Source organism: Podarcis raffonei, chromosome 8 (assembly GCF_027172205.1).
Source record: "Podarcis raffonei isolate rPodRaf1 chromosome 8, rPodRaf1.pri, whole genome shotgun sequence".
In the NCBI taxonomy this organism is placed as follows: domain Eukaryota; kingdom Metazoa; phylum Chordata; class Lepidosauria; order Squamata; family Lacertidae; genus Podarcis; species Podarcis raffonei.
In genome coordinates this window covers 84455736-84598399 of record NC_070609.1, presented here as the reverse complement: position 1 = coordinate 84598399, position 142664 = coordinate 84455736, and the positions used below count along the sequence as shown (strand labels likewise).

Below are 142664 nucleotides of genomic sequence, written 5' to 3'. Positions count from 1 at the left end.
TTTTCACAGGACTAAATATCAGACCTTGACAACTTGACAGGTGGAAAAATATTTTTTTGAAAAATTCACTAGCCCCGGGGTCACAATTTCAGAAAAAATCTGACTTTCGGCAATTCACTCAAAAATGGTGCCCAACGGTTGCAAATGCTCCCCTGAAAGGTTTGGCGGTCGAAACAGAAGGCTTTTTTTCACAGGACTAGAAATCAGACCTCGACAACTTACCCGGCAGATAAATAGTTTTTTTAAAAAATCTCTAAGCCCCGGGGTCACAATTTCAGAAAAAATCTGACTTTCGGCAATCCACTCAAAAATGGTGCCCTATGGTTGCAAATGCTCCCCTGAAAGGTTTGGCGGTCGAAACAGAAGGCTTTTTTTCACAGGACTGGAAATCAGACCTCGACAACTTAACAGGTGGAAGATGATTTTTTTGAAAAAATCGCAAAGCCCCGGGGTCACAATTTCAGAAAAAATCTGACTTTCGGCAATTCACTCAAAAATTGTGCCCAACGGTTGCAAATGCTGCCATGAAAGGTTTGGTGGTCGAAACAGAAGGCTTTTTACCACAGGACAAGAAATCAGACCTCGACAACTTAACCGGTGGAAAAATTTTTTTTTGAAAAAATCCCTGAACCCCGGGGTCACAATTTCAGAAAAAATGTGACTTTCGGCAATTCACTCAAAAATGGTGCCCAGAGGTTGCAAATGCTCCCCTGAAAGGTTTGGCGGTCGAAACAGAAGGCTTTTTTTCACAGGACTAAATATCAGACCTTGACAACTTGACAGGTGGAAAAATATTTTTTTGAAAAATTCCCTAGCCCCGGGGTCACAATTTCAGAAAAAATGTGACTTTTGGCAATTCACTCAAAAATGGTGCCCAACGGTTGCAAATGCTCCCCTGAAAGTTTGGCGGTCGAAATAGAAGGCTTTATATCACAGGGCAAGAAATCAGACCTCGACAACTTAACCGGCGGAAGAAGATTTTTTTGAAAAAATCCCTGAACCCCGGGGTCACAATTTCAGAAAAAATGTGACTTTCGGCAATTCACTCAAAAATGGTGCCCAACGGTTGCAAATGCTCCCCTGAAAGGTTTGGCGATCAAAACAGAAGGCTTTTTTTCACAGGACTAGAAATCAGACCTCGACAACTTACCCGGCGGAAGAAGATTTTTTTGAAAAAATCTCTAAGCCCCGGGCTCACAATTTCAGAAAAAAATCTGACTTTCGGCAATTCACTCAAAAATGGTGCTAAGCGGTTACAAATGCTCCCCTGAAAGGTTTGGCGATTGAAATAGAAGGCTTTTTTTCACAGGACAAGAAATCAGACCTCGACAAGTTAACCGGCGGAAGAAGATTTTTTTGAAAAAATCCCTAGGCCCCGGAGTCACAATTTCAGAAGAAATGTGACTTTCAGCAATTCACTCAAAAATGGTGCTCAGCGGTTACAAATGCTCCCCTGAAAGGTTTGGCGATTGAAACAGAAGGCTTTTTTTGACAGGACAAGAAATGAGACCTCGAGAACTTAACCGGCAGAAAAATAGTTTTTTGAAAAAATCTCTAAGCCCCGGGGTCACAATTTCAGAAAAAATCTGACTTTCGACAATTCACTCAAAAATGGTGCCCAGCGGTTGCAAATGCTCCCCTGAAAGGTTTGGCGGTCGAAACAGAAACTTTTTATCACAGGAGAAGAAATCAGGCCTCGACAACTTAACTGGCGGAAGACGATTTTTTTGAAAAAATCCGGTTGCCCCTATCTCACAATTTCATAAAAAATGTGACTTTCCGCAATTCACTCAGAAATGGTGCCCAACGGTTGCAAATGCTCCCCTGAAAGGTTTGGCGGTCGAAACAGAAGGCTTTTTTTCACAAGACTAGAAATCAGACCTCGACAACTTTACCGGCGGAAGAAGTTTTTTTTGAAAAAATCTCTAAGCCCCGGGGTCACAATTTCAGAAAAAATCTGACTTTCGGCAATCCACTCAAAAATGGTGCCCTATGGTTGCAAATGCTCCCCTGAAAGGTTTGGCGGTCGAAACAGAAGCCTTTTTTTCACAGGACTAGAAATCAGACCTTGACAACTTAACAGGAGGAAAAATATTTTTTTGAAAAAATCCCTAAGCCCCGGGGTCACAATTTCAGAAAAAATGTGACTTTCGGCAATTCACTCAAAAATGGTGCCGAGAGGTTACAAATACTCCCTTGAAAGGTTTGGCGGTCGAAACAGAAGGCTTTTTTTCACAAGACTAGAAATCAGACCTCGACAACTTTACCGGCGGAAGAAGATTTTTTTGAGAAAATCCCAAAGCCCCGGGGTGACAATTTCAGAAAAAAATGTGACTTTCTGCAATTAACTCAAAAGTGGTGCCCAACGGTTGCAAATGCTCCCCTGAAAGGTTTGGTGGTCGAAACAGAAGGCTTTTTACCACAGGACAAGAAATCAGACCTCGACAACTAAACCGATGGAAAAATATTTTTTTGAAAAAATCCCTGAGCCCCGCCCGGGGTCACAATTTCAGAAAGAATCTGACTTTCGGCAATTCACTCAAAAATGGTGCCCAACGGTTGCAAATGCTCCCCTGAAAGGTTTGGCGGTCGAAGCAGAAGGCTTTTTTTCACAGGAGTAGAAATCAGACCTCGACAACTTACCCGGCGGAAGAAGATTTTTTTGAAAAAATCTCTAAGCCCCGGGCTCACAATTTCAGAAAAAATGTGACTTTCGGCAATTCACACAAAAATGGTGCCCAACGGATGCAAATGCTCCCCTGAAAGGTTTGGTGGTCGAAACAGAAGGCTTTTTACCACAGGACTAGAAATCAGACCTCGACAACTTAACCGGCAGAAGGAGATTTTTTTTTAAAACATCCCTACCCCGGGGTCACAATTTCTGAAAAAATCTGACTTTCGGCAATTCACTCAAAAATTGTGCCCAACGGAGGCAAATGCTCCCCTGAAAGGTTTGGCGGTCGAAACTGAAGGCTTTTTATAGCAGGACAAGAAATCAGACCTCGACAACTTAACCGGCGGAAGAAGATTTTTTTGAAAAAATCCGTAAGCCGCGGAGTAACAATTTCAGAAAAAATGTGACTTTCGGCAATTCACTCAAAAATGGTGCCCAACGGTGGCAAATGCTCCCCTGAAAGGTTTGGCGATTGAAACAGAAGGCTTTTTATCACAGGACAAGAAATAACACCTCGAGAACTTAACCGGCAGAAAAATAGTTTTTTGAAAAAATCTCTAAGCCCCGGGGTCACGATTTCAGAAAAAATCTGACTTTCGGCAATCCACTCAAAAATGGTGCCCTATGGTGGCAAATGCTCCCCTGAAAGGTTTGGCGGTCGAAACAGAAGGCTTTTTTTCACAGGACTAGAAATCAGACCTCGACAACTTAACAGGTGGAAAAATATTTTTTTGAAAAAATCTCTAAGCCCCGGGGTCACAATTTCAGAAAAAATCTGACTTTCGGCAATCCACTCAAAAATGGTGCCCTATGGTTGCAAATGCTCCCCTGAAAGGTTTGGCGGTCGAAACAGAAGCCTTTTTTTCACAGGACTAGAAATCAGACCTCAACAACTTAACAGGAGGAAAAATATTTTTTTGAAAAAATCCCTAAGCCCCGGGGCCACAATTTCAGAAAAAATGTGACTTTCGGCAATTCACTCAAAAATGGTGCCGAGAGGTTACAAATACTCCCTTGAAAGGTTTGGCGGTCGAAACAGAAGGCTTTTTTTCACAAGACTAGAAATCAGACCTCGACAACTTTACCGGCGGAAGAAGATTTTTTTGAGAAAATCCCAAAGCCCCGGGGTGACAATTTCAGAAAAAAATGTGACTTTCTGCAATTCACTCAAAAGTGGTGCCCAACGGTTGCAAATGCTCCCCTGAAAGGTTTGGTGGTCGAAACAGAAGGCTTTTTATCACAGGACAAGAAATAAGACCTCGAGAACTTAACCGGCAGAAAAATAGTTTTTTGAAAAAATCTCTAAGCCCCGGGGTCACGATTTCAGAAAAAAATGTGACTTTCGGCAATTCACTCAAAAATGGTGCCCAGAGGTTGCAAATGCTCCGCTGAAAGGTTTGGCGGTCAAAAGAGAAGGCTTTTTATCACAGGAAAAGAAATCAGACCTTGACAACTTAATCGGCGGAAGAAGATTTTTTTGAAAAAATCGCTAAGTCCCGGGGTCACAATTTCAGAAAAAAATGTGACTTTCAGCAATTCACTCAAAAATGGTGCCCAGCGGTTGCAAATGCTCCCCTGAAAGGTTTGGCGATTGAAACAGAAGGCTTTTTCTCACAGGACAAGAAATCAGACCTCGAGAACTTAACCATCAGAAAAATAGTTTTTTGAAAAAATCTCTAAGCCCCGGGGTCACAATTTCAGAAAAAATGTGACTTTCAGCAATTCACTCAAAAATGGTGCCCAGAGGTTGCAAATGCTCCGCTGAAAGGTTTGGCGGTCGAAACAGAAGGCTTTTTTTCACAAGAGAAGAAATCAGACCTCGACAACTTAACCGGCGGAAGAAGATTTTTTTGAAAAAATCCCTAAGCCCCGTTGTCACAATTTCAGAAAGAATCTGACTTTCGGCAATTCACTCAAAAATGGTGGCCAGAGGTTGCAAATGCTCCCCTGAAAGGTTTGGCGGTCGAAACAGAAGGCTTTTTTTCACAAGACAAGAAATCAGACCTCGACAACTTAACCGGCGGAAGAAGAGTTTTTTGAAAAAATCCCTAAGCCCCGGGGTCACAATTTCAGAAAAAATGTGACTTTCGGCAATTCACTCAAAAATGGTGCCCAGAGGTTGCAAATGCTCCCCTGAAAGGTTTGGCGGTTGAAACAGAAGCCTTTTTATCACAGGAAAAGAAATCAGACCTCGACAGCTTCACCGGCGGAAGAAGATTTTTTTGAAAAATTCCCTAAGCCCCGTTGTCACAATTTCAGAAAAAATGTGACTTTCGGCAATTCACTCAAAAATGGTGCCCAGCGGTTGCAAATGCTCCCCTGAAAGGTTTGGCGGTCGAAACAGAAGGCTTTTTTTCACAAGACAAGAAATCAGACCCCGACAACTTAACCGGCGGAAGAAGATTTTTTTGAAAAAATCCGGTTGCCCCAATCTCACAATTTCATAAAAAATGTGACTTTCGGCAATTCACTCAAAAATGGTGCCCAACGGTTTCAAATGCTCCCCTGAAAGGTTTGGTGGTCGAAACAGAAGGCTTTTTACCACAGGACAAGAAATCAGACCTCGACAACTTAACGGGCGGAAGATGATTTTTTTGAAAAAATCGCTAAGCCCCGGGATCAGAATTTCAGAAAAAAACTGACTTTCGGCAATTCACTCAAAAATGGTGCCCAGCGGTTACAAATGCTCCCCTGAAAGGTTTGGCGGTCGAAACAGAAGGCTTTTTTTCACAGGACAAGAAATCAGACCTCGACAACTTAACCGGCGGAAGATGATTTTTTTGAAAAAATCGCAAAGCCCCGGGGTCACAATTTCAGAAAAAATCTGACTTTCGGCAATTCACTCAAAAATTGTGCCCAACGGTTGCAAATGCTGCCATGAAAGGTTTGGCGATTGAAAGAGAAGGCTTTTTATCACAGGACAAGAAATCAGACCTCGAGAACTTAACCATCATAAAAATAGTTTTTTTGAAAATCTCTAAGCCCCGGGGTCACAATTTCAGAAAAAATCTGACTTTCGGCAATTCACTCAAAAATGGTGCCCTATGGTTGCAAATGCTCCCCTGAAAGGTTTGGCGGTCGAAACAGAAGGCTTTTTTTCACAGGACTAAATATCAGACCTTGACAACTTGACAGGTGGAAAAATATTTTTTTGAAAAATTCCCTAGCCCCGGGGTCACAATTTCAGAAAAAATGTGACTTTCGGCAATTCACTCAAAAATGGTGCCCAACGGTTGCAAATGCTCCCCTGAAAGGTTTGGCGGTCGAAACAGAAGGCTTTTTTTCACAGGACTAAATATCAGACCTTGACAACTTGACAGGTGGAAAAATATTTTTTTGAAAAATTCCCTAGCCCCGGGGTCACAATTTCAGAAAAAATGTGACTTTTGGCAATTCACTCAAAAATGGTGCCCAACGGTTGCAAATGCTCCCCTGAAAGTTTGGCGGTCGAAACAGAAGGCTTTTTTTCACAGGACTAGAAATCAGACCTCGACAACTTACCCGGCAGAAAAATAGTTTTTTGAAAAAATCTCTAAGCCCCAGGGTCACAATTTCAGAAAAAATCTGACTTTCGGCAATCCACTCAAAAATGGTGCCCTATGGTTGCAATTGCTCCCCTGAAAGGTTTGGCGGTCGAAACAGAAGGCTTTTTTTCACAGGACTAGAAATCAGACCTCGACAACTTAACAGGTGGAAAAATATTTTTTAAAAAAAATCTCTAAGCCCCGGGGTCACAATTTCAGAAAAAATCTGACTTTCGGCAATCCACTCAAAAATGGTGCCCTATGGTTGCAAATGCTCCCCTGAAAGGTTTGGCGGTCGAAACAGAAGCCTTTTTTTCACAGGACTAGAAATCAGACCTTGACAACTTAACAGGAGGAAAAATATTTTTTTGAAAAAATCCCTAAGCCCCGGGGTCACAATTTCAGAAAAAATGTGACTTTCGGCAATTCACTCAAAAATGGTGCCGAGAGGTTACAAATACTCCCTTGAAAGGTTTGGCGGTCGAAACAGAAGGCTTTTTTTCACAAGACTAGAAATCAGACCTCGACAACTTTACCGGCGGAAGAAGATTTTTTTGAGAAAATCCCAAAGCCCCGGGGTGACAATTTCAGAAAAAAATGTGACTTTCTGCAATTCACTCAAAAGTGGTGCCCAACGGTTGCAAATGCTCCCCTGAAAGGTTTGGTGGTCGAAACAGAAGGCTTTTTATCACAGGACAAGAAATAAGACCTCGAGAACTTAACCGGCAGAAAAATAGTTTTTTGAAAAAATCTCTAAGCCCCGGGGTCACGATTTCAGAAAAAATGTGACTTTCGGCAATTCACTCAAAAATGGTGCCCAGAGGTTGCAAATGCTCCGCTGAAAGGTTTGGCGGTCAAAAGAGAAGGCTTTTTATCACAGGAAAAGAAATCAGACCTTGACAACTTAATCGGCGGAAGAAGATTTTTTTGAAAAAATCGCTAAGTCCCGGGGTCACAATTTCAGAAAAAAATGTGACTTTCAGCAATTCACTCAAAAATGGTGCCCAGCGGTTGCAAATGCTCCCCTGAAAGGTTTGGCGATTGAAACAGAAGGCTTTTTCTCACAGGACAAGAAATCAGACCTCGAGAACTTAACCATCAGAAAAATAGTTTTTTGAAAAAATCTCTAAGCCCCGGGGTCACAATTTCAGAAAAAATGTGACTTTCAGCAATTCACTCAAAAATGGTGCCCAGAGGTTGCAAATGCTCCGCTGAAAGGTTTGGCGGTCGAAACAGAAGGCTTTTTTTCACAAGAGAAGAAATCAGACCTCGACAACTTAACCGGCGGAAGAAGATTTTTTTGAAAAAATCCCTAAGCCCCGTTGTCACAATTTCAGAAAGAATCTGACTTTCGGCAATTCACTCAAAAATGGTGGCCAGAGGTTGCAAATGCTCCCCTGAAAGGTTTGGCGGTCGAAACAGAAGGCTTTTTTTCACAAGACAAGAAATCAGACCTCGACAACTTAACCGGCGGAAGAAGAGTTTTTTGAAAAAATCCCTAAGCCCCGGGGTCACAATTTCAGAAAAAATGTGACTTTCGGCAATTCACTCAAAAATGGTGCCCAGAGGTTGCAAATGCTCCCCTGAAAGGTTTGGCGGTTGAAACAGAAGCCTTTTTATCACAGGAAAAGAAATCAGACCTCGACAGCTTCACCGGCGGAAGAAGATTTTTTTGAAAAATTCCCTAAGCCCCGTTGTCACAATTTCAGAAAAAATGTGACTTTCGGCAATTCACTCAAAAATGGTGCCCAGCGGTTGCAAATGCTCCCCTGAAAGGTTTGGCGGTCGAAACAGAAGGCTTTTTTTCACAAGACAAGAAATCAGACCCCGACAACTTAACCGGCGGAAGAAGATTTTTTTGAAAAAATCCGGTTGCCCCAATCTCACAATTTCATAAAAAATGTGACTTTCGGCAATTCACTCAAAAATGGTGCCCAACGGTTTCAAATGCTCCCCTGAAAGGTTTGGTGGTCGAAACAGAAGGCTTTTTACCACAGGACAAGAAATCAGACCTCGACAACTTAACGGGCGGAAGATGATTTTTTTGAAAAAATCGCTAAGCCCCGGGATCAGAATTTCAGAAAAAAACTGACTTTCGGCAATTCACTCAAAAATGGTGCCCAGCGGTTACAAATGCTCCCCTGAAAGGTTTGGCGGTCGAAACAGAAGGCTTTTTTTCACAGGACAAGAAATCAGACCTCGACAACTTAACCGGCGGAAGATGATTTTTTTGAAAAAATCGCAAAGCCCCGGGGTCACAATTTCAGAAAAAATCTGACTTTCGGAAATTCACTCAAAAATTGTGCCCAACGGTTGCAAATGCTGCCATGAAAGGTTTGGCGATTGAAAGAGAAGGCTTTTTATCACAGGACAAGAAATCAGACCTCGAGAACTTAACCATCATAAAAATAGTTTTTTTGAAAATCTCTAAGCCCCGGGGTCACAATTTCAGAAAAAATCTGACTTTCGGCAATTCACTCAAAAATGGTGCCCTATGGTTGCAAATGCTCCCCTGAAAGGTTTGGCGGTCGAAACAGAAGGCTTTTTTTCACAGGACTAAATATCAGACCTTGACAACTTGACAGGTGGAAAAATATTTTTTTGAAAAATTCCCTAGCCCCGGGGTCACAATTTCAGAAAAAATGTGACTTTTGGCAATTCACTCAAAAATGGTGCCCAACGGTTGCAAATGCTCCCCTGAAAGTTTGGCGGTCGAAATAGAAGGCTTTATATCACAGGGCAAGAAATCAGACCTCGAAAACTTAACCGGCGGAAGAAGATTTTTTTGAAAAAATCCCTGAACCCCGGGGTCACAATTTCAGAAAAAATGTGACTTTCGGCAATTCACTCAAAAATGGTGCCCAACGGTTGCAAATGCTCCCCTGAAAGGTTTGGCGGTCGAAACAGAAGGCTTTTTTTCACAGGACTAAATATCAGACCTTGACAACTTGACAGGTGGAAAAATATTTTTTTGAAAAATTCCCTAGCCCCGGGGTCACAATTTCAGAAAAAATGTGACTTTTGGCAATTCACTCAAAAATGGTGCCCAACGGTTGCAAATGCTCCCCTGAAAGTTTGGCGGTCGAAACAGAAGGCTTTTTTTCACAGGACTAGAAATCAGACCTCGACAACTTACCCGGCAGAAAAATAGTTTTTTGAAAAAATCTCTAAGCCCCGGGGTCACAATTTCAGAAAAAATCTGACTTTCGGCAATCCACTCAAAAATGGTGCCCTATGGTTGCAATTGCTCCCCTGAAAGGTTTGGCGGTCGAAACAGAAGGCTTTTTTTCACAGGACTAGAAATCAGACCTCGACAACTTAACAGGTGGAAAAATATTTTTTTAAAAAAATCTCTAAGCCCCGGGGTCACAATTTCAGAAAAAATCTGACTTTCGGCAATCCACTCAAAAATGGTGCCCTATGGTTGCAAATGCTCCCCTGAAAGGTTTGGCGGTCGAAACAGAAGCCTTTTTTTCACAGGACTAGAAATCAGACCTTGACAACTTAACAGGAGGAAAAATATTTTTTTGAAAAAATCCCTAAGCCCCGGGGTCACAATTTCAGAAAAAATGTGACTTTCGGCAATTCACTCAAAAATGGTGCCGAGAGGTTACAAATACTCCCTTGAAAGGTTTGGCGGTCGAAACAGAAGGCTTTTTTTCACAAGACTAGAAATCAGACCTCGACAACTTTACCGGCGGAAGAAGATTTTTTTGAGAAAATCCCAAAGCCCCGGGGTGACAATTTCAGAAAAAAATGTGACTTTCTGCAATTCACTCAAAAGTGGTGCCCAACGGTTGCAAATGCTCCCCTGAAAGGTTTGGTGGTCGAAACAGAAGGCTTTTTACCACAGGACAAGAAATCAGACCTCGACAACTAAACCGATGGAAAAATATTTTTTTGAAAAAATCCCTGAGCCCCGCCCGGGGTCACAATTTCATCAAAAATCTGACTTTCGGCAATTCACTCAAAAATGGTGCCCAACGGTTGCAAATGCTCCCCTGAAAGGTTTGGCGGTCGAAGCAGAAGGCTTTTTTTCACAGGACTAGAAATCAGACCTCGACAACTTACCCGGCGGAAGAAGATTTTTTTGAAAAAATCTCTAAGCCCCGGGCTCACAATTTCAGAAAAAATGTGACTTTCGGCAATTCACACAAAAATGGTGCCCAACGGATGCAAATGCTCCCCTGAAAGGTTTGGTGGTCGAAACAGAAGGCTTTTTACCACAGGACTAGAAATCAGACCTCGACAACTTAACCGGCGGAAGGAGATTTTTTTTTAAAACATCCCTACCCCGGGGTCACAATTTCTGAAAAAATCTGACTTTCGGCAATTCACTCAAAAATTGTGCCCAACGGAGGCAAATGCTCCCCTGAAAGGTTTGGCGGTCGAAACTGAAGGCTTTTTATAGCAGGACAAGAAATCAGACCTCGACAACTTAACCGGCGGAAGAAGATTTTTTTGAAAAAATCCGTAAGCCGCGGAGTAACAATTTCAGAAAAAATGTGACTTTCGGCAATTCACTCAAAAATGGTGCCCAACGGTGGCAAATGCTCCCCTGAAAGGTTTGGCGATTGAAATAGAAGGCTTTTTATCACAGGACAAGAAATAACACCTCGAGAACTTAACCGGCAGAAAAATAGTTTTTTGAAAAAATCTCTAAGCCCCGGGGTCACGATTTCAGAAAAAATCTGACTTTCGGCATACCTCAAAAATGGTGCCCTATGGTGGCAAATGCTCCCCTGAAAGGTTTGGCGGTCGAAACAGAAGGCTTTTTTTCACAGGACTAGAAATCAGACCTCGACAACTTAACAGGTGGAAAAATATTTTTTTGAAAAAATCTCTAAGCCCCGGGGTCACAATTTCAGAAAAAATCTGACTTTCGGCAATCCACTCAAAAATGGTGCCCTATGGTTGCAAATGCTCCCCTGAAAGGTTTGGCGGTCGAAACAGAAGCCTTTTTTTCACAGGACTAAAAATCAGACCTCAACAACTTAACAGGAGGAAAAATATTTTTTTGAAAAAATCCCTAAGCCCCGGGGTCACAATTTCAGAAAAAATGTGACTTTCGGCAATTCACTCAAAAATGGTGCCGAGAGGTTACAAATACTCCCTTGAAAGGTTTGGCGGTCGAAACAGAAGGCTTTTTTTCACAAGACTAGAAATCAGACCTCGACAACTTTACCGGTGGAAGAAGATTTTTTTGAGAAAATCCCAAAGCCCCGGGGTGACAATTTCAGAAAAAAATGTGACTTTCTGCAATTCACTCAAAAGTGGTGCCCAACGGTTGCAAATGCTCCCCTGAAAGGTTTGGTGGTCGAAACAGAAGGCTTTTTATCACAGGACAAGAAATAAGACCTCGAGAACTTAACCGGCAGAAAAATAGTTTTTTGAAAAAATCCCTAAGCCGCGGAGTCACGATTTCAGAAAAAATGTGACTTTCGGCAATTCACTCAAAAATGGTGCCCTATGGTGGCAAATGCTCCCCTGAAAGGTTTGGCGATTGAAACAGAAGGCTTTTTATCACAGGACAAGAAATAAGACCTCGAGAACTTAACCGGCAGAAAAATAGTTTTTTGAAAAAATCTCTAAGCCACGGGGTCACGATTTCAGAAAGAATGTGACTTTTGGCAATTCACTCAAAAATGGTGCCCTATGGTTGCAAATGCTCCCCTGAAAGGTTTGGCGGTCAAAAGAGAAGGCTTTTTATCACAGGAAAAGAAATCAGACCTTGACAACTTAATCGGCGGAAGAAGATTTTTTTGAAAAAATCGCTAAGTCCCGGGGTCACAATTTCAGAAAAAAATGTGACTTTCAGCAATTCACTCAAAAATGGTGCCCAGCGGTTGCAAATGCTCCCCTGAAAGGTTTGGCGATTGAAACAGAAGGCTTTTTCTCACAGGACAAGAAATCAGACCTCGAGAACTTAACCATCAGAAAAATAGTTTTTTGAAAAAATCTCTAAGCCCCGGGGTCACAATTTCAGAAAAAATGTGACTTTCGGCAATTCACTCAAAAATGGTGCCCAGAGGTTGCAAATGCTCCGCTGAAAGGTTTGGCGGTCGAAACAGAAGGCTTTTTTTCACAAGAGAAGAAATCAGACCTCGACAACTTAACCGGCGGAAGAAGATTTTTTTGAAAAAATCCCTAAGCCCCGTTGTCACAATTTCAGAAAGAATCTGACTTTCGGCAATTCACTCAAAAATGGTGGCCAGAGGTTGCAAATGCTCCCCTGAAAGGTTTGGCGGTCGAAACAGAAGGCTTTTTTTCACAAGACAAGAAATCAGACCTCGACAACTTAACCGGCGGAAGAAGAGTTTTTTGAAAAAATCCCTAAGCCCCGGGGTCACAATTTCAGAAAAAATGTGACTTTCGGCAATTCACTCAAAAATGGTGCCCAGAGGTTGCAAATGCTCCCCTGAAAGGTTTGGCGGTTGAAACAGAAGCCTTTTTATCACAGGAAAAGAAATCAGACCTCGACAGCTTCACCGGCGGAAGAAGATTTTTTTGAAAAATTCCCTAAGCCCCGTTGTCACAATTTCAGAAAAAATGTGACTTTCGGCAATTCACTCAAAAATGGTGCCCAGCGGTTGCAAATGCTCCCCTGAAAGGTTTGGCGGTCGAAACAGAAGGCTTTTTTTCACAAGACAAGAAATCAGACCCCGAAAACTTAACCGGCGGAAGAAGATTTTTTTGAAAAAATCCGGTTGCCCCTATCTCACAATTTCATAAAAAATGTGACTTTCGGCAATTCACTCAAAAATGGTGCCCAACGGTTTCAAATGCTCCCCTGAAAGGTTTGGTGGTCGAAACAGAAGGCTTTTTACCACAGGACAAGAAATCAGACCTCGACAACTTAACGGGCGGAAGATGATTTTTTTGAAAAAATCGCAAAGCCCCGGCATCAGAATTTCAGAAAAAAAATGACTTTCGGCAATTCACTCAAAAATGGTGCCCAGCGGTTACAAATGCTCCCCTGAAAGGTTTGGCGGTCGAAACAGAAGGCTTTTTTTCACAGGACAAGAAATCAGACCTCGACAACTTAACCGGCGGAAGATGATTTTTTTGAAAAAATCGCAAAGCCCCGGGGTCACAATTTCAGAAAAAATCTGACTTTCGGCAATTCACTCAAAAATTGTGCCCAACGGTTGCAAATGCTGCCATGAAAGGTTTGGCGATTGAAAGAGAAGGCTTTTTATCACAGGACAAGAAATCAGACCTCGAGAACTTAACCATCATAAAAATAGTTTTTTTGAAAATCTCTAAGCCCCGGGGTCACAATTTCAGAAAAAATCTGACTTTCGGCAATTCACTCAAAAATGGTGCCCTATGGTTGCAAATGCTCCCCTGAAAGGTTTGGCGGTCGAAACAGAAGGCTTTTCTTCACAGGACTAGAAATCAGACCTCGACAACTTAACCGGCAGAAAAATAGTTTTTGAAAAAATCTCTAAGCCCCGGGGTCACAATTTCAGAAAAAATCTGACTTTCGGCAATTCACTCAAAAATGGTGCCCAACGGTTGCAAATGCTCCCCTGAAAGTTTGGCGGTCGAAATAGAAGGCTTTATATCACAGGGCAAGAAATCAGACCTCGACAACTTAACCGGCGGAAGAAGATTTTTTTGAAAAAATCCCTGAACCCCGGGGTCACAATTTCAGAAAAAATGTGACTTTCGGCAATTCACTCAAAAATGGTGCCCAACGGAGGCAAATGCTCCCCTGAAAGGTTTGGCGGTCGAAACAGAAGGCTTTTTTTCACAGGACTAAATATCAGACCTTGACAACTTGACAGGTGGAAAAATATTTTTTTGAAAAATTCCCTAGCCCCGGGGTCACAATTTCAGAAAAAATGTGACTTTTGGCAATTCACTCAAAAATGGTGCCCAACGGTTGCAAATGCTCCCCTGAAAGGTTTGGCGGTCGAAACAGAAGGCTTTTTTTCACAGGACTAGAAATCAGACCTCGACAACTTAACCGGCAGAAAAATAGTTTTTTGAAAAAATCTCTAAGCCCCAGGGTCACAATTTCAGAAAAAATCTGACTTTCGGCAATCCACTCAAAAATGGTGCCCTATGGTTGCAATTGCTCCCCTGAAAGGTTTGGCGGTCGAAACAGAAGGCTTTTTTCCACAGGACTAGAAATCAGACCTCGACAACTTAACAGGTGGAAAAATATTTTTTTAAAAAAATCTCTAAGCCCCGGGGTCACAATTTCAGAAAAAATCTGACTTTCGGCAATCCACTCAAAAATGGTGCCCTATGGTTGCAAATGCTCCCCTGAAAGGTTTGGCGGTCAAAACAGAAGCCTTTTTTTCACAGGACTAGAAATCAGACCTTGACAACTTAACAGGAGGAAAAATATTTTTTTGAAAAAATCCCTAAGCCCCGGGGTCACAATTTCAGAAAAAATGTGACTTTCGGCAATTCACTCAAAAATGGTGCCGAGAGGTTACAAATACTCCCTTGAAAGGTTTGGCGGTCGAAACAGAAGGCTTTTTTTCACAAGACTAGAAATCAGACCTCGACAACTTTACCGGCGGAAGAAGATTTTTTTGAGAAAATCCCAAAGCCCCGGGGTGACAATTTCAGAAAAAAATGTGACTTTCTGCAATTAACTCAAAAGTGGTGCCCAACGGTTGCAAATGCTCCCCTGAAAGGTTTGGTGGTCGAAACAGAAGGCTTTTTACCACAGGACAAGAAATCAGACCTCGACAACTAAACCGATGGAAAAATATTTTTTTGAAAAAATCCCTGAGCCCCGCCCGGGGTCACAATTTCATCAAAAATCTGACTTTCGGCAATTCACTCAAAAATGGTGCCCAACGGTTGCAAATGCTCCCCTGAAAGGTTTGGCGGTCGAAGCAGAAGGCTTTTTTTCACAGGACTAGAAATCAGACCTCGACAACTTACCCGGCGGAAGAAGATTTTTTTGAAAAAATCTCTAAGCCCCGGGCTCACAATTTCAGAAAAAATGTGACTTTCGGCAATTCACACAAAAATGGTGCCCAACGGATGCAAATGCTCCCCTGAAAGGTTTGGTGGTCGAAACAGAAGGCTTTTTACCACAGGACTAGAAATCAGACCTCGACAACTTAACCGGCGGAAGGAGATTTTTTTTTAAAACATCCCTACCCCGGGGTCACAATTTCTGAAAAAATCTGACTTTCGGCAATTCACTCAAAAATTGTGCCCAACGGAGGCAAATGCTCCCCTGAAAGGTTTGGCGGTCGAAACTGAAGGCTTTTTATAGCAGGACAAGAAATCAGACCTCGACAACTTAACCGGCGGAAGAAGATTTTTTTGAAAAAATCCGTAAGCCGCGGAGTAACAATTTCAGAAAAAATGTGACTTTCGGCAATTCACTCAAAAATGGTGCCCAACGGTGGCAAATGCTCCCCTGAAAGGTTTGGCGATTGAAACAGAAGGCTTTTTATCACAGGACAAGAAATAACACCTCGAGAACTTAACCGGCAGAAAAATAGTTTTTTGAAAAAATCTCTAAGCCCCGGGGTCACGATTTCAGAAAAAATCTGACTTTCGGCAATCCACTCAAAAATGGTGCCCTATGGTGGCAAATGCTCCCCTGAAAGGTTTGGCGGTCGAAACAGAAGGCTTTTTTTCACAGGACTAGAAATCAGACCTCGACAACTTAACAGGTGGAAAAATATTTTTTTGAAAAAATCTCTAAGCCCCGGGGTCACAATTTCAGAAAAAATCTGACTTTCGGCAATCCACTCAAAAATGGTGCCCTATGGTTGCAAATGCTCCCCTGAAAGGTTTGGCGGTCGAAACAGAAGCCTTTTTTTCACAGGACTAGAAATCAGACCTCAACAACTTAACAGGAGGAAAAATATTTTTTTGAAAAAATCCCTAAGCCCCGGGGTCACAATTTCAGAAAAAATGTGACTTTCGGCAATTCACTCAAAAATGGTGCCGAGAGGTTACAAATACTCCCTTGAAAGGTTTGGCGGTCGAAACAGAAGGCTTTTTTTCACAAGACTAGAAATCAGACCTCGACAACTTTACCGGCGGAAGAAGATTTTTTTGAGAAAATCCCAAAGCCCCGGGGTGACAATTTCAGAAAAAAATGTGACTTTCTGCAATTCACTCAAAAGTGGTGCCCAACGGTTGCAAATGCTCCCCTGAAAGGTTTGGTGGTCGAAACAGAAGGCTTTTTATCACAGGACAAGAAATAAGACCTCGAGAACTTAACCGGCAGAAAAATAGTTTTTTGAAAAAATCCCTAAGCCGCGGAGTCACGATTTCAGAAAAAATGTGACTTTCGGCAATTCACTCAAAAATGGTGCCCTATGGTGGCAAATGCTCCCCTGAAAGGTTTGGCGATTGAAACAGAAGGCTTTTTATCACAGGACAAGAAATAAGACCTCGAGAACTTAACCGGCAGAAAAATATTTTTTTGAAAAAATCTCTAAGCCCCGGGGTCACGATTTCAGAAAGAATGTGACTTTCGGCAATTCACTCAAAAATGGTGCCCTATGGTTGCAAATGCTCCCCTGAAAGGTTTGGCGGTCAAAAGAGAAGGCTTTTTATCACAGGAAAAGAAATCAGACCTTGACAACTTAATCGGCGGTAGAAGATTATTTTGAAAAAATCGCTAAGTCCCGGGGTCACAATTTCAGAAAAAAATGTGACTTTCAGCAATTCACTCAAAAATGGTGCCCAGAGGTTGCAAATGCTCCGCTGAAAGGTTTGGCGGTCGAAACAGAAGGCTTTTTTTCACAAGAGAAGAAATCAGACCTCGACAACTTAACCAGCGGAAGAAGATTTTTTTGAAAAAATCCCTAAGCCCCGTTGTCACAATTTCAGAAAGAATCTGACTTTCGGCAATTCACTCAAAAATGGTGGCCAGAGGTTGCAAATGCTCCCCTGAAAGGTTTGGCGGTCGAAACAGAAGGCTTTTTTTCACAAGACAAGAAATCAGACCTCGACAACTTAACCGGCGGAAGAAGAGTTTTTTGAAAAAATCCCTAAGCCCCGGGGTCACAATTTCAGAAAAAATGTGACTTTCGGCAATTCACTCAAAAATGGTGCCCAGAGGTTGCAAATGCTCCCCTGAAAGGTTTGGCGGTTGAAACAGAAGCCTTTTTATCACAGGAAAAGAAATCAGACCTCGACAGCTTCACCGGCGGACGAAGATTTTTTTGAAAAATTCCCTAAGCCCCGTTGTCACAATTTCAGAAAAAATGTGACTTTCGGCAATTCACTCAAAAATGGTGCCCAGCGGTTGCAAATGCTCCCCTGAAAGGTTTGGCGGTCGAAACAGAAGGCTTTTTTTCACAAGACAAGAAATCAGACCCCGAAAACTTAACCGGCGGAAGAAGATTTTTTTGAAAAAATCCGGTTGCCCCTATCTCACAATTTCATAAAAAATGTGACTTTCGGCAATTCACTCAAAAATGGTGCCCAACGGTTTCAAATGCTCCCCTGAAAGGTTTGGTGGTCGAAACAGAAGGCTTTTTACCACAGGACAAGAAATCAGACCTCGACAACTTAACGGGCGGAAGATGATTTTTTTGAAAAAATCGCAAAGCCCCGGGATCAGAATTTCAGAAAAAAACTGACTTTCGGCAATTCACTCAAAAATGGTGCCCAGCGGTTACAAATGCTCCCCTGAAAGGTTTGGCGGTCGAAACAGAAGGCTTTTTTTCACAGGACAAGAAATCAGACCTCGACAACTTAACCGGCGGAAGATGATTTTTTTGAAAAAATCGCAAAGCCCCGGGGTCACAATTTCAGAAAAAATCTGACTTTCGGCAATTCACTCAAAAATTGTGCCCAACGGTTGCAAATGCTGCCATGAAAGGTTTGGCGATTGAAAGAGAAGGCTTTTTATCACAGGACAAGAAATCAGACCTCGAGAACTTAACCATCATAAAAATAGTTTTTTTGAAAATCTCTAAGCCCCGGGGTCACAATTTCAGAAAAAATCTGACTTTCGGCAATTCACTCAAAAATGGTGCCCTATGGTTGCAAATGCTCCCCTGAAAGGTTTGGCGGTCGAAACAGAAGGCTTTTCTTCACAGGACTAGAAATCAGACCTCGACAACTTAACCGGCAGAAAAATAGTTTTTGAAAAAATCTCTAAGCCCCGGGGTCACAATTTCAGAAAAAATCTGACTTTCGGCAATTCACTCAAAAATGGTGCCCAACGGTTGCAAATGCTCCCCTGAAAGGTTTGGCGGTCGAAACTGAAGGCTTTTTATAGCAGGACAAGAAATCAGACCTCGACAACTTAACCGGCGGAAGAAGATTTTTTTGAAAAAATCCCTAAGCCCCGGGGTCACAATTTCAGAAAAAATGTGACTTTCGGCAATTCACTCAAAAATTGTGCCCAACGGTGGCAAATGCTCCACTCAAAGGTTTGGCAGTGAAACGGAAAGCTTTTTATCACAGGACAAGAAATCAGACCTCGACAACTTAATCGGCAGAAAAATAGTTTTTGAAAAAATCTCTAAGCCCCGGGTCACGATTTCAGAAAAAATGTGACTTTCTGCAATTCACTCAAAAATGGTGCCCAACGGTTGCAATTGCTCCACTCAAAGGTTTGGCGGTCAAAACAGAAGGCTTTTTATCACAGGACAAGAAATCAGACCTCAACAACTTAACCGGCGGAAGAAGATTTTTTTGAAAAAATCCCTAAGCTTTTTTTCACAGGACTAGAAATCAGACCTCGAGAACTTAACCGGCAGAAAAATGATTTTTTGAAAAAATCTCTAAGCCCCGGGGTCACAATTTCAGAAAAAATCTGACTTTCGACAATTCTCTCAAAAATGGTGCCCAGCGGTTACAAATGCTCCCCTGAAAGGTTTGGCGGTCGAAAAAGAAGGCTTTTTTTCACAAGACTAGAAATCAGACCTCGACAACTTAACCGGCGGAAGAAGATTTTTTTGAAAAAATCGCTAAGCCCCGGGGTCACAATTTCAGAAAAAATCTGACTTTCGGCAATTCACTCAAAAATGGTGCCCAACAGTGGCACATGGTCCCCTGAAAGGTTTGGCGGTCGAAACAGAAGGCTTTTTTTCACAGGACAAGAAATCAGACCTCGACAACTTAACCGGCGGAAGAAGATTTTTTTGAAAAAATCCCTAGGCCCCGGAGTCACAATTTCAGAAAAAATGTGACTTTCAGCAATTCACTCAAAAATGGTGCTCAGCGGTTACAAATGCTCCCCTGAAATGATTGGCGATTGAAACAGAAGGCTTTTTTTGACAGGACAAGAAATCAGACCTCGAGAACTTAACCGGCAGAAAAATAGTTTTTTGAAAAAATCTCTAAGCCCCGGGGTCACAATTTCAGAAAAAATCTCACTTTCGACAATTCACTCAAAAATGGTGCCCAGCGGTTGCAAATGCTCCCCTGAAAGGTTTGGCGATTGAAACAGAACGCTTTTTTTCACAAGACTAGAAATCAGACCTCGACAACTTAACCGGCGGAAGAAGATTTTTTTTGAAAAATTCGCTAAGCCCCGGAGTCACAATTTCAGAAAAAAATCTGACTTTCGGCAATTCACTCAAAAATGGTGCTCAGCGGTTACAAATGCTCCCCTGAAAGGATTGGCGATTGAAACAGAAGGCTTTTTTTGACAGGACAAGAAATCAGACCTCGAGAACATAACCGGCAGAAAAATAGTTTTTTGAAAAAATCTCTAAGCCCTGGGGTCACAATTTCAGAAAAAATCTGACTTTCGACAATTCACTCAAAAATGGTGCCCAACGGTTGCACATGCTCCCCTGAAAGGTTTGGCGGTCGAAACAGAAGGCATTTTACCTTAGGACAAGAAATCAGACCTCGACAACTTAACCGGCGGAAAAAGATTTTTTTGAAAAAATCCCTAAGCCCCGGGGTCACAATTACAGATAAAATCTGACTTTTGTAAATTCACTCAAAAATGGTGCCCAGCAGTTGCGAATGCTCCCCTGAAAGGTTTGGCGGTCGAAACAGAAGGCTTTTTTTCACAAGACTAGAAATCAGACATCGACAACTTAACCGGCGGAAGAAGATTTTTTTGAAAAAATCCCTAAGCCCCGGGGTCACAATTTCAGAAAAAATGTGACTTTCGGACATTCACTTAAAAATGGTGCCCAGCGGTTACAAATGCTCCCCTGAAAGGTTTGGCGGTCGAAACAGAAGGCTTTTTTTCACAGGACTAGAAATCAGACCGCGACAACCTAACGGGTGGAAAAATATTTTTTTGAAAAAATCCCTAAGCCCCGGGGTCACAATTACAGAAAAAATCTGACTTTTGTAAATTCACTCAAAAATGGTGCACAACAGTTGCAAATGCTCCCCTCAAGGTTTGGCGGTCGAAACAGAAGGCTTTTTATCACACGACAAGAAATCAGACCTTGACAACTTAACCGGCAGAAGAAGATTTTTTTGAAAAAATCCCTATGCCCCGGGGTCACAATTTCAGAAAAAATGTGACTTTCGGCAATTCACTCAAAAATGGTGCCCAGCGGTTGCAAATGCTCCCCTGAAAGGTTTGGCGGTCGAAACAGAAACTTTTTATCACAGGACAAGAAATCAGACCTCGACAACTTAACTGGCGGAAGACGATTTTTTTGAAAAAATCGCTATGCCCCGATCTCACAATTTCAGAAAAAATGTGACTTTCGGCAATTCACTCAAAAATGGTACCCAACGGTTGCAAAAGCTCCCCTGAAAGGTTTGGCGGTCGCAACAGAAGGCTTTTTATCGCAGGACTAGAAATCAGACCTCGACAACTTAACCGGCAGAAGAAATTTTTTTTGAAAAACTCCCTAAGCCCCGGGGTCACAATTTCAGAAAAAATGTGACTTTCGGTAATTCACTCAAAAATGGTGCCCAACGGTTGCAGATGCTCCCCTCAAAGGTTTGGCGGTCGAAACATAAGGCTTGATATCGCAGTACAAGAAATCAGACCTCGACAACTTACCTGGCGGAAGAAGATTTTTTTAAAAAATCCCTTAGCCTCAGGGTCACAATTTAAGAAAAAATGTGACTTTCGGCAATTCACTCAAAAATGGTACCCAACGGTTGCAAATGCTCCCCTAAAATGTTTGGCGGTCGAAACAGAAGGCTTTTTATTAGAGGACAAGAAATCAGCCCTCAACAACTTAACCGGCGGAAGAAGATATTTTTGAAAAATTCCTAAGCCCCGGGGTCACAATTTCAGAAAAAATCTGACTTTCAGCAATTCACTCAAAAATGGTACCCAACGGTTGCAAATGCTCCCTTGAAAGGTTTGGCGTTGAAAGAGAAGGCTTTTTATAACAGGAGAAGAAATCAGACATTGACAACTTAACCGGCAGAAAAATAGTTTTCTGAAAAAATCGCTAAGCCCCGGGGTCACATTTCCAGAAAAAATGTGACTTTCAGCAATTCACTCAGAAATGGTACCCAACTATTGCAAATGCTCTCCTGAAAGGTTTGGCAGTCGAAACAGAAGGCTTTTTATCACAGGACAAGAAATCAGACCTCGACAACTTAACCGGCAGAAAAATATTTTTTTGAAAAAAATCCCTCAGCCTCGGGGTCACAATTTCAGAAAAAAATTGACTTTCGGCAATTCACTCAAAAATGGTACCCAATGGTTGCAAATGCTTCCCTGAAAGGTGTGGCGGTCGAAACAGAAGGCTTTTTATCACAGGACAAGAAATCAGCCCTCGACAACTTAACCGGCGGAAGAAGATATTTTTGAAAAATTCCTAAGCCCCGGGGTCACAATTTCAGAAAATATCTGACTTTCAGCAATTCACTAAAAATGGTACCCAACGGTTGCAAATGCACCCCTGAAAGGTTTGGCGGTCGAAACAGAAGGCTTTTTATCAGAGGAAAAGAAATCAGACCTTGACAACGTAACCGGCAGAAAAATAGTTTTTTGAAAAAATCCCTAAGCCCCGATCTCAGAATTTCAGAAAAAATGTGACTTTCGGCAATTCACTCAAAAATGGTTCCCAACGGTTGCCAATGCTCCCCTAAAAGGATTGGCGGTCCAAACAGAAGGCTTTTTCTCACAGGACAAGAAATCAGACCTTGACAACTTAACCGGCAGAAAAATAGTTTTTTGAAAAAATTCCTAAGCCCCGGGGTCACAATTTCAGAAAAAATCTGACTTTCGGCAATTCACTCAGAAATGGTACTCAACGGTTGCAAATGCTCCCCTGAAATGTACGTCGGTCGAAACAGAAGGCATTATATCACAGGACAAGAAATCAGACCTCGACAACTTAACCGGCGGAAGAACATTTTTTTGAAAAAAATCCTAAACCCCAGGGTCAGATTTTCAGAAAAAATCTGACTTTCGGCAATTCACTTAAAAATGGTACCCAACGGTTGCAAATGCTCCCCTCAAAGGTTTGGCAGTTGAAACAGAAGGCTTTTTATCACAGGACAAGAAATCAGACCTTGACAACTTAACCGGCAGAAAAATAGTTTTTTGAAAAAATCCCTAAGCCCCGGGATCACGATTTCACAAAAAATGTGACTATCGGCAATTCACTCAAAAATGGTACCCAATGGTTGCAAATGCTCCCCTGAAAGGTTTGGTGGTCGAAACAGAAGGCTTTTTATCACAGGACAAGAAATCAGCCCTCGACAACTTAACTGGCAGAAAAATAGTTTTTTTCAAGAAATCCCTAAACCCCGGGGTCACAATTTCAGAAAAAATCTGACTTTCGGCAATTCACTCAAAAATGGTACCCAACAGTTGCAAATGCCCCTGAAAGGTTTGGCGGTCGAAACAGAAGGCTTTTTATCACAGAACAAGAAATCAGCCCTCGACAGCTTAATCGGCGGAAGAAGATTTTTTTCAAGAAATCCCTAAACCCCGGCGTCACAATTTCAGAAAAAAACTGACTTTCGGCAATTCACTCAAAAATGGTACCCAACGGTTGCAAATTCTCTCCCCTGAAAGCTTTGGCGGTCGAAACAGAAGGCTTTTTATCACAGGACTAGAAATCAGACCTCAGCAACGTAACCAGCGGAAAAATGTTTTTTTGAAAAAATCCCTAAGCCCCGGGGGTCACAATTTCAGGAAAAAATCTGACTTTCGGCAATTCACTCAAAAGTGGTGCCCAACGGTTGCAAATGCTCCCCTGAAAGGTTTGGCGGTCGAAAAAGAAGGCTTTTTATACAGGACAAGAAATTAGACCTCAACAACTTAACCGGCGGAAGAAGATTTTTTTCAAGAAATCCCTAAACCCAGGGTCACAATTTCAGAAATAATCTGACTTTCGGCTATTCACTCAGAAATGGTACCCAACGGTTGCAAATGCTCCCATGAAAGGTTTGGCGGTCGAAACAGTAGGCTTTTTATCACAGGACAAGAAATCAGTCCTCAACAACTTGATCAGCGGAAGATTTTTTTCAAGAAATCCCTAAACCCAGGGTCACAATTTCAGAAAAAATCTGACTTTTGGCAATTCACTCAAAAATGGTGCCCAACGGTTGCAAATAGTCCCCTGAGAGGTTTGGCGGTCGAAACAGAAGGCTTTTTATCGCAGGATAGGAAATCAGCCCTCGACAACTTCATCCGTAGAAAAAGATTTCATCAAAAATCTGACTTTCGGCAATTCACTCAAAAATGGTGCCAAACGGTTGCAAATGGTCCTCTGAGAGGTTTGGCGGTCGAAACAGAAGGCTTTTTATCACAGGACAGGAAATCAGCCCTCGACAACTTAACCGGGAGAAAAAGATTTTTTTGAAAAAAATCGCTAATGCTCCCCTGAGAGGTTGTCCACCGCCTGTGCACCGTCCCTCAGACCATGTGGTGTAAGAAAAAAATGAACAAATTCCTATGCCCCAGAGTACCCCAGAGATGCATTTTAAATAAATGCACACATAAAGTAGGAGTAAAGTAGGAGTAAAGTAGGTGTAAACTAGGAGTAAAGTAGGAGTAAAGTAGGTGTAAACTAGGAGTAAACTAGGAGTAAAGTAGGTGTAAAATAGGAGTAAGCTAGGTGTAAAGTAGGTGTAAACTAGGAGTAAACTAGGTGTAAAGTAGGAGTATGCTAGGTGTAAAGTAGGTGTAAACTATGAGTAAACTAGGTGTAAACTAGGAGTAAGCTAGGTGTAAAGGAGGAGTAAACTAGGTGTAAACTAGGAGTAAGGCAGGAGTAAATTAGCCAATCACATGCAGCCCATTGTGTAAATAATGTATATAAAGCAGATACTTTGAGGGAACATCCATTCCTCCTCAAAACTATGAGCTGAATAAAGAGCATGAAATCCACTCTCGACTCTGAGTATATTTCATTCTCAAACCCTCCAACACTTCTCTGATGAAAAAAGGGATGTCCTATTCAATAATAAATAAATAATAATAATAGTTTTATTATTTATACCCCACCCATCTGATTGGGTCGTGCCAGCCACGCTCAGCAGCTTGCAGGATAAAATAATATACAATAAAACATGAAACTTTTTTTTAACTATATGCCTACTATATGGAAGTTAACAACTGGACAACAGAAATGGATTGTACACACTCTAATGGTAGCTGAGAGGCTGATATTGATATCAGCTTACGCTCAGTCTAGCCTACCTCACAGGGTTGTCATTGTAGGGCTTAAATAAGGAGAGGGGGAACCACATATGCTGCCGTTTGATTGATTGATTGATTGATTGATTGATTGCTTATTGTTTGAAAATTGGACCCCGATCTTCAGCTGAAAAGGCTCCGAGAGCAGCTCTTGGGAGAAAAGGATGGGATAGAAATGCAATAAAATAAATTAATTAAATCAGAATACATGTAATCCTATCTCAATTTAGCATGTGCGCACTCTCTCTCTCTCTCTCTCTCTCTCTATATATATATATATTAGCATGGGTAAGTTTCAGGCTAATCTGTATGTGCCTACTCAGCAATCCTGCCAGACTTTTGCCCCAGACTTCCTTATTTGCAGTGCTTCTATGTTAAAATAGTTGTATTTCTGAGTCTCGCAGACTTGCACTCCGCTCCACTCGGTCTTCATTCCTCACGGGGGGGGGGGGAGTATGTGTGTGTGTGCATGCACGCAACAGCACGTCAGGGGGAAGTCCGTGCAGCCGTGTATCCGTGAAAAATAGATGGAAGGCATCTGGAGTGCATCTTTGCACGCACTCAGTTCACCACTGGCGACAGACACGCTGGGATTACGTGCCTGACTGTTTAGCACAACAAATTTCCCAGTTGTGTCATCGATGAAACATTTGGCCTTAAACAACAATTTTTTAAAAAAATCCCTGTGCTTTTCCTTTCCCTGAATCAAGGCCTGCCCCTGCCTCCCTCATGTTAATCCAGGGTTTTTCCTGGAGAACCTGCCTGCAGCTGAAGACCCAGCCTCCATTGACCATCTGTCTGGTGAGAGCATCACACGCTAATGAAAGCATCACTCCTTCAGCTCATCGGATCCCTCCTGGTGTGCATGGCCCTCTGGGCACTTCGACAAGCCTTAAATCCCATCGGCTTCTTGGTGCATGGAATGGGCGTGGGGGTGCAGGTACCGTGTTGGCCTCGGGCAGCAAATTGTCTTGGACTGGCCCTGCTGGTTTCACAGCCCTGGTACCTTTCCAGGCCCTGCCTTGTCCCCTGGGAGCAACTGGGAGGGAAAGGTATCTGAGTTCTGCTCCTAGAATCATAGGAGAGTTGGAAGGAAACCTCAAGGGTCTAGACCAGGGGTTGTCAACCTGGTCCCTACCAGCCACTAGTGGACGTTTCAGGATTCTAGGTGGGCTGTAGGGGGTTCTACGGTGCAAGCTGAATCCTCCATCCATTGAGCACTGGTAGGCGGTAAGGAAATTTTACCATCAAGAAAGATGCATTAGTGGGTGGTAGGTATAAAAAGGTTGACTACCCCTGGTCTAAGGGACGTGGGTGGCACTGTGGGTAAAACCGCAGTGCCTAGGACTTGCCGATTGTATGGTCGCTGGTTCGAATCCCCGCGGCGGGGTGAGCTCCCGTCTTTCGGTCCCAGCTCCTGCCCACCTAGCAGTTCGAAAGCACGACAAAGTGCAAGTAGATAAATGGGTACCGCTCCGGCGGGAAGGTAAACGGTGTTTCCGTGCGCTGCTCTGCTTCGCCAGAAGCGGCTTAGTCATGCTGGCCACATGACCCGGAAGCTGTACACCGGCTCCCTCGGCCAATAAAGCGAGATGAGCGCCGCAACCCCAGAGTCGGCCACGACTGGACCTAACGGTCAGGGGTCCCTTTACCTTTACCTTTACCCCTGGTCTAGTCCAGCCCCCTGCAATCACAGCTAATTGATGCTTGTGAGGCGGCGGAAAAGGAGGCTTTTTGCTCTTTTAAGTTATTTATTTCATAAAATTTGCTTGTGGGGGGGGGACCCTCCAAGCGGTTTGCAAAGAAGATAAAATAGAATTATCACCCAAAAAAAATTTACATATCAGAGTCAGCCACTGTCTGAAAATAACTCCGGCCTCCAGGATTGCGATGATCTGGCAAGGTTTACTGGCCCTCCAAATTGATGGATAACCTTCACTGAATGGATTGGCCATTAAATCGTACTCACTGCTTGCTCTAAATCACTGCTTCTCTAGCAGCCCTGAGGCCATCTGCTTAACGCATTAAGCCTCTGTCACATTTCGAATTGCCGGAAATTTTGCGGTTTGGAAATATCACTTCCTGGCTGATCATCGTACTTTTGTCAGCAGGCAATGACATAATCTTCGCCCAACAATAGCACTGAGAATCATTTATACTTCCTAGTAAAGAGCCTGGAGAATGTCTGCTCTGTGTATGTGTAGGTGGGGTGTGTGTGGACGGTTTCCCCCTGCAATTTGCATAGAAGGAAAAGTTTATTAGTAAGCATTCATCTGGCTTTGCGGAGGAGTCTGCCCTTTCTGGGATTTCTAGCTTGTTGGAAAATGCCCTTCTTGACACACAGAGAGCAAAACTACCTCATGGAAAGAATTAGAAGGATCCCTAGGGACCATCTAGTCCATCCCCCTGCAAAGCAGGAATCACAGCTATGAATCCCAGTCCAACAGCCACCCAACCTCTGCTTAAAAACCTCCAGAGAAGGAGAATTCACCACCTTCTGAGACAGTCCGTTCCGCGGTCAAACATGACTTCGTACTGTCAGAAAGTTCTTCCTAATAGTCAGGGACTTTTTATCACATGTGGTGGGAATGTAAAAAAGTGAAAAGCTTCTGGGAAAAGATATATAATGAGGTGAAAAAGATGTTGAAATATACATTTATTAAGAAACCACAAGCATTTTTACTTGGCGTTGTAGGAGATGATATTAACAGACAGGATTGTAGGTTGTTTCTATATGCAACGACAGCAGCAAGAATATTATTGGCACAAAAATGGAAGCAAGAAGAATTACCGACGAAAGAAGAATGGCGGATGAAGTTGATGGACTATGCAGGATTAGACAAATTAACAGGAAGGATTTGAAACCTGCAGGATCAGAGATTCTTAGAGGACTGGAGTAAATATATGAACTATTTGAAAAGTAATTGTGATGAACAGAGTACGCTAGTAGGATTGAAAGAAGTTTTGTAAAGTGGATTATCTGAAATATTACAAGAAAGACTATGATAAGTATTATTAGTTAAGGATAATTAAATGCAATATAGAAATTAAGAAATGCAGAATAAGTGATAAAGAACAGAAAATCATCAGGTGCTGACAGAAGCCTAAAATATTGTATAAGATGAGCAGATATGTTGTATGACTGTTGGAACTGATATGTTAAAAAGAAAATGTATAAAAAGAAAAAAAGAAAGTTCTTCCTAAAAGTCAAACAGCTCTTCCCATAAGGAAGTTCTTCCTGATGTTTAGTCAGAATCTTTTTTCTTGCCATTTGAGCCCTCCCCTCTGGAGCAACAGAAAACCAGCTTGCTCTGTCTTCTACCTGACAGCTCTTGAGGTATCTGAATCACCTCTCCGGTTTCGCATATCCAAGGCAGTGAGTCTTGCAAGACCTACTCCCTGTCTTGCTAACCTCATTCCACATGGCTGGGCAGGGAAGGGCCTTGACTGATTGACTTCAGCTATTGAACAGTGAGTGCCAGAACAGAGAGTCCTTCAAGACCTGCTTCTCAGGATGTCTGCAGTCTCTTGGGGTGGGGTATGGTTTAAAGCTTTCTGTTGGGGTCAAGATTTAAATCTGGAGATGTGAATTTTGCTGATCATTGATATGAATTCTTTGTATCTGTATTTTGAGACCTTATTGTGACTTAGATGGGAATTGCAATTACCCTATTGTGTACATTTTGGGGTTGTTGTTTTTTAATCTGTTGCTTGGGACTACTTTTGTTATATATTTCTAACTGTGCAAATCTTGTATATTGTAAGCTGCCTTGAGCATGGTTTTAACTATGGAAAGGCAACATACAAATAAATGAGATTGATTTTTCTCCAGATGTCTGTGGTGTGTTTACTTTGCCCTCTTCAAATGGCTGTCATGCTCCTTTGCATTCCAATTTCCTTCTCCTCTGCCCTCATTTGGACTATCAAGAGATGCTTTTGCCCTAATTCCTTGGGGTGAATCATCCCAAGCCTGATGTACCCAGCTCCTCTCGGAATTTCCCTAGAGGTCAGTTTAAAAGCTGCTCTGCAACAGTTTTTATATTAAGTGCCAGCCATATAGTTCCATTTGGGTTTAAGTAAAAAGATAAAGGGACCCCTGACCATTAGGTCCAGTCACGGACGACTCTGGGGTTGCAGCACTCATCTCTCTTTACTGGCCGAGGGAGCCGGCGTACAGCTTCCGGGTCATGTGGCCAGCATGACTAAGCCGCTTCTGGTGAACCAGAGCAGCGCACGGAAACACTGTTTACCTTCCCGCCAGAGTGGTACCTATTTATCTACTTGCACTTTGAGGTGCTTTCGAACTGCTAGGTGGGCAGGAGCCGGGACTGAACAACGGGAGCTCACCCCGTCACAGGGATTCAAACCGCCGAACTTCTGATCGGCATGCCCTAGGCTCTGTCGTTTAACCCACAGCGCCACCCATGTCCCTCTGCGGTTAAGTAGCTCCCATTAATTTTGCTGGCTTGTCCCAAAACCTTCTCCAGTTGTATTGTATACAGTACCTGATTTCCAAAGTGTCAGCTGTTCCTCCCAGCTTTGTGTTGTCTGAAAATCTGATAGGGATTCTCTCTACCCCAGTCAGGGTTGGTTGGTCAATTGGGCAGGTGGCTGGGACCAATCACCTGTCAGTCATAATGATGTCAGGTGATTGACTCCAGTCAAAGTTCAAAGAAGGTTGCTGCAACTGTCAATCAGCTGATCAGCGATTGCAGCAACCTCCTTTGAAGAAACATGTTCAGCAGCGATCAGCTGATTGCTGCAGGGAGCGCAACTGAGCCTTTGGCCTGATCCAGTAGACTTACACTCTGGCTAAAATAAAATAATCATTGTTTGTCTGTAGGTTAGAATCCTTTTAATTTCAAGGGGAAAGTTAAATTAATTTTTGGAGGGAGGAAAACTGCATGCAAATGGAATTAAGTGTCCCGCACATTTGAAAAGCTTTGGTGTTTTAGTTTTTTGGCAATGGATGTGTAGATGTAATAAATACATAAATTCATAAACTTATGGCATGCAGTATGGCTTAATTTCTAAATAAGAGATATAGAGTTATTTTTATCTCAAAATCATATTTTGACGCTCTCACATGGATGCTCTTTCCCTGTCAAAAGAAATGCAGAGAATTTTAGTAGCAAAAAACTGGAAATTCCTACAATTTCTACAAAGACTCAATTCCTACAAAGCTTGACTGGCAGATGAAGATGACAGAATACTTGGAACTTGCGAAAATGACTGGAAGAATAAGAGGAAACTCAAACCAGAAAGTGTGTAAAGAATGGATAACATTAAAAAAATATCTAGAACAATATTGTGAAAATGCAAATCTCCTGACAGGTCTAGACTGAATCTTGAATATTAAGAAAAACTATAAATGTAGAAAAATTTCTGGATATGTAACAGATATAACAGGAAATGCATAAAGGTTAAGAATATGTAGAAAGCACAATGAGGTGAATCAGAAGTCAAAAGTGTGTGTGATGTTAGACGATGTGTTGTTAGTTAATGTTTAGTTGTCATTAAGGTATTGTCTTTGTGTTGTTATATGTAAATTGTTTTGCAATAAAGTTTTTTTTAAAAAAAAAAACCACAAAGTGGCAGAGCTATGAGCCTCATTGGGGTGATACCCAGAAGCACCCAGGATGTCTTATAAATCAGGACAGTTATAGCTAGTTTGGTTATTGCTCGCAGTGGAAATTGTGGTTTTCAGTTTCCTGATGATGACATAAGATATGGAAGTTCCCCAGAGGGAAGGTCTGCGCAGGGAGCCACATGCCACTGGGTGGAGCCTTGGGGATTTATTTGCAATTCAAATGAAGGAACCACAGAGTTGCAGAGTTGAAAGGGAACCCAAGGGATCATCTAGTCCAACCCCCTGCGATGCAGGAATTGCAGCTGAAGAATCCCTGGCCACCAAGGGCCCTAAAACCTCTGATTACAAACCTGCAATGAAGGAGAGTCCACCACATTTTGAGGTTGTTGAACATCTCTTGCCGCCAGAATGTTCTTTCTAATGGTTTGGTTGCAATCTCTTTTCTTGTCATTTGAATCCATTGGGTTTGGGTTCTACCCTCTGGAGCAGCAGAAAAGAATATCTCGGGTTACGAACTTAATTCATTCCGGAGGTCTGTTCTTAACCGGAAACTGTTCTTAACCTGAAGCACCACTTTAGCTAATGGGGCCTCCCGCTGCTGCTGCACGATTTCTGTTCTCATCCTGAAGCAAAGTTCTTCACCCGAGGTACTATTTCTGGGTTAGCGGAGTCTGTAACCTGAGGCGTCTGTAACCCGAGGTACCACTGTATTGCCCCATCTTCCATGTGACAGCCCTTCAGTTATTGAAGATGGCTAACGTGTCACCTCTGTCTTCTCATCTCCAGGCTAAAAATTCCCAGCTCCCTCTAGGGTTTCCAGACCCTTGACCATCCTGGTTGTCCTCCTCTGCACAGTTTGTCAATATCCTTGTGGATGTGAGTTGGCCATCACAGCAGACTGAAAACATCCTCTGGAAAACTAAGATATTGATACATGCCACCACCCCACTTTCTGAGCGGTGCAAATTTCCAGGAATCCAGGGTCTAGGTTTCCTTTGGAAATGAGGCACAGCTGAGATTGTGGTGTCTTTATGATAGATGGTTTATTTAAACATATATGCAACCTGAGCCTGCCGTGGAGGGGGTTCAAGGCATTGTGGTGTAGCGGTTAAGAGCGGTAGATTCGTAATCTGGGGAACCGGGTTCGCTTCCCCACTCCTCCACATGCAGCTGCTGGGTGACCTCGGGCTAGTCACACTTCTCTGAAGTCTCTCAGCCCCACTCGCCTCACAGACTGTTTGTTGTGGGGGAGGAAGGGAAAGGAGAATGTTAGCCGCTTTGAGACTCCTTCAGGTAGTGATAAAGCGGGATATCAAATCCAAACTCTTCTTCTTCTTCTACACTCCAAGAGGGTCCCATTTTCCCCATTGGATTCAAACTGTCAGCCCAAATTGACCTTTCACCACCACTCCTCCAGTTTGCTGCATTTGACAGACTGACACCTCTTTTCCTTGATCATGCCACAGCCAACCGAAATCCTAAAACTTCCTCCTAACAAAAACTCTGAGTTCAGGGAGGGGCTCTCCCCCCCCCCACAAACTGTTTGCAGGTTGGCACAGAGTCTTTGATTTGCTGATAGTCCAACTTTCTGTCTTTTCCCCCTAATAATGGCCCATCTTTCAAGCGATCTTTTGAACCCAGGGAGATGAAAGTCTCACTTCCAGTTTAACTCTCCAAGCACTGATTAAATTCTAACGTTTACTAAGTCCAGGAATGATGGGTGTCTTGCACCCACAAACTCATAGCAATATTCAACCTGGACACATGAATTTTGATCATTTAGAATCAAAACTTACTCAGAATCCCTGAGTTTCTTTCATAATGAAAAATATTTTTGTAGGCTTTCAATTCTAACCTTGGAGCAATATGTTGTCTTTCTTGCTTTTTAAATAATTGCTTTTTCCATGCCTTCCCCCCGCCTTTTTTCAAATAAGGAACTAAACTACTGTTTTCTTAGATAGATCTAAAAGATAGAAAAACCCAATGGGGTGTCCAAGGGAGCCTCTGACAACACAAAATAACAAGGAAGTGAGTCACAGGAAGCGCTAGATGCTTATGCTGGAATTTTGCTTCGTATGACCAAAATAAGAACATAAAAAGAGCCTGCTTGTTCAGGCCCTTGGCCCATCAAGTTCAGCATCCTGTATCCACAGCGGTCAATCATATGGCCCTGAAGAAGGAAGCATGGCAGCCATTGGGATGTCGTCATTGCCTCTGCTCAGTCCTGCAGCCTTGCACTTGAACCTTGGAAGGATCCTGACCTCAGACTCTGTGCTTGCATCTAGCACTTCCTGCTATTAGCCCAAATAAAGAGCTTATTCATTTCTTCATTGCACTTATATCCCACCTTTGTTCTCCTCCTCACGCAGCAACCCTGTGAGGTAGGCTAGGCTGAGAGACTGTGGCTGGCCCAAGGTCATCCAGTGAGCTCCATGGCTGAGTGGGGACTCGAATCCTGGTCTCCCAGATCCTAATCTGACACTTTAACCCAGGAGCCAGCAACCTTTTTCAGCAGGGGGCCGGTCCACCGTCCCTCAGACCATGTGGTGGGCCGGACTATATTTGGGGGGGGGGGATGAACGAATTCCTATGCCCCACAAATAACCCAGAGATGCATTTTAAATAAAAGGACACATTCCACTCATGTAAAAACACGCTGATTCCCGGACCGTCCGCGGGCTGGATTGAGAAGGCGATTGGGCCGTATCCGGCCCCCAGGCCTTAGGTTGCCTATCCCTGCTTTTAACCACTGCACTGGCTTTTCCTTGTGCCCAAATATGTAAGAGCTGTTGAGCTGTGTCATCCTGTGACTGTTCACTCAGAAGTGAACTATGTTCCGTGATAAATAGTAAGGAAAGCCCCCAGCCTCAGTTCTCCAAGCTGTGAAATGGGAGGCATGAAGGAGATGCCCTTTCAATGAAGCAAAAGTGGAAGGGGATATCTAGAACCAAACACACAGGAACAAATTTCCACACCAAAGTCAAACATAATTAATTAATATCACAAGGCTGCAAGCAATACAATTGTGTTTACATTATCCTGTACCTTATTATTTCAGGAAATAATAAAAAGACCTATTTCTCAATAAGGGCATTATCTTGTTGCCTGCCCTCTGTTTCTCACCACATATGCAAGCTTAATCATGCATACAGAGTCCCACGTTTTTGTTCTCCATTCTTTCGTGGACAGTGTCCTCATTACCGCCCCCCAGTTTTGACAAATAATAACTCTGGCAGCAGTTAAGAGTTCATAGAATAATGGGGTCAAAGATGTTGCATTAATTCCCTGTCCTCTATTAGCACAGTTTCTTTAACATATCCAAACTGTAAAATTAGAAGATACACAGGTATAGCCAGTTATTCCTTCAATTTCCACTGCAATATCTTCCCAGAATTTTCTGATTTGGGGACATCTCCAGAATATCTGCTCTGTCCCAGCATTTGCAGCCTTGATACCTATGGAGCTAAAAACTGAAAGCATACATTTGGCATAAAGTGTTTGCGGGGGGGAAACAGAATAATAATTCTGGGCTTGTGCTCTTGAGAAGCAGAGAAAAGCTTGGCTTGGGGGACAGATTCTGCATCTTGGATCAAATGTTCAGCCAGATGGTTTGTATTTTAGAGAAACCAGGCCAGAGGCCACGAACTCTCCAAGATCTGATCCCTGGAAGGAAGGAGCTGGTCTTCCTCAAGGGTGGAGCCAAGATAGTTCTCCACCCCACGCAAAAGACTTTCCGGCCTTGCAGGCAAGCAAAAGTAGATTGCACAATCAGAGCTTGACAGCAGGTTCGTAGAAAAGGCAGAGGTGGAAATTCCAGGCTCAAGCCCCACCTTCTCCATGCTATAAATTTGGACAGAGGCTTCTGGAGTGAGAATCAAAGCAGAAGAGCAGCAAGCAGCCTTGGATCGAGAACCACAGGTAAGGATGCCTCCATAGATTCCCCTCCCACCTGGTTCCTGGTCACAGGCATCCTCCTCTCTTGGTGGCTCTGCTGAGGAGATGATGGATGGGGAGACTTCCTTTGGAGAGGGTACCCAAGCTCACCTTTGCAGCCAAATCCTGAAGCTCTTTCCCCTCCATCCTGCAGCCCCTTCCACCCAGATTGCCAGAGCTTGCCCCTTGCCAATTGGGGTTGCCAAGAGAAGCTTCCAGGGAATGGTCATGTCTTTCAGCTACTGGCAGGTTGCCGCTCAAGAGGCAAAATGGTGTAGTGGTTACAACAGGTGTTGGCGTGTCACGCAAATGCTCCCCGTGCTCCTGCCAGGGCTGGAAAGAGGTTTATTTAACCTCAGGTTTGCTAGGAAAACTCAAGTACTGTGTCGCGAAATGATGCATGTCTAAAAAGTGTGTCTCCAATATGAAAAGTTTGGAAAGGTCTGGGATAGTGTGACGGAATAGGAGCTGGGTTCAAATCCTTCCACTCGGCCACGAATGAAGCTTGCTGGGTGGTGAATTTGGGCCAGCCACTACCTCTCAACCCAACCTACCTTACAAGACTGTTGTTGTGGGGATTAAATGAGGGGGGGGATGAACCATGTACGCCACCTTGAGCACCTTTGAGAAAAAGGTGGGATATATAAATGCAATAAATAAGAGTCTAAGGCAGGGGTAGGCAATCTAAGGCCTGTGGGCTGGATGCGGCCCAATCGCCTTCTCAATCCGGCCCATGGATAGTGTGGGAGTCAGCGTGTATTTACATGAGTAGAATGTGTCCTTTTATTTAAAATGCATCTCTGGGTTATTTGTGGGGCATAGGACTTTGTTCATTTTTTTCCCCTTTCAAAATATAGTCTGGCCCCCCACAAGGTCTGAGGAACAGTGGACCGTCCCCCTGCTGAAAAAGTTTGCTGACCCCTGCCCTAGAATATATCTATGTTTATCAATAAATCATTGGAAAATACTTACTAGATTTTTTTGTTTTATTAATCTCTCTAAGGATTTGTTTTTCACTGGGTAGTGAACAACTTCCAGCAACAAAACAATTGTTCCGGCATGAGTTGCCATATTTTGAAGAGCAAAAAGGAGGACACTATGATGACTCTCATTTTAAATACCCCTACTCTATGTAGGCTATAAAAGGGATGCGGGTGCCACTGTGGGATAAACCACAGAGCCTAGGACTTGCCGATCAGAAGGTCGGCGGTTCGAATCCCCACGACGGGGTGAGCTCCCGTTGCTCGGTCCCTGCTCCTGCCCACCTAGCAGTTCGAAAGCACGTCAAAGTGCAAGTGGATAAATAGGTACCATTCCAGCGGGAAGGTAAACGGCGTTTCCGTGCGCTGCTGTGGTTCGCCAGAAGTGGCTTAGTCCTGCTGGCCACATGACCCGGAAGCTGTACGCCGGCTCCCTCAGCCAGTAAAGCGAGATGAGCACCGCAACCCCAGAGTCATCCGCGACTGCACCTAACGGTCAGGGGTCCCTTTACCTTTATGTAGGCTATAGAAGCTGTGGTATATTGCTATGGGGGGCAGGAGGAGAGAAGAGGAAAGCAAGCCTTCAACCACCAGTTATGTCTATGTCTCAACCAGAAAGTATAGCCAGAGACATTTCAGGAAATTTAAAAAATCCACCTGGACAGAAATTTTACCCCTGAAAAAGAGAACGTGTCCTGGAAACATGGCAGCTCTATTCAGGGGATGTCTGTGACCGGTGGGGCTCACCCTCGCACTTTTCCCTTTCCAGACACAACCATGGCCAGAGTCCCGGACGTGTTGCTGAGAGACATCAGGTGAGCATCTTCCCCACTTTCCATCCTGGGTCACCTGTACTCCTGGTATCTGCATATGCAGAAGCAGGGTTTTCTGTGGTGGGTTGTGATGGGTGGCCCCATAGGAAGTCATGGAGCGCCCCCACACACAGCCCATGAACCACATCATTGCTCCTCAGCAGGGCCCGTCTCAGGGCTGACCCACTTGCTGCCTGGAACAGAGGACAAGATGCTCACAAACACCACAGCTCTGCACGCAACTTGGGTGGCTGTAAAAGAGGAGTAGGGTTGTCAATGGCTACTAGCCATTGCCTGAGGCTGCGCTCTGCCTTCCCAGTTGGAGGTAGCAATGTTCCTGGATGCCAGTTGCTGGCAAACTGCGGGACGAGAGAGGGCTCTTGCGCTCCAAACCTGCTTGCAGGTTTCCCATAATGGGAACTACAGCTAATCCAGAATGCGGTTCCCTCACTGCAAGAAGTCAGGTTACAGGGAACCAGGCAGAGGGCCTTCTCAGTGGTGGCACCCGCCCTGTGGAACGCCCTCCCAGCAGATGTCAAAGAGAACAACAACTACCAGACTTTTAGAAGACATCTGAAGGCAGCCCTGTTTAGGGAAGCTTTTAATGTTTAATAGATTATTGTATTTTAGTGTTTTGCTGGAAGCCGCCCAGAGTGGCTGGGGAGGCCCAGCCAGATGGGCAGGGTATAAATAATAATAATATTATTATTATTATTATTATTATTATTATTATTATTATTATTATTATTATTGGCACCTGGTTGGCCACTGTAAGAACAGAGTGCTGGACCAAATGGACCATTGGCCTGATCCAGCAGACACTTCTGATGTTCTTACACAGAAGCCAAATCTACCAGCAGCTGAATCTTGCCTCCATGCCAGCAATGGGATCGCATCCTGCACCAACCTTGAGGGCCAGGGGCTTGTGACAGAGACTCAGTCCAGGCATCCACGGATCAGACCCCCAAGGAAACAGTGCGGAGCAGAGGCAGAGCAAGGGGTTGCCTCAGGCGGAAGATGCTGGAGGGCCAAGCAGCTATGAATGCCATGCAGATGCCAGCTTGCTGCCCTCAGGGATGGGGGAGGACAGTGCCCCATCACTAACATTTTGGGGTTCAGCTGTAGCTCCAGGCAGTTTCCATATTGTCCGTTGCCTTAAGCAACTAAATCTCTTGGCCCGGCCCTGACCTTGGGAGGAACAGCCTCCCTTGCCTTCCAGCAGTTGTCGCCTGAGACAGTTCCCGCCTCCCTCTGCCAAATTTCATTTGTACATTGCTTTGAGGGTTGTTTTTGAAGGCTCAAGCACTGTATAAATGTTATGAAATAGGAAGGCCTTGCTTGACCCCTTCACTGCCGTCTATTTTTCTGCCCCAACCCGTTTTCCCATTGCGGGATTCCTGGGTACCCCTCTGAGGAGTGCCACCGTCTCTGGCATCTCCCCAACCCAACCGGTGCTGCAAGGCCCCAGGGCAGCCCTCTTGCCTTCCTAGCCCTGCTGTCGCCTGGATGGGAAGAGTCACCAGCTGGCCAGGGCAGTGGTGGGCATTACCACCACTTTTTCTTTTTTTAACTCCCCCTCTTCTTTTTTCCTTTCTCCTCCTGTGATGGAACTCCTGTTTGGGGACTTCCCTGGCTTTTTTCTGGCCCATGTAGGACCAGTCTGGAAAGCTAGCCTTGGTGAAGACCTGACATTTTCATCCCCCAAAAAGTTTTTGATTTGAGTTTCCATTGAAATGAGGCTGTATTTTAATATTAATGTTTTGATGTTTTAATGTTGTATTGTAATCTTGTTTTTAAGTTGTATTTCAATCAATTTGTTTTTATATCGGGAGTTAGCCACCCTGAGCCCGGTCTTAGCTGGGGAGGGCAGGATATAAATAAAATTTATTATTATTATTATTATTATTATTATTATTATTATTATTATTACTGAGTCCTATCCTGAAGGGTCTGATATCTCAGAATCTAAACTCTCTTCTTCACCTCCTTCCCCATCCCCCTTCCCTTCTAGTGAGGAAGAGATGGAGATGGAGTTCTCATTCAGCAACGAGGTAAGACGCCTTCAGCATTTTGGGGGGTGGGAGGGAAAAACCCCATAACACAGCTCACCCCCTTATTCGGCTCCCACTTGAGAAGTGGGATGGCTTGCAAGGCTATCAGAGTGGCTTCAATGGTACCCAGAGGGCAGAGGAGGCTTGGGGTTCAGCCCAGGAATTCGCCCTTCCAGACAGAGAGCTGTAGGCCAAGGTGTTTTTCACCTGGCATTTAAGCACAGTGCCATAGTTAGGCTCAGGGCCATTGTTGGGCAGGGACACAGCCCCAGATCTTTTCCGCCAGGCCCTCAGGCCTCATGCCCTCCTTCCCTCTACCCTCCCCTATGAAAAACATTGTTCAGAATAGCGGCGTGAATGAGCTGTCGATGAAGATAACACAAAGAAATTTTCTTTACTTATCAATATAATTTTTATTGATTTTTACACAATTCTTCCAACACAAGATGACAAATCCTTGGCTGTCATAGCCTAGAACTTCCATCAACCTCTTCTAATGGTTTTCTGAATTCCTTTCTAATTACTGAATTTTTCGCTCCATAAGACGCACCTAGTTTTTAGAGGCGGAAAACAAGAGAAAAAATATTCTGAACGAAACAGTGGATGTATGATTTTTGTGGTTCATGCTGTGGCCACAGACATGTGATCTGAAGCTGAATTTGGGGTGACCCAATGCAAAAATCCTGAGGATCCATGTGGATTCGTGCTTTGTAGGGGACCACGCATTCGCTCCATAAGACGCACAGACATTTCCCCTTACTTTTTAGGAAGAAAAAAGTGCGTCTTATGGAGCGGGAAAATATGGTATGCATTTTACGACTATGCTTATTGTTTTAAATCCAACCTTACGTCAGCTGATCTTAATACTTCTCACAATAATTTGGATAGTCCCCCTTACAAAACTTCTTGCAATCCTACAAGCGATGTTAAGTAGTTGCAGTTATCTTTAAAATACAACATAAATTTCTTCCAGTCCTTTAGGAAAGGCTGGTCCCGCTGGTTTCAAATTTTCCCTGTAGGTCTTGCCAACTCGGCAGAGTCCATCAATTTTATTTGCCACTCTTCTTTTGTTCGCATTTCTTCTTGCTTCCGTCTTTGAGCTAATAGTATTCTTGCTGCCGTGGTCACATATAAAAAACAGGATTTTTAAATCATTTTTATGAATTTCTATACCTACCATACCCAATAAAAGAGCTTCTGGGTTTTTTTCAACATTATTTCAACATTTTTTTGATTTCGTTATAAATCATTTCCCAGAAGTATTTCACTTTTTTACATTCCCACCACATGCGGTAAAACGTGCCCTCTTTTTCTTTACATTTCCAACATGTATTATTTGTTTTATACATTTTGGCTTGTTTCACCGGTGTTATATACCATCTGTACATCATTTTCATTATATTTTCTTTTAATGCACTGCAGGCAGTAAAGTTTATTCCTTCTCTCCATAACCTCCCCCAATCGTCTATTGGTATAGGTAAAGGTAAAGGGACCCCTGACCATTAGGTCCAGTCGTGGCCGACTCTGGGGTTGCGGCACTCATCTCACTTGACTGGCTGAGGGAGCCGGCGTACAGCTTCCGGGTCATGCGGCCAGCATGACTAAGCCACTTCTGGTGAAGCAGAGCAGCGCACGGAAACGCCATTTACCTTCCCGCCGGAGCGGTACCTATTTATCTACTTGCACTTTGACGTGCTTTCACACTACTAGGTGGGCAGGAGCAGGGACCGAGCAACGGGAGCTCACCCCGTTGCGGGGATTCGAACCGCCGACCTTCTGATCGGCAAGTCCTAGGCTCTGTGGTGTAACCCACAGCGCCACCTGCGTCTATTGGTATATTATGCCCTATATCTTTAGCCCAATGTATCATAGTTAAAGCTATGGTTTTCCCAGTAGTGATGTATGGAAGTGAGAGCTGGACCATAAAGAAGGCTGGTCGCCGAAGAATTGATGCTTTTGAATTATGGTGCTGGAGGAGACTCTTGAGAGTCCCATGGACTGCAAGAAGATCAAACCTCTCCATTCTGAAGGAAATCAGCCCTGAGTGCTCACTGGAAGGACAGATTGTGAAGCTGAGGCTCCAGTACTTTGGCCACCTCATGAGAAGAGAAGACTCCCTGGAGAAGACCCTGATGTTGGGAAAGATGGAGGGCACAAGGAGAAGGGGGAGACAGAGGACGAGATGGTTGGATAGTGTTTTCGAGGTTACCAGCATGAGTTTGACCAAACTGCGGGAGGCAGTGGAGGACAGAGGTGCCTGGCGTTCTCTGGTCCAGGGGGTCACGAAGAGTTGGACACGACTAAACAACAACAACAAAATCATTACTACAATGAAAATTTCTAAACACCAACAATTAATAACTGCACCTTTATTCAAAACCCAGTTGGAACGGTTTAGCTGAATTAATTGTTAATTCAGCTAATTAATTAAAAGCTAAACTGATGAACTTGATCTGGTGATGCCAGCTTTGCAAAGTCTGATATACCTCCAGTGCCCCCTGCTTGCCTTTTAGCATCCCCCCCCATCCCCCCAGGGAATCCCACTGCCCCACACTGCTCTGGGGGATCAAATAAAGAGGGGGGGTCCACATCTGTGGTGACCTGCTGCTTCTACTGCTGCTGCAGTGCTTACAAAAAAACCCCTGGATATTCTGCAATCTGAAGAGAGGCTAACAATAGAATAATAATAATAATAATAATAATAATAATAATAATAATACATTTTTATTTATACCCCACCCTTCCCGGTTCAAAAACTGGGCTAAGGGAAGCTAACAACAAATTTAAAACACTTAATTGTAAAAGCAGCATAAAATACAGTATAAAAACACGAATAACAATAAAATTCAAAATTCAGAAATCAATTTAGGGGAAACAAAAAATTTTTTTTCCTTCCAGTAGCACCTTAAAGACCAACTAAGTTAGTTCTCGGTATGAGCTTTCGTGTGCATGCACACTTCTTCAGATACACTGAAACAGAACCAAGAACTAACTTAGTTGGTCTTTAAGGTGCTACTGGAAGGGGAAAAAAAATTTGTTTTGACTATGGCAGACCAACACGGCTACCTATCTGTAACTTAATTTAGGGGAAATAAGCATTAGATAATCCCCCGGGCTAGCTGGCTGAATTGGTCCTACTTGGGCCAGCAAGGAGGAGGCCTGGGGAGAATTAGCTGTGGGGTCTCAGAGCGGGTAATCTTCATAAAAGGGGAGGGGGAGGGAAGAGAAGGGAAGGGAAATAAAAGATCAGGCTGAATTCAAATTAAAGGCCGGGGGAATAGCTCTGTCTTACAGGCCCAATGGAAGGAGGTTAAATCCTGAATGGCCCTGGTCTCATGGGACAGAGCATTCCACCAGGTCGGAGCCATCACTGAAAAGGCCCTGGCCCTCACTCCCCGCGATGGAGTGAGCTCCCATTGCTCGGTCCCTGCTCCTGCCAACCTAGCAGTTCGAAAGCACGTCAAAGTGCAAGTAGATAAATAGGTACCGCTCCAGCGGGAAGGTAAACAGCGTTTGCGCACGCTGCTCTGGTTCGCCAGAAGCGGCTTAGTCATGCTGGCCACATGACCCGGAAGCTGTACGCCGGCTCCTTTGGCCAATAAAGTGAGATGAGCGCCGCAACCCCAGAGTTGGCCACGACTGCACCTAATGGTCAGGGGTCCCTTTACCTTTTTAGCATATCTCCTCTTAGTCATCTTCTCTCCAAACTTAAACATATTCAACTCCCTCAAGAGTTCCTCCTAAGGAAGGAAGAGAGATTGACCTGGTTTCTTCTGAAGTTCTGGCTAGGATGTTACTTCTGCTCCTCTGATAAGGCTGTAGCTTAGTTATCTGGTTGTAACTGCTCTTTACGTACTTAATTTCTACGCATGTGTAAAGCTAAGGCTGAGAGATGCCTCTCTATACGCTTGTGTAAAGTAAATGCCTTGCAGACTCCACCTTTGTGTGTTCCCCAGCGGCGGCTGTAGTTCCGGCCGAGCAAAGCTGCCTCAAACGTTACAGCTCGGTCTGGTTAGAATTACAGAGTTGGAAGGGGCACTGCAGTGGTCATCCAGCCCAACCCCCCTGCATGCAGGGATCACAAAAAAAGCATTCCTGTTAGATGACTGCCCAACCTCTGTTCAAAAACCTCCAATGAAAGAAGGTCCACCACCTTCCACTGTGGAACAGCTCTTGCCACCAGAAAGTTATTCTGAATGTTTAGATGGAATCTCTTTTCTTGTAATGGAGACTGTGTGGTGCAGTGGTTAGGACCCTCGTACCTACGGGACTGCCTCTCCTGGTATGCCCCGCGGAGGACCTTAAGGTTCATAAATAGCAACACCCTAGAGGTCCCTTGGGAAGTCAGATTAGCCTCAACCAGAGCCAGGGCCTTTTCAACACTGGCTCCAGCCTGGTGGAACGCTCTGTCTCATGAGACCAGGGCCCTGCGGGATCTGATCTCTTTCCTCAGGGCCTGTAAGACAGAGGTGTTCCGCCTGGCCTTTGGCTTGGAATCAACTTGATCCCCTCCCTCTCTTTCCTTTTTCCTTTCTCCTTCTGTGATGGAACTCCTATTTGGGGACTTCCCTGGCATTTTTCTGGCCCATGTAGGACCAGTCTGGATAGTTGGCCTTGGTGAAGAGTTGACGTTTTCATCCCCAAAAAGTTTTTGATTTGAGTTTCTACTGAAATGAGGCTGCATTTTAATGTTGCATTTTAATCTTGTTTTTAAGTTGTATTTTAATCAATTGTTTTTATACCTGGTGTTAGCCGCCCTGAGCCCGGTCTTGGCTGGGGAGGGCGGGGTATAAGTAAATTTATTATTATTATTATTATTATTATTATTATTATTATTATTATTATTATGTTTGACCTGAAAGAGGAGGGTTCCCACTTGGCCATGAACCTCTCGAGGTAACCTTGGGCCAGTCACCGCCTCTCAGCCTACGTCACAGAGTTGTTGCAGAGATTAAATAAAGAAAAAAGAGATATAAATGCACTAAACAACAACAGCGTTAGTTAGTTGAAGAAAATCCACTCCCCACCCCACCCCCCGTGAGCCAGTAAAAGGGCCTGAGCATTCTTTTTTAAAAAAACAAAAAATTATTGATTGTCCCCCAAAAATTTAAACAAACATAAATGTCAACCGTATTTAAACCAATCTTAGTGACATTGTTAAATGACTGCCTCGTATCCCCCTAGTTGAATTTCAGTGTATATCATTTTAACAGTTTTCCAAAACCGAATTTTCTCATAAAATTAACTTAATCACTTAACATCTTTCTTTCTCTCTATTTTAGCATTAAACATATTAATTCCTAACATTACATATTTAAATCCTAAGCCTATCTGATATTTTCAAGCTTTTTCAATTAAATTAACTTAACATATTTAAAGTTTGACCAAACTGCGGGAGGCAGTGGAAGACAGGAGTGCCTGGCGTGCTCTGGTCCAGGGGGTCACGAAGAGTCGGACACGACTAAACGACTAAACAACAACAACAACATATTTAACTAAATAGTCTTTGCATTTCATCCATTCCTCTTGGTACTCCTCCTCCTTCTGGTGACGGACTCTTCCAGTCAGGTCGGCTAGCTCCGAAAAATCCATCATCTTCATCTGCCATTCCTCCACTGTTGGAACTTACTGTGTTTTCCAATTCTTAGCTAACCAAATTCTTGCTGCAGTTGTGGCATACAAAAACAATTTGACATCTTTCTTGGGCAATTCCAAACCTGTTATTCCAAGAAGGGCCTGAGCATTCTTATCAGCAGCAGACAACAGCAGCAACCACTTCCTTCCCTCGGGTGCCCGAGAGCCAAGCCCTTAGCTGGGTGCAATGGGAGCAGGCGGAAGAGAAGGGGCGAAAGCAGGGTGCATTTGGAGGGAGCGGCAGGAGGTCTCATCAGAATGAGCCAGAGCCCCTGAGGAAGGGGCTGCTCCCTTGAGCTCTTTCCATAATGGGACACCTTGCGCTGTTTGTTCCAGGGCCCCTTTCTGACTATTCCAGCTCATTTCCCCCCTATAGATCTCCTTCTATCAGTCGTTCCAGCACGCAGGTATCCTTTCCGTTCTAGAAGATGCCGCAACCAAGCCCAACATGCAGCCACCGAGACGGAGAAGGCCCAGGCTGTTCACAGATGCCGACCTGAGCGAGATGCTGACCAGCAACTTGGTGGAAGGTACTGAGCTCCCTCTATTCAGCCAGTCCCAGTTTTGAGTGGCAAGGCGTTCCAAAGGATAGCAGTGCTCTAAAAGGGGATTGGATGTCCTCATGGAGGAGGAGGAAGCCATTGACAGCTACTAGCCACTACGGCTGGACTCTGGCTCCACAGTTGGAGGCAGCAGTGCTTCTGAATGTCCCTTGCTGAAAACCACAGGAGGGGAGAGGATCCTAGTGGTCAAATCCTGCTTGCTGGTTTCCTACAGGGATTTGGGTGGCCCCTGTGGGAACAGGAAGCTGGACTTAGACGGTCCATTGGGCTGATCCAGCAGGCTCTGCTTATGTTCTTTTTTAAATATATATATATATATAAAATTATTAGTTTTTTAACATACCATTTTCAACAGTAATTAAACATACTTTTACATCTTATACAATTTTTTGACTTCCATCAGTCCTATCTGAAAATTTTCCAATCTAATCTCTTATTATACATTTCTTACTTTCCCTATTACATTTAATACTCATAACCAATATCTAAATTCATTATCTAATTTGTAACATTTCATATATTTCTCCTTAAAAAACTTATTGTAATCCTACTAGTGTAATTTGTTGATTACAATTGCTTTTCAAATAGTTCATAGATTTCTTCCAATCTTCTGTAAATCTCTGTTCCCGCAGGTTTCGAATCCTTCCTGTCATTTTGTCCAGTTCTGCATAGTCCATTAATTTCACCTGCCATTCTTATTTCGTCAGAATTTCTTCTTGCTTCCATTTCTGGGCTAACAATACTCTTGCCGCTGTTGTTGCATATAAAAACAGTTTAACATCTTGCCTATTAATATCCTGACCTATAATACCAAGTAAAAATGCTTCTGGTTTTTTTTTTAAAAAAAACATATATTTCAAGATCTTTTTCATCTCGTTATATATCATTTCCCAGAAGTTCTTTACTTTCTTACACTCCCACCACATATGATAAAATGTTCCTTCTGGCTCTGCTTATGTTCTTATGCAAGTTCCCACACGGCCATAGGTGACATTAGCCCCACCTAATGCGGGTGGCGCTGTGGGTTAAACCACAGAGCCTAGGATATGCCAATCAGAAGGTCGGCAGTTCAAATCCCCGCGACAGGGTGAGCTCCCGTTGCTCGGTCCCAGCTCCTGCCCACCTAACAGTTTGAAAGCACATCAAAGTGCAAGTAGATAAATAGGTACCTCTCTGGCGGGAAGGTAAACGGCGTTTCCTTGCGCTGCTCTGGTTTGCCAGAAGCGGCCTAGTCATGCTGGCAACATGACCCGGAAGCTGTACGGCGGCTCCCTTGGCCAATAAAGCGAGATGAGCGCCGCAACCCCAGAGTCAGTCACGACTGGACCTAATGGTCAGGGGTCCCTTTACCTTTACCTTTAACCTACATCACAGGGAAACATGAGCTGGCAGAGAACCATGTGTACCAATCCGAGGTCTTTAGAGGATAAAGATGTGTTAAGATTGGGAGAATATCGCTTCCACCAGAAGGAGCGTCGAGAGGATTGTTCTGGAAGGGTTGTAGCAAGAGCTTCCAAGTCTTGCTGGCCTCTCCCTTGTGCTGACCATAATGCTCCCCTCTTGCATGTCCAGGTCCATCTTCCTTTGCTGAAGCCAGTCTTGTGTCTTCAGGGCTTCCGTCTGCTTACACCTATGTCAAGGTGGAAAGGTGGACCATCCAAGACCTTGACAACAAGTGCTTTTTCCTGGACGGGACCCCAGAGCAGCCCAAGCTCCTTGCCTTGCACTTACAAGCCAACGAAAAGCCAGGTAAGGAATCATGTAAGCGTAGAGCTGGAAGGGACCCACCAGGGTCATAGTCCAACCCCCTGCAAAGCTAAATAATCTCTCACTGATGGCCATCCAAGCTCTGCTTTAAAATCTGCAATGAAGGAGAATCTGCCACCTTCCGAGGGAGTCCAGTTGCACTGTGCAATGGCTCTTCCTAACATTTACTCAGAATCTCCTTCCTTGCCATTTCAACCCATTGGTCTGGGTTCTGTCCTCTGGAGCAGCAGAAGACAAGCTGGCTCCATCTTCTGTGGGACAGCCCTTCAGATATTTGAAAGTGCCAGCACACCACCTCTCCATCTTCCCTCATACACCAGCCTCCCTCCTTTCTCCTGCCAAGCACCACTGTAGGGCGAGTTATAGATGCTCCAAGGCATCTGAAGGGTGCCAGGGTAGAGCAGGCTGGTCCATGCTGGGTCTGTCTCCAATGGTCTCCAACAGTTTGGTCAATGAAAGATAGGGAAACAATAAGAGGGTCTTCTCTGTGCTAGCTCCCAGTTTGTGGCATGCCCAGCCTCCTCATGGCATATATTTTGATGTCAGGGCAAGGTACATCTTTTTGCAGGCTGAGGGCGAGATCAGAACATCCCTGGCATCTAATGCTTATGTATCAGGTCAGAGGTCAGCAAACTTTTTCAGCAGGGGGCCGGTCCACTGTCCCTCAGACCTTGTGGAAATGAACGAATTCCTATGCCCCACAAATAAGCCAGAGATGCATTTTAAATACAGTGGTACCTCGGTTTACATACGCTTCAGGTTACATACGCTTCAGGTTACAGACTCCACTAACCCAGAAATAGTACCTTGGGTTAAGAACTTTGCTTCAGGATGAAAACAGAAATTGTGCTCCAGCGGCGTGGCAGCAGCAGGAGGCCCCATTAGCTAAAGTGGTGCTTCAGGTTAAGAACAGTTTCAGGTTAAGAACGGACCTTCGGAACGAATTAAGTACTTAACCCAAGGTACCACTGTACAGTCATACCTCGGGATGAATACGCTTCAGCTTAAATATTTTTGGGTTGCGCTCCGTGGCAACCCGGAAGTAATGGAGCTCATTACTTCTGGGTTTTGCCGCATGCGCAGAGGCTCAAAATGAATTCATGCGCGTAAGTGGCGAAATACGACCCACGCAGACGCACTGTCGCATCTTATGTTCGCTTCAGGATGTGAATGGGGCTCCAGGACGGATCCTGTTCACATCCAGAGGTAACACTGTAAAAGCACACATTCTACTCATGTAAAAACACCAGGCAGAGATGCATTTTAAATAAAAGAACACATTCTACTCATGTAAAAACAGGCTGATTCCCAGACCATCCGCGGGCCAGATTTAGAAGGCGTTTGGGCCTTATCCGGCCCCCGAGCCTTAGTTTGCCTACCCATGCATTAAGGTAAAGGGACCCCGGACCATTAGGTCAGTCGTGGCTGACTCTGGGGTTGCGGCGCTCATCTCGCTTTATTGGCCGAGGGAGCCGGCGTACAGCTTCTGGGTCACGTGGCCAGCATGACTAAGCCGCTTCTGGCAAACCAGAGCGAACAGAAACGCCGTTTACCTTCCCGCTGGAGCGGTACCCATTTATCTACTTGCATTCTGACGTGCTTTCAAACTGCTAGGTTGGCAGGAGCAGGGACCAAGCAATGGGAGCTCACCCCGTCGCGAGGATTCGAACCGCCGACCTTCTGATTGGCAAGTCCTAGTCTCTGTGGTTTAACCCACAGTGCCACCCGCATCCCTTACACATGCATTAGGTGGTTCAAATGTACCAAGTTGCATGGGACCCACTATGAAATTTATAAATGTTCATAAATAAAATGAAAGAGGGGAAATCTAGCGCCAAGTAGGACCTTCTTCTTGAGCTGTGAAAGTCTACTGACCTAGGTCACATGAAAAAGTGTCCCAAGAGAGCGATATGGCCTGCTTGTCATTTTAAGGGGTGCATTTCAAGTCACCCTTCTAGACGTTTCAGCAGGGAATCGGTGAGGACATCAGCTAGGGGCAGAGGCAGGAGACCAGAAACCCACCCTGTGCCTGATCTATGATTCTGTGTCCTGGAAGCGCACACCCAGGAGCAGGGGGCTTGGGGAGACATAGCCAAAGCTCAAGCCCCTCCCTCTGCAAGGGTTCTGGCCTTGAGCTCATCAGAACTGAGGCAGGATTTGCCCTTTGGTTTCTTCCCAGTGGAACTGGACCTGCGTTTCTATCGCTCACCGCTGGGCAGCGATGCCAAGTCTGGGCAGCTGGTCACTCTGGACATTGTAGACAGCAAGCTGTACTTGACGTGCGTCAAGGAGGGAGATGGCTGCCGCCTGCAGCTGGAGGTGAGTAGAGTAGTGAGTAGGAGGTGACCAGTAGGGCTCCAGAGCCCCCCACAAAATGCATGGGGCTCCTCAGCATAGCTGTCAACCGTCCCTTATTTGGCGGGAAACTCCCTTATCCCAGTGCTGTGTCCCGCTGCTGTCCCTTATTGATGATGTCCCTTAAATTTCCCAGGTTTCAAAGGAAGCAGCTCCTCTCCCTCCCTCCCTGCCGGCCAGGGAGGAGGGAGGCTCCAACTGTGTTGCTTGGCTGCGTTGCTCACCCAATAAGGAGTCGAGGAACGACTGGGGGGTGGAGCTTGCATGCCTTGTGCCGATCAAATTGGCCGCGTTGCCTGGGGACTCACCTTTGCTCAGCGCTTCCCAGCGGAGAGGTGACGGTGGTTTTCCTTGCTGCATCCCCTTTGCCGGGTTGCTGCGCTGTGGGAACCACTGCCTGAGGCTTCGTTTGGCTGCTGGTTGGGCTTTCTGCCTTTGGCTCGGAGGGGCTCAGAAGTTGAACCTAGCTGTGCCTGGAAAATCCCTTGTTTTGGCTGCTGATCCCTTATTTTCGAGGCTGCTGGTACCTTATTTTCAAATCTAAGTTGACAGCTATACTCCTTAGGCAGCTGTGTGTGCCCCCCCCAAGACTCTGGCTGTGTGTGCTGGGGAGTGTGGCAACCCCCTGACCGCTCTCCCTTTCCTCTAGGAAGCAGAGAAGCCCCTGAAGGAAATCTCCGGAGACAACCAGAAGTACCTCTTTTATTACAAGCCCACCAGCCCAGCGAGCGAAACCTTCACTTTCCAGTCCCTGATCTGTCCCGGGTGGTACATGGCCACCCCAAATGATAACGGCTACGTACAGATGCACAACGTCATCGGAGAACGTTTCTACACCGACTTTCATTTATTTTTATAACCATTAATGTTTTCAGCCACAGTGGTATGTTGGTTGGTTGGTTGGTTATCTTTTTAGGCTGCCTGAATTTCTCAGGGCCACGTATGTACCACGTACAGAAATCCCAATTCCTGTGCTTGCAGGTTATACTATTTATTTATTTATTTATTTATTTGTCTGTTTATTTATTTCATAAAATTTATACTCCTCTTCATTGTAAAAAAAAACTCTCAGAGCAGTTTTTGTCAACATGTTTTTTATCATGTATAAACTGTATATGGAAATGTTGCATTTATTTGTTTGTTTATTCATTCACTTGCTTATTTATTTATTTATTAGCATTGACCTACTTGAACATTTTGATGCTTACTGGAAGGAATTTTTTTTATTTTGTTTCGACTACAGCAGACCAACACGGCTACACAACATTCACCTAGGAAATTCCAAAAGGATATCATAGATGACGATTCTAAATTGTTAAAGAAGGCATATAATATCCTGTTGGAATGGGAAACAAAAGATGAGGAAGTTAAAATAGTAATGATTAAGTGGGCACAAGATATAGGTCACAACATACAATTACATGACTGGATAAGGCTTCGGAAAGTGAACTTGAAGTTTATGGATGGTATATTGCTGAAAGAGAACTATATGAAAATGATGTATAGGTAGTAAAGGTAAAGGGACCCCTGACCATTAGGTCCAGTCACGGACGACTCTGGGGTTGCGGCGCTCATCTCGCTTTATTGGCTGAGGGAGCTTCCAGGCCATGTGGCCAGCATGACTAAGCCGCTTCTGGCGAACCAGAGCAGTGCACGGAAACGCTGTTTACCTTCGCGCCGGAGCGGTACCTATTTATCTACTTGCACTTTGACGTGCTTTCAAACTGCTAGGTTGGCAGGAGCTGGGACCGAGCAACGGGAGCTCACCGCGTTGTGGGGATTCAAACCGCCGACCTTCTGATCGGCAAGCCCTAGGCACAGTGGTTTAGACCACAGCGCCACCCGTGTCCCTTGTATACGTTGTACATTACACCATTAAAACTGGCCAAAATGTACAAAACAGAACAAAAGAACTGTTGGAGATGTAAAGAAGAAACATTTATCATATGTGGTGGGATTGTAAGAGTATTAAAAAGTTTTGTGAAATGATATATAATGAATTAAAAAAAATGTTTAAAATAACTTTTGTGAAGAAACCAGAAGCCTTTCTGTTAGGTATTCTAGGACAATAAATGCCGAAGCAAAATCGGACATTATTTATGTATGCTACTACAGCAGCAAGAATTTTAACAGCACAAAACTGGAAGACTGGAGATATATCATCTAAATAACAACGGCAATAAAAATTTATGAGATAGGCAGAACTGGCAAAGTTAACGGACAAACTGCGTGAAAAGGACAGTAGAGACTTTGGGAAAGAATGGGAACCTTTTACAACATACTTGCAGACACAACAAATAAACATGGACTCGTTGGCAGGATTTAAATAAAAATTTACTATTTTCTTTACAGATGACAATAAATACAATTAGTGATAATAGAACATTATGTATAAACAGCAGAATGTAACATTTGGTTTAATAAAGCAGAAATGGAAGGTGGGGGAAGTCAACGGGGAGGGGGAAACTAGAAAATGGATGTTAAATGATGATGTTGAATATTTGTTTGAGAAAATAAAATCAATAAAAATTATTTTTTAAAAAACAAAAAAACCATGGCTACCTACCTGTAACTTGAAAGTAAAGTTAAGCCCGGAAGGGGGGGGTTCCATTGTCTGGGTGGTGCAAGGGGGCTGCCAGATCTCTACCTAGGGCCCAACTTTGATAGGTGAGCGGGGACACCCGTCACTGAATCATAGACTGGGAAGCGACCACCCAGGGTCATCTAGTCTGTTGTTGTTGAGTGGTTTAGTCGTGTCTGACTCTGTGACCCCATGGACCAGAGCATGCCAGGCACTCCTGTCTTCCACTGCCTCCCGCAGTTTGGTCAAACTCATGCTGGTAGCTTTGAGAACACTGTCCAACCATCTCGCCCTCTGTCGTCCCCTTCTCCTTGTGCCCTCCATCTTTCCCAACATCAGGATCTTTTCCAGGGAGTTTTCTCATGAGGTGGCCAAAGTATTGGAGCCTCAACTTCAAGATCTCTCCTTCCAGTGAGCACTCAGGGCTGATTTCCTTAAGAATGGAGAGGTTTGATCTTCTTGCAGTCCATGGGACTCTCAAGAGTCTCCTCCAGCACCATAATTCAAAAGCATCCATTCTTCGGCAATCAGCCTTCTTTATGGTCCAGCTCTCACTTCCATACATCACTACTGGGAAAACCACAGCTTTAACTATACGGACCTTTGTTGGCAAGGTGATGTCTTTGCTTTTTAAGATGCTGTCTAGGTTTGTCATTGCTTTTCTCCCAAGAAGCAGGCGTCTTTTAATTTCGTGGCTGCTGTCACCATCTGCAGTGATCATGGAGCCCAAGAAAGTAAAATCTCTCACTGCCTCCTTTCCTCCCCTTCTATTTGCCAGGAGGTGATCTAGTCTAACACACACACCCCCTGCAATGCAGGAATCACGTGATCCCATGATTGACAAGGGGCTGCCTTCACCCCCCACCCAGGACAAAACCCCTTGCAGTCCCGGCGCTCCTGTTTGAGCACAGGATTTGCGGGGGGGGGGCGGGGAGGGGGCTGGACACCCTTTAAAAAGTGGGGCTGGGAAGCCCTGCGCAGCCCCGCCCCTACCACCGAGGCGGAGCTTTTTGCACGTGGGAAACTTCGGCAGGCGAGCTGAGAAGGGGGCGTGGCAAGGGGAGTTGGCCCTGGGCGTGGCTAAGGCGCGAGGGGCGCGGCCGGGGGAATGGCCTTTCCCTTTCTGAAAGAACATTGCCGGCTCCGCCCACTCCGCTCTCCCCGGCCAATTGGATAGGCTTCTCCCCGCCCCTCGCAGCCTATTGGTCCCTTTGAACGGGAGCTACGGGAAGCGGCCGCCCGAAGGCGATGCTGGCTGTCATGGAGGCGCCTCGGAGCTCGGGAGGGCCGGGGCTGCGGCGCGGAGGAGGAGGACGAAGAGAGGAGATCGGTGAGGGTGCAGGGGTCTCCGGAGCATGTGCAGAGTGCAGGCGGGAAGGGGGTCCAGGAGGAAAGGAAGCTCGGGAAGCGGCCGTTTGGGGGGACTTCTCTGCTGACTCTCCAAAGGGGCTGGGCTTGGGGGGGTCTCCAGGAAATTGGGGGCGCCCGTTTGACTGCGACCCTCTGAGGGCTTTTCCTGTCTCTCTCTCTCTCTTTCCTGCAGCAGCAGCAGTGGAGGAGCGGCGGCAGAAGCTGCAAGAATATTTAGCTGCCAAAGGAAGGCTGAGACCTACCAGCACCAAGTGAGTCTTTGCTTTTGCTTTGCTTTTCGGAGTTGCTTAAAGGTAAAGGGACCCCTAACCATTAGGTCCAGTCGTAACTGACTCTGGGGTTGCGGCACTCATCTCGCTTTACTGGCCGAGGGAGCCGGCGTACAGCTTCCGGGTCATGTGGCCAGCATGACTAAGCCGCTTCTGGCGAACCAGAGCAGCGCGCGGAAATGCCGTTTACCTTCCCGCCGGAGCGGTACCTATTTATCTACTTGCACTTTGACGTGCTTTCGAACTGCTAGGTTGGCAGGAGCAGGGACCGAACAGCGGGAGCTCAACCCGTCGCGGGGATTTGAACCGCCGACCTTCTGATCAACAAGTCCTAGGCTCTGTGGTTTAACCCACAGCGCCACCAACGTCCCTTTTGGAGTTGCTTACATAGCATCAAAACAAGAAAGTCCCTCATCTACCCGCAACTTTACAATCAATCATCATCATCATCACATGGCATGCAAGGGGAAAGGGACAAGGCGGGAAGAGGAAAACTCAGAATGCAGGCGCCAAGGTGGCACAGTTTAACGCAAAGAGTTGCTCCCTGGATCAGGCCCTCCTGTAAACCTAGTGCAATAATAGAACCTCCTGCTCATAGCTGTCAACTTTCAGATTTGAAAATAAGGGATCAACAGTCTCGAAAATAAGGAATCAGCAGCCTCACCTGTCCCGGGAACAGTCTATGGGATATCTAACAATCCGGAACAGCAGCAGGAAACAGCGCTGGAATAAGGGAATTTCGCTCAAAAAGGGGAAGGTTGACAGCTATGCTCCTGCTTCCTCTTGGCTCACCATTGAGGCAGCCTGAGGTGGCAGTTGGAGGGAGGAGGAGCTCTGATGGGGCTGCGAACCCCTTCCTGCCTCAGTGGGCCAGCTGGAAACATACAAGTGGGGTGCAGGCTTCTGTCAAAGATTCTCATTCTTCTCCCTTGCAACCAAACAGCCTTTCAATGCCACTCTGTCCTTTGGGCACTGTGCACCAGCCACACCCAAATCAGCCCCTGGGGTTGACCCCAGAAACAGACCAGGACCCCTTGAGGATGGTTAAGGCCTGCTGGCGTGAGACGAGGGGTGGGCTTCATCCTGCCCAGTTGCACTTCCTGGGCTCACAGCCCTCATTCATTTGTCGCATTTATATCCTACCTTTCTCTCCAGGGAGTTCAAGGTGGTATACATAAGTTTTTGGGACGCAGGTGGCGCTGTGGTCTAAACCACAGAGCCTAGGGCTTGCCGATCAGAAGGTCGGCGGTTCGAATCCTCGCGACGGGGTGAGCTCCCGTTCCTCGGTCCCTGCTCCTGCCAACCTAGCAGTTTGAAAGCACGTCAAAGTGCAAGTAGACAAATAGGTACTGCTCTGGCAGGAAGGTAAACGGCGTTTCCGTGCGCTGCTCTGGTTCTCCAGAAGCGGCTTAGTCTTGGTGGCCACATGACCCGGAAGCTGTACGCCGGCTCCCTCAGCCAATAACACTTTAGACAACTGAGCTATCCCAAGTGTGCATGAATTGCAATCTTGGTCACATTTTTTATCCCTTGAAAGTAGAGGGAAGATAGAGGGAACGTTCGTCCACATGTGGTGTAAAAGGGTAAAAGAGTATTGGGCAATGATCCATGATGAATTGAAAAAAAAATGTTTACTTTCCCCAAAAAACCAAAGTCCTTTCTGTTGGGGAGAATTCAGATTGAAATTCCCAGGTTTCAGAGAAGGTTATTTATGTAATAAATATTTATGGCGGCCTGTGTTTTGTTAGCCCCAAAATGGAAAACAAGTGAGGTCCCAACCCAAGAGTGGCAACTTAAGTTGACAGAATATGCGCAGCTTGCAGACTTAACATATAGAATAAGAGAACCAGAAGAACATACGTTTAGAGAAGATTGGAAAACATTTATTGAATATATGCGTAATAACTGTGTACAGCTGAAAACACTGGCAGCATTAAGATAAATTCAACAGTGTAAATAAGTTTTGATGGATGTAATAATGGAATACTGACTGGCATAGTTTTTGTAAAATATGCAGGGATTTATTATATGTAAAATGAACCATGGAAAGAGAAGAAAGGAAGTCATTGATATGTTAAGAATGCAAAAACGAGTCCTTTAAAGTGTCAAACAGGGGGGGGGAATTTTAAAGAAAGTAAATTATTTTCAAACTTTTCCTTATGCTGCACAGGCCCTACTTGAAGGACAACAGCCGGCACAAGAATCCAGCTCCCTCCACAGCACAACCTGTAAGTAGACAAGATCCAGTGAGCCTCTGTATCTAGAGAGCCAGAGTTGTGTAGTGGTTAGATTGCTGGACTGGGATCCAGGAGACCAGGGTTCAAATCAGTTGGCCACCAAGCTCCCTGGGTTCTCACTGCCTCTCAGGTTAATTGAAGGAGAACCATGTACACCACTTTGAGCTCCTTGGAGGAAAAAGTGGAATATAAGTGCAATGAATGTATATTCTGACCAATGACATGAAGAGTGTCTGAGATTCTGGATCCTTCTGGGGCCACCCTTGCTTGGGATTTAGATCCAGTCCCTTTTACCAGGATAATCTCTCTTTTCCTCACAATAGCTGGTGTGAGCTGGCAAGCTCTCTTGGCAGTGGAGCCCAAGGCCACTCAGAAGGTGGTAACTTGTGTTGGAGGAAAACCTTGCTGTTCAAACCTCCTGTCACAGGAAGAAGGGAGGCATCCTCTGGTCTCCAGTTCTGACAAATATATAGCGTGTCATCCTCATTCTTTCTCTTCTCTGGAGCCGTACAAATTTGGTGACCGTTACTGAATTATCTCTATATTTGTTTACATCGCACTGTTTCCCCAGAATGGGAATCAGGGTGGCTTGCACAAATCGAAACAACACAGACAAAATACAAGATGCTAAAAACATTTTTTTAAAGTTTAAAAGTAGGTAAATTCAACTGGATCTGTTCTTTATATTATTTTAATTCTATTAAAATGCAGATAGTAAAAACAGCACAACCCTATTTAAAGCTCTTTCCTTTTTTAAAAAAACCAGTCAGTTCCTACAGGCCTGCCAGAATAAAACAGTTTTCACCTGCTGGCAGAAGGAAAGCAAGGAGAGAGGCAGTCTAGGGTCATTGGGGAGGGAGTTCCAATGGCCCTCTCCCACATCCTGAAGCATGCCTGTGAGGGTGGTGGGGTGGAAAAAAGCCTCCCCCAAATATCTCATGCACTTAACGCATTTTCAGACCATGTTTTCTGCAAGGCACTCTGCACATGCTATTGTTGTTGTTGTTTAGTCGTTTAGTTGTGTCCGACTCTTCGTGACCCCATGGACCAGAGCACGCCAGGCACTCCTGTCTTCCACTGCCTCCCGCAGTTTGGTCAAACTCATGCTGGTAGCTTCGAGAACACTGTCCAACCATCTCGTCCTCTGTCGTCCCCTTCTCCTTGTGCCCTCCATCTTTCTCAACATCAGGGTCTTTTCCAGGGAGTCTTCTCTTCTCATGAGGTGGCCAAAGTCTTGGAGCCTCAGCTTCACGATCTGTCCTTCCAGTGAGCACTCAGGGCTGATTTCCTTCAGAATGGATACGTTTGATCTTCTTGCAGTCCATGGGACTCTCAAGAGTCTCCTCCAGCACCATAATTCAAAAGCATCAATTCTTTGGCGATCAGCCTTCTTTATGGTCCAGCTCTCACTTCCATACATCACTACTGGGAAAACCATAGCTTTAACTATACCGGCAAGCCACTCCAGTATCCCTGCCAAGAAAACACCATGGACAAAGACAACATCCACATGCTTTTAGTTTCCCCAAATTCAAACAAGTAACATGTCAGATTCACTGTTGTTTTTATGTGAAAGTGCAATATTTCTCATCCTTCCTTCCCTCCCCCCCCCCTTTTCTCTGCTGTCTAAAAACTCTTTTCCCAAATGCTCCTGTCTTTCTATACATTGACTTACTCAACTTAAAGGTATTTCTCTAAGATTTCTCACTAAAATTGTCCTCATGTGATGATTGCGTAGGCATTAAGTTATCCCTTGAGTCTGTCACAATGTTCTGTTAAAGCAAATCTGTCCATAGGGCTCATTATATATATATATTTTTAAAACTCCTTCAAAGTAGCTGAACAGACTTGGCACTTTTCAAGCTAAGTTGAGATCTGAATAGTGGCAGGAAAGGCTGCCTGCTTTGCTGGGTTCACAGGACCAGATTAAGAGGCACTTGCAGAGCATCAGATGAAATTGTCCAAGGTCTCCATGCTATTGTTATTTTTATTTATCTATAAAAATAGATGTATACTGCTAAATCATAAATATATACAGTGGTACCTTGGTTCTTGAACATAATCCATTCTGGAAGACCGTTTGAATTCCGAAACATTCAAAAACTAAGATGCAAAGGGCTGGCTGCAAATGCAATTAAGAAAATTGAAAAACACAGAGCAGAAGCCATTCGACTTCCGAGGTGCATTCAAAAACGGAAGCGTTTACTTCTGGGTTTTCAGCGTTCAGGTTCCGAAATGTTCGACAGCTAAGACTTTTGAGAACCACTGTATACTCTGTGTGTGTGCTTTGCAGCAATAAAAACGATAAAAGCATAACAAAGTTAAAATCAGACATCAGTTAACCATTGTGGAAGAATTCGTTCTTAGTTGCCTGCATAGGTCTGACAGAATAGAATGCTTTTCAGCAGGTGCTTAAAAGTTGGCACAGAAGCTGAATCTAGTGGCAGAGAGTTCCACAGGATGGGAACAAAGGCCCTAAAGGCAATTGAATATTTTTGTTTATTCAAAGGCTTGTACTATTTTTCTAATTCTGTTTTATATAAAATGCCCCGAAAGCTCTATTTGGTGAAAAGTTGATTTAAAGAGTCTCTCAAATAATTTCACCGTATTATTTTCTCCATTTCCAGACTGTCGGATCCCGGAAAACTGTTGCCCCAAGCACAGCCAAAAGTGCATCGACCAGGGAGGCAAAGTGGTCGGGACCTGCTAGCAAAGTCTTTCCAGATAAGCCTTCCAGGGCTCTTGTGCACCGGGAGCCAAACAATGCACCCACACAACTTCCAAGGAAGCGGGGGCCCGTACTTCCTCTCCCCTCAAAGCCCCCTGCTAGAAAACACCCTGAGAAGCTGGTCAGCAGGATCTCATCTGCTGGACATCGCTTAGGCGGGATGAGAGAACCTGGAAAGCAGGAATTGGCCACAGCATCCGGGACGTCAAACGTCCTTTCGGACTCCAGCAAGGCAGAGCGAGATAAAGAGAATTCTGGGCTGAAGCATGTTGGGCAGCCTTGGAAGAGAGAGACGTCTCGCTTCAGCCTCCAAGCCAAATCCCAAACTGGCTCCAAACCGCCCGTGAAGAACAGCAAGCAAGCTGTGGGGAACAGCACCCTTTCGAAAAACCACAGGGCCGCTGCGGCACAGGTTAAGCCCAGAGCACCCTTAGGGGGTCCTCAGAGGCAAGTCAACAGCATCTCAGTGGTGCGGACTTCACCACCCCGTGGACGGCCCTCGGCTGTTTCTAGGCCAGGAGTCCGAGGCCAAAATCCCAGATTAATAAAGCAGCCTGTGGTGATTCCACAGGCCACTGGTCCGCCTGTCCCTGGAGGGTCTCTGGCTGGGAGGGAAGGAACAGCGTCATCCTCATCCCTGGGCATTCTTCAGAGGGGTCGGTCCAGGCCGCAGGCTGGTGCTCTGCAGGAGAGACCGCTGCCCAGGCGCCACGGGGCCTTGCAGAGGAAACGGAAGGCCACTCCGGAGAGATGTTGTTCAGCAGTGCCTGGTGGCGCCAAGCAGAACAGAAGCCCAGCAGGGAGGGACCCGGGCAGCAAGAAGTTCAAGCAAGCGCCCAGGACTCCTGAGCCAACATCCAGGCACGGAGCCTCGGAGCAGGGCTCTGGAGGACGCGGGAGAAGCGCACCCAGAGCAAAGCAGCCGGCGAGGGAGACAGGCCAAGAGCCCAAGACCCCAGGCACTCGGGATCGGAGGCAAGTTGAACCCAGAGCGGGTTGCATTCACTCACCCTGCCCTGAGCAGCGACTAGCAAGGGTGCATTGTGGGGGTCTGGGCCGATAAAGTGCCCTTTCTTGGGTTTGCCCCTGGAATGTTTGAGCTCTTGTTCACAACAGAACAGACAAGTGGGTGCCCGAGTGGCTCTTGCACCCACTTCAATTATTCATTTATAAAAATACATTATTATTATTATTATTTATACCCCACCCTCCCCAGCCAAGGCCAGGCTCAGGGCGGCTAACAAGCAATAATAAAAAACAAGTTGAATGAATACAACTTAAAAACAAGATTAAAATACAACATTAAAATATTGAAACATTAAAATATTAAAATGCAGCCTCATCATAGGAGGAGAAAGGAAAAAGAAAAACATCAGAGCAACTTACAGCATAAATGCATAAAACTATGCCATAAAACTATACAGTTGTACTTTGGATCCCAAAGGCCCTGGAAGTTGGATGTTTTGCTTCCCGAACGCCGCAAACCCGGAAGTGATTGTTCTGGTTTGCAAATGTTATTTCGGAACCCGAACATCTGACGGGGCTTCCGCGGCTTCTTATTGGCTGCAGGAAGTTCCTGCAGCCAATCGAAAGCCGCAATTTGGTTTTCTAACGTTTTGGAAGTTGAAGAGACTTCCGGAACAGATTCTGTTCAAGTTCCAAGGTACAACTGTATAAAGAAGTTTAGAACACACATTGATTAACCATTGTCGGATGATGTATCCTTAATTGTCTGCACAGGCAGGCATTTAAAGTTTGGCACAGAGGTTGCCTGCTGAATCTCTGGTGGCAGAGAGTTCCACAGGACTGGACTGATGCCACCGTCTTGTTCCATCTGTCCGTCTTTCCTGTGTGGGGAATGGGGTCTAGGCGTGTCCCTTAAGGGTGGGCCAGCACATGGCCAAACTGCTTCCTCAATCCTTCATGCATCTGTGTGTTGTAATGTGCAGAGAATCCCCTAGATCTTTATTCAGCTGAGGTGCTCAATATCTCCAGCAGGTTCTGCTGATGGACTAATAGGAGATTCAAGATTACAGTGCGGAAAAGGCACACTAAAGTGCCTCCTTGTAAGTGAATCTGCTTGCAAATAGACCTTCCACACTTGACTGGGGACATCGTGTCCATGTGTTACTTTGTGTGCATGAGGAGCCACCCTCTTGGGAATGATGAGCTGTGATTCCTGCATTGCAGCGGGTCAGGCTAGATGGCCCTTTGTGTCCCTTCCAGCTCTGCAGTTCTGTGAATACTGAAGGCATGCAGAAAGCAGCTCCGAACAAAGGAGGGACAAGGAAGAAGAAAAGTGATAGGCCTGCAGGGGGTCATAGATGACCCCAATTTTGCTCTGGCTTCTAACTATTAATTGGACCTCCTTGGCCATGAGTAGGCAAACTAAGGCCCAGGGGCCGGATCCAGCCCTATCGCCTTCTAAATCCGGCCTGCGAACAGTGCAGGAATCGGCGTGTATTTACATGAGTAGAATGTGTGCTTTTATTTAAAATGCATCTCTGGGTTGTTTGTGGGGCATAGGAATTCGTTCATTTTTACCCCCTTCAAAATATAGTCCGGCCCCCCACAAGGTCTGAGGGACAGTAGACTTGCCCCCTGCTGAAAAGGTTTGCTGACCCCTGTCCTTGGCCATCCTGTTGCCCACAAAGCCACAGAGGCTCTGATCAAGACCAGGCTTCTCACTGTAGCCTGGGAGTTGCGTCAAGAGCGGTAGTGAGGGCCACCAACTCAGACGGTTTTGAAAGAGGATTAGACAAATTCTTGGAGGAGGAGAGGCCTTTTCCCACCTGCCTTACCTCACCCTTCAGCTCTAGGAGTCTTTCCCAGACCATGACTTTGGGAACAGCAGAAGCAGCTGGGAAGAGAGAAGGGATAATTTTTTATATATAAAAAAAATTCATAAGTTGTGTCTCCTCATTTCTCAATTTGATCCTTTTACGTGGTTTGGTATGTTTTGTGGTATTTTATGCATTGTAAACTGCTGCCATTTTTATTGATTATACTTTTGCAATTCTTTATTGTTAAGTGTGAACTATTTAATTATAGTTGCTGGCATTTAATTTTACTGTTTACAGTGGTACCTCGGTTTACATACGCTTTAGGTTACAGACTCCACTAACACAGAAATAGTACCTCGAGTTAAGAACTTTGCTTCAGGATGAGAACAGAAATCGTGCGGCGGCAGCAGGAGGCCCCATTAGCTAAAGTGGTGCTTCAGGTTAAGAACAGTTTCAGGTTAAGAACGGACCTCCGGAACGAATTAAGAACTTAACCTGAGGTACCAGTGTAGTTATCTTTCAGCAATATACAATCCATAAACTTCAAGTTCACTTTCCAAAGCCTTATCCAGTCGTCCAATTGTATGTTGTGACCTATATCTTGTGCCCACTTAATAATTACTGCTTTAACTTCCTCATCTTTTGTTTCCCATTCCAACAGGATATTATATGCCTTCTTTAACAATTTAGAATTGTCATCTATGATATCCTTTTGGAATTTGGAAACTGTGTAGGTGAATGTTGTGTGGCCGTGTTGGTTGGCGCCTCCTTTATCTAAAGTGGTGCTTCAGGTTAAGAACAGTTTCAGGTTAAGAACGGACCTCCGGAACGAATTAAGTACTTAACCCGAGGTACCACTGTACTGTTATATTTTAATGCCTTATTGAATATGTCTTCATTAGATATGTATTGGGTCAGATTGTGTTTAGGCGTGTGATCTCTGCTGTCTGTCTCGTTGCTCCTTCAGCTTGCAAACCGCCTCGTTTGTAGCAATACAGGAAGGCGGTAGACAAATTAAAAGTGAAATGAAAGTGGTGGCTGATCCGGCCAGCCGGTCTTCGGTTCTGACGTCGTCTGACCTCTCCTTGCTCTCCCTTAGGAAGCAGCTAGAGGAGTGGTTGGCGTCCAGAGGGAAACAATACAAGCGGCCCCCGATGACCTTCCCCGTTAAAAGGCGGCCCCCGCCCAAGGAGAAGGAGGCCCTGGACCGCTCCTTCTGGGACCGCATGGAGGAAGAGATGGAGCAGCAAAAGGTGGCACAGCAAATCGCCAGCACCTTGGCAGAGTGCATGAAGCTGGCAGACGAGGTGAGCTTTGGGTCTTCCATCTAGTCTGGAAAGTTGCTCAGGAGCTTCATCCTTCAATGGGGCAGAAAGTGCAGGCCTGGTTGGTTAGACTGATAAGCGCCACCCATCAATAAATATTCACTGTGTGGCTTAAAAGCAGAACCGTTTACAATATAAAACACGCAATCATTAAAACCCACAAGGAATGATAAAAGCAGGGAGAAAAAGCTGCCATGGTGCACCGAGGCAGCCTCAATATTGTTTTTCTTTGCTTTGAAACTATCCTTTCTCCCACCCTGCCAGGAGCAGAGTTTTTCCACAATCAAGCAGGATATGAATGAAATGAAGAAACCAGTCAGGTTTTTATTGTTGGCTGGCCTTGTTGTAACTCTCGAGAAACAAACTGGGCAGTCCAAGAGTCAGTTGAAACAGAGACGTTTTCAGAAGTGCCTGTTGTCCAACATCAAAGGAAAAGTTCCCTAAATCATTTATATCGGGGGGGGGATCTGAATTGAGCCTGTGGAACTCCCTGACCCTTTGCAGACCAAAGCGGGGAATTTCAGGCCTGACGGGCATCGAGTTCAAGCCCATTTTCTATGGGGAAGTCAGAACGCAGGACCCATGTGCATTTATTATTATTAGAGCTGTTTGACAGTGGAACAGATCACATTGGAAAGTGGTTGACTCCTTCATTGGAGGTTTTTAAAGGGAGGTTGGGTGACTTAAGGTTCAAGGGGCAGGTAACAATTAAAACACAAAATTACACCAAAAGCAAAACAAAAAACAATTTAAAACAACTAAAAATTACAGAAATAAGGAGGGTCCTAAAATATACATCTCCAGCCTCAAGAGGGACTGGGTTTTTTACGCCTCATTTTCTTGGCAGGCTCTGTAATGTCCGGAGGTGCAGGAATGCCCACCCAGTTTTCTGTCTTCAGTGCCAGCGACTTTGCCATCTGCAGGTTCTGTCCTCAAGCACCGGGGCAAAAGTAAAACAAAAACCGATTTTGCACAAGCGCACCCTTAAGGTTGGGCTAGCACTGCCCAGTGGAAACAGTCTGCCTACAGAGCAAGCCCAAAGTGTTCCTCATCTGCCGGCCTCCTTCTGACTCCGTCCTGTTTCCCTCCAGGGGGTTCCTTCGGAAGAGCTCCTGGCCATGCTGTCCCGCATCCCAGAGGCAGAGAAGTTTGCACAGTTCTGGGCCTGCAAGGCAAAGCTGTTGGCCCGCCAAGGCCTGTTGGATGCAGCTGGGCTGTACCGTGCGGCTGCTTGCGCTGGAGCTGTGGTGGGTGGAATCCCCTCACTCTTGTCCACTGTGTCTGCAGCAGAGAGGCAGAGGCAGTGTGGTGTAGTGGTTAGAGTGCTGGGCCAGCACCTGGGAGGCCAGGGTTCAAAATGGTCAGACCCATGGAGGCCCAAAGGAGCTTTTCCCCTTGCAAGGACATGCCAAGAGGTGTGGGGAGGGGCAGGGCTCCCAGGCAAAGGCAGAGCCCTACGCCAGCCTCCTGCCTCCCTAACCGTCTGGGCTTGAGCTTCCTGAACCCCAAAACGGGGTGCCTTTGCCCATCCCACCTGCGCTGAGAATGCTCGAAGCATCTGCTTGACTGGGATTTGCACAAGAGGTGCCCCCAGAACGTGGGGCGCACGCCCAGTAAGGAGCCATTTCTTGCTGTGGGCTCTTGTTCACATCAGATCACGGGGGCTGGGCTTTCCTAGATGAGCCTTGGGAATCCCTACAAGTCTATGATCCTCTGGGGGCTGCCGGAAGACTTGTGTGCCCACAGGCAAGGGAGGGGGTTGCAATTGGCTGTGCTCCCCCCCCCCCCTCTGCTATAAAGGACCATCCGTCCCGGGATGGAGCTGTTAAGCAGCCAGTCCTGTGCAATCTCCCTTGCAGGGGCCGCCAGCTCTGTGCCCCCACCATGTGCGTCTCTCCCCCTGACCCCCAAACAGCTGCAGCAAAAGGATGTTTGTGCATGAAACCTGCTCCCTCGAAAGGTGGTGGACTTGCCTTCATTGGATATTTTTTTAGCGGCTGTCGAGGATTCTTTAGCTGGGATTTGTGCATTGCAGGGGGTTGGACTAGATGACTCCTGGGGGGCGCTTCCAACTCTATGATTCTGTGAAATCCTGCAGGCATCACTCTGAGGCCTGCTCTGGTCGCTCAGTTGTGGCCCTTTTTGTTCTCATTCCAGCCGCTACGAGAGTTGAGAGATGCCCTTGTTGACACTCTGAAGCGTTCCAGTCAAGCCTGGGGTAAGCAATGGATCAGGCCAAGGGCCCATCTGGCCAGCATCCTGTTCTCACAGGGGCCAGCCAGATGCCTTTGGGAACCCACAAGCAGGATAATATGATGATGATGATGATGATGATTTATTTATCCCCGCCCATCTGTCTGAGTTTCCCCAGCCACTCTGGGCGGCTCCCAATTGAGTGTTAAAAACAATACAGCATTAAATATTAAAAACTTCCCTAAACAGGGCTGCCTTCAGATGTCTTTTAAAGAGGAGATAGCTGCTTACTTCCTTCACATCTGAAGGGAGGGCGTTCCACAGGGCGGGCGCCACCACCGAGAAGGCCCTCTGCCTGGTTCCCTGTAACCTCACTTCTCGCAATGAGGGAACCGCCAGAAGGCCCTCGGCGCTGGATCTCAGTGTCCGGGTAGAACGATGGGGGTGGAGACGCTCCTTCAGGTATACAGGATCCGAGCCCAAGAGCCCTCTCCCCTCATGTGGTTTCCAGCTGCTGAGATTCAGAAGCACTGCTGCCTCCAATTGTGGAGGGCAGAGCATAGCCATCATCACTGGCTGGTCTGGGCTTCGGGCCTGCCAGCCAAACTCTGCCCCTGCCCCCCCCCCAAACACACACGAAAGAGTGAAGAGAGTGCAGCTTCTCTCTCCCCCGCCCCGCCCCTCCCCCATGTAGAATACCTTACTGGTGGTTTAAGGCCAGTGCCTAGCAAAGGAATTGTAAACAAAATGATTTTTCAGTTTCCTCACTGAAAGTTAATGTTGTATCTCTGCATCTGGGAATATACGCAATATATAGGCAATGCCCAAAGCCAGCCCTGCATCCCTCTGTCAGTTCTGCAGGCAATGCTCCTGGTTTTTCCAGATGGGATTGGGCTAAGGATTCTTGGGTCCCAGTCAAAGCTTCCATTTTCTGGCCCCCTTGTGTCAAAACCTTCCTGCGAGGGAGCGATGTTCCTTTGCTTCTTGCCAAAGCTTCCTTAGAGCTCAGGGCCATTCCCTGAAGGTGTCCCAGGTTGCAAGGAACCGTGCACCTCCAAATCCAACACAGTGGATCTCGTGACCCCGTCCTCGATCCCCAAAGTGGCCATGGACTGTTTGATTCATGCCCTGCTTTCCTTCAGCAGAGGCGGCTCCCTGTTCTTCAGAGTTTTTCAAGCATTGCACATCGAGAAGGCTGTGTGCGTGTTTCTTTTTACCCGATTGCAATTTCTGCATTTATAGGTCTACGTTCAGTTTATATTTTGTTACTCTTGTGTCTTAATGCACCGTAGCTCGCTCTGCATGTCCTAATGCAGCCCTGCAGGGAGAGAGCTTTGGACCTGGACGGATGAGGGCGGGCAGGGAGGGGTAACGCTGGAGAATCTCAGCACTGTTTGAACCTTGTTGGGCCTGAGAGCGCTGGAGTTGCCTCCCTGGCAGCATGGCTGGGTAGGCAGGAGGCAGGAGCAGGGCAGGACCATAGCTGTCAACTTACAGATTTGAAAATAAGGGACCAGCAGCCTCGCAAATAAGGGATCAGCAGCCAAAATAAGGGATTTTCCAGGCACAGGGAGGTTCAACCTCTGAGCCCCTCCGAGCCAAAGGCGGAAAGCCCAGCCAGCAGCCAAACGAAGCCTCAAGCTGTGGTTCCCACAGCGCAGCAACCCGGCAAAGGAGATGCAGCAAGGAAAACCACCGGCACCTCTCCGCTGGGAAGCGCTGAGCAAAGGCGAGTCCCCAGGCAATGCGGCCGATTTGATCGGCACAAGGCATGCAAGCTCCACCCCCCAGTCGTTCTTAGACTCCTTATTGGGTGAGCAACGCAGCCAAGCAACACAGTTGGAGCCTCCCTCCTCCCTGGCTGGGAGGGAGGGAGGGAGAGGAGCTGCTTCCTTTGAAACCCGGGAAATTTAAGGGACATCAACAATAAGGGACAGCAGCGGGACATGGCGCTGGGATAAAGGACTGTCCCACCAAATAAGGGACACTTGACAGCTATGGGCAGGACCCTCTGGAGCCAGCTTGAAAGAAAGATGCCCCGCTTGCTGTCAGTTGTCAACTGTGGCAATGGGCCCTCTGGGCGACTGCCTGCCCCTGGAAGCAGGACGGTCTTCTGCATGGGGACATGGAGCAGTTTCTGCAAAACCAGAACAGGTTTGCCATTCTTGCCCTTGCCAACAAGGCCCCTCCAGGCTGCTCTGGGCAAAGGCAGGCCCAGCTCAAGGCTCTTCCTCTTCAGCTATTGCCTCTCCTTCAATGGCTTCTCTCACTCTCTTCTCCCCCAACAGCAACCCCTGCTGAACTCCGACTTCCCGGCAAGGAGCAGGCGCAGAGCAACGGGCAAGGACCAGCTTGCCAGCCTCTTTCGGCAATCAAGCTTCAAGTGGCATCACTGCCCAGGTAAGGGGTGGGCCTTAGCTCTGTCTTTTTCAACTGTACCCTATCCTTTCTGAGGTGAGGCAACCAGGAAAGGAAGGAAAAGATGGCGGAGCAGGCCGGGGCAGCTGGCCGCCTTGTGGTTCTGAGGGGGCTCTATGATTCCATGCCCTCTGTCCCTTCCCAGAGCCAAGGAGCCGAGTGCGAGGCCAAGCCTGAAGCTCTTGACGCCCGTGCGGCGGTCCCTGCGGATCGAGCGGGCGTCTGCTCGCTACCCACAGATGCTGAGGGACCACGACCCCGTCGTGTCCTGCCTGGACGAAATCATGGACGCAGAGGACGGCTGTCGCTTCATCTTCCGCAAGAACGAAGCTTTGCCAGAGACGGTGGAGGTGGAGGGCTTTCTGCCACGGACCTCGGCGCCAACCTCCCCAGACCCACCCCTGCGCAGACCCCTGTTCTGTTAGAGCTGCATCGGCGGACTGGAAATGTGGGGGTCATAGCATGGGACCCTTTTCAGAATATATATATGCATCTTTATTATTGAAATGATTAAAAAGAAAAAGAAAACAACCTTTTTGACAACACGGGTGGCTTTAGGAAGCGCCAAGAATTTTTTTTGGGGGGGGGTCCCTCATCTCTCCCAGCTGGATTTCTCTCTGAGCAAAAGGAATTGGGGGGGGGAGCCTCTGCCTGCCATTTTGTGGGCACAGGCAGAGAAGGGTCCTCCCCGTATTCTGGGTGTGGAATGGGTTTTTCAGAGTGGGGTGGGGGCCTGGCGTCCTGGGCTTGGCACCGCCGGGCCTCACCCTAGACCCCCAAGGAAGTCCAAGTCTTGGCTGCCAGGTGCCTGCGAATGGGAAGCCCCTTTCTGGGAGCTGCGAGTGGATTGTTAGCTCTTCCGCATTTCTCGCAAGAGAGGACATTGTGGCAAAGGGGGTCTCAGGGCTCCCCTTGGACCTGGCATGGGGCTGTTTCTAAACTCCTTTCTGGGGCTGCTTCTGGCTTCTCTGCAAGTCAATTCAGGCTCGAATCTGCTCCGTTGCAAGCCATCCTCAGTGGGCGGCCACCATGCCCCCAAATGCTGCCCCTCTTCTCCCTCGGACATTCTCTTCCTTCAGGAGGTCCTTGTGCTCGAGGGACAGCTGAGGGCCTTGTCTGGGTTGCCAGTGCTCAGCGACGAGGCCACAGCTGTTCCTGTCAAAGCACAGAGCCACAGCCCCCTACATTTGTGGCAACTGCATTGACCTCCCTCAGTGCCCAGGCAGAAGAGGGGCTTGGGTTTTCTCCAGCGCCACCAGAGAGCCTCTCCTTTGCCGTAAGCATCTCCCGATTTCTTCCCAGGACTTCTTGAGTCTTTGGAAGAGCAGGACGGCCTAGTGGTTGGAGCCTTGAGGGAAGGGGCTTCCCTCCAGCACAGCGGCAGAGGGTCACGCTGGATTTCTCCCTTAAATCCTTGGCCCCACAACCGCAGCCGCGCTTGGGAGTAGGAAGGGATCTCAAAAGCCCTTTGGGGAGGTGGTTGAAGCCAGCAGCCATAAGGGGCTCAGCTGGGGCTGCTCTCCAGAAAGCTCCCACTTTGGAAAGCAGCCGTGGGGCCCTTTGCCTCTCTTTGGAATAGGGAGTGTCACAGGGAAGGGCCTGGGGCGGACCTCTCCTCCCCCCACCCCTCCCTTAGCAGCTTAAGGTGTTCATTCCACTCAAGATTTTCCTTCCGCATCCTCTGTTGGGGTCTGGCTCAGTCGTGCTCATCGTCGGTGTCTTCCTGGGAAGCGCTGTGCAGCTTCTACGGGACAGGGAAACAGTGGTACAGCATTCAGAGAGGCCCCTAAGCTGATCTTTTGCATGCTAAACACTTAAGCAGTTTCTTTCCTGGACTCAAATCCAGTTGCATGAAGTGACACCCTCAGGCAGCGGGGGGGGCGGGGAGAAAATTATAATAATAAATAATAATAATAATAATTTATTGATACCTATCTGGCTGGGTTTCCTCAGCCACTCTGGGTGGCTCCCAACAGAATATTGAAAATAGAATCAAACATTAAAAACTTCCCTAAAAAGGGCTGCCTTCAGATGTCTTCTAAAAGTCAGATACAGTGGTACCTCGGGTTACATACACTTCAGGTTACATACGCTTCAGGTTACAGTCTCCACTAACCCAGAATTAGTACCTTGGATTAAGAACTTTGCTGCAGGGTGAGAACAGAAATCGGGCTCTGGCGGTGCAGCAGCAGGAGGCCCCATTAGCTAAAGTGGTGCTTCAGGTTAAGAACAGTTTCAGGTTAAGAACGGACCTCCGGAACGAATTAAGTTCTTAACCCGGGGTACCACTGCAGTTGTTTATTTCCTTGACATCTGACGGGAGGGCATTCCACAGGGCGGGCGCCACCACCAAGAAGGCCCTCTGCCTGGTCCCCTGTAGCATCACTTCTCGCAGGGAGGGAACCACCAGAAGGCCCTCAGTGTTCAGGCAGGATGATGGGGGTGGAGACGCTTCTTCGGGTATACTGGGCCAAAGCCGTTTAGAAAGGTCGGTAAGGCACACAGAAGAGCAAGGAGGAAAAATGTGAATAGCAACATGGCAGCCGAATGCAGGGACTCCCCCCCCCCCAAGCTGAAAATCAGCATTTCCTGGGGGGTTGGTCTGGATGACCCTTGTGCTAGAACCTAATTCTATGAGCTCAGAATTGGTTGGCCTGGGTCCTTTGCTCCTTTTTGTTTAGGTAGGTATTTGTGACCCAGCTTTCAAGGCTATAAAGATAAAGGTAAAGGTACCCCTGCCCGTACGGGCCAGTCTTGACAGACTCTGGGGTTGTGCGCCCATCTCACTTAAGAGGCCAGGGGCCAGCGCTGTCCGGAGACACTTCCGGGTCACGTGGCCAGCGTGACGAAGCTGCTCTGGCGAGCCAGAGCCGCACACGGAAACGCCGTTTACCTTCCCGCTAGAAAGCGGTCCCTATTTATCTACTTGCACCCGGAGGTGCTTTCGAACTGCTAGGTTGGCAGGCGCTGGGACTGAGCAACGGGAGCGCACCCCGCCGCGGGGATTCGAACCGCCGACCTTTCGATCGGCAAGCCCTAGGCGCTGAGGCTTTTACCCACAGCGCCCTCTAAATGTAGTTCACAGCAACAAGCAAATTGAAACATTTCCATATTGGGTGGGTGGATTTATCTAAAAGCTAGTGACCTGTTGTGTGTTTTCTCTAGCGGGCAGAAGACATGCCTGCCTATCTCCCTCGGTTTTTGGGTGGGTGCCTTGCACACTCTACTGCAGGGGCACCCATGCTCCACCCCAGCAGCTCATCGTGCCAAGGTTGCCCACTCCTCAGAGGGGCACTCTCTGCCCTGCTTGTTCCCCCACCCTGCCCTTGCTAGTGGCGGAGGGTGGGGGCCACCACTGCCCTCCTTTCACTGCCTCTTTTGGGACAGGCGAAAGGGAGCTGGCTATCTATTGCATTTATGTGGCGCTGTGGGTTAAACCAGTGAGCCTAGGACTCGCCGATCAGAAAGTCAGCGGTTCAAATCCCTGCGACAAGGTGACCTCCCGTTGATCGGTTCCTGCTCCTGCCAACCTAGCAGTTCGAAAGACAGCATTTCCGTGTGCTGCTCTGGTTCGCCAGAAGCGGCTTAGTCATGCTGGCCACAAAACCTGGAAGCTGTACGCCGGCTCCCTCGGCCAATAAAGCGAGATGAGCGCCGCAACCCCAGAGTTGGACCCGACTCGACCTAATGGTCAGGGGTCCCTTTACCTTTTCTTGCAAGGAGCTTAAAAAGGTGGCACAGTTCTCCCTTGTTATCTTCAACAATAACCCTGTGAGGTAGGCTAGGCTAAGAGGCAATGACTGTCCCAAGGTCACCCCAGTGAGCTTCACGGCCAATTGAGGATTTCAACAGTGCCACCCCATTGAAGAAGCTGCATGGGATGTGGACATCGGATCCTGGAGTGTTCATTGTATTTGGGTGCTGGCACTCAGATGTCCAAGTGGCCAAGATCTCTCTACTCCATCCTTTCACAACGGCTCAGATGGTTAGAGCATGGTGCAGATAATGCCAGGGTTGCAGGTTCAATCCCCATGTGGGACAGCTGCATATTCCTGCATTGCAGAAACCCTTGCATGTTTCAGTTAGCGTGGCAAAGCTTTTAGGAGTACAGTGGTGCCCCGGGTTACATACGCTTCAGGTTACAGACTCCGCTAACCCAGAAATATTACCTCGGGCTAAGAACTTTGCTTCAGGATGAGAACAGAAATCGTGCAGCGGCGGCACGGCAGCAGCAGGAGGTCCCATTAGCTAAAGTGCTGCTTCAGGTTAAGAACAGTTTCAGGTTAAGAACGGACCTCCGGAACGAATTAAGTACGCAACCAGAGGTACCACTGTACAGTGGTACCTTGGTTCTTAAACGCCTTGGTACTCAAACAACTTGGAACCCAAACACTGTGTTCCGGATTGCGAACTTTTTTCAGAAGCCGAACATGCTCCGTTTGAGTGCCACACTTCCATTTTGAGCATTTTGAACAGATGTCTATCTGTTTTTGCTCTTCATTTTGCGTTTTTGCAGCTCTTTTTCTTTTGTTTTTGTGACTGTGTAGAACCCAGTTCAGCTGCTGATTGATTGCGTGCCTTGGTTTTGGAACGGACACCCGGAACTGATTTAAGTTTGAGAAGCAAGGTACCACTGAATTGGCAATGACTAACTGAAACCTAAAGCCGTTTTCAGTGTGCCGGTGTAGGTGACAGTAGAGGGCAGCCAAAAACCACGGGACGGAAAGGAGGAAGAAAGCAGGGGTGTGTTGGGACAGCAGAAGAGCAGAGAGAGACTCACCTGCAGCGGCCTGTGTTGGGGCATCACATGCCCTGCCAGGAGACCCGTCTCGCTGAACTCCAACCGGGTGTGCTCCACAGTGGATTCATGGGGCATCTGGAGGGGCAAGAATTGTCACACAACTGTCAGGGGTGGGGGTGGGCATCGGGAGGCAGACCCAGCCTCCCAGAGGAGAAAAAAGCTAAGCTGCTGCAAAGCTGGCCAAAAGCTGCAAGCCTGTGCAGGAAGGCTAGATGGTTGCCCCTCTCGTCCCATCCCCCTGCCAGCTTAGAAGACTGGTCTCTTCCATAGAAAAAGCCTGTGATGTAAGAACATTGGAGGAGCCCTGCTGGATCAGGCCGAAAGGGCCCCATCTATTATGGGATCCTGTTCTCTCCCCAACCACCATGTGGTATTCAGAAGCATTGTTGCCCCCAACTGTGAAGGCAGAATACAACGGTACCTCAGGTTACATATGCTTCAGGTTACCGTATTTTTCGCTCTATAAGACACACTTTTTCCCTGCTAAAAAGTAAGGGTAAATGCGTGTGCGTTTTATGGAGCGAATGCAGTCTGCGCGGCTAAGCCAGAAACTAGAACAGCAAGAGGGAGCATGGCACAGCGCTCCCTCTAGCTGTTCTGGCTTCTGGGATAACCCGCAATTTCTCCACAGGGCAGTGGGATGAAGGCTCCCCGCTGCCCTGCGGAGGCTTCGCACGGCTATCCCCGGCTTTTGCGGGAGGTGGGGGAAGGGACAGAGTACGCGACTCTGTCCCTTCCCCCACCTCCCGCAAAAGCCCCCAAGAGCCGCACTCCCTTTAAAGAGCTGCAAGGAGAGTGTGTGCAGCTCTTGGGGGCTTTTCCCCGAGGAGGGAGAAGGGCAGCCCATCAGAGCCTGGGATACATAAAGGCTCTGCTCAGCACTCCCTTTAAATAATTTTTTTTTTCTTGCATTCCCCCTCTAAAAACTAGGTGCGTCTTATGGTCAGGTGCGTCTTATGGGGCGAATAATACGGTACATACACTTCAGGTTGCAGACTCTGCTAACCCAGAAATAGTACCTCGGGTTAAGAACTTTGCTTCAGGATGAGAACAGAAATCACGTGGCAGCAGCAGGAGGCCCCATTAGCTAAAGTGGTGCTTCAGGTTAAGAACAGTTTCAGGTTAAGAACAGACCTCCAGAACAAATTAAGTACTTAACCCAAGGTTAAGCAGGGCTGGCAGCCATCGATAGCCTTTTACTCCCTGAATTTGTCTAATCCTCAGCCCTTTCCCTGGGCCAAGAGGCAGGTCCACACACACACACACACACACATCTCCTGCCCCAGCATGCCCTAGCCACATACCAGGGTGGGGGGTGCCCGGAAAAGGTAGCTGAAAGGGTAATAGAGGAAGTTGATGAAGGAGGCGGCATAAAGGTCTGCGTAGCGCATCAGCTGGTTGGCAAAGAGGGTCTGGCGGGACCCACAGCGGAAGAGGCTCCCCATCTTCCCGTAGCACATGTCCATCTCGTGGGTGACTTTCTGCAAGAGAAATAGAGTCCCTGCTCAGTCAGGTGGCAAGGGTAGAAACAGAGAAACCTAGGCTTGGGAGGTGGGATCCTGGCAACCAGGTACCCCTTTTTGGTTCTATGTCAAGGGAGAGGAGACCCACACACACCCATCTCTCTGTGGTGGTAACACAAATGCTTTGTGCAAGATGCGGCCACAACTTCCAAGTCTACTATCTGTATATTGAGGAGGAGTTTGGATTTGATATCCAGCTTTATCGCTACCGGAAGGAGTCTCAAAGCGGCTAACATTCTCCTTTCCCTTCCTCCTCCACAACAAAAACAAACATTCTGTGAGGTGAATGAGGCTGAGAGACTTCAGAGAAGTGTGACTAGCCCAAGGTATAGCTGTCAACTTACAGATTTGAAAATAAGGGACCAGCAGCCTCGAAAATAAGGGATCAGCAGCCAAAATAAGGGATTTTCCAGGCACAGGGAGGTTCAACCTCTGAGCCCCTCCGAGCCAAAGGCAGAAAGCCCAGCCAGCAGCCAAACGAAGCCTCAAACGGTGGTTCCCACAGCGCAGCAACCCGGCAAAGGGGATGCAGCAAGAAAAACCACCGGCACCTCTCCGCTGGGAAGCGCTGAGCAAAGGCGAGTCCCCAGGCAATGCGGCCGATTTGATCGGCACAAGGCATGCAAGCTCCACCCCCCAGTCATTCTTAGATTCCTTATTGGGTGAGCAACGCAGCCAATCAACACAGTTGGAGCCTCCCTCCTCCCTGGCCGGCAGGGAGGGAGGGAAAGGAGCTGCTTCCTTTGAAACCTGGGAAATTTAAGGGACATCAACAATAAGGGACAGCAGCAGGACACGGCGCTGGGATAAGGGAGTTTCCCGCCAAATAAGGGACGGTTGACAGCTATGGCCCAAGGTCACCCAGCAGCTGCATGTGGAGGAGCAGGGAAGCGAACCCAGTTCACCAGATTACAAGACTACTGCTCTTAACCACTACACCACACTGGCTCTCAGGACTTTTGCAAATGAAAGCCTAAGTGAATATTAGAATTGTAGAGTTGCAAGGGACGCCAAAAGTCATCTGGTTCCTGAAATGCAGGAATCCCTGACCGATGGCCGTCCAAAACCTCCAATGAAGTAGATTCCACCACCTTCCAAGGTCATCCGTTCCACTGGCAAACAGCTCTTGCCATCAAAACGTTCTTCCTAACGTTGAGTCAGAATCGCCTTTCATGCAATTTGAATCCATCAGTTCGGGTCCTCCCCTCTGAAACAGCACAAATCAAGCTCACTCCGTCTTCCAGGTATTTGTCACCTCTCCGTCTTCACCAGGCTAAACATCCCCAACTCCCTCAACTGGGAAGCGTCCCTGAAGAAGTGAGCAGGTTCTGTAAGCAAGAAAGCTCGCCGATGGTGGCAGCTTCTTGGCAAATGACCAATCATGCTGGCCTTGCTCCACATGTGAGGCAGCTTTTTCTAGTATGCAAGTTTTACCATATTATTATTATTATTAGTATTATTATTGAAATTTGTATACCACCCTATACAGTGGTACCTCAGGTTACATACACTCAGGTTACATACGTTTCAGGTTACAGACTCAGCTAACCCAGAAATAGTGCTTCAGGTTAAGAACTTTGCTTCAGGATGAGAACAGAAATCATGCAGTGGCGGCAGCAGGAGGCCCCATTAGCTAAAGTGGTGCTTCAGGTTAAGAACAGTTTCAGGTTAAGTACGGGCCTCCGGAACGAATTAAGTACTTAAGCTGGGGTACCACTGTAGCAGGTCTCGGTCTTAACAGCAGTCCAAGTGACCTGTGGCTGCTCCAACTAATATTTTAAGTTTTTGCATTGAACCCTTAATTGTGTCTTCTTCCTCATTTTCTTCCATGACTTTCACAACAGGAAAACATTTAATGCTCCCCCAACCCAGCCAACAATGTCCAGGTGCCAGGGGTATTTTAAGTACAATGGTACCTTGGTTTCTGAACAGCTTAGGTGACGAACAATTCAGCTCCCAAATGCCGCAAACCCGGAGTAAGTGTTCTGGTTTACGGATGTTTTTGGGAAGCTGAACGTCCATTTCAGCTGTCAGCATGGTTTCCGGGGCCTTGGTTTTCAAATGTTTTCGAAGTCAAATGGACTTCCAGAAAGGATTGAGTTCAAGAACCAATATACAGGACTCCCTAACAGTGAGTTCCCAACTTGAGTTGTAGCAGCCACTGGAATCAGAGGATGACCAAGGGGGCGGGTGGGGGGCGCTGGAGGTATAAATGACTATCCTATTTCAAAAAGCTGGTATCACTTGATCAAGTGCATCACTTTTGTTGACTTCCTTAAACATAAACTGTTCTAATTGGGTTTTGAATAAATGTGCAATTCATCCTTACTGTTCTGAATTTTATTGTGTTATTATCTTCCATAATAGGGTGTGCAAAATGCCGAATAATATGGAACCAAGAGGTCAGTGGCCCAAAAATGTTTAGGAACTACTTCTCTATAACAGAACACTTGGAGAGAGAGAAAAAACCCAGAAGTCTCTTATCAGGATTGGTTAACTTTTAACACAGGAAACAGAGAGAGGCGTAATTAAAGTTGGAGTAACCCCCTCAGGACGTTGCAAAACCAGCTGTGGTCAGCTGGATTGCATCGCTCAAGGGCCTGAGAAAAAAACAAATTTTTCTCTGTGGCAAGCTTATGTTGCAATGTTCTGAATCTGGCGGTTCTAGCCCATGTTTCCCGACTGCCTGAATAATCTGTGCTGCGTGAGCAGACCTCTCTGTGGCCTCCTAAAACCAAGGCGGGGGTGGATTACCTTTTTTGGGCCTGTGGGGGGAAGAGCATGGGGAAAAGTGGACATGGGGAGAGCTACAGCTCTTGAGGGTGCCTTCCAAAAGGCTGGCCCACCAGATATTCTGCGCTACTTTTAATCTTTTTTAAAAAAAATACTCCATTCTTTCATTTGATTTTCAAATTGAGCTAAAAACAAACTTGGTGGGCTCTGAGGGAACCGCTTTTGGTATCACAATGCAGAGCCTCTAGGTAAAATAAAAATAAATGTAATAAAAAAATTAAGGTCTTATATATATAATATAGGTAAAGGGACCCCTGACCGTTAAGTCCAGCCGCGGACGACTCTGGGGTTGCAGCACTCATCTCGCTTTAATGGCTTCTGGGTCATGTGGCCAGCATGACTAAGCCGCTTCTGGCAAACCAGAGCAGCGCACGGAAACGCCATTTACCTTCCCGCCGGAGCGGTACCTATTTATCTACTTGCACTCTGACGTGCTTTCGAACTGCTAGGTTGGCAGGAGCAGGGACCGAGCAACGGGAGCTCACCCCGTCAAGGGGATTCGAACTGCCGACCTTCTGATCGGCAAGTCCTAGGCTCTGTGGTTTAACCCACAGCGCCACCCACGTCCCATTATACGGGCTATAGATAACCCCATAAGGGAATCAGAGGTGTTTTTCTTATAACAGGTGTCACCCACACCTCTGCCATTGCCCATGGACTTTCTCCCCACTGCTGGACCTGCCCATCATCTAGTTTACCAACCGATAAAGAGGAGCTTTTGTGCAACGTGCTGCTTGGCTTAAAGAAGCTCCTGCCCTCATGTGGGTTTGGGGATTTTGCCTAGGACCAGCAAGACGACCTTTGCTTTGTGGGAGAAAACAGGCTCTGTCTTCTTCACGCAGCACATTGTTAAACTATGGAACTCACTCCTGCAGGAGGCAGTGACGGCTTTAAAAAAGAACTGGATAAATTCATGGAGGAGAAGGCTATTCTCTGTGTCCACAGACTGAGGCATCAATGCTTCTGAACACCAGCTGCTGGGAACCACAGGAGAAGGGTGAGGGCTCTTGCACTCAAATCCTGCTTGCAGGTTTCCCCATTGGGGCTTCTGGTTGTCACTTGTGGCCTGTCACAGCCCCCCAGGTAGGAACCAAGAGGACGGCGCTGCTGGGCATCTGGACCATAAGACAGCAGAGCCTTAAAGAAGGCTCCATTCTTTAGCCAGCTCTGCTGCCTACTAAGGTAAAGGGGTAAAGGGGACCCCTGACCATTAGATCCAGTAGTGGCCGACTCTGGGGTTGCGGCGCTCTTCTCGCTTTATTGGCCGAGGGAGCCGGCGTACAGCTTCCGGGTCATGTGGCCAGCATGACTAAGCCGCTTCTGGCGAACCAGAGCAGCGAACGGAAATGCCATTTACCTTCCCGCTGGAGTGGTACCTATTTATCTACTTGCACTTTGACGTGCTTTTGAACTGCTAGGTTGGCAGGAGCAGGGACTGAGCAACGGGAGCTCACCCATCGTGGGGATTTGAACCGCCGACCTTCTGATCAGCAAGTCCTAGGCTCTGTGGTTTAACCCACAGCGCCACCCGCGTCCCTTGCTGCCTACTAAGCAAGCCCTAAATGGATTTGTGTCTGAGTGAGGCTGAGCTCTGGCCCCAGAAGCCTTGACCAGCAGCCCAAAGGCTTGAGTGATGGGCTCAGGAAGGCCATAGGCCAAGATGCTGCTTGGGAACTGGCGGGGATACCTGAATCCGCTTCTTGATGGAGCTGATGTCCGGCCGTTCGTTGCTCCCACTGTCCAGGTGCCTGGGGGGAAAAAGAGGACACCTGTGCTCAAAATCCCACCTGAATCCCTTCTGAATCCCTTCTGGAGGTCACACTGCCTGCCTAAAGATTTGCTGGGAGCCCAGTTCCACCCGGCACTTCCTTGCCCCTGAACTGTACAAGCTGGAGATTATAGGAACAGCTGTTTTGAAGTTGGTGCCTGAATTTGGATGCTGATTTTCCTATCCCCTCTCTGTTGTTTTTCCCTTGTTTGTCATAGGACCTTTTTTTAAATCGTAAGCCTGCAAGTGTGGACTGTCTTGTTTTTACTGTGTGTGTGTGGTTTGGGAGCTGCACAGTCAGGGGAAAAACAATGCTGTCCAGGGTTGTAAAGACTGCGGAGAGAATAATTGGGTGCACTCTTCCCACCTTGGATCAAATCTATGCTTCCAGGTGTCATAAGAAAGCTGCAGAGATAGCGCAGGATAATGATCTCTTTCAGCTTCTGCCTTCTGGAAGAAGGTACAGGGTTATAAAGACTAGGACTAGCCACCTGAGAAACAGTTTCTCCCCAAATGCGATTTTGGTTTTAAACGCAGTGTAAGGTAGTCTCTATGGGAGTATATTGTATTTAATTACGGGGTATCAGAGTTTTTAGGGGGTTAACCAAACTGGGATAGCAGGCTTGTTGGTTTTTGAATGTCTGATGTAGATTTTTTCGATTTCGTTGTTCTGTATGGGACAATGACAATAAAGATTATCGTATTGTATGTAAGCCTGTTCTTTCTGGCTGAAGGACAACATACAGATGCTCTAAATACACAAACACAGAGGATTTGATTGCCATCTTTAAGCATCTTCAGGGCTGTCCCATGGAAGATGGAGCCAGCTTGTTTTCTGCTGCCCCAGAGGGTAAGTTCTGAACCAATGGATTCAAATGACAAGGAAGGAGATTACAACTAATTATCAGGTAGAATTTCCTGAGGGTGGGAGTTGCTTGTCCGTAGAATGGACTCCTTTGGAAGGTAGTGGACTCTCCTTCGCTGGAAGTTTTTAAGCAGAGGCTGCATGGCCATCTGCCAGGGCTTCTTTAACTGTGGTTCCTGCATTAAAGGGGGATGAATTTGATAAGCCTTTGGTGGTCCCAACCAACTCTACAATTCTGTGATTCTATAATCGCCATAATCAGGGCAGAGGGCACCGCAAGACACTTCCAGTCCAGTTCCAGCCATGGCAACGCCTCCGACAGAGGCAGCTCTCCCTGGCAACGACTCCACATTCAGAAACTTTGTCCGTCTTTCTAAAAACAAAGTTTCTCTTCTAGTAATACGAAACATGGGCTCCTTGCAAATTTCTCATTTTCACACAACAGGCAGGACCCAGGCAAAGTCTAATGGGCAGGAATCCCGACTTACTGGTACAGCTCAGCCAAGAAGATGTCCAGGCTCCGCAGCTCTTCAAAAAGTTCTGTGGAGGGGGAAATGGACACTATTAAGTGTGGCTTCTGAAAAGGAGGTGCAAAAGACCTGCCAGCACAACCTCTTAGAACTGGGGATGAGATGGGTCTTTAGATTCTTGGTATCAGCAAGTAACAAAGCTATCTGATACACATCTAGGAAATAAGACCTGGTTTTGGGCACCAGTAAAAGGATCAGAGCCAAGATCTGGAGGTAGGGTGGGCTGGGACACCCCCTTAAGCATGGGAGGGCAGAGAACATAAGAAGAGGCTGTTGGATCAGGCCAATAGCCCATCTAATCCAGCACCCTCATCTCACAGTGGCCAACCAGATGAAGACCACCAGCAGGATTCTCCAGCAACTGGTATTCAGAAGCATTGCTGCCTCTGACTGTTGTTGCTTGACCAGCAAGACTCTGGGAGGAAGTGCCAATAATAATCCCGTCCACCCCTTGGCCCAGGTCGTTTTATTCACAAAAGAACTTTTTACACAGTGTTTGTAAGAACCATTCAGATTTCCTCTGAGCATTTCAAAAAATCCCACGTGGGACAAAGTCAGATCAGAAGAAATCCTTTTAACTGCATACATATCTGAGAGTACTGTAAATAAAGGAGGAATCCTTTTAGCAAAACCCCAGAGGTCAGAAACAGGCAGGAAAGGAAAGATGGCAAGGAAAGAGTATTTACCATCTCCTTATGAACTCTCTTCCTGGCCCTTAAGATCTACCAAAAGATTAACAAACTACATCAAAGCTACCTTCTATTCTTTATGACCCAGGATGCCTGGTGAAGCAACTGGCCTGTGTATTTAGAATGCTTATACGTGCCTGTCAGGCGTAGAGAAAGCAAATGGCAGAGGTGCAGAGGCTTGTGGGATTTGACCAGAATTTTTTGTCAATGAATCAAACCCAGTCAATGCAATGCTTTCATCGCTGACACAATGGCGTGTTCCATTTTCCATAATTCCTCATAGCAATCCCACCTGACCCCCACAGACTGTGGAGGTACAGCAGAGCCATCCTGGCTAGGAGCCATCAATAGCCCTAACCTCCTCCACGAATTTGTCTGATCCTCTTTGAAAGCCATTCAAGTTGCTAGCCAGCATTGACTCCTGTGGGAGGGAGTTCCAGAGATTAACAAGGCACTGTGCAAAGAATCTGGCTGGTGGTCTCTCTGGGTCATTGCCAAGGGGTGAGAGGAGCCTGCCTCCACCCTCTGAAACCTTCCTCCTCCTCCTCCTCCTCCTCCTCCTCACCGCTTTTCTCTGTCCAGACTTGCAGCTCCTTGGCCAACTCGGGTACCACCAGGAAGGTCCTCCATCCCTGCCTCTTCTTGGATTTGAGAATGTCCCCAAATATGTGGTCTCCAATGTACAAGATGTCCTTGCCCTTCACTCCCAAAAGGTCACACACCAGGTCTGAAGAGCCTGGAAAGAGAAGAGGTGTGATAGGAATTTTGAGGTCTTAGATATATGTTAAATGTTCATAAGTGTACCAACCAAGCACGTATATAGATCAGCACAGGAAGACCGACCTGAAACCATTTTGATTCCCAAAGTGACCAAATGTTTTCCCTGCAAGGAGGGAGGGGGTCAGGGAGCCTTCCCATTGTCTCAGGAATTGAGTAATCAGCATTTTAATGGGTGACAGACAGACAGGAAAGGCAATCAGATAACCTGGCAAACAGGAAAAACAACATTCACATTTCTGTTTTAGACCACCTTTTCTGTGATGTAGGTATGTGGGGGGTGGTCTTGGGTTACACCCCTTCTGTGATGTATGTATGATGTATGGAGGGGTGGTCTTGAGCGCCAGGGCAGGGAATTTAAAATGTCTATATAAGGCCTTGCGCGCCATTGTTCTGGGTTCCTCCTCCCTCCTGCGTGTGGTGAGCGAGGACTCTGTTGCAACAGATCAATAAAGATCAGGCTTACTAGCTGCTTTGCTTCTCAATATTCTCTGGTTGGCCTCTGTTATTTTCTCCTACCAATAGGGAACCTACGTAAGGACTCTATATGGGCTCTTGGATAAGGAAGAAAGGGCAGATTTTGTTAACAACAGAGGCAACAGAATCCAGACCTGATGGATTCATGCCACTCCCTGTGGCTCAGTTTCCCTTCTGCAGCAACTGACGTCTGGCTAATATTGGGGGTTCTTTTAAAGGCCAGGCAGTTTTCCCAACATGACCTATAGCTTTGGTGCAGGCTTTACCTCCCGAGTAGACAGCGCAGTGTTGAAGGGGTCCTGTGTAGGTACCGATCCGTAGCTTCCCTGTGTCCTGAGAAAAAAAGACAGAGTTATGTCGGGCAGGGGAGGAATGAGGTAAGCTGGAAGGCAGGGCGAGTGGCTTTCCAGCTGCTCAGCACGGAATCACATAATTGTAGAGTTGAGAAGGGGTCCTCAGGGGTCATCTATTATTTTTTTTATAAATATTTATTGAGATTTTACAAAAAACAAAAGTTTACAGAATAAAAAGAGAACATATAGAAAGAAAGAGATAAGAAAAAACATACAAAAATACATAAAAAATAAAAAAATAAAAATACAAAATGCAAAAAGCAAATAGGTAAGAAAAAAATAAAAACAAATCCATTTTTTTTTATCTTTAAACTCATTAGCTTGTTTCCTTGACCACCTCACACCTCCCCTTTTTGTATTCCCATTTACATAATCAAATCAGCAAATCCTTACCCTCTTTCATTTATCTTAACTCTATATCTTAATATATTATAACTCATCCGTTATCAATCCATTTTTGCATATTCTTATTAACTTTGTTGCTAGTACCCCCTATTCAATCCAATCATCATTTTAACATTCATAGATTTTACAGTGTTTCTGTAGATAGTCTTTAAATTTCTTCCAATCTTCTTCCACCAACTCTTCTCCCTGGTCTCGGATTCTGCCAGTCATTTCCGCCAGTTCCACATAGTCCATCACCTTCATCTGCCACTCTTCCAGGGTGGGTAAATCTTGTGTCTTCCAATACTTTGCAATAAGTATTCTTGCTGCTGTTGTTGCGTACATAAAGAAAGTTCTGTCCTTCTTTGGCACCAATTGGCCGACAATGCCCAGGAGAAAGGCCTCTGGTTTCTTCAGAAAGGTATATTTAAATACCTTTTTCATTTCATTATATATCATCTCCCAGAAAGCCTTAATCCTTGGGCACGTCCACCAAAGGTGAAAGAATGTACCTTCATTTTCTTTACATTTCCAACATTTGTTATCAGGCAAATGATATATTTTTGCAAGCTTGACTGGTGTCATGTACCACCTATATATCATTTTCATAATATTCTCTCTTAAGGCATTACATGCCGTGAATTTCATGCCGGTGGTCCACAACTGTTCCCAGTCAGCAAACATAATGTTATAACCAATATCTTGTGCCCATTTAATCATTGCAGATTTAACCGTTTCATCCTGCGTGTTCCATTTTAACAGCAAGTTATACATTCTTGAAAGTATCTTAGTTTTGGGATCTAACAGTTCTGTTTCCAATTTTGATTTTTCCACCTGGAAGCCAATTTTTTTGTCCAAATTATAGGCCTCTCTTATTTGATAATAATGAAGCCAGTCTCACACTTTATCTTTTAATTTCTCAAAACTCTGCAATTTCAATTTCTCTCCTTCTTGTTCCAATATTTCCCAATATTTCGGCCATTTGGCCTCCATATTGAGCTTTTTCTGAGCCTTCGCTTCCATTGGTGACAGCCACCTTGGGGTTTTATTTTCCAATAAGTCTTTGTATCTTATCCAGACATTGAACAATGCTTTCCTGACAATATGGTTTTTAAATGCTTTATGTGCTTTAACCTTGTTGTACCACAAATATGCATGCCACCCAAAAACATTATTAAAACCTTCCAAATCCAAAATGTCTGTGTTCTCAAGAAGCAGCCAGTCTTTCAACCAGCAGAATGCTGCTGATTCATAGTAAAGTTTAAGGTCTGGCAGGGCAAATCCGCCTCTTTCCTTTGCATCAGTTAATATTTTAAATTTTATTCTAGGCTTCTTGCCCTGCCAGACAAATCTAGAAATGTCTCTCTGCCACTTCTTGAAACAGTCCATCTTGTCCAAAATTTGCAATGATTGAAACAGAAATAACATTTTTGGCAATACATTCATCTTTATAGCTGCAATTCGACCCAACAAGGAAAGCTTCAAATTTGACCATATTTCTAAATCTTTTTTCACTTCTGTCCAACATTTCTCATAGTTATCTTTGAATAAATTTAAGTTCTTAGCAGTCATATTAACCCCCAGATATTTTACTTTCTTAACTAATGTTAAACCTGTCTCCTTCTGAAACCTCTCTTTCTCAATCGGTGTTAAATTTTTCTCAAGAACTTTAGTTTTTGACTTGTTCAGCTTAAATCCTGCCACATGACCAAATTCTTGAATCAGTTCTAATACTCTTTTCGTACTAGATTCTGGCTCCTGTAACGTCAAAACTAGGTCATCTGCAAAAGCTTTCAATTTGTATTGTTTGGCTCCGACCTGGATACCTTTAATCAGACGGTCCCTTCTAATCATATTTAGCAAAACCTCCAGGACCGAAATAAAAAGCAATGGGGAAATTGGGCAGCCTTGTCGTGTACCTTTCTCTGTCTTAAATTCCTCTGTAAATTGCACTTATACCATTTTCAAACCCTTGACCCACCCCCATCCCCTGGAGATTTTTCTTCATAAAATTCCAAGAAATATTATCAAAAGCTTTCTCTGCATCTATGAAAATTAAAACTGCTTTAGTATTAATATTCACTTGCAACTTCTCCAAAATGTTAATTATGTTCCTCGTGTTGTCAGACAAGTGCCTACCTGGGAGAAAGCCAGCTTGGTCCTTATGTATCTCTTCCACTAATACTTTTTTTAATCTATTAGCCAAAATATCAGCAAATATTTTATAATCCACATTGAGCAGGGATATGGGGCGGTAGTTCTTAAGTTGTGACTCAGTTTTCGGTATAAGTGTAATATAAGCTTCCTTCCACAACTCTGGCGCTTTTTTCCCCTCCAAAATTTCATTACAGACCTCCTTTAGTGGCTGAATTAACCAATCCTTCAAAGATCTATAATATTTTGAGGTTAAACCATCCGGCCCTGGAGATTTACCCAACTGCATATTCTGAATGGCACCTTCTACCTCCTGTTCTGTAATTTTATGGTTCAGCATTATCTTGTTTTCCTGAGAGATTTTTTGTAATCCATTTGTTTTTTAAAATTGGTCTATATCAAACTCTTTCTGTGGCCCTTGTGTATATAACTGTTTAAAATACCTCTGGAAGCATTTTCTAATCTCCACTGGATTCTGAATGTTCTTTCCTTCCACTTCCAAATTAGTGATAGTATTGAGCTTTTGTCTTTTTTTCATTTGCCAAGCTAACAATTTTCCACATTTATTAACCGATTCAAATGTCTTTTGTCTCATTTGTTTAATTTTCCATTCAATTTCCTGGTTCATCATCTTCATATATTGCACTTGATATAACTTTATGTCTCTCAGAATCTCTTGTGACTTTGGTTTCGCTCTTAGTTTCTTCTCACCCTCTTTTATTTTTTCCAAAGTTTTATCTTTTTTTTCATTTTGGGCTCTCTTCTTTATTGTATTCTGTTGGATCAGAAACCCCCTCATAACTGCTTTACTTGCGTCCCAGATTATTCTTTTTTCAATACTAGTATTCAAATTCATCTCAAAATAGTCTCTCAAGGTTTTTTGGGCCTTCTTAACAACCTCTTGATCTCTAAATAAGGTGTCATTCATCCTCCATCTGAAGGAACCGATTGGTGTTAGTTTCATCTCCATTTTCACAGCATTATGGTCGGAGCAAGTTACTTACTTACTTCCTCAGGGGTCATCTAGTCCAACCTAAAGGAACCCAAGCTAAAGGAATTGCCTTAATCCATGTGTTCTGCTCTAGAAACTTCTCTAAGAGGGGCTTTCCCAGCCAGACTCAGAGATCCTGGCCCATCCCAGCTGGCAGGACAACTTCTGTTCAGGTCAGGGCCCTCCAGTGGCCATCTAGTCCAACCCCCTGTAATGCCTCTACCCCCATCCAGCCTCCCAACTGGCACCAAAAGGGCACTTACCGTGTTGACTTGCCGAAGGACAGTGCCCTCCGCGAAGAACAGAGGCTTGCGAGTGTCCACCACAATCAGGTCAAAGTAGGAGCGCCAAGGCCGGCTCTGGGGTGCTTCCTGCCGTGGGACAGGAAAAATCAGGACAGCTTAGAGCTGGGTAGGAGGGGGTCTTTGTTGGGAAGAGGCTGACCTCTGAGTCTGGAAGCTTATTGGTTTATTTATTATGTTTGTATTCCAGGCAGCTGTCTACCAGCTCCATCTGGTACGCAGGCTGAGACCCTACCTGCCCGCAGATTGTCTCGCCAGAGTGGTGCATGCTCTGGTTATCTCCCGCTTAGTCTACTGCAATGTGCTCTACGTGGGGATCCCTTTCAAGGTGACCCAGAAACTGCAATTAATCCAGAATGCGGCAGCTAGGCTGGTGACTGGGAACAGCCGCTGAGACCATATAACACTGGTCTTCATTGGCTCCTAGTACGTTTCCGAGCACAATTCAAAGTGTTGGTGCTGACCCTGAAAGCCCTAAATGGCCTGGTCCAGTATACCTGAAGGAGCGTCTCCACCCCCATTGTCCAGCCTGGACACTGAGGTCTAGTGCCGAGGGCCTTCTGGCGGTTCCCTCGCTGCGAGAAGTGAGGTTACAGGGAACCAGGCAGAGGGCCTTCTCGGTAGTGGCACCCGCCTTGTGGAACGCCCTCCCAGCAGATGTCAAGGCAATAAACAACTATTTTACTTTTAAAAGACACCTTGTTTTTAACACTTGATTGGAAGCCGCCCAGAGTGGCTGGGGAAACTCAGCCAGATGGGCAGGGTATAAATAATAAATAATAATAATAATAATAATTATTATTATTATTACTACTACTACTACTACTACTACTATTCTAAATACACAGGCCAGTTGTTCATCAGGCATCCTAGGTCATAAAGATAGTAGGTAGCTTCTTTGATGTACCTTTCTTTAGTTTTGTTAATCTAAGGGCCAGGAAGAGAGTTCACAAGGAGATGTTAAATAGTGCCATCCTTCCTCTCCCATTTACTGCTGTTTAGGACCTCCAGGGTTTCCTAAAAGCATTCCTCCTTGATCCCTATTTTATTTACTCTGAACTATATATGCATGCTCAAGTAGGAAATAGGTTTTTTGTAGTTTTAACTTTAACTTTGTCCCCACGTGGGGCGTTTTTTAAATGCTCAGAGGAAATCTGAATGGTTCTTACGAACACTGTGTAAAAAGTTCTTTTGTGAATAAAACGACCTGGGCCAAGGGGTGGAAAGGATTATTATTGTCACCCCTCCCAGAGTCTTGCTGGTCAAGCCTCTGTGTGTATATTAATCAGAGTCCAATCCTTCCTTGCTTTGGGAACGCTACACTTGGGAGCAGGGAGCAAGAGAAAGAGCTAGAGCTAGCAATCGGGGAAAAGCGGCGACTCACCACGTCGTCTTCTCCGAAGTCAAACAAGTACGTCATGATCGCCTGCAAAGGGACAGACCCACGTGTCACTGGAGCTTCCTTCAGGAACCCGAACCCAAGACAGGCTCGCCTTCCTTGTTTCCAAAGGAGCCACCCCGGCTGCCATCACTTCTCTGACCCTGTGGCTCCCCCTCCTGACCCCTGCCAGCCAACAACGTCCCCCTGCCTGCTATGGCATTGTGTTGGGCAGTGGCACTCAGTGGATAGCTAAGTAGGGAAGACCCACAGAAGTGGGGGGCCAAGTGTTGTGCACATCTGGCAGCCAGCCACGTCTTCTCTCCATGAGTGGACCCATCCGCCCTCAGTGAGCCATGGGGTGGGGTGGGGCTTACTTACATCTGTGTAGTTGTAGTCGCTGTTGGTGGCCAAAAAGACCTTCCCGTGGTCCTTTATGCGGCTGAGAAGGAGAGGCACCCGTGGCTGTGGAAGCAAGGCAGGAGGAAATGAAGGAGGCAGGCGTCAAGACCTCAGAGGGGAACAGACCAATTCGCTCGTAAAACCTTTTATACGACAGACGGCTCTGCCTCCTTTCTTTTAGCAAATGTTTTGTGCCACCAGGGTAGTGGTAATTCTGTATTGATTTGTTTTGTTTTGGATGTTGTAAAGGTAAAGGTAAAGGGACCCCTGACCATTAGGTCCAGTCGCGAACGACTCTGGGGTTGCAGCGCTCATCTTGCTTTATTGGCCGAGGGAGCCGGTTTACAGCTTCCAGGTCATGTGGCCAGCATGAATAAGCCGCTTCTGGCGAACCAGAGCAGCGCACGGAAACGCCGTTTACCTTCCCGCCAGAGTGGTACCTATTTATCTACTTGCACTTTGACATGCTTTCGAACTGCTAGGTTGGCAGGAGCAGGGACCGAGCAACGGGAGCTCACCCCGTTGCGGGGATTCGAACCGCCGACCTTCTGATCGGCAAGTCCTAGGCTCTGTGGTTTAACCCACAGTGCCACCCACGTCCCTTTTTTTGGATGTTGTATGTGACACCAATAAAAGGTTTTATGAACAGACCAAGTCATGGAGGAGAGGGCTATTGATGGCTACTAGCCACAACAGCTATGTTCTGCCTCCACAATCAGAGGCGGTAAACGTTTCTGGGTACCAGTTCCTGGAAACCGCAGGAGGGGAGAGGGCCTGCTTGTGGGCTTTTCATTTGGGGCATCTGGGCTGCCATGGTGAGAGCAGGAGGCTGAACGAGTTGAGCCATTGGCCGGGTCCAGCAGGCCTGTCCTTACGTTCTTAATTACAGTGGTACCTTGGTTCTCAAACTTAATCCACTCCAGGAGTCTGTTCGACTCCCGAAACCGTTCAAAAACCAAGTAGCAGCTTCTGTTTGGCTGCAGGAGCTTCCTGCACTCAATCAGAAGCTGCGTCAGACATTCGGCTTCCGAAAAACATTCACAAACCAGAACACTTACTTCCGGATTTGTGGCATTCGGGAGCCAATTTGTTCGGGAAGTAAGCTGTTCGAGTACCAAGGTACTACTGTACTGTATTTTAAACTGTTGTAGCGCATCCTGGGACTTTATGGTGAGAAGTAGGTAATAAACTGAACAATTAAAATACAGTGGTACCTCGGGTTAAGAACTTGATTCGTTCTGGAGGTCTGTTCTTAACGTGAAACTGTACTTAACCTGAGGTACCACTTTAGCTAATGGGGCCTCCCGCTGCCACTGCTGCGCAATTTCTGTTCTCATCCTGAAGCAAAGTTCTTAACCCGAGGTAAAATTTCTGGGTTAGCCGAGTCTGTAACCTGAAGCGTATGTAACCTGAAGCGTATGAAACCCGAGGTACCACTGTAAAAAAATAGGGTCCTGAGGAAGAAAAACTTTCCTCAATTCACTTTCTCCCTACCACACATCATTTTATAAACTTCTGCAGCCTCCTCCTTGCCCTTTCTCTGGAAGTATTTTTATCATTTTATTCTCATTGTAAATCATGTTGGAATTTTCCCCTGTGGGAGTTTATGCAGGCAACCCCCACCTCCCCGCTTATTTACGCACGTTCAATATGTGTGTGAACATGTATATGCGCATTGTGCTGAACCCCAGAGAACATCATAAAGGCGTCACTGAAACATCACTAAAAGGGTGGAACAGTGGCAAAAAGGGGTGTTTTTCGGGCTTTCTCGATGGGTTTCAATTCTACAGGATTTCACTGATGCCTTCGGTGCCTTGGAATGTAGCCCCGGCGCCAATGGAGGACTGCCTGTACATCAGTTCAAGAATCCTAACCTTTGCTCTTTTTCGGAACAATCTTGAGAGCGGCAAGTGAAGCCCAAGCAGCTTCACCCACCGAGACACCTTTGGGTGACCTCAGGATGGATAAGGGGGATTCAGAGCCCAGCCAGGAAGAATCCAAGCACCTCCTACTTTTAATACTTAAAGGTAAAGGGACCCCTGACCATTAGGTCCAGTCGTGGCCGACTCTGGGGTTGTGGCGCTCATCTCGCTTTATTGGCCGAGGGAGCCGGCGTACAGCTTCCGGGTCATGTGGCCAGCATCACTAAGCCGCTTCTGGCGAACCAAAGCAGCGCACGGAAACGCCGTTTACCTTCCCGCCGGAGTGATACCTATTTATCTACTTGCACTTTGACGTGCTTTTGAACTGCTAGGTTGGCAGGAGCAGGGACTGAGCAACGGGAGTTCACCCCATCGCGGAGATTTGAACCGCCGACCTTCTGATTGGCAAGCCCTAGGCTCTGTGGTTTAACCCACAGTGCCACCCATGTCCTGACCTTTTAATACTTAGGATTTGCCAATTGCATTGGCGTGATCAAAGGGCTTTACGTTCAACGGATTGATGTAATCCTTGCAAAACCCAGCAGGGTGAGTATATTACCCCATATTGCAGAAGGGAAGGTTGAGGCTGGGTGGGAGGGGCTTACCTAAGCTCCACCCCCTTTTAGTGAAGTCAGGGCAGAGAGGAGATTGAAATTAGGGACTTCTGGACTTGTCGCTCTGCCCCCTGGTTCCTCTGGGCGAAATGACTTTGGGGAAGGATCTGCGCTCCCCAGATTCTTTGTCAACAGCTGCTGAAGTACGACTGAGCACAGGAAATTTGAAAAATGGAATTGCACCAACAGCTGCAGCTGCTGAGCCGGAAGCTGCCTCACACTTCCTGGCCCTCTGGCACCTGCCTCAGCAGGCTTGGTGGGAGGCGAGGTGAGCTCATGGTGGAGAGGCCTGCCTGTCAAGGGCCAAAGGGGTCAGCCCCAAAGAAAGCTTCCTGTCTGACAGCAATTCTGCACCTAGGCCTGAGCAACACTCACGTCTTTGACCACATATTTCTCCAGATTCTCCAGCGTCTTCTCCTTGAGGGAGCCCTAGAAGATGAAGACACAAAGAGGTCATCGGAGCCCCCCCATTCTAGCCAGCAGGGGGCTGCCAGCAGGGCCTCCTCGGGGCTTCCCCAGACATGTCCCCCCCCCCCAGCACAGATCCCAGCATGACATAAAAGCACCAGCCATCAATCAACACCTCCTGCAATTGCTTTGATGAGATCTTGAGAGGATCTGGGCTGGTGGAAACCAAGGTCTAAAACATCTGGCGGACGCCAAATTGGGGGAGGTTGGCAGAGGGCAAGGTTTCTAAAGGTGGGTGATGCTCCCTTGTCGTTCTCCATGCCCACCCTTCACTGCCCACCCTGCGGTGCTCACTGAAAGGTGGACATAGTCCATGGCGTCTCGGACATCTTGGAACATGCTTCGGAAGGACATGAAGAGGTTCCCGTGTTTATAGCCTGTGTCACAGCTGGGGAAAGAGGAACAGACACCACAAACAGATGTTTGGATTTCTGGACCATTTCAGGCACCTTCCTCCCCCCGGCACTGTTCTGCACCTCGTGCCCCCTCAACACAGACCGCCCAGGCAAAACAATCCATCGCACTCACTTCACGTATCTGGAGCAGTTGGTGAAAAAATCCACCAGGCAGGCAAACAGGTAGGTCTCTGGAGGAAAAGAGGGGGGAGAGGTCAGTGGGGCACCTCAAAGGAAGAGGTCAGTTGAAGTGCAGGGATCCCTTCCCAGAGCTACCCAGAGGCCTCTATGGGCAGCCGCGAGTCCAAAATTACTCCTAGGCTGCACACCTGGTCCTTTATGGGCACAGATACTCCATTCAGGACCAGGGAGTCCCTCACACTTGCCTGTCCTGTCCCCCCCAAAACAGTACAGTGGTACCTCTGGATGCGAACAGGATCCATTCCGGAGCCCTATTTGCATACTGAGCAGAACGCAATCTGCATCTTCGCGTGCACGGGTCGCAATTCGCCGCTTCTGCACATGCACGTGACGTCATTTTGAGCGTCTGCGCATGCGTGAGCGGCGAAACCGGGAAGTAACCCTTTCCATTACTACCGGGTCGCTGCAGAACGCAACCTGAAAACACTCAACCCGAAGCTACTTTAACCAGAGGTATGACTGTACTTCTGTCTTGTCCAGATTCAACCTCAATTTGTTAGCCGCCATCCACCCCCACCCCCCACTCCCTCCAGACACTCACACAGGATGTTCACTGGTTCCGATTTAAAGGAGGGGTAGAGCTGGGTATCATCCACATACAGTGGTACCTTGGGTTACATACGCTTCAGGTTACATACGCTTCAGGTTACAGACTCCACTAACTCAGAAATAGTACTTCGGGTTAAGAACTTTGCTTCAGGATGAGAACAGAAATCATGCCCCAATAGGACGGCGGCAGTGGGAGGCCCCATTAGCTAAAGTGTTGCTTCAGGTTAAGAACAGTTTCAGGTTAAGAATGGACCTCCAGAACGAATTAAGTACTTAACCCGAGGTACCACTGTACTGATGAACACCCAGCCCAAACCCCGTGATGATCTCTCCCAGCAGCTTCATGTAGATGTTAAAAAGCATGGGGGAGAGGACAGAACCCAGAGGCACCCCACAAGTGAGGGCCCAGGGGTCTGAACACTCATTCTCCATCACCACTTTCTGGACACGGTCCAGGAGGAAGGAGCAGAACCACTGTATAACAGTGCCCCCAGCTTCCAGCTCCTCTAGATGGTCCGGAAGGATGTTATGGTTGATGGTATCAAAGGCCGCTGAGAGATCCAGCAGGAACAGGAAACAGCTTTCACCTGTCCCTAGCCTGCTGGAGATCAATGACCAACATGACCAAGGCAGTTTCAGTCCCATGGTGGCACCCACTTCTCCCCCCAGCGGCTAACCAGATGCCTCTTCTGGGAAACCAGCAAACAGAATGAGAGCGCAAGAGCAACTCTTCCCTCCTGTGGCTTCCAGAAACTTCCAGCATTTCTGCCTCTAATTGTGGAGGACGCGGGTGGCGCTGTGGGTTAAACCACAGAGCCTAGGACTTCCCGATCAGAAGGTCGGCGGTTCGAATCCCCGCGACAGGGTGAGCTCCCGTTGCTCAGTCCCTGCTCCTGCCAACCTAGCAGTTCGAAAGCACATCAAAGTACAAGTAGATAAATAGGTACCGTTCCGGCGGGAAGGTAAACGGTGTTTCTGTGCACTGCTCTGGTTCGCCAGAAGCAGCTTAATCATGCTGGCCACATGACCTGGAAGCTGTACGCCGGCTCACTCAGCCAATAAAGCGAGATGAGCACCGTAACCCCAGAGTTGTCCACGACTGGATGTAATGGCCAGGGGTCCCTTTACCTTTACCTATCAGAGCTATTGTGGCAAGGAGCCATCAATCACTGTCTCCCCCATCTGCACTCACCTGTCAAGTTGAATAACGTGTTCAGGATGTGGAACCTCTTCATGTCATCCCTCTGAATGAACTTGTTGGGATAATAATTCCAGATCTCAGCCCTAAAAGCAGGGAGGGGGAGGGGACAGCACACAGGCATGAGGTGGGGGGGGGTAAAATGGGGAAGCAGGTGAGGGGTGGCTGGAAGGAACCGGCAGACTGGGTCCCCCCAACCTCCTCCTCTGTTCAGAGTACTAATAATAATAATAATAATAATTTATTATTTATACCCCGCCCATCTGGCTGGGCCTCCCCAGCCACTCTGGGCGGCTTCCATAGAAACCAAAAATACAGTAAAATATCACACGTTAAAAACTTCCCTGAACAGGGCTGCCTTAAGATGCCTTCTGAATGTCAGGTAGTTGTTTATCGCTTTGACATCTGCTGGAAGGGCGTTCCACAGGGCGGGTGCCACTACCGAGAAGGCCCTCTGCCTGGTTCCCTGTAGCTTTGCTTCTCGCAATGAGGGAACCGCCAGAAGGCCCTCCGCGCTGGACCTCAGCGTCCGGGCAGAATGATGGGGGTGGAGACGCTCCTTCAGGTATACTGGACCGAGGCCGTTTAGGGCTTTAAAGGTCAGCACCAACACTTTGAATTGTGCTTGGAAACGTACTGGGAGCCAACGTAGGTCTTTCAAGACCGGTGTTATATGGTCTCGGCGGCCGTCCCCAGTCACCAGTCTAGCTGCTGCATTCTGGATTGGTTGTAGTTTCCGAGTCACCTTCAAAGGTAGCCCCACGTGGAGCGCATTGCAGTAGTCCAAGGGGGAGATAACCAGAGCATGCACCACTCTGGCGAGACAGTCCGCAGGCAGATAGGGTCTCAGCCTGCGTACCAGATGGAGCTGGTAAACAGAGGTTTTGAGAGTAAGGCTGAGCACAAAGGGAGCGGGCCCCATTGCTCACCGCTGCCCTCTGGCTGGCTGCTGGATTGGGTCAGAGGGGACCCAGTCAATCCAGCATCCCACAAGTTGCCTTGATGAGAAACCCTCAAACTGGGTGGGGGAACAAAGGCAGACTCTCCCCAGCAAGAGAAATTACACAGAGAGAGCGATACATACACACTCCATTGTGACTGTCTTGCTGTTCTGGGCTCCTTTGGGATGGGGCAGTATATAAAATAAAATTTGAAGTTCATCCCCAACCCCTCCAAACTGATGGACAGACTACTCAGGGGATTCAGGCAGCATGTAATTTAATTTTCCACCACGGGGTTTAGATTAATTCATGGAGGAGAATAATATCATCAAATATAAAAGGTAAAGGGACCCCTGACCATTAGGTCCAGTTGTGGCTGACTCTGGGGTTGCGGCGCTCATCTCGCTTTATTGGCCGAGGGAGCCGGCGTACAGCTTCCGGGTCATGTGGCCAGCATCACTAAGCCGCTTCTGGCAAACCAGAGCAGCGCACAGAAACGCCATTTACCTTCCCGCCGGAGCGGTACCTATTTATCCACTTGCACTTTGACGTGCTTTTGAACTGCTAGGTTGGCAGGAGCAGGGACTGAGCAACGGGAGCTCACACCATCGTGGGGATTCGAACCACGACCTTCTGATCAGCAAGTCCTAGGTTCTGGGGTTTAACCCACAGCGCCACCCGTGTCCCTTATCATCATATATAATCACAGATAATAATGTAACATAATAAATAACATTCTCCTCCACGAATTTTTCTAAACCCCGCGACGGAAAATTAAATTATGTGTCGTGCGAACCTCCTGAACAGCCTGTCCGTCATTTGGCAGTGATGTACCTTAGGGTTCCGGTTAATCACTGACCTATGGGTCACTTGTCAACCATTTGGCATCAGGTGGACATTCTGCTCCTTGCTGAAAGCCGTGATGGGGACGGGGGGAGCCTTGTGTGGCCAGATGGTTCCCTGGCAGCTGTGCCTTACCTGCCCTGCACCTGCTATCACCTGATGCCAGGTGAGTCACAAGCTGGCTCTGGACCCACGGAAACCCTGTTCTGCTTTTAGAAGAGAAAGAGGGGGAAGTCTTCCCAGCCACTCTGTCCGTGCCATGGGGGTGGGGCAGCAGAAAGTCCTCCGCTTTGGCTGCCATCGCCTTTTTAAGTTTATTTATTTATTTCCATCCCACCTTTTTCCCTGTAGCACCGAGGGGCAGGGACTGACCCCCAAGATCACGCCCAGCGAGCTTCGTGACTCAGCGGGGAACTGAACCCTGGTCCCGCAGGTCACAATCCGACACTTTAACCACTGCACCACGCTGTCTCTTCCTGTTTCCCAGTGATCAGCTGGGCCTCCTTGCAGCCCAGCTTTCCCCAACTGACGGAGGCTCTGCCTGCATTCGGACCAACGTCTAATTTGGGGCCTCCCCATTTCTCTGCCAATTCCTTGCACCCCCAGCTGCCCAACCCTATCCTAGTTTAAGGCAAGAGGGATCTGTGCCCCGTGGCATCAGGAGGGACGCCAGAGCTGGTGCAATCCGGGGACAATAAGCCTGGCACTTAGGGAAGTATCCGCGCTATAGGAAAGGGAAAGTCATCTGGGCAGGATTTAGCATCGTGACAGCAGCTGGGAACTATCCCCCCCCCCAACTGCAGCCTCCCCCTCCTGCAAAAGCTATTCTCAGCCTGTTCCAGGGACAAAAACAGAGGGGGGCATCTCTGTGGGGAAAAGGAGAGCAGGGGCATCTTGCTGGCAGGGAGGGCAAAGAGGGCGCTGGTTCTGCTCTCAGAATGGCAGAGACCTTGAAATTAGCAGGGAAGGGGGCAAACTCAAAGGCAAAGCAACACGAATTACCGTATTTTTTGCTCTATAAGACTCACTTTTTCCCTCCTAAAAAGTAAGGGGAAATGTGTGTGTGTGTCTTATGGAGCGAATGCAGGCTGCGCAGCTATCCCAGAAGCCAGAACAGCAAGAGGGATGGCTGCTTTCACTGCGCAGAGATGCCTCTTGCTGTTCTGGCTTCTGGGATTCAGAATATATTTTTTTTCTTTTCCTCCTCCAAAAACTAGGTGCATCTTATGGTCTGGTGCATCTTATAGGGGGAAAATACAGTATCTGAACTGGCCGACCCTAGGAGAGGGGAGATATGGGGCCCAATCCTGCCTCCTGGATTGGGCAAATTCATGGCTACTGGCGGCCACCAGAGCTGTGTTCTGCCTCCTCCTGAATACCAGCAACACAAGAGCGGGGAGAGTTGCTCTTGCGTTCGAATCCTGCTTGCAGAATTCTGACTCCCTGGCTGGCCACTGTGAGAGCATGGTCCCTTTGGACACACCTCAAAGGGTGTGTCCATACTCAATAGGAGTATATAGGTGTGTCTATACTCAATAGGAGTATAGCATCTAGATCAAGGGAAGTAATAGTGCCACTGTATTCTGCTCTGGTCAGACCTCACCTGGAGTACTGTGTCCAATTCTGGGCACCACAGCTCAAGAAGGACACTGACAAACTGGAACGTGTCCAGAGGAGGGCAACCAAAATGGTCAAAGGCCTGGAAACGATGCCTTATGAGGAACGGCTAAGGGAGCTGGGCATGTTTAGCCTGGAGAAGAGGAGGCTAAGGGGTGATATGATAGCCATGTTCAAATATATAAAAGGATGTCACATAGAGGAGGGAGAAAGGTTGTTTTCTGCTGCTCCAGAGAAGCGGACACGGAGCAATGGATCCAAACTACAAGAAAGAAGATTCCACCTAAACATTAGGAAGAACTTCCTGACAGTAAGAGCTGTTCGACAGTGGAATTTGCTGCCAAGGAGTGTGGTGGAGTCTCCTTCTTTGGAGGTCTTTAAGCAGAGGCTTGACAACCATATGTCAGGAGTGCTCTGATGGTGTTTCCTGCTTGGCAGGGGGTTGGACTCGATGGCCCTTGTGGTCTCTTCCACCTCTATGATTCTATGATTCTATGATTCTATGGTTCTTGGTTCAGAGCAAGCAAATGCCCGGCTGGTGATTTGGATGCCCAGAGCTTGGGAAGCCCTGGGGAGACGGGGGGCAGGGAGTGACCTTGCCATGGGTCCCTTCTCCTTCCTGCCTGGCCCTGGGTGCAGTAGAGGGCAAAGAACCATCCCAGATATCAGAACAATGCAAGGCAGGAATGTGCTGGGGGGGGGAGGGGGGGAGGTTTCCAAGGGGCAAACTGAAGCTACCGCCAAGGTCATGCCAGCTGCTCCATCTGAGAAGGTGACTGCCAGCTCTGGCCCTGTAGGATAGGGTTGCCAGACACCCCCGTTTCCCGGGGACAGTCCCCGGTTTTGTGAATAAGTCCCTGGACAAATTCCGTCCCCGGATTTCATCTGATGTCCCCGGGAAACGCAGCAGCGGCAGTCTCAGCAGCCCAGAGCAGTTGGCTCTGGCTGGCTCCAGGAGCTGCTCAGAAGTCCCCATATGAAAAGCTGTGAAGGGAGGCTTCATGCTGCCTTTCGGAGCAGCCTCCCAGCTCCTACTTGCGTGCAAGCAGGAAGGAGCAGGGATCTCTCAGTTAGGCAACAGGAAGCCTCCCTTCCCAGCTGAGGAATCCCTGCCCCCTCCTGCTTGCACGCAAGTAAGAATGGGATTGGGGCTGCTCCAATGAGAAGGGAGATCCCTTCCCCCTCCTGCTTGCACGCAAGTAAGAATGGGATTGGGGCTGCTCCAATGAGAAGGGAGATCCCCTCCCCCTCCTGCTTGCACGCAAGTAAGAATGGGATCGGGGCTGCTCCAATGGGAAGGGAGATCCCTTCCCCCTCCTGCTTGCACGCAAGTAAGAATGGGATCGGGGCTGCTCCAATGGGAAGGGAGATCCCTTCCCCCTCCTGCTTGCACGCAAGTAAGAATGGGATCGGGGCTGCTGCAATGGGAAGGGAGATCCCTTCCCCCTCCTGCTTGCACGCAAGTAAGAATGGGATTGGGGCTGCTCCAATGGGAAGGGAGATCCCCTCCCCCTCCTGCTTGCACGCAAGTAAGAATGGGATTGGGGCTGCTCCAATGGGAAGGGAGATCCCCTCCCCCTCCTGCTTGCACGCAAGTAAGAATGGGATTGGGGCTGCTCCAATGGGAAGGGAGATCCCCTCCCCCTCCTGCTTGCACACAAGTAAGAATGGGATTGGGGCTGCTCCAATGGGACGGGAGATCCCCTCCCCCGCCTGCTTGCACGCAAGTAAGAATGGGATTGGGGCTGCTCCAATGAGAAGGGAGATCCCCTCCCCCTCCTGCTTGCACGCAAGTAAGAATGGGATTGGGGCTGCTCCAATGGGAAGGGAGATCCCCTCCCCCTCCTGCTTGCACGCAAGTAAGAATGGGATTGGGGCTGCTCCATTGAGAAAGGAGATCCCCTCCCCCTCCTGCTTGCACGCAAGTAAGAATGGGATTGGGGCTGCTCCGATGGGAAGGGAGATCCCCTCCCCCTCCTGCTTGCACGCAAGTAAGAATGGGATTGGGGCTGCTCCAATGGGAAGGGAGATCCCCTCCCCCTCCTGCTTGCACGCAAGTAAGAATGGGATTGGGGCTGCTCCAATGAGAAGGGAGATCCCCTCCCCCTCCTGCTTGCACGCAAGTAAGAATGGGATTGGGGCTGCTCCATTGAGAAAGGAGATCCCCTCCCCCTCCTGCTTGATCCCTTCCCCCTCCTGCTTGCACGCAAGTAAGAATGGGATTGGGGCTGCTCCAATGGGAAGGGAGATCCCCTCCCCCTCCTGCTTGCACGCAAGTAAGAATGGGATTGGGGCTGCTCCAATGAGAAAGGAGATCCCTTCCCCCTCCTGCTTGATCCCTTCCCCCTCCTGCTTGCACGCAAGTAAGAATGGGATTGGGGCTGCTCCAATGGGAAGGGAGATCCCCTCCCCCTCCTGCTTGCACACAAGTAAGAATGGGATTGGGGCTGCTCCAATGAGAAGGGAGATCCCCTCCCCCTCCTGCTTGCACGCAAGTAAGAATGGGATTGGGGCTGCTCCAATGGGAAGGGAGATCCCCTCCCCCTCCTGCTTGCACGCAAGTAAGAATGGGATTAGGGCTGCTCAGCCCTCCTTCTCCGCCTTCCCTGCCTGACCCACTGCGCACCACTTCCCCACCAACACCAAAGATCCAAGAACTCTGGGGCTGCCCAGGCTCATGGAGAAAGGAGATAGAAGCCTCGGAGGAAGGGGAAACATGGCGGTTGAGGTCAAGGCGCTGCAGCCATCGCTGCAGCATCAAGGTCCCAAACGTGTAGTAATTAATTAAATAAATAAATAATTAAAGTGTCCCAGGATTCATTGGAAAAAAATCTGGTGACCTTACTGTAGGAAAACCCACAGAGGGAAGGTTAAAGACATGTACAATCTGCTCTTGGAGTGGGACACCAAAGAGGAGCAGCTCAAATGCATTACAATAAAATGGGCGAAAGACGTGGGACATAATATATTAATGACAGGTTGGGAAAGGCTTTGGAAGACAGATATGAAATTCTCTACTGAAAGGAAGACCAAATCAGGAAGACCAAGTATTTCTTAAAAGACTGGAAGAAATTTGTAATAAAAGACCACTGTAAACAATTGACACCTGTAAAGCGAAATGAACTTTGGTTAATATGATATAATAGATTGATAAGAACCATTAATTTAGATATTCCCACCTTCCTACCCACAATTTTAATGGTTCTTATTCGTCTGAGTAGCACCGAGTTAAAAACAAAAGAAGAATGTAAATGGGTAAAATGGATGGTAACTGCAGCCAGACAGGTTATAGAGAGTAATTGGAAAAATGCAGAAGAGTTAGGGGTGAACCAATGGAGGAAAAAACTGAATAATATTATAATTTTAGAATATCTAACTGTGAAGATACACAGAATGAAAGGGTTTCAGGTCAGTGAGAAAGAGGAGAATTGGTTTGAGAAGATATTGAATTATTTGGGTAGGTTTGAACAATTTGGAGCAATTAAAATGTTAAAAGTTAAATAAACCTTGTGGATGGAGGAGTGTTAACGTATATAAAATTGTACATATGGTTGATTTGAATATGTTATTATTGATTATGTATACCCAATGTGGAAATCTGCCCAAAAACTTGCTCTGACCATAATGCAGTAAGGATGGAGATGAAGCAAATAACAACCGGCTCCTTCAGATGGAGGATGAATGACACCTTATTCAGAGATGAAGAAGTGTTTAAAAAGGCCAAAAAAACTTTGAGAGACTATTTTGAGATAAATATGACTACCAATGTTGAAAAAAGAGTAATCTGGGACGCAAGCAAAGCTGTTATGAGAGGGTTTTTGATACAACAGAACGCAATAAAGAAGAAAAGTCAAAATGAGAAAAAAGATAGAATTTTGGAGAAAATAAAAGAAGGGGAGAAGAAATTGAGAGTAAAACCAAAGTCGCAGGAGATTTTGAGAGAAATAAAACTTTATCAAGTACAATACATGGAATTGATGAACCAGGAAATAGAATGGAAAATTAAACAAATGAGACAAAAGACATTTGAATCAGTGAATAAATGTGGGAAACTGTTGGCTTGGCAAATGAAAAAAAGACAAAGATTAAATACCATTACAAATTTAGAAGTGGAAGGAAAGAACATACATAATCCAATTGAGATTAGAAATTGCTTCCAGAGATACTTCAAACAAATATATTCACAAGGGCCACAGAAAGAAATGGACATAGACCAATTTTTGAAGACAAATGGATTACAAAAAATCTCTCAAGAAAGTAAAGTAATGTTGAATTGTAAAATATCTGAACAGGAAGTAGAAGGTGCCATCCAAAATATGCAACTAGGCAAGTCTCCAGGACCGGATGGGCTGACTTCCAGATACTATAGATCTTTGAAGGAGTGGTTAGTACAACCGTTGAAGGAAGTCTGCAATGAAATTTTGGAAGGGAGAAGAGCACCAGAGTCGTGGAAAGAGACGTATATCACACTTATACCGAAAACAGAGACTGAAAAGACTCAACTTAAGAACTACCGTCCCATATCGTTACTAAATGTGGATTACAAAATTTTTGCTGACATTTTGGCCAAGAGATTGAAAAAAGTATTGATGGAAGAGATTCATAAGGACCAAGCGGGCTTCCTCCCGGGAAGACATTTGTCTGACAATTTGAGGAACATAATTGACATTTTGGAAAAGCTAGAAGTGAATATAAACACTAAAGCAGTTCTGATATTTGTGGACGCGGAGAAAGCCTTTGACAACAACTCTTGGAGTTTTATGAAAAAGAACCTACAGGGGATGGGGGTAGGCCAAGGTTTTGAAAACGGTATAGGTGCAATATACTCTGAACAAAAGGCTAAACTAATTGTAAATAATGTGGTGACAGAAGAATTTAAGATAGAAAAAGGGACACGACAGGGGTGCCCAATCTCCCCATTGCTTTTTATTTCGGTCCTGGAGGTCCTGCTGAACATGATTAGAAGGGACCGGCTGGTTAAAGGTATACAGGTCGGAGTCAAACAGTACAAATTAAGAGCATTTGCAGATGACTTAGTATTGACGTTACAGGAGCCAGAATCTAGTACAAAAAGGGTTTTAGAAATAATTCATGAATTTGGTCAAGTGGCAGGATTTAAACTGAACAAGTTAAAAACTAAGGTTCTAGAGAAAAATCTAACATCTATTGAAAAAGAGAGGTTTCAGAATAAGACGGGATTGAACGTGGTTAAGAAAGTGAAATACCTGGGGATAAACATGACAGCTAAAAATGGGAATTTATTTAAAGATAACTATGAAAAATGTTGGATGGAAGTGAAAAAAGATTTAGAAATCTGGTCAAATTTAAAGCTTTCCTTGTTGGGTCGAATTGCAGCTATAAAGATGAATGTATTGCCAAGAATGTTGTTTTTGTTTCAAACGTTACAAATTGTGGACAAGATGGATTGTTTCAAGAAGTGGCAGAAAGATATTTCTAGATTTGTCTGGCAGGGCAAGAAGCCCAGAATAAAATTTAAAATATTAACTGATGTAAAGGAAAGGGGTGGATTTGCCCTGCCAGACTTTAAACTTTACTATGAATCAGCAGCATTCTGCTGGTTGAAAGATTGGCTGCTACTTGAGAACACAGACATATTGGATTTAGAAGGTTTTAACAATGTTTTTGGATGGCATGCATATTTGTGGTACGACAAGGTTAAAGCACATAAAGCATTTAAAAACCATATTGTCAGGAAAGCATTGTTTAATGTTTGGATAAGATACAAGGACTTATTGGAAAATAAAACCCCAAGGTGGTTGTCACCAATGGAAGCAAAAGCTCAGAAAAAGCTCAATATGGAGGCCAAATGGCCGAAATATTGGGAAATTTTGGAACAAGAAGGAGATAGATTGAAACTGCAGAGTTTTGAGAAACTAAAAAACAAAGTGCGAGACTGGCTTCATTATTATCAGATAATGGAGGCATATAATTTGGATAAAAAAATTGGCTTCCAGGTGGAAAAATCAAAACTAGAAACAGAGCTGTTAGAACCTAAAACTAAGATTTTGTCAAAGATGTATAACTTGCTGTTGAAATGGAATACTCAGGATGAAACGGTGAAATCAGCTATGATTAAATGGGCACAAGATGTTGGACATAACATTATGTTTGCTGACTGGGAACAGTTATGGACCACAGGTATTAAGTTTATGGCATGTAATGCCTTAAGAGAGAATATTATGAAAATGATTTACAGGTGGTACATGACCCCAGTCAAGCTTGCAAAAATTTATCACCTGCCCGATAATAAATGTTGGAAATGTAAAGAAAATGAAGGTACATTTTTTCACCTTTGGTGGACGTGCCCAAGGATTAAGGCTTTCTGGGAAATGATTTATAATGAAATGAAAAAGGTATTTAAATATACCTTCCTGAAGAAACCAGAGGCCTTTCTCTTGGGCATGGTCGGCCAATTGGTGCCAAAGGAGGATAGAACTTTCTTTATGTATGCTACAACAGCAGCAAGAATACTCATTGCAAAATACTGGAAGACACAGGATCTACCCCCTCTGGAAGAATGGCAGATGAAGGTGATGGATTATATGGGATTGGCAGAAATGACTAGCAGAATCTGAGACAGGGAGAAGAGTCAGCGGAAGACGACTGGAAGAAATTTAAAGACAATTTACAGAAATATTGTAAAATTAATGAATGTTAGAATGATGTCGGATAGAAACTAAATGGTTTCCAGCTGTAATGCTTTAAGAGAACATGGGGGGGGGGAAGGTTTAGAAATAGGTTAAAATTTATTGATAAGGATTTGCTGAACTAATAATTGGAATTGGAATACAAAAAAGGGAGGTATGAGGAGGTCTGGGGGAAAAGTTAATGAAAAACAAGTAAGGAAATGTAAAGGGAATTGGGGTTGCTCGTGCGTAAGGGTGCTGCAGCTCTAGGCAACGTTGTCTGGCTAAACCTTTCCCTGGCTGGACAGCCCTTTCTCCGTGGCTGTCTCAGTCACTGGCAGAATCCGTCAGTGGGCATTTCCTGAACTTCTTCCAACATAAAAGCTCTTTGACGCCAAGTCTCCTCCTAGCCTCCCTGCGCGGAAGTCTTCTGCGCAGAGTGGGCGTGGCCAGCGGAGGTCCTGGGCTCTCCCCGCTGGTCTCTGTGGAAGAGTCTTGGAGCCATCTCTCCTTCCCTGCTCCCCTTTCTTCCTGGTGTCACGCCGATTTCCTTCCCCAAAGGAAGTGTTCTCTCTCTCCCTGCTGGTCCCTTCTCCTGCATCGTTGGGGAGCCTTACCTCCACTCTTGGCTCCGATGGCAGTTCCCTGACAGGAAACTTCATGTGTTTTTTAACTACTTTTATTTTTGTATTTTTGTTATTTCTTCTTTTTTTCTTTTTTTGATTTTTATTGTATTTTTACTGAAAACTTTAATAAATATTCTTTATAAAAAAAATAAAAAAATTGTACATATGGTTGATTTGAATATGTTATTATTGATTATGTATACCCAATGTATCAGCCGCCTTGGGGGGGGGTTCACTGTTTGTGGTTTGTTTGTTGGTAAAAAATAAAGAAAATTTTAAAAATAAACATTAGATAGATAGATGATGATAGATAGATAGATAGATAGATAGATAGATAGATGATAGATAGATAGATAGAGATAGATGATGATAGATAGATAGATGATAGATAGATAGATAGATAGATGATAGATAGATAGATAGATAGATGATAGATAGATAGATAGATATAGATATAGATATAGATATAGATATAGATATAGATATAGATATAGATATAGATATAGATTGGTAACGGTAAAAGATGCAGGAAAAAAGTTTACATTTTTGGAAATGGAACCCATGAAGGGAGGGAAGGAGGTCCGAAGGTTCGTAAGGACCTTCTTTGCTTTTATGTTTTGGAATCACAGAATCAGAAGGGACCCACAAAGGTCATTCAGTCCAACCCCCTGCAATTCAGGAACCACAGCTAAAGAATCCCTGCAGATGGCCACCCAGCATCTTCGTAAAAACATCCAGTGAAGGAAAGTCTATCCGTCTGTGAGCCAGTGTGGTGTAGTGGTTAAGAGCGGTGGACTCGTAATCTGGTGAACCGGGTTCGCTTCCCCGCTCCTCCACATGCAGCTGCTGGGTGACCTTGGGCCAGTCACACTTCTCTGAAGTCTCTCAGCCTCACTCACCTCACAGAGTGTTTGTTGTGGGGGAGGAAGGGAAAGGAGAATGTGAGCCGTTTTGAGACTCCTTAGGGTAGTGATAAAGCGGGATATCAAATCCAAACTCTTCTTCTTCTTCTGCTGTGTGTGTGTGTCCCCCCGCCCCCCATCCCAAGAGACATAATAGGACCTTCTCCTTGTGGCTTCCCAGGGCTGACTGTTTCTCCTGGGGGAGCAGCAGAAGCCCACAGCTGGTGGGGACTGTAGAGTAAATATAATAATAATAATAATTTATTATTTATACCCCGCCCACCTGGCTGAGTTTCCCCAGCCACTCTGGGCGGCTCCCAATCGAGTGTTAAAAACAATACAGCATCAAATATTAAAAACTTCCCTAAACAGGGCTGCCTTCAGATGTCTTTTAAAGATAAGATAGCTGCTTATTTCCTTCACATCTGAAGGGAGGGCGTTCCACAGGGCGGGCGCCACCACCGAGAAGGCCCTCTGCCTGGTTCCCTGTAACCTCACATCTCGCAATGAGGGAACCGCCAGAAGACCCTCGGCGATGGACCTCAGTGTCGGGGCTGAACAATGGGGGTGGAGACGCTCCTTCAGGTATACAGGACCGAGGCCATTTAGGGCTTTAAAAATCAGCACCAACACTTTGAATTGTGCTTGGAAACGTACTGGGAGCCAATGCAAGTCTCTCAGGACCGGTGTTATGTGGTCCCTGGTGTTATGTGGTCCTGCTTCTGTTGGAGGACATCACCTACCCTTTGAGAAAGCGGAAGCCGTGGGCACAGACCAGCAGGTTCCCGTGGGAGTCCACCTTCAGCAAATTCCCGTACATGGCGTCAAATACGAGGCCCCTGAGGAAGAGGAGAGGGCGGGTGAGGAGGGTGGGTCCTTTCCCCCTGGCCACCTCTGGGCTGCCAAGGCATCGCTGCTCCCTTACCTGGTGGGAAAAGTGGGGTCATATCTATACTCCAGGATCTCGTGGGGGTAGCCAATGGACACCAGGCGCTCCAGCAGCAGCTCAAAAGCCAGCTCCTCGTAGTCCGGAGATTTGTACACTGCAGAGGCAAAAAGCAGTTTGGGGAGCAGTGCAGGATTTACAGATAAGCTAAACAAGCTATAGCTTAGGGCCCCACGCTCTTGGGGGGCCCCCAAAAAATTTAAAGGGAAAAAAACCCTGGATGTACATTTCCAAAATATAAGATAAAAAACAAATAAAATAAAACCTACATACAGCAACAGTGTGTATTTCACTATTAATATACTTCTTCTTGATTGTATTTCAGTTCAACAATTACTTTGATAAAATACATACAGTGGTACCTCGCAAGACGAAATTAATTCGTTCCGCGAGTTTTTTCTTCTTGCGAGTTTTTTGTCTTGCGAAGCACGGTTTCCCATAGGAATGCATTGAAAATCAATCAATGTGTTCCTATGGAAACCGCCTTCAGACCAGGTCCGGGGACAGTGTGTCCCCCGACCTCTTCTGAAGGCTGGGGGGGAGGGGACAAGGGCTTTTCTTCCCACCGCCAGCCTTCAGAAGAAAAGCCCTTCTCCCCACCTCCCGCCCCGCAAGACTTCTCCGCTGTCCCGGGGCCATTTTAAAATGCTGGCGGGCGGCAGCGAAGCCCTCCTGTCCCTGGAGCTTGCGGGGCGGGAGGTGGGGAGAAGGGCTTTTCTTCTGAAGGCTGGCGGTGGGAAGAAATGTCCACGCCAATACAACAAGATTGGAATGCAATGAAACGTGTTTTAGGATACTTTAAAGGAACCATTCATTATAAGCCTGGACGTTTTTCTGCTAAGTATGTTAGTTGCATTTGTTATGTCAGGCCTGGATATGTTTGCTAAATAAAGCAAACTTCCAGTTGCACTTCTGTATTTCTCAATATCCTCAAATTCTTTTTCATCATCTTGCTTTGGATATTCTAGAGGCATTGGAGTAGCAACTGGATTCTACTTTTATTCTGTGTCATGGAATTATGAACAAGCCTAAACAATTATTATTTTTTAGTCTATCGCTATTTTAACTTAATGTCTTCAATTATTGTTAATTTTCTTAGTGTTGTGTTTTGTTTGTTTGAGGGCTTCTTTGGAAACCGCTTCAATGTTTTCTACAGTCAAGCGGTGCAAAAATTTTATGAAATAATAAATAAACAAACAAGCAAATTTTAGAAAGCAATCAAAATGAAGTATTTATGCAATGTGGACAAGAACTGCAACCAGGTGCCCTTGGGAGCACCCAAGCTGGGCTAACTTTCGCCTGTTGCTTGTATACTCAAAGGTAGACTGCCCCTGAACAGGGAGGAACCATTTAGTATTAGTATTTGATATAAGAAAAAAAATGGGGGGTTGGCTTTGACAGCCCAACTCCCCCAAGGACTCGGTATATCCCCTTTATTAGTTGCTCTTTCACAAAAATAGCTCAAAGTGATTCAGAAAGGAAACATTAAAATAAAGTATAAAAACAAGAGTTTTTAGCCATCATGGGGCACAACTTTTATCACCTGGTTCCTCAGCTTAAAATGCCCAGGGGTCTGTTCCCCGTCTCCTTTGTGTCACATGGAAGATGGAGCAAGCTTGTTTTCTGGTGGCCTCTTACTTACTTGCGAGAGTGTAGTCCATGTCAAAGCCGAAACATTTTATCTTTTCCAGCGCCAGACTCCGGTTCACAAAGATCCTGAAAAGGAGAGGCCGTGTCATGAGGTTCCCAAGAGCCACAATCTGCCCCCTGACTTGCCGGCAATTTGGGTGTCCGATCTTATTGGCTGTGCTTTCTCTGGAAAGGACCTAGGAAACTGCGATGCAATGTCATGGAAGGATTTCTACCCAAACCCTCTTTCGAAAGGTACATACACTCCACTCTCTGCCTTCACTGGTGTAGAGTCCTTTTGAAACTGAGAAAGCCCAACCATCTTCCAGTTACTCCAAGTCACACTTGGAGGTCATTTGGCTACGGAGAGCCCTGAGTTCTGAGTGTAAATTGTAGATCGGGGTTGGACTAGATGGCCCAATCTTCCTGGAAGACCCCCATGCATCTAATTTCTTCAGGTTTCCATTTTTTTCACAGCACCTGTTGCACACCCAGGGACGCGGGTGGCGCTGTGGGTTAAACCACAGAGGCTAGGACTTGCCGATCAGAAGGTCGGCGCTCGGTCCCTGCTCCTGCCCACCTAGCAGTTCGAAAGCACATCAAAGTGCAAGTAGATAAATAGGTACCACTCCGGCGGGAAGGTAAAGGGCGTTTCCGTGCGCTGCTCTGGTTCGCCAGAAGCGGCTTAGTCATGCTGGCCACATGACCCGGAAGCTATACGCCGGCTCCCTCGGCCAATAAAGCGAGATGAGCGCCGCAACCCCAGAGTCGGCCACGACTGGACCTAACGGTCAGGGGTCCCTTTACCTTTACCTTATTGGCTGCTGATCCTGGGTGGCTCTGTGTGATGAGCCTCACAGAATCGTTGATGCACAGAGAGGGAGGGAGCTGGCCTGGAGGGCACCAAGCGTAGCTGTGTAACATTAGCAGGGCTCCTGGGCAGGCTGTGTCAACAAGTTTCCCATTACAGGGATTTATGAGCTATGAAACTCAGCCTTCCCTGTTTAACACGCGCACGCACACATCCCACTTGAACCTAACATTCACCGAAAGATTCCTCAATGCGAGATCTCGAGACCCAGACCAGCAAAGGAGTTTTTAATACATCCGCTAGCCCTTATACACGCACAGCCTTCCAGAAAAGGCGGGCTCCTCTCTCCCACCCACATTCCCTGACACTGAGTGAGGATCACAGAGGGTTCTGCCACAGGCATCCTAGGCATTTTCTAATTATGTTTTATGATACTGAGAATCATTACTGGAGCTCTGCAATTGCCCAACTGTTGCTTCCAAAGGCACCTAGGCAAAACGTTGCTCTTCTCTTTCCCCCCCCCCCCGGGGTCTCCCCACTGCGCGGAAGGCATAGCTGTCAACTTACAGCAACCAGCAACCTTTGAAATAAGGGATCAGCAGCCAAAATAAGGGATTTTCCAGGCACAGGTAGGTTCGACTTCTGAGCCCCTCCAAGCCAAAGACAGAAAGCCCAGCCAGCAGCCAAACGAAGCCTCAAGCGGTGGTTCCCACAGCGCAGCAACCCGGCAAAGGGGATGCAGCAAGGAAAACCACCATCACCTCTCCACTGGGAAGGGCATAGGATGTCAATCAAATCAACCAAAAGCCTGGTTAAAAAGGAATGTTTTTGCCTGGTGCCTAAAGGTGTATCATGAAGGTGCCAGGCGACCTTTCCTGGGGAGAGCATTCCACAGCTGGGGAGCCACTGCAGAGAAGGCCCCGTTCTCGTGTTGCCACCATCTGGACCTCTCAAGCAGGAGGCACACAAAGGAGAGTTTCAGAAGATGATCTCAGGGGGACCAGGTAGGTTCATATGGGAAGAAGTGGTCCTTCTTGTCCTTAATCAGGATGAGTGCCCAATAATCACAGTATCTGGAAGTCCCTGTGGCTTGTTTGGGGGCCAAGTTGCTGCAGCTGGCTGGGTCAATATTCCCGGGGTGGCAAAGGTCATTTTCTTGAAAGGGAAAAGGCCATCCACTCATCAGCATCCCTCTTGGTGAGATCACCCCTTCCCACGCCACCCTGCTGTGGGCTTCGGGTCCTGCCAACTACCTCCTGGGTTCCTTGAGGAGAAGAACAGCCTGCTAGATCAAGCCAATGACCCATCTATTCTAGCATCCTGTTCTCTCAGTGGCCAACCTGTGGGAAACCAGCTTGCAGGATTCAAGCACAAGAACACTTAATGACTACTAGGCCTAGAACTTGACCTCTCCTCACTACTATCTGTCTTTCCAGGACTCACCTTCTGCAAAAGTTAGTTCAGGCCCTGGGGTGTGTCCAACATCCTGCATTGTGAAGACTGATGCAAGTAACTCATTCAGCGTCTCTGCAATTTCCTTATCCTCCTTTGACTCCCTTGTCATCCAACTGCCTCTCTAGATGGTTTCCTGCTGCTAATATATTTGAAGAGCTTCTGGTCGATGGTCTTAATGTTTTCAGCAATGTGTTCCCTGAAGTCTTTTTTGAGCATCCCTAACTGCTGTGGGACGTGGTGGCGCTGTGGTCTAAACCACAGAGCCTAGGGCTTGCCAATCAGAAGGTTGGCAGTTTGAATCCCCGCGACGGGGTGAGCTCCCATTGTTCAGTCCCTGCTCCTGCCAACCTAGCAGTTTGAAAGCACGTCAAAAGTGCTAATAGATAAATAGGTACCGCTCTGGCGGGAAGGTGCGCTGTTCTGGTTCGCCAGAAGCGGCTTAGCTGGCGACATGACCCGGAAGCTGTACGCCGGCTCCCTCGGCCAATAAAGCGAGATGAGCACCACAACCCCAGAGTTGGTCACGACTGGACCTAATGGTCAGGGGTCCCTTTCCTTTTAACTGCTATGGGACGCGTGTGGCGCTGTGGTCTAAACCACAGAGCCTAGGGCTTGCTGATCAAAAGGTCGATGGTTCGAATCCCCGCGATGGGGTGAGCTCCCGTTGAAAGCACATCAAAGTGCAAGTAGATAAATAGATACCACTCCGGCAGGAAGGTAAATGGCATTTCCATGCGCTGCTCTGTTTCACCAGAAGCGGCTTAGTCATGCTGGCCACATGACCCTGAAGCTGTACGCCAGCTCCCTCGGCCAGTATAAAGTGAGATGAGCGCCGCAACCCCAGAGTCATCCGCGACTGGACCTAATGGTCAGGGGTCCCTTTACCTAACTGCTTAAATTCCTACCCCACCCCTTCATAAGCTGAAACCAACCCTGCCTTTGCGAAAGGGCTTCCCACCCTCACCATGAGGTCTAGAAACTAATCTTCCTTGCTAACAAAACGCCCAGGCAGATCTCACACTCACATTCTTCCAAAGGAGCTTCCAAGTTCTACATTAAATGCAATGTGGCCTAGTTGGAAGACTCCAAGCAGATTCCTTGAATGAGGAAGGGAAGGAGGGAGGGAGCTGACCGCTTTGTAGGGAAGGAGTCAGTGCCTGCCAGAGGCTGCTTGCCAGCTCCTTAACTGGGGAGTCGCAGCCACGTCCAAGGCACAAAGCCTGCCATTAAGGCCCTGTGGCCAGCCACAAAATGCTAGTAGTGAAGAATCGTAGAATCGTAGCATTGGAAAGAAGTGCAATAAAAAAAAATAGGTCTTATATATATAATAAATGTTCATAAATGTACAACCAAGCACGTACATAGATATCATAGCTGTCAACTTTTCCCTTTTCTTGAGAGGAATCCTATTCGGAATAAGGGAATTTCCCTTAAAAATAGGGAAACGTTGACAGCTATGATAGATATGTGGACCACATGTACATAGATCAGATACACCGCCCTGAAACCATTTTGACTCCCAAACTGACCAAATGTTTTCTCTGCAAGGAGGGAGGGGGTGAGGGAACCTTCCCATTGTGTCAGGAATTGGGTAATCACCATCTCAAAGGAATGGCCAGACTACCAGGAAAGGCAATCAGATAAGGCATTATCAGATAACCTGGCAGACAGGAAAAACAACAACATTCAAATTTCTGTTGTAGACCGCCTTTTCTGTGATGTAGGGATGATCTTTGTGGGGGGTGGTCTTGGGTTACACCCCTTCTGTGATGTATGTATGATGTATGGAGGGGTGGTCTTGGGCTCCAGGGCAGGGAATTTAAAATGTCTATATAAGGGCAGGCACACCTTGGTTCTGGGTCCTCTTCCTCTCCTGCGTGTGTGGGGAGCATCCTGTTGCAACAGTTCAATAAAGATCAGGCTTACTAGCTGCTTTGCTTCTCAATAGTCTCTGGTTGGCCTGTGTTATTTTCTCCTACTGATAGGGAACCCACTTGAGGACTCTATATGGGCTCTTGGATACCCCATCAGGGAAGAAGGGCAGATATTGTTTACAACAGGACCCAAGAAGTCATCAAGTCCAACCCATGGGAATGCAGCGATTCGTCCTGTCCACCCTGTCCCAGGGAGGTGTTAGCAGAAAGGCCTTGGGCTGCCAAGGGAGGGCCCTGACCTCAGCGCGTGCGTCAGAGCCTTGCATCATAAGTGGTGACTTTAGCTTCCCTATCAGAGTTTGGAAAGGGTCCCCTGGCCGCTGCCCCCAGCGCTGACTGCTGTAATGGCCTCAGGCAGTGCCCACACAGGAGGGCAACCTTTCCTCCCTTGGGGACCGATCCCTCTCTTGCCAAAACAAGGTCCACCAGGAGAGGCCAAGAAGGAGGTGTGTAGCCAGAAGCCTTCCTGGTAGGATGAGCAGAGGCGCCGGGCAAAGGTGAGAGACCCTCCTGTTTGCTTTGAGCCAGTGCAAATAGCCCTGACTCTGGCAAGACACCACTTTGCCTGCGGCTCCCAGAGCTGACCCTGCAATTTCCATGGCTCACGCTTACATAAGAACATCAGAAGATACTGATAGTGGGATTCTGGGAGAGTGGGATTCTGGGAAAATATCTATAACAAACTGAAAAAGATGTTTACATTGTCATTTGGGGGAAAAACCAGAATCCTTTCTCCTAGGTATCATGTCAGAGGAAATAAAAAGAATGGTCAGACCAACATTTACCATATTTTTTGCTCTATAAGACTCACTTTTTCCCTCCTAAAAAGTAAGGGGAAATGTGTGTGCGTCTTATGGAGCGAATGCAGGCTGCGCAGCTATCCCAGAAGCCAGAACAGCAACAGGAATCGCTGCTTTTGCTGCGCAGCGATCCCTCTTGTTGTTCTGGCTTCTGAGATTCAGAATATTTTTTTTCTTGTTTTCCTCCTCCAAAAACTAGGTGCGTCTTATGGTCTGGTGTGTGTCTTACAGAGCGAAAAATACGGTATGTATGCAACTATGCCGGCAAGGTTATTGATTGCTAAAAATTGGAAAAGCAGCAGCGTCCCAATGAAAACAGACTGGTTATCTAAAATGATGGAATACTTCCATATTGCCAAACTAACAGGGAGGATAAGAGAAGATATGGTGCAAAAAGTGAATAAGGAGTGGGCTATCTTTAAGGAATACATCAAAATTTATGTGGAAAAAGTAGAATTTCTGACAGATATTGAATGAATCCAGAAAATGATTAGAGTGAAAGGAGAGTAAAGTCAAGATAGAAGAAGAGATTAAAGAAATAATGAAATGCAAGCTAGTTGGAAAAATAAAGTAGCGTAACAAGAACAGCTGGAAATCAAGCCACTTGGTGGGTGTCTGTGTGGGGTAGGAGTGTAGGTACAGTGGTACCTCAGGTTAAGTACTTAATTCGTTCTGGAGGTCCGTACTTAACCTGAAACTGTTCTTAACCTGAAGCACCACTTTAGCTAATGGGGCCTTCTGCTGCCGGTGTGACGCCGGAGCACGATTTCTGTTCTCATCCTGAAGCAAAGTTCTTAACCTGAAGTACTATTTCTGGGTTAGTGGAGTCTGTAACCTGAAGCGTATGTAACCTGAGGTACCACTGTATGTTGAAATGTACAGTATAGGTAGGTATTATATAGAGTAATGTAGGTATGTTTTATGTAATGAAAATAAGGTAGCGTGTTGTGTACGTGTATTGTGTAAATGTATATGTATGTGTTTTATATGTTAATAATATTTTTTTTAAAAAAAGAACATCAGAAGAGGTTGCTGGATCAGGCCAAAGCTCACATCCTGTTCTCACAGTGGCCACCCAGTGGGAAACCTGCATGCAGGAATCGAATACAGGAGCGCTCTCCCCTCCTGTGGTTTGCAACAACTGGCTTTCAGAAGCATTGCTGCCTCTGACTGTGGAGGCCAACATGGCTAGTAGCCCTCGATAGCTCTCTCTCCTCCATGAATTTGTCTTACCTCCTTTTAAAGCAACAAGAAGTTGCTTTATACTGAATTAGACCCTTGGTCCATCTAGCGCAATACAGTCTACACTGACCTACATTGGCTCCCAGTACGTTTCCGAGCACAATTCAAAGTGTTGGTTCTAACCTTTAAAGCCCTAAATGGCCTCGGTCCTGTGTACCTGAAGGAGCGTCTCCACCCCCATCGTTCTGCCCAGACACTGAGGGCCAGCTCTGAGGGCCTTCTGGTGGTTCCCTCCCTGCGAGAAGCAAAGCTACAGGGAACCAGGCAGAGGGCCTTCTCGGTGGTGGCGCCTGCCCTGTGGAACGGCCTCCCACCAAATGTGAGAGAACAACAACTAGCAGACTTTTAGAAGACATCTGAAGGCTGTCCTGGAAGTTTTTAATGTGTGACATTTTAATGTATTTGTAATCTTTGTTGGAAGCCGCCCAGAGTGGCTGGAGAAACCCAGCCAGATGGGTGGGGTACAAATAAATTATTATTATTATTATTATTATTATTATTATTATTATTATTATTAGTGCTGTGGGTTAAACCACAGAGCCTAGGACTTGCCGATCAGAAGGTTGGCGGTTCGAATCCCGGCGATGGGTGAGCTCCCATTGCTCGGTCCCTGCTCCTGCCAACCTAGCAGTTCAAAAGCACGTCAAAGTGCAAGTAGATAAATAGCTACCGCTCTGGCGGGAAGGTAAACGGCATTTCCGTGCGCTGCTCTGGTTCGCCACATGACCCGGAAGCTGTATGCCGGCTCCCTCGGCCAATAAAGCGAGATGAGCGCCGCAACCCCAGAGTCGGTCATGACTGGACCTAATGGTCAGGGGTCTTTTTTTTTATCATCATCATCATCATCCCAGAGGCATCATTCGCCCACGGAGCTTGTAGCCAGGGCTGCTGCATTAAACAGCTGCGCAAGCCTTTGGGAGGCAGAGACGCTAGACGGCATCCAAGGAGGGAGGGAAGGAAAGAGGGACAGACGCCAGTGTTGCCCTCGGCACCCCTGACCGTCATTCAAGGCATCCCAGGGTGCCCCAACACACTGGTTGAAAGCCACTGGCATAGGGGATTTGCTCCATCCCCTCAATCATTTGGGTGTCCCCTTTCTGAAACATTTCCAACCTGCAATATCGATTTGGAGGTGAGGTGGCTAGAATCGTACACAGTATTGCAAATCTGGTCACACCGTAGATTTGTACAACAGCCTAAACCACAGAGCCTAGGACTTGCCGATCAGAAGGCCGGCGGTTTGAATCCCCGTGACGGGATGAGCTCCCGTTGCTCGGTCCCTGCTCCTGCCAACCTAGCAGTTCGAAAGCACATCAAAGTGCAAGTAGATAAATAGGTACCGCTCCGGCGGGAAGGTAAACGGCATTTCCGTGCACTGCTCTGGTTCACCAGAAGCGGCTTAGTCATGCTGGCCACATGACCCGGAAGCTGTACGCCGGCTCCCTCGGCCAATAGAGCGAAATGAGCGCCGCAACCCCAGAGTCGGTCACGACTGGACCTAATGGTCAGGGGTCCCTTTACCTTTACCTAGAGTTGGACGGGAGGGACGTGGGTGGCGCTGTGGGTTAAACCACAGAGCCTAGGACTTGCCTTTCGAATCCCCGCAACGGGGTGAGCTCCTGTTGCCCGGTCCCTGCTCCTGCCAACCTAGCAGTTCAAAAACACCTCAAAGTGCAAGTAGATAAATAGGTACCGCTCCGGCAGGAAGGTAAACGCGTTTCTGTGCACTGCTCTGGTTCGCCAGAAGCGGCTTAGTCATGCTGGCCACATGACCCGGAAGCTGTACGCTGGCTCCCTCGGCCAATAAAGCGAGATGAGCGCTGCAACCCCAGAGTCGTCCACGACTGGACCTAGTGGTCAGGGGTCCCTTTACCTAAAGTTGGAAGGGACCCCCAGGGTCACCTGGTCAAAAGTAGGAAGCTGGCAGTGCCCCATTATGCGCTGATGGACCAGGCCCCCTGCAGGCAGCCACGGGTGCAACAGGGAAGCAGGAAAAGCCCCAAAGGCAGGTTCTCTCCCACCCTCCTTGCCAACAGGAGGTGAGCGGAATCTGAAGGAAGCGAGGAATGAGCCGTCAAGTTCCCAAGCTCCCCTGACCCAGATCTGAACCAAACCCCTCTTGGAATGCAGATGAGACTGATGGGGTTCCTTACTGGCAGTTGAAAGGAGATGTCACATGGCAGATAAAGATGATGGATTTTTCTGGAGCTGGCCGACCTGCCTGGAAGACTCCGCGACCAGGAGGAGGAGGAGTACCAGGAAGAATAGAAGAAATTTAAAGACTATTTAGCTAAATATGTCAAGATAACTTAATTGGAAAAGCTTGCAAATATTAGATAGGCTTAGGATTGAAATATGTAAGGATAAGATTTAAGATGTTTAAAGCTAAATTAGAAAGAACGAAAGATGTTAAGTGATCGAGTGAATTTTTTGAGAAAATTGATTTTGGAAAACTGTTAAAATGATATACAGTGGTACCTCAGGTTAAGTACTTAATTCGTTCTGGAGGTCCGTACTTAACCTGAAACAGTTCTTAACCTGAAGCACCACTTTAGCTAATGGGGCCTCCCGTTGCTGCCGCGCCGCCGGAGCACAATTTCTGTTCTCATCCTGAAGGAAAGTTCTTAACCTGAAGCACTATTTCTGGGTTAGCGGAGTCTGTAACCTGAAGCGTATGTAACCTGAGGTACCACTGTATAATGAAATTCAATCAAGGGGATTTGAGGAAGTCACTTAACAATGTTACCAAGATTGAAACAGGATGTATGTATGTTTGTATGTGTGTTTGTTTTTGAATTTTTGGGAAATTAATTTAAAAAAATTGGGGGGAAAAGAAAGAAAGGAGATGTCACAAGGACCCAGTGACACCTTTGCCACAGAAGGGCTTCAGGAGGGATCTTTTGACACCCCCACCTAGGCTGCATATTCAGCCGCCAGTGCCGGGAGGAGGGACCCTTGTTGTTGACAGACAGCATGGCCTAGTGGTTAGAGTGTTGGACTAGGACCCAGGAGACCAAGGTGCAACTCCCCACTCAGCCACAGAGCCCGCTGGATGTGACCTTGGGCCAGTCCCTTACTGCCTCTCAGCCTAACCTACCTCACAGGGTTGTTGTGGGGGATTAAACGCCCCCCTGAGGAAGCAAGAAGAAATTCCGACGAAGGAAGAATGGCGGATGAAAATAATGGACTATGCAGAATTGGACAAAATGACAGAAAGGATTCGAAACCTGCGGGACCAGAGATTTACAGAAGATTTGAAGAAGTATATGAGCTATTTGAAGAGCGATTGTAACTGACAAATGACGCTAGTAGGACTAAAAGAAGTTTTGTAAGGAGGAATATATGAAGTGCTACGAAGTAGATAAAGAACAGAGATATTGGTTATGAGTTTGAAATGTAACAGGGGAAATAAGAAATGTATACTAAGAGATTAGATTGGAAAATTTTCAGACAGGACTGATGGAAGTCAAAAAAATTTGAATAAGATGTAAAAATATGTTTAATTACTGTTGAAAATGGTATGTTAAAAAAAACTAATAAAAATTTATATTAAAAAATAAATAGATGCCCCCTTGAGCTCTGTGGAGAAAAAGGTGGGATAAAAATAAAATAAGAAAAATTAAAATAAACAACAACAACAATACAGGAGCACCCCAAAGGAAAAGACCTTCCCCTCCTATCTCCCCCACCTTGAGATTCTGGGCCTGCAATGCTGTTTGGCAGTTCAGGACTGACCGCCCTCCAGGGACACCCCATTCCCCCCCCCGCCTTCCTGGCCTTTGGGTTCTCTGCTTTCAGGGCAGCTTCCCTGCTGACATTGTCCTTGGAGAAGGGGGAGCGTGTAGTCCTGGCCCCAAAGAGCCAGCAGAAGGAGAAAGCAAGGAAAGGCCTTGCCAGGAGAGGAGGAGGAGGACTGTGGGGGGGGAGACAATACAAGTTATTAGAGCAGAAAGCGCTTTTGAGATGGAAATGAGCCCTGAAGTGGAAGAGAAGCCAATTTGGATGCAGCAAAGCTTCGTTCTCTGACCAGGAAGGGCCTGCTCCTCGCCCGTCTCCAGTAACATTTATTTCATTTTTACCCTAAAGGTAAAGGTAAAGGTACCCCTGCCCGTACGGGCCAGTCGTGTCCGACTCTAGGGTTGTGCGCTCATCTCACTCTAGAGGCCAGGAGCCAGCGCTGTCTGCAGACACTTCTGGGTCACGTGGCCAGCGTGACAAAGCTGCTCTGGTGAGCCAGCACCAGCGCAGCACACGGAAACGCCGTTTACCTTCCCGCTATAAAGCGGTACCTATTTATCTACTTGCACTTGACGTGCTTTCGAACTGCTAGGTGGGCAGGAGCTGGGATTCAAACCACCGACCTTGCGATCAGCAAGTCCTAGGCACTGAGGTTTTACCCACAGCGCCACCCGCGTCCCTTCATTTTTACCCTACTTGATTGTAAAGGAGAAACCTCCAAGCGGTTCACGAAAGAGATCAAACAATAAAATTATCGGCAAGAAAAATTAGAAATAATAATTTAAGACATCCATAACATTAAAATGGCAATGGACTAAAAACCGATTAAGACTAGCATCCGCTTTCTGAACACCTGGGTAGGCTTGCCCTAACGAAAATGATTTTAGCAGGCAACCGAAAGAGTGCAGTCAAGAGGCAGGGAGTTCCAAAGTGAGCGTGCTGTCTCCCTAAAATCTAGAGTATTTAAGTCTTATGTGGCAGAGTCAGTTCCACTGATGGAAGCAGTCGAATTAGACGTTTATGGGGCGAGCTGATCTTGCAGGTAAACTGGTTAAGTAACAGGTAACAAGGCTGTTAAGTAACAGCTTGAATTTGGCCAGGGATTATATCAGCAACCATTGCAAATCTCCGAGTGCAGGTGGAGGAGGCCGGAGCTGCACTGCTCCCCTCAATAATCCACTTTCTTCATTGTCCCCCTCCCCCCGCACCATATTCAGCTGAAGAGAGACATATTCCCCCACCCCTGCTCAACAAGCCCCACATCCTTAAAGGGGACCAGAGGAACTCCCTGCCACTGGATAAACAAACATCACAGCCGCTGCCAAGTGATCGCACTCGAAAACACTCCCTTGCCCCATACGCTCAGAGGGGGAGCTCGCTGCCCCCTTTTCCCGCCCCCCAACTCCGCAGAGCAGCTGGCAGCAGCCTGAGAGTGGCGGACTCTCCTTCCTTGGCTGCAAAGCTTGGCTGGCCATCTGCCCGGGGAGTCTTGAGCTGTGATTGCTGCCTTGCAAGGGGGTTGGACTGGATGACCGCTGGGGTCCCCCTTCCAGCTCTCCGGATGCCGCCCGGCATGCTCTCCCTAGGTCTGGAGGTAGCAGCGCCTCCCCACGCCCCGATGGCCCGGCTGCCCCCTTACCGGTGATGGTAGTCCCGCTTGACGGGGGCGCGCGTCTCGGGGGCGCTCAGCTCGGCGCGGGGCTCCATGGCTCCGTCGGCGGGCTCCCTGGCGATGCTGCCCATCATCTGACAGCGGCTGGCGCGGAGGAGGAGGAGGCGAGGAGGCGGCCTGCTCCCTTTTACCCGGGAGATAGGCTATCAGCCCGGCCCAGCTGATGGCCCTCCTCCTCCCGCCCCCCGCCAGCCCATAGCCTCCCGGCCCCCCCTGCTGTGCCTGGGCTTGGAGGGCTGCCCCGCTCGCTCAGGCTGGCCAGCGCCCCCGCCTCCCCGCCACGACTGCGCTCCCCTGCCGGGGACTTTGCTCCTCCTGCCGGTGCGTATTTTTAGCCTCTCCCCCCACCAAACACAAACACCAGCTCCCCGTCCTCTTCTTGCTCCCAGGCAGCCATCCCAGCTGCTGGCGGACCCCTCCCGGACCTGATTGGGGTGGAGAGAGTGGGGCGGGCGAGGGGAGGGGGGAGAGAGAAGGGGTGGGATCCGGCAAAGGGCTCTCTGCAAGATGCGCGCATTTGCAGCTCGCCGGAGACGCTTTCCAGAAGCGCGCCAGGCGCTCTCGAACACACACACGCCGGACCTCTCCCTCTCTCGTTCCTCGCAATTTCATGCCAGCGATCCTGGGATCAAAAGCGATCTATACACCATAAACCTATGGCGCGACCGCATTGGGAAGGCTGCACGCGGTTCTCGCGGCCAAAGGAATGTGAGAGAGTTGGGACAGGCTCGGAAAAGGGCAACCAAAACGGTCAAGGGGCTGGAGCGACTCTCCTGAAAGGTTGCAGCGTTTGGGGCATTTTAGGTTAGAGAAAAGGAGAGGCATTCCTGCATTGCAGAGGGTTGGACTAGATGACCCTTGGGGTCCCTTCCAGCTCTACCACTCTTCTATGCCATGGGTAGGCAATCTAAGGCCCGGAGGCCAGATCTGGCCCAATCGCCTTCTTAATCCGCCCGTGGACGGTCCGGGAATCAGCATGTTTTTACATGAATAGGATGTGTCCTTTTATTTAAAATGCATCTCTGGGTTATTTGTGAGGCCTGCCTGGTGTTTTTACATGAGTAGAAAGTCTGCTTTCATTTAAAATGCATCTCTGGGTTATTTGTGGGGCATAGGAATTTGTTCATTCCCTCCACCCAATATAGTCCGGCCCCCCACAAGGTCTGAGGGACAGTGGACCGGCCCCCTGCTGGAAAAGTTTGCTGACCCCTGTTCTATGCAGTTACATGATAAAAAGGTAAAGGGACCCCTGACCATTAGGTCCAGTTGTGGACGACTCTGGGGTTGCAGCGCTCATCTCGCTTTATTGGCCGAGGGAGCCGACGTACAGCTTCCGGGTCATGTGGCCAGCATGACTAAGCCGCTTCTGGCAAAGCAGAGCAGCGCACGGAAACACTGTTTACCTTCCCAACGGAGTGGTACCTATTTATCTACTTGCACTTTGACGTGCTTTCAAACTGCTAGGTAGAGACCGAGCAATGGGAACTCACCCCGTCGCGGGGATTCGAACTGCCGACCTTCTGATCGGCAAGTCCTAGGCTCAGTGGTTTAACCCACAGCGCCACCCGTGTCCCAAGTGACATGATAGACATTAATAAAATTGTGCAGGGCATGGCGAGAGTGGAGAGAGTTTTTCTCCCTCTCTCAAAACACTAGAACTCTTGGACATCCAGTGAAGCTGAAGGTTCAGGACAGATAAAAGAAGAGACTTTTTCATGCAGCACAAAATTCAACTGTGGAACTCCCTCCCCCAGTAAGCAATGGGGACCTTAAATGGCTTGAAAAGAGGGTTAGACAAGTTCATGGTGAGGCCTCGGCTCTGCCTTCACAGCTGAAGGCAGCAAGGCTTCTGGACACCAGCTGCTGGAAACCACAAGAGGGGAGAAGGTTGGCCACTGTGAGAACAGGATGCTGGACTAGGCTGGCCTGATCCAGGAGGCTGTTTCTATGTCCTTATGGGAAGCCAGGGACCAGGCTTAAGACATTCCTGGAATCTACCAGGAACGAACCCTGCTGCAGATACACAAACAAATCGGCCATTTATTTCCTCTGTTGTTGGCCGCCGGGACCATATAACACTGGTCTTGAAAGACCTACATTGGCTCCCAGTACGTTTCCAAGCACAATTCAAAGTATGGTGTAGACCTTTAAAGCCTTAAACGGCCTCGGTCCAGTATACCTGAAGGAGCGTCTCCACCCCCATTGTTCTGCCCAGACGCTGAGGTCCAGAGCCAAGGGCCTTCTGGCAGTTCCCTCATTGCAAGAAGCAAAGCTACAGGGGACCAAGCAGAGGGCCTTCTCAGTAGTGGCGGCTCACCCTGTGGAACGCCCTCCCACCAGATGTCAAAGAGATAAACAACTACCTGACATTCAGAAGACATCTTAAGGCAGCCCTGTTCAGGGAAGTTTTTAATGTGTGACATTTTAATGTATTTTAAATCTTTGTTGGAAGCCGCCCAGAGTGGCTGGGGAAACCCAGTCGGATGGACAGGGTACAAATAAATTATTATTATTATTATTATTATTATTATTATTATTATTATTATTATTCTGATAGAGTTCACCATCAGGGATGAAGTCAAACTGTTGGAAGTGTTACAGCACCTGTTGTGGCTGTAGAGGCCGATGGAGGAGAGACATGTTTTGTTGCAGCTGGGCGTCCGGTTGTGCTGCTGTAGATGTACCACAATGCTTGTTCTCTCTGCACTCTTTCCAGCGACCGTGCCTCCTTTGGTCACTTGCTATGGTTGCACCAAGATGATTGTGTCCCTTCCACGAGAGCATGCATGGCACTGTCTAGTACGGCAGCTCATCCTCAAATGCCTTCCCTATAAAGATCCGTGTGAAACAGGGCTGCTTTCTCGCCCCAACTCTACTCGGCAAATTCTTCTCCAGGTTGCTCTCCTCTGTCTTCAATTCTTAGGCATGCCACCATGAAATCCAGCTCTGGGGAAGCTGGACTGCTCATGCTGGGGCTGTTCTAGGAACCAGGGGGCAACGAGAGAGCATGGAGACAGATCTGTCATTTGAATGATGAGCAATGGGGAGAGGTAATCAAAACACTACATAGCTTACGACCAGGCGCCATTGTGTGGATCTTCCAGCAGAGGGCGCCCCTTGTCCACCAGAAGCATGGATGCTCTTAACAATAAATAAATAGATAGATGATAGATAGATAGATAGATAGATAGATAGATAGATAGATAGATAGATGATAGATAGATGATAGATAGATAGATGATAGATAGATAGATAGATAGATAGATAGATAGATAGATAGATAGATAGATAGATAGATAGATGATAGATAGATAGATAGATGATAGATAGATAGATAGATAGATAGATAGATAGATAGATAGATAGATATAGATAGATAGATGATAGATAGATACTTTATTGTCAATATACCACCTGTGTGCAGTGAAATTAAACGAGCCCCCTCCCTCCCCCCACATACATTCAGTCTTGTTCGCACTCTGTGTGCTTATTGGAAGTCAATTGAACCACTATTTTTTTTCCCATTCATTTTTTCTTCATTTTTTCAAATGAGAAAGCTTAGACCTTTTTTTGAAAGGAGTTGGCATTTGTCCTTTGGTGGGACCTGGAAGACCACCAGATACATTATTAAAGCAGAACTTCCACAAACTGTTTTGCCCCCACAACCCACAACAGTCTTACTGATTATTCCCCTTTTCCAGTACACTGGTACCTCAGGTTAAGTACTTAATTCGTTCCGGAGGTCCATTCTTAACCTGAAACTGTTCTTAACCTGAAGCACCACTTTAGCTAACGGGGCCTCCTGCTGCCACCACGCCGACGCTGCACGATTTCTGTTCTCATCCTGAAGCAAAGTTCTTAACCCGAGGTACAATTTCTGGGTTAGCGGAGTCTGTAACCTGAAGCGTCAGTAACCAGAGGTACCACTGTATTCATACATCAGCACACAGTTAAATTCCCTTTGATTTCTTTTCCTGAAAGTTGCATGTTATCAATTGCGTTCCCACAATGAAAGCCAGTTTGGTGGCACTTGGAGGCCATCCTTTATTCAGCTGGCCATGTCTCATCCAGACTTTGGCTTGTGCCACCACTTTCCTCCAGGAAAACCCGCTCTTTGGTGCTGAATCGGAACAAACGTCAATCGGATTTGCTGAAATTCCGTGTTAAAGAATGGGTTTTCCCGGGCAGCGCAAACAGAAAGATGCTCAGACCCTTGCTTAGAAAGCCTGTCATCAAGATGACCAAAGGGGCCAACCTTTGTTGGCCGAAGCCATCGGTTGTGTTCCTGCTTTCACAGGAAGCTACCCCCATCTAGTCCAACCCCCGCAGGAAAGTTGCAGGCAGGACAGTCCCCACCCCAGCTTCTGGCCTTCCAAATTTCGGACAGATGAGGGGAAAGGGGTTCCCAGGCCTGAGACTGGGGGAAATGCAAAGTGCCTACAAATGTCATGCCACTTGCAGAAAAGTGTGACCTTGCCAATGACAGCACCCAGCAAATCAGCCTCTAATCCACAAGGGTCTCTCTCTCCAGCCACAGTAAGGCTGCATTCTTAAAATCACTTAGTAAACTTCATGGGGTTTATTCCTGAGCAAATACCTTGTCCTTCAAAGAGGCCAGCTCTGTCCCCACGTTTCCACCCACCCCCCACCTCACTTGTGCCATTAACTATACACCAGAATATCCAGATCATCTCTGGTGCTGCCATCAGGAACCTTTGAAGGCCAAGTTCTGTGGGGGGGGATGGGGGGCAGTCCCATCTCAAGACTTCACAGAGCTGCATTTCACACACACACCCTAAAAAACCTCTCACTGGCTGGTGGCTGCAATTGGGCGAAGCAAATCCAATCTACCCCATTCAAAGGTCCCGCTGTGCAAATTTATTCAGGCTGGGTGGCAACTGAGACTCAAAGGAGATTTGGAAGAGCTTAAGAGCTTCAGCTGATTTGTGCAACAGCGAATTCAAACAGAATACAAAAGAGAGCATGACACTGAATGTAAAATGGGCTTTCAGGATGAAATGCAGATATAAATAATATCACCCTGGTGACCCCGGACTCTGAAAGACACATCACAAGGCAGGGAGTGCTAGGAATACTCATCACACCAGGCTCATTTGGTCACAGAACAACTTCCTCAGCTGATTATAAAGAAATCACATGGACAAGGCATTTTCTCGCTTCATGGAGAGCAGGGGGGGCCCTGATCCCACAAACCAGCAGCCTGAGTTTCCTTGGCACAGAGGCAGTGTGGCTACAGCATCAGTGGCAATGGGACAGCGGGCTTTGCCATTTGCACTATTCCACACCCCAGGAAGGACCAGCCTCTGGGAAGACAAGAAATGCATCACTGGTGACCAAACTCCCACTTCCCAAGAGATTTCATGCTGGGAACGTTCTAGTCCTTCATAGCAAACAGCAGCTATGAACCTCAGGCCCCCGGGGTATGGGCAAAGCCTGGCTGCTTCCATGCTCCTCCCCATCACAGAGAAGATGGACAGTGCAGCAAACACATTATCATAGAATCATAGAATCATAGAATCATAGAATCATAGAATCATAGAGTTGGAAGAGACCACAAGGGCCATCGAGTCCAACCCCCTGCCAAGCAGGAAACACCATCAGAGCACTCCTGACATATGGTTGTCAAGCCTCTGCTTAAAGACCTCCAAAGAAGGAGACTCCACCACAATCTCTGTAGCCTTCACAACAACCTTGCCAGGAAGGTGTCAGGTACTGGTGTGATTGCTCAAGAGTGAACAAGCAAGACTCCGACCTGTCTTTTCCAGGCTTTATTCTTGGTGCAAACTATTTACAGTGAAGAGCGTCGTAAGTTCATGTCTGGCTCAATCGCTAGCAGAATCCGGGAGCGGTCGGTTTTTGTACACCCCCCCAGCATAAAAGTCGCGTCACCCCCAGCCTTTTCAGCCCCCCCCCCCGCACGAAGCCTACTGCGCAGAATGCGCGCTGGCAGGGGCGTACTTCCCGCCATGCGATATTATCCAAAACTGCAGCTGCATCGCCATGGCTGGAATGTGTGCTAAAGCTGATGGCAGCTTCCCCAAAAAACACTCAAGGATCTGAGTGTGATAGGCCTCCTGAACATATGAACATAAAAACAGCCTGCAGGATCAGGCCAATGGGGACCCATCTAGCCCAGCATCCTGTTCTCACAGTGGCTCACATGGTGGGAGCAGAGCCATAGTTCCATAGTTTAACTATGCGCTGCATAAACACTTTTTTTCTCTGTCCCAAATCTTCCAACCTTCAGCTGCATTGGATATCCACTAGCTCCAGAGTTTGGACGCGGGTGGTGCTGTGGGTTAAACCACAGAGCCTAGGACTTGCCAATTGGAAGGTTGGCGGTTTGAATCCCCGCGACGGGGTGAGCTCCCGTTGCTCGGTCCCTGCTCCTGCCAACCTAGCAGTTCGAAAGCACGTCAAAGTGCAGGTAGATAAATAGGTACCGCTCCAGCGGGAAGGTAAACGGCGTTTCCGTGCGCTGCTCTGGTTCGCCAGAAGCGGCTTAGTCATGTTAGCCACATGACCCAGAAGCTGTACACCAGCTCCCTCGGCCAATAAAGCGAGATGAGCGCCACAACCCCAGAGTCGGCCACGACTGGACCTAATGGTCAGTGGTCCCTTTACCTTTAGTTCCAGAGTTAGGAAGGAGGAAAAAACACATTTCTCTCTCCGTGCCAAATGCTGCAACTTTTCTTCACAGGGGAGTCTCTCTACCCCCCCCCTGGATCATTCTGCTTGCCTTTTTCTGAACCTTTTCCAACTCTACAATATCCTTTTTCAAGTGACGCAACTAAAACTGCACGTGGCATTTCAAATGCAGTTGCAACACGAATTTGTTGTATGATGACATTGTGATGTCAGCAGTTTTATCTTCAATGATCCCTAGCATGCAATTTGCCTTTTTCACGGCCGCCACACACTGGGTCAACATCTTCCTTGAGCTGCCTGCTACGACCCCAAGGTCTCGTTCCCGCTCTGTCACCCCCGGTTCAAGCCCCATGAGCGCATATGTGAATTTGAGAAACAGAAACTGCCCAAACTTGCATCGCTTGAAACACACAGAATTGCATTTGCCATTTTCTACTTCTTTGGCGATCCCTCGTAGTTGAGTAAGATTGTCTTCCATTAACACAGTCTTAACCGTGAGTCCATAAATGACTGTGGAGACCAATTCTGGATCCACATGTCCTTCCACAGTGGGGACATACCGGTAAGTTTCTGGGTGGAAGTTAATCATGATGAGGGTTGACTAAACATGCCTTCCTCTTAGCGCATTTCTCCCTTTCGTCCTGAGTTTGAGCGTCTTCAAAGCCCACGACTGTTCTCAGGCCAGTGTTTTCCAGTTGCCGGTGTTTATACTACATTTTTTTTTACATTTGCATTGAGAGAGTCTTTGAACCTCTTTTGTTGACCACCAGCATTACACTTTTCATTTTTAAGTTTGGAATAGAGCAGTTGCTTTGGAAGACGATCATCAGGCATCCGCACAACATGACCAGTCCAGTGAAGTTGATGTTAAAGAATTGTTGCTTTGACACTGGTGATCTTTGCTTCTTCCAGTACACTGGCATTAGTTTGTCTGTCTTCCCACGTGATGTGTAAACTTTTTCAGAGACACCGTTGATGGAATCTTTCGAGGAGTTGGAGATGGCGTTTATAAGTGGCCCATGTTTCACAAGCATATAGTAAGGTTGGTAGTACAATAGCTTTGTAAACTAGCATTTTGGTTTCCCTGCGAATGTCCCGGTCCTCAAACACTCTGCACTTCAATTGGGAGAAAGCTGCACTCGCAGAGCTCAGGCGATGCTGGATTTTGGCATCCACAAATTGCCATTTTACCATCCGTGGGGAAACTGCAGCTCCCAGAGCCCCCAAGCAGCAGGAGAAACAGGATCTGAGCTCGCCCACCCTGCAATCACCCGTCCCTCTTGCAACAGCCAGCCCATCCACCTCCTGCTGTTTGGCACCGTCAAAGTGGCCAGGCCTTGACCGCCAGAGGTTGCCCTAACCAAGCAGTGCAGATGAGCCATCCAGGCCTCACGTTCGAAAAGGGGGCAAAGGGCAGGGGAGGAGGCTGGCAATAAGCCCCTCTGTACACACAGCACAGCCAGAGAGCTGCCTCAGCAGCAGCATAGCCTTGGGCAGCTTGGGGACTCCGTGGTCTCCCTTGCGCAAGAACCCCCTGCAGCCCAGCTAACTGCCCAGTGGCAGCAGGAGCATCTGGCATTCTCCTAGACCCCAGGCCCACAGCCTCGGTTCAAAGTACAAAGCCAGGCGTACATAATCCAAGACCATTATAGGCAATCCCCTTGCCCACACCAGTCCCTTCTTATGCCAGCATAATAAACACAACATCTAGAAACAATTTAATACTAGCAATGGAACAGCCTGGTGCAGGAATCTCTTGTCCTCCGTGTGCCTTCCAAGATACAGTGGTAAGGTAAAGGTAAAGGGACCCCTGACCATTAGGTCCAGTCGCGGCCAACTCTGGGGTTGCGGCGCTCATCTCGCTTTATTGGCTGAGAGAGCCGGCGTATTGCTTCCGGGTCATGTGGCCAGCATGACTAAGCAGCTTCTGGCAAAGCAGAGCAGTGCACGGAAACGCTGTTTGCTTTCCCGCCAGAGCAGTACCTATTTATCTCCTTGCACTTGACGTGCTTTCAAACTGCTAGGTTGGCAGGAGCTGGGACCGAGCAACGGGAGCTCACCCCATCGTGGGGATTCAAACCGCCAACCTTCCGATTGGCAAGCCCTAGGCTCTGTGGTTTAGACCACAGCACCACCTGTGTCGCTCTTTGCTAATTTAGCAGGTGTTAAATACCACCGGTACATCATTTTCACATAGTTCTCCTTCATTGTACAGCGTCCTGTTGATTTTAAATCCTCCAATTCATTGGAATTTTTAAACTGCCAGGGTTGGGCTGCATGACCCTTGGTGTACCTCGCAGCTGTGCAATTGCAGTTGTTCTCCAGACATAGGTGGGGTGGGGGGTAGCCCTCCACAAACTCCCTTCTCCAGCAGAAAGGGAGCCGAAAGGGCTCCTCTCTCCCCACCCTGGCAATCTCTCAGCCACAGTGGGTGGCCCAGCTCAGCCTGGCTCTGGAGATCAAAGGCTGGCGCAGGTTTGGGAGTGGCTGCTGGAGACAGCTGAGCGCAAGTCACTCCATGTCCGTCTCTGCCATTATCAGCTCCTGCAGTGGCTCTGGAGCTGGTGGGAACCCAGGACTGGGGGGTGGGGTGGCAGGAAGTAAGCAGAGGCAGGCGGGAGGAGGTAGGGAGAGCTTTTTGGCTCCTAGCTCAGGCTCTGCAAGCTCCAACTGAAGGGCCTCTTCCTCTCCACCTCTGCTCTGTTCTGTCACCCAGATGGCCCCGTCTGTTGGGGCACCACAGAAAGCCCTCCCTGCTCCCCCACTGTGTGAGAGAGCATTGCACATGGGTGGGCAGGGGTCTCAAGGGTCATAGACCCCTCTCCTTTCACAGGCCTTTTAGCTAGTGTGGTGTTGTGGTTAAGTGTTGGAGTAGGACCTGGGTGATCTGCGTTTGAATCCCCTACTCAGCTGTGAAGCTCTCCCTAGGTGACCTCAGGCCAGTCTCCCACTTGTAGTCCAACCTGCCTTGTACGGTTGTTGTGCGGATTAAAGGAGGGGGGAGGACCAGGTATAAACAACAACAACAACAACAACAACAACAACAACAACAACAACAATAATAATAATAATAATAATAATAATTTATTATTTATACCCCACCCATCTGGCTGGGTTTCCCCAGCCACTCTGGGCAGCTCCCAATCGAGTGTTAAAAACAATACAGCATTAAATATTAAAAACTTCCCTAAACAGGGCTGCCTTCAGATGTCTTTTAAAGATAGGATAGCTGCTTATTTCCTTCACGTCTGAAGGGAGGGCGTTCCACAGGGCAGGCGCCACTACCGAGAAGGTCCTCTGTCTGGTTCCCTGTAACCTCACATCTCGCAATGAGGGATCCACCAGAAGGCCCTCGGAGCTGGACCTCGGTGTCCGGGCAGAATGATGGGGGTGGAGATGCTCCTTCAGGTATACTGGGCTGAGGCCGTTTAGGGCTTTAAAGGTCAGCACCAAAACTTTGAATTGTGCTCGGAAATGTACTGGGAGCCAGTGTAGGTCTTTCAAGACTGGTGTTATATGGTCCCGGCGGCCACACCCAGTCACCAGTCTAGCTGCCGCATTCTGGATTAATTGCAGTTTCCGGGTCACCTTCAAAGGTAGCCCCACGTAGAGCGCATTGCAGTAGTCCATGCGGGAGATAACCAGAGCATGCACCACTCTGGAGAGACAGTCTGCGGGCAGGTTGGGTCTTAGCCTGCGTACCAGATGGAGCTGGTAGACAGCCACCCTGGGCACAGAATTAACCTGCGCCTCCATGGACAGCTGTGAGTCCAAAGGTCCTTGGAGGAAAAGGTGGGATAGAACTGCAATCACTATGGGTGTCAGACTCATCTAAATTCATGGACCCAGCAAGGATTAATATATAAGCCAGGTGAGCTTCCTCGTGAAGTAATCGCCTGGGGTGATGGGCCATTGAGAGAACAAAGGAACAGTGATGGGCAAATGGGTGAGATCTCTCCAGCTCTTAGACAGTGAGAAGGGTAAAAGCCAGAGTTTTGGGTTGAAAATGTTGACCTAGAGGGGAAAAGGTGGGAAAAGGCAGAGCACGATGTTTGATTTCTGCTTGAATCTAAGGCTACAGCTATGGAAGAAACGGGACGCTCTTGGGGTGTTAATGCTGTGAGCCCCTCCATCGTGGGCTCAGGTTGTATATATGTGTAAATAAACCATATATCACAAAGACACCACAGTCTCTGTTATGCCTCATTTCGAAAAGGAAACAGAAACTCTGGGTAAGCGCCTGGAATCCTCATTGCCCAGAGAGGTGACGTGCAACAATACATTGGTACCTCAGGTTACAGATGCTTCAGGTTACAGACGCTTCAGGTTACACCCTCTGCCAACCCAGAAATAGTGCCTCAAGCTTCAGGCTGAGAACAGAAATTGTGCAGCGGCAGAGTGGCAGCAGCAGGAGGCACCATTAGCTAAAGTGGTGCTTCAGGTTAAGAACAGTTTCAGGTTAAGAACAGACCGTATATTAATAGTGAAATAATTATTAAACTCTAACTAAAAATTATTTTTATTCATAACAAACTTAATAATGCAAACACATTGGCATTTGGCGATAACAAAATTTCCTTTAGAAACACAATTTACAAAGACTGATAAAGTCCAGGGGTAGACAGACTAAGGCCCGGGGGCCGGATCCAGCCCAATCGCCTTCTAAATCCGGCCTGCGGACGGTCCGGGAATCAGCATGTTTTTACATGAGTAGAATGTGTCCTTTTATTTAAAATGCATCTCTGGGTTATTTGTGGGGCCTACCTGGTGTTTTTACATGAGTAGAATGTGTCCTTTAATTTAAAATGCATCTCTGGGTTATTTGTGGGGCATAGGAATTCGTTCATTTCTCCCTCAAAAAAATATAGTCCAGCCCACCACATGGTCTGAGGGACTGTGGACTGGCCCATGGCTGAAAAAGGTTGCTGACCCCTGATCTAGTCTCTAGAAACTTGCTATAACATGAAATAATAATTGGTGTAAATATATGATGCAAACTACTAATAATTATGGGACGCGGGTGGCGCTGTGGGTTAAACCACAGAGCCTAGGGCTTGCCGATCAGAAGGTCAGTGGTTTGAATCCCCACGACAGGGTGAGCTCCCGTTGCTCGGTCCCTGCTCCTGCCCACCTAGCAGTTCGAAAGCACGTCAAAGTGGAAGTAGATAAATAGGTACCACTCCGGCAGGAAGGTAAACGCCGTTTCCGTGCGCTGCTCTGGTTCGCCAGAAGCGGCTTAGTCGTGCTGGCCACAAGACCCGGAAGCTGTACCCTGGCTCCCTTGGCCAGTAAAGCGAGATGAGTGCCGCAACCCCAGAGTCGTCCGTGACTGGACCTAATGGTCAGGGGTCCCTTTACCTTTATCTTTCACTAATAATTATAAATAGCAGGATGTAGGCACCCTATATATAGAAAAGAGCAAACCAGTGATATTTGAGGGAGCAGGCTAGCAGGTGGGGCCCATTACTCACATCATAGGAGCCTACACAACACAAAACACTGTTGCTGTATGTAGGTTTTATTTTATTTGGTTTTTATCTTATATTTTGGAAATGTACATACAGGGGTTTTTTCCCCTTTTGGGGGGGCCAAGAGAGTGGGGCCCTAAGCTATAGCTTGTTGTCTCCTTCATCTTCCTCTGGGATTCATCTCTGCTTAATATTATTTCGGAATCTAACAGCTAAATCTGTCCTTGTTGTTTCACCGTCGTCTCTGTGCAGATGCAGTTCAGCTGTAATTTCCTCTGTAACAGTTGCCACATATTTAGCCACTACGTAAATCTGGCACTGCTTCCAGCTAGGACTGGCCTTGGGCTCACTCTGCACAGTCCTGCCTCTTGGAGGGTTCCTGAGGTCCTTCTCCCACCTTCCAAAACAAGCTGCAGCGATCACATGAGGAAGCCCCAGAGTCCCTGATAGTTTTATCATCTCGTAGGCAGAGCTGGTGGCCTCACAGCAGAGGCAAACCTCGTGACCCCACCTAAGCCTCAGTTTCCCAGTAAAAAGAAGATAAAATGTACCTAAAGCTTCTGGGACTCAGCAATAATTCAAGATAAGCTGAAATTGTAGTCCTTTTGGTGCCTGCTAAAAATATTCCTGTTTAGGCAAGCTTAGAAAGTTGAGCTCATTTTGATCTGTTTTATTATTTCGACTTTTGTATGTTTTAAAGTACAGCTGTGAATTTTTATCGATTGTATTATCTTTTTTTTAAAAAAAGTTTTTATTTATACTTTTCAAGTTGATACATTTCATTAGTTTTACAATCAATTTAACATTTCAAAGTCTGACTTCCTTCCCCCCTTTCTGCGGTTCATTAAATTTATTTTTTAATATCGTCTGCATATCCAAATTCATTTAATTTGCTCATTTAATCATCTATTTTAAATATATATAATCCTGATAATGTTTTTATCTGTTTGAAATTTATCTGTAAATATTCAATAAACCATTTCCATTCTTTTATAAAAAGTTTGTTATCTTGGTTTCTTATTCTTCCGGTAAGTTTCGCCATTTCTGTGTCCATTCTTCCTTTGCTGGGACTTCTTCTTTCCATTTTTGAGCAAGTAACATTATTGCATGAATAACTTTCTATATAATTTTGGTAGTTCTGTTCCTATAATTCCCAAGAGAAAGGCTTCTGTGTTTTTTTTAACAAATGTTATTTTGAGCATCTTTTTCATTTCAGTGTAAATCATTTCCCAGTAAGCCTTAACCTTACTGCAAGACCACCACATATGATAAAATGAACCTTCTTTCTCTTTACATTTCCAACACTTATTTGATTTAGATTTGTACATTTTTGCCAGTTTACTCGGTGTTATTATCTTTTTGTAATACGCTTTGAGGGATTTTATTTCTGTTTTACAATCTGTCGGTGTATAAATTTTATGAAAATAAATAAATAAATAAGTAAATAAATGTGAAATTACAGGGGCCTGTTCTAATACCCAGTCTACCAGAGAGTACTGAATATACAGCTTGTTATAAACTATTTTATTTATTTGTTCATTTCCCTTATTTGAATATACAGTGGTACCTCAGGTTAAGTACTTAATTCGTTCTGGAGGTCCGTACTTAACCTGAAACTGTTCTTAACCTGAAGCACCACTTTAGCTAATGGGGCCTCCTGCTGCCGCCGCGCCGCCGGAGCACGATTTCTGTTCTCATCCTGAAGCAAAGTTCTTAACCTGAAGCACTATTTCTGGGTTAGCGGAGCCTGTAACCTGAAGCATATGTAACCCGAGGTACCACTGTATGTTTACTGCAATCAGAAAGTCAGCATTCCGGCAGCCGCATTTTGTAACTGTTATTTTCTGTTTTTGTCGCATCGTTAATTCTATGTATGTTTACTGAAAAACGCTTCGTTTCCATCTCACAGATCGTTTCCCCAAAAAGGGATGCTTACGTGTTGCTTCTCCCCTCTGAAACTCTCCACCCTTTTTGGGCAAGTTATTGTTCCGAGCAATTGTCTCTTCTTCAGCATTTTGAACCACAATTTCTTCCTCCTTATCCATGCACATCTAAACTGAATCTTTCTTTCGTCTAAACACTTTGTAAAAAACCAAAAGCAAACCTGCAGGTTCCCTTTGCCTCAGAACATCAAGTTGGTTGTACATCACCTAATATTTCTATGTCTCTTCAGATTATGACATTTCACTCTTATATATTTAATGTGAATATCCCTGTCAAGTTTATTTTTAACTGCAGATCTCAGGTTAATCCTATAAGCTCTTTCTGTGACTCCCACTCTTGTCCTAGACTCTGTACCTTAAAGATGCTCTGACGGGTCGTCTCCTTCACCTTCCTCTGGGAATCATCTCCGCTTAATATTACTTCGGAATCTAACAGCTAAATCTGTCCTTGTCATTTCACTGTCGTCTCTGTGCAGATGCAGTTCAGCTGTAATTTCTTCTGTAACAGTTGCACATATTTAGCCACTATTTAGCCATTTTAGCCACTAGTTATGTGTCTTTTTGTGTTTCCATCTCAGCTTTTACATTTATTGTCCACAACCTTTAATAGCACCTGAGAGAGGTCCCATTTGTTCTGGAACTTTTTGGTCTCCCCCTTGTACGAATTTCATCTTTCTTCACTTTCTTTCAGTCTATCATCTCTCCTCTGGGTTTCTTTCCCTCTCCTTGCGGTCCTATTTCTTTAGTTCTGTTGCAAATATTCTCCAACATCACAAACTGTTAACTGTGATGTCTCCTCCTTCTCTGCTTCCTGAGTGAGGTTCCTAAGTAAGTTATGAAATAAGAGGCAAGACCCTCTTGTAGATCATCATGAACTGGTTAGATAACAGGAAGTGGTAAAGAGAAGGAATAAAGGGGCAGTTATCCTGATGGAGGGATGTGGGTGGCGCTGTGGGTTAAACCACAGAGCCTAGGACTTGCCGATCAGAAGGTCAGCAGTTCGAAACCCCACGACAGGGTGAGCTCCCATTGCTCGGTCCCTGCTCCTGCCAACCTAGCAGTTCAAAAGCACACCAAAGTGCAAGTAGATAAATAGGTACCACTCCGGCGGGAAGGTGAACGGCGTTTCTGTGCGCTGCTCTGGTTCACCAAAAGTGGCTTAGTCATGCTGGCCACATGACCCAGAAGCTGTACGCCTGCTCTCTCGGCCAATAAAGCGAGATGAGCGCCACAACCCCAGAGTCAGCCACGACTGGACCTAATGGTCAGGGGTCCCTTTACCTTTACCTATCCTGATGGAGGGATGAAGGAAGTAGAGTTCACCCAGAACCAGCACTGGGACCTGGGGCTGCTGGCGAACAGTGAGATTGCCAGAGTCACTGAAGATACTAATTCTGTTGGGGTAGTTAAAAGAAAAAGTGGCTCTGAAGAGCAGAAAGAGGATTTATCTAGATTGGGGAAACAGGCAGTAAGATGGCAAATGCAACTTGGACTACATGGACCACTGGCCTGTGCCAACAGAACTCTTCATAATTGGTTAAATTTTATTTTATGTTTATTTTTTAATTTCTTTTTATTGAATTTCACTTAAATAACCAAAAGAAAAGTCAAAACAACAGTTTCAGAAAAAAGAAAAAAAAGAAAAATATCCATACATAACACAGAAATAACATCAATTTTAAACGATAAACAATTTATTCCATAAACTACATTTTTAAGTAAGTTCACCCCAGCCCTAAAATTGCACATGAGTGAATTCCGTGGATCCCATTGTTTCAGAGAAAACAATTTCAGGAATGCAAATCGATTCGAATTGAGCACAGATGCCTTGGTGCTCAGCCATATAGCTGGATTGGGTGTGTTTATTTATCCGAGCATTCGCTAGATTAACCCACTCTAATCTTACGAAGGAAATAATGGGGTGGTATCCCACACTTCTGGGGTGTGGGTGGCGCTGTGGGTTAAACCACAGAGCCTAGGACTTGCCGATCAGGAGGTCAGCGGTTCGAATCCCCGCGACGGGGTGAGCTCCCGTTGCTCGGTCCCTGCTCCTGCCCACCTAGCAGTTCGAAACACGTCAAAGTGCAAGTAGATAAATAGGTACCACTCCGGCGGGAAGGTAAACGGCGTTTCCGTGCGCTGCTCTGCTTTGCCAGAAGCGGCTTAGTCATGCTGGCCACATGACCCGGAAGCTGTATGCCGGCTCCCTCGGCCAGTAAAGCGAGATGAGCGCCGCAACCCCAGAGTCGTCCGCGACTGGACCTAATGGTCAGGGGTCCCTTTACCTTTACCCCACACTTCTGTTCCATGAGCGCAAGAAACACCCACTTGCAGCATGCAATGTTCCTGTCCTTGCCCTGCAGCCTGCCCCCCCCCAATGCACACCCTCGAAATCAGCTCCAGATAATATGTGGCTGGGGGGCAGGTAGAGGAGGAAACTGAACTCTACTAGTTCCGCTTTGGAACGGGCTGGAGGAAAGCAAAGGAAGCATTGCCTCTTGCCAGCATGTAGGGAAGCAAACAAGCGGACCCTGGCCTTCGTCCCATCCTGCTTCCTGGGCCACTCTCTGGCCCACTGGGGCTTGTTGTGTTCCTTCCCCCCCCCCTTCTGCTTGGTAAACATGGGCTTTGATTGATATTTTGCTCAGGTGTTTCGGCATCAGAACTCACAGAATCATAGAATGGTAGAGTCGGAAGGGGACCCCAGCGGTCATCTAGTCCAACCCCCTCCAATGCAGGAATCACAGCTGAAGAATCCCTGACAGATGGCCACCCAACCTCTGCATTAAAAACCTCCAATGAAGGAGATTTTGAGGGACTCCAGGTCCACTGTCAATTGGCTCTTACTATCAGAAATTTCTTCCTAAGGCTTAGTGAGAATCTCCTTTTGGGTCATTTGAATCCATTGGTTTGTGTCCTCTACTCTGGAGCAGCAGAAAGCAAGCTTCTCCGGAAGATTGGAAGAGATTTAAAGACTATTTGAATAGATATTATAACATTGAAAATTAGAAGTTACCTGAAAGTATCAATTAGGCCTAGGATTAAATCGGGATTTAATTATTAAATGAGATTTAGAAGGTTAAGAAAAGTTAAGAAACTTGACAATAATTGGAATATTGTTTTTGAATAATGGTATTGGAAAACTGCTACATTTAGTTACAAGGAAATTCAGATGGGAGGGACTGGAGGAAGTCAAGTAATATGTTTATGAGTTGGAAGTTTAATCAATTATTAATTTGTATTGTATTTGTGTAATTGTTGTTATATCTTTTGTTGTTATTTGCTTTATTTGTTTTATTTTTCTTTCTATTTTTCCTTTACTGGTTTTTTTAGTATGTGTTATATTTGTAAGAAACCTAATAAGCATTATTGGGGGGGAGAAAAGAAAAGAAAAAGAAAGCTTGCTTCTCCATCTTCCGTGGGACAGCTCTTCAGCTATTTGAACTAAGCAACCTCTTGGCTGCCTCTACAGAGAAGGTTATTTTCACTCACCCCAGGGCCTCCTGAGATGAACACAGCTGTGGATATTTTCCCCCCACTTATCCCTGACTTCTGCAATGTCAAAGGAGCTGGAGCTAGAAGCAGAGAAGTAAAGACCAGCTGGGCTGGACAGGCTGAGCAAGCGTCCCAGTGGCACTTCAGCCTGGACTTCCTCCCCACCGCAGGGTCAACCTGACCTGGCTGGCTACTGCCCATCCAGGAGCCTCTCCTCCAGGGCATGTGGGCAGCTGGATCCAGAAGGCCTTCCACCTTGGGATTTTTGGAATCTCCTAACAGACTCAAATTCCTGGCCAGCCAATGGCTTTTCCCAGTGGTGACGCTCATTATTATTATTATGTGCATTTATACCCCATCTTTTTCTCCAAGGTGCTCATAGACTCATAGAGTTGGAAGAGACCACAAGGGCCATCGAGTCCAACCCCCTGCCAAGCAGGAAACACCATCAGAGCACTCCTGACATATGGTTGTCAAGCCTCTGCTTAAAGACCTCCAAAGAAGGAGACTCCACCACACTCCTTGGCAGCAAATTCCACTGTCGAACAGCTCTTACTGTCAGGAAGTTCTTCCTAATGTTTAGGTGGAATCTTCTTTCCTGCAGTTTGGATCCATTGCTCCGTGTCCGCTTCTCTGGAGCAGCAGAAAACAACCTTTCTCCCCCCTCTATGTGACCTCCTTTTATATATTTGAACATGGCTATCATATCACCCCTTAACCTCCTCTTCTCCGGGCTAAACATGCCCAGCTCCCTTAGCCATTCCTCATAAGGCATCGTTTCCAGGCCTTTGACCATTTTGGTTGCCCTCCTCTGGACACGTTCCAGTTTGTCAGTGTCCAGTGCTCAAGGTGGCTAACACAGTTCTGTCCCTGTCCCCATTTAATTCCCCAAAACAAACCTGTGAGGTAGGTCAGGCGGAGAGGCAATGGCTGGCCCAAGGCCACCCAGGGAGCTTCACAACCAATTGGGGATTTGAACTCTGGTTTCTTCCCAGGTCCTAGTCCATGGGTAGGCAAACTAAGGCCCGGAGGCCGGATCCAGCCCAATTTATCCAGGAATCAGCATGTTTTTACATGAGTAGAATGTGTCCTTTGATTTAAATGCATCTCTGGGTTATTTGTGGGGGCTGCTTGGTGTTTTTACATGAGTAGAATGCATGCTTTTATTTAAATGCATCTCTGGGTTATTTGTGGGGCCTGCCTGGTGTTTGTACATGAGTAGAATTTGTCCTTTTACAGTGGTACCTCTGGTTACGTACTTAATTCGTTCCAGTGGTCCGTTCTTAACCTGAAACTGTTCTTAACCTGAAGCACCACTTTAGCTAATGGGGCCTCCTGCTGCCGCCGCGCGATTTCTGTTCTCATCCTGAAGCAAAGTTCTTAACCTGAGGTACTATTTCTGGGTTAGCGGAGTCTGTAACCTGAAGTGTATGTAACCCGAGGTACCACTATATTTAAAATGCATCTCTGGGTTATTTGTGGGGCCTGCCTGGTGTTTTTACATGAGTAGAATGCGTCCTTTTATTTAAAATGCATCTCTGGGTTGTTTGTGGGGCATAGGAATTCATTCATTTCCCACCTAAAAAAATAAAGTCCGCCCCCCCCCCCAAGGTCTGAGGGACAGTTGACTGGCCCCCTGCTGAGAAAGTTTCCTGACCCCTATCCTAGTCCAACTAGGGACGCGGGTGGCGCTGTGGGTAAAACCTCAGCGCCTAGGACTTGCCGATCGCATGGTCGGCGGTTCGAATCCCCACGGCGGGGTGAGCTCCTGTCGTTCGGTCCCAGCTCCTGCCCACCTAGCAGTTCGAAAGCACCCCTAAGTGCAAGTAGATGAATAGGGACCGCTTACCAGCGGGAAGGTAAACGGCGTTTCCGTGTGCTGCGCTGGTGCTGGCTCACCAGAGCAGCTTCGTCACGCTGGCCACGTCACCCGGAAGTGTCTCCGGGCAGCGCTGGCTCCCGGCCTCTTACGTGAGATGAGCGCACAACCCTAGAGTCTGTCAAGACTGGCCCGTACGGGCAGAGGTACCTTTACCTTTACCTTTATCCTAGTCCGACACTCTACCCGCTATGCAACACTGCCTTCTTCTTCTTCTTCTTCTTCTTCTTCTTCTTCTTCTTCTTCTTCTCCTCCACCCACTCAGTGACTCTGCCTATGAGGCATCACACACACCCCTCTGGGATTTCACAGGTACAAATGCGAAATTTGACACAAAATCAGATGGCCGAATCACGGGGACTCCTGGGAGCGTCATTTGCATTGTGAAAAACAAAAACAAATCCCAGGCCTCCAAGGTGGCAGCTGTGTGATGCTCCAGCACTCTGGAGGGGCGTCTGCTTTCGCACGCCCTCCCCCTCCGTTTTCTCACACCCACCACCCGGCTCCTTTTTTCATCTGCCACATTTAAATCTTCCACCTAAACAGAAATTAAATTAAAAACAACAACAACAAAGCAAGCCCCCTCTAATTTTGGAAAACATTCACAGGAAGTTGAGAATGAAAGTGTTAAGCCCAAGATCATGATTCATCAGCATCCTTAAATGTAGATTAAGGGAGCCAGACCACCCACAAGGAAGACGCAGAGCCTCCTTCAGCTGCTGCCACCGAGTTGAGATCCAAAACTTCCAGGAACCCCCTCCCCTCTCTCTCTCTCTCTGGCTTTGAACACTGCTGCCTCCCCAAAGCCAGCACCCAGGCACCTAACTTCTGCCACCCACAGCCCTGGCTCCTGCACCCAAAGGACCTTGGCCAAGGTTACAAAGGCCCTCTTCCCCCATCCCAGGCCAGGTGTGGTTCCTATATTGCCAAGGGTAAAACTGTTAAATGCACAAATTGTCTGGGAGTGGTTGGGGAGCAGGTAAGCAGATCAGATCTGTCGTTCCCCCCCCCCCCAGGTCTTGGCTTCTCCTAAGGTAACAACAGCAGCAGCAGCAAAACCGCAGTCAACATGGAATCATAGAATTGCAGAGTTGAAAGGGACCCCAAGGGCCATATTGCCAGCCCAACCCATTGCAATAACAACAACAACAACAACAACAACAACAACAACAACAACAATAATAATAATAATAATAATAATAATAATAATTTATTATTTATACCCCGCCCATCTGGCTAGGCTTCCCCAGCCACTCTGGTCGGCTTCCAAAAAGATATTAAAATACCGTAATACATCAAACATTAAAAGCTTCCATAAACAGGGTTGCCTTCAGATGCCTTCTACAAGTCTGGTAGTTGTTGTTCTCTTTGACATCTGGTGGGAGGACGTTCCACAGGGCGGGTGCCACTACCGAGAAGGCCCTCTGTCTGGTTCCCTGTAACTTGGCTTCTCGTAGCGAGGGAACCGCCAGAAGGCCCTCAGTGCTGGACCTCAGTGTCCGGGCAGAACGATGGGGGTGGAGACGCTCCTTCAGGTATACTGGACCGAGGCCATTTAGGGCTTTAAAGGTCAGCACCAACACTTTGAATTGTGCTCGGAAACGTACTGGGAGCCAATGTAGGTCTTTCAAGACTGGTGTTACGTGGTCTCAGCAGCCGCTCCCAATCACCAGTCTAGCTGCCGCATTCTGGATTAGTTGTAGTTTCTGGGTCACCTTCAAAGGTAGCTCCACTGCAGGAATTGCAGCTGAAGAATCCCTGGCAAATGACCAACCTCCAGGCTAACCACCTCCCCTCCCTCACACTCAACATAGCACAGGGAATGGGCCATTATCCCACTAGAAATTGTTTCTAATGCCATTTGCTGCTTGCTGAATTTCAGGGTTATCCCCTCACCTTTGTCCCCTCAGCTGCATGCAAGCAAGAGCAACACCTCCCACCTGCCCTGCCTGGGCCCATCACTGCCCCCCACCCCCCTAGAATCAAGGGCAGGTCCCTGTCCCCAATGCTCCAGGCCCAGAACAGCTCTTCTCTGCCCAGCTCCAGTCGAGCCAATTGCTAGCGAAATTATTTCGGCATCTTTCGCAAGCTAAATACGGCAAGTTTTGCAACAGGCGAGACCTTTAGCCATGGCAAAATAAGCATGAGCACGTATTGACCCCCGTTAACGAAACCTGACACAGCCCACCCACCCTTATCACCAAGCCAAAGCACCGCCATTGCACCCAAAATCACCTTGGCTACACCCACCACCTCCACGCAGGGCAGAATGTCCTCTTCAAAGCTTCCCCCTTCAGGTACTGCATTGAGCTGGCATTTGGGAGAGGCAGTTAGCTATTAAGTGGATTGCACTGGCATAGTCAGCCTCTGACGTCCTTACAAGAACAGAAGCAGCTGCTGTGACCTTGCAGGCTCACAACCGCAGCAGCAGCAGCCATTGCCAAAGAGAGGGCGGGCTCCTCCTCCTCCTCTGGCAGGCGGGTTCCCCTGGAGAAGGGGCCAGCCAATCAGAACACCTGCCTGCCTGCCCCCCAACATCCTTCCAACAGGCATCATCAACAATGCAGCTCAGGGGCATTCAGGGTGAGTGGGGGATGGGGAATCAGGAGGATCATGGGGGGGGGGAGTGTTTCTCAAGCACAAAGGGGACCTCGGATTTAGACACTTCTTAATTTGCAGAAGGACGGCACCTTGTCCTTATGCGCATTGGACCAAAGTGTAACACATTCTCTCATCTTAGAGCTGTAAGAAAACCAATTAGAGGTGGCAGCATAGTTTTGCTAACCGATATTGCAATGTTCTGGACCTCAGAGAACGGTTCAGCATCCCATTCCAGAGCAACGCAAGATGGATAGCCGTAGAATCATAGCGTCAGAAGGAATCCTTGAGGGTTAATTCAGTCCAACCTCTCTGCCATTCAGGAATCACAGCCAATTAACTCCTGACAGATGACTGCCCAACCTGTTTAAAAACCTCCAGTGAAGGAGAAGTTCCGAGAGAGTCTCAAGCCTCAATGTTCTGCAGACCATCAGAATTGGATTTTCTTCTGCTCTTCCTCTGAACAGCTGTGTTCCCTTCACCCCTTTCGTCCTCCCAACAACCCTGTGAGGTGGGCTAGGCTGAAAATGGCTGTGGAGAGCAGCTGGCAAAGAACATAGTGTGTGCTTCAATTATCCAATCTGGAAGTTACCACGTACCAGGTCATCTCAATCCAAACGGTGTTGAAGCTGGCAGATCAGCCAGAGCTGAAATAAGGCAGCTAAGGTCAGCTGAGAGTCCAGTGACAGTGCTGAACCCAGGAGCAAACTCCAAAGCTGCGCCTTCCAAGGGAGCGCAACCTCACCAAGGGCAAGTCAGCTCCCCATCTGTTGGGCCTGAGAATCTGGGGCCTGTCACACCTCCGTCTTTCCAGCGCTCAGGTTCCATTTATTGGCCTACATCCAACCCATCACTGCCTCCAAGCGCTGGTCTAACACCTCAACCACCTCTCCTGATTCAGGTGGAAGAGAGATGGAGCTGGGCATCATCTGCATATTGGACTCAGCCCCTAGGAGATGGCACACCTGCCCGGAAGGATACTGGGGACACTATCCTAAGCGGCAGATTGAGGAGAATGAGCCAAGATTGCACAACACTCTCATCTCTCTCCCAATAAATGTCATCAGTCAAGGTCAACCAAGTCAGTTTGGATGCCATGACCAGGCCTGAAGCCAGATTGGAACAGATCTAAGTAATCCACTTTCTCCAAACATGCCTGAAGTTAGACAGTCAACCTTCTCAAGCACCTTGTCCAGAAAGTGGGTATCTGCCACTGGGCAATAGTTGTTAACACTTATGGGGCCAGGGCAGGAGTCTTCTTAAGGAGCGGGGGCGCAGCACTGACTCCTTCAAGGCAAATTGTACCTCCCCACTTTCCAATGAAGCATTGATTTTTGGATCGGGAAAGCCTTGCCACAGTAGAATCATAGGATGGTCGAGTTGGAAGGGACCCCAAAGCTCATCTAGTCCAACATCCTCCAATGCAGAACTCTCAACTAAAGTTCATGCACTGGTTACTTCAAGGCTGGATTACTGCAGTGTGCTATCTGTGGGGCTTCCCGGGGAGGATCAAACATGGGAGGCCATCTGCCCAGGCCATGCATGGGAGCTACCAGAACATCTGGCTGGCTGCTACCAGAAACGGTGGACTAGATCACCCCAGCCCCCCTGAGACATTCCAACTGGAGCTGAATACCAATTGCAGGGCAGAGGAACACTCAGGAAGGCACTGTAGCTGGCTAGCCACATAACTAGATGCCGACCAGGCTCTGCTTACATTACATTACAGTTACCCAACTGCCTCTCACCACTTTCCCAACAGCAGGACTTAACAGCCATGGAATATTCTTCAGAGCAGATTACGAGATGAGATAAAATGCCAGGAAGGGGAGAGTTGCCTGGGAAAGAACGATCTGCAGTTGTGACTACAGGGCAGGAAGTCCTCAGGGCCAGCACAGATCCTTGCAGGACTCCCCTGCTGCCCCCACCCCAGCTCACAAGTCCACGGAGCCAGCAGTGGGGGGAAGAGTAATTATATAATTACAGGGTGCAGCTTGAAGATTAGAGCATGCTATAGAGGCAACAGGAGGCTGCATGAAATAGGACCAGCTTCTCAACATTGCAGTTAAACTGCTCATCCACATGGCTGCTGAAGCGCCCACTTACCAGTGTGCCAGATGCTCCTCAGAGCATTTGGCTATGATCTTCCAGGACTGACGGCATGCCAGAAAATATGCTTAACCATCTTCAAGGGGGATGAAAGAAGTTCTAGGTCTCCCCCACCACCACCCATATGTGCCTCAAGGGATGAAGGGATTAAGGCAAGGTGGACAGAACAGCATGGAAGTGGAGGGCTCCCCTGGACAGCTCGACTTTGACCTCAGCAAAGCTCAGACCCATTCTTTGGAATGGAATGCCTTAACTCCTAGCTTCCATGATAAACCAGGTGGGCAGGGCAGGGCCTCTGCGCTCCATGCTCCAGTAACCTGCAGGTCAGGCTCATTACATGGGGCTGTCTCCGTAAACTGCCCTCAGGACAGAATGTGTCTGCCAGATAACTAGTTAGGACTGGCTGGTATCATGTGACACCTGTGGTATATCAATCCCCTAAGGCACCCAGTCTGTTTGCTGGGACCTAGAAAATATACGGGACTGCTTTGAAGGTGGTGCCTCACAGGATCTCCCCAGGCGCCTGCCTTTCTGCAAAGTCCTTTTGATCTTCCTGAGCTTTTTGGCAATGGTTCAAATATTTGATATTTTCATGCTGGTTCTTTGATTTTGTGGCCTGTTAGTTAACGTTTTTAAAGGGACGCGGGTGGCGCTGTGGGTAAAAGCCTCAGCGCCTAGGGCTTGCCGATCAAAAGGTCGGCGGTTCGAATCCCCGCGGCGGGGTGCGCTCCCGCTGCTCGGTCCCAGCGCCTGCCAACCTAGCAGTTCGAAAGCACCCCCGGGTGCAAGTAGATAAATAGGGACCGCTTACTGGCGGGAAGGTAAACGGCGTTTCCGTGT

At 46.9% G+C, this 142664-nt stretch overlaps 2 protein-coding genes, 1 long non-coding RNA gene and 1 other non-coding gene across 5 annotated transcripts; 3 read left to right on the top strand and 1 right to left on the bottom strand.

The window, feature by feature from the left end:
- The first annotated feature begins 34091 nt into the window (after nucleotides 1-34091).
- Nucleotides 34092-38156, top strand: LOC128419978 (uncharacterized). The gene is made up of 3 exons (XR_008331947.1): nucleotides 34092-34244; nucleotides 36009-36054; nucleotides 38063-38156. It is a non-coding gene; the product is annotated as an uncharacterized LOC128419978 (long non-coding RNA).
- Nucleotides 38157-52255: 14099 nt separating this feature from the next.
- On the top strand, nucleotides 52256-67148 carry CKAP2L (cytoskeleton associated protein 2 like). Of its 2 annotated transcripts, none has more exons than XM_053401281.1 (9): nucleotides 52256-52332; nucleotides 52546-52624; nucleotides 54813-54870; nucleotides 57507-58582; nucleotides 61490-61697; nucleotides 62807-62962; nucleotides 63873-63933; nucleotides 66197-66308; nucleotides 66472-67148. In XM_053401281.1, the coding sequence occupies exons 1-9, from the start codon at nucleotides 52263-52265 to the stop codon at nucleotides 66749-66751; spliced, it is 2100 nt and encodes a 699-aa protein (XP_053257256.1). In that variant the 5' UTR covers nucleotides 52256-52262; the 3' UTR covers nucleotides 66752-67148. The 2 variants fall into 2 exon arrangements, with proteins under 2 accessions (XP_053257256.1, XP_053257255.1); XM_053401280.1 differs by having other exon boundaries at nucleotides 57507-58586; nucleotides 61494-61697.
- On the top strand, nucleotides 62546-62665 carry LOC128420436 (small nucleolar RNA SNORA57). The gene has a single exon (XR_008332039.1). It is a non-coding gene; the product is annotated as a small nucleolar RNA SNORA57 (small nucleolar RNA).
- A 169-nt stretch (nucleotides 67149-67317) lies between the features above and the next one.
- LOC128419964 (cytosolic purine 5'-nucleotidase-like) lies at nucleotides 67318-118121 on the bottom strand. Its single transcript, XM_053401284.1, has 18 exons — nucleotides 117631-118121; nucleotides 106025-106098; nucleotides 104362-104479; nucleotides 104180-104275; nucleotides 91855-91946; nucleotides 90046-90103; nucleotides 89812-89905; nucleotides 89425-89478; nucleotides 86493-86576; nucleotides 86118-86159; nucleotides 84695-84802; nucleotides 80816-80882; nucleotides 79861-80031; nucleotides 78565-78616; nucleotides 77131-77191; nucleotides 72432-72608; nucleotides 71107-71202; nucleotides 67318-68070 (listed from the first exon to the last, which is right to left on the bottom strand). The coding sequence occupies exons 1-18, from the start codon at nucleotides 117735-117737 to the stop codon at nucleotides 68023-68025; spliced, it is 1599 nt and encodes a 532-aa protein (XP_053257259.1). The 5' UTR covers nucleotides 117738-118121; the 3' UTR covers nucleotides 67318-68022.
- Between the last annotated feature and the right edge of the window lie 24543 nt (nucleotides 118122-142664).

Bases quoted from the DNA above. Each gene is read 5' to 3' on its own strand.
- CKAP2L (XM_053401281.1), top strand. From the start codon at position 52,263: ATGGAGGCGCCTCGGAGCTCGGGAGGGCCGGGGCTGCGGCGCGGAGGA. The intron at 52,333-52,545 runs GTGAGGGTGCAG...TCTTTCCTGCAG, and splicing joins AGGACGAAGAGAGGAGATCG to CAGCAGCAGTGGAGGAGCGG. The intron at 61,698-62,806 runs GTGAGCTTTGGG...GTTTCCCTCCAG, and splicing joins GCATGAAGCTGGCAGACGAG to GGGGTTCCTTCGGAAGAGCT.
- LOC128419964 (XM_053401284.1), bottom strand. From the start codon at position 117,737: ATGATGGGCAGCATCGCCAGGGAGCCCGCCGACGGAGCCATGGAGCCC. The intron at 104,276-104,361 runs GTAAGGGAGCAG...CCTCTTCCTCAG, and splicing joins GACCCCACTTTTCCCACCAG to GGGCCTCGTATTTGACGCCA. The intron at 91,947-104,179 runs GTAGGTGATGTC...CCCTGCTTTTAG, and splicing joins GGCTTCCGCTTTCTCAAAGG to GGCTGAGATCTGGAATTATT.